The 135,134-nt window shown below is 58.7% G+C and overlaps 7 protein-coding genes across 7 annotated transcripts; 4 read left to right on the forward strand and 3 right to left on the reverse strand.

The window, feature by feature from the left end:
• The first annotated feature begins 11,882 nt into the window (after positions 1-11,882).
• LOC132567817 (protein-glutamine gamma-glutamyltransferase 5-like) lies at positions 11,883-18,957 on the forward strand. Its single transcript, XM_060233500.1, has 12 exons — positions 11,883-12,162; positions 12,837-13,091; positions 13,489-13,607; positions 14,534-14,662; positions 14,965-15,142; positions 15,240-15,378; positions 15,961-16,064; positions 16,159-16,398; positions 16,748-17,065; positions 17,164-17,324; positions 18,100-18,233; positions 18,783-18,957. Exons 1-12 carry the CDS (start codon positions 11,883-11,885, stop codon positions 18,943-18,945), a joined length of 2,220 nt encoding a protein of 739 aa, XP_060089483.1. The 3' UTR covers positions 18,946-18,957.
• A 14,314-nt stretch (positions 18,958-33,271) lies between these two features.
• CCNDBP1 (cyclin D1 binding protein 1) lies at positions 33,272-39,999 on the reverse strand. The gene is made up of 10 exons (XM_060233501.1): positions 39,942-39,999; positions 39,745-39,831; positions 39,429-39,653; positions 39,244-39,337; positions 39,063-39,142; positions 38,892-38,968; positions 38,069-38,334; positions 37,724-37,784; positions 36,214-36,260; positions 33,272-33,538 (listed from the first exon to the last, which is right to left on the reverse strand). The coding sequence occupies exons 1-10, from the start codon at positions 39,997-39,999 to the stop codon at positions 33,430-33,432; spliced, it is 1,104 nt and encodes a 367-aa protein (XP_060089484.1). The 3' UTR covers positions 33,272-33,429.
• Positions 40,000-43,973: 3,974 nt separating this feature from the next.
• ZNFX1 (zinc finger NFX1-type containing 1) lies at positions 43,974-61,461 on the reverse strand. The gene is made up of 13 exons (XM_060233502.1): positions 61,428-61,461; positions 53,517-55,298; positions 53,157-53,276; positions 52,830-52,972; positions 51,381-51,524; positions 50,906-51,020; positions 50,399-50,643; positions 50,146-50,285; positions 48,750-48,904; positions 48,503-48,648; positions 47,403-47,513; positions 46,915-47,010; positions 43,974-46,744 (listed from the first exon to the last, which is right to left on the reverse strand). The coding sequence occupies exons 1-13, from the start codon at positions 61,459-61,461 to the stop codon at positions 44,297-44,299; spliced, it is 5,679 nt and encodes a 1,892-aa protein (XP_060089485.1). The 3' UTR covers positions 43,974-44,296.
• Positions 53,090-101,216, forward strand: ELMO2 (engulfment and cell motility 2). The gene is made up of 10 exons (XM_060263762.1): positions 53,090-53,096; positions 97,799-97,903; positions 97,992-98,100; positions 98,502-98,638; positions 98,729-98,892; positions 98,968-99,080; positions 99,163-99,273; positions 99,390-99,472; positions 99,603-99,680; positions 101,012-101,216. Exons 2-10 carry the CDS (start codon positions 97,826-97,828, stop codon positions 101,210-101,212), a joined length of 1,074 nt encoding a protein of 357 aa, XP_060119745.1. The 5' UTR covers positions 53,090-53,096; positions 97,799-97,825; the 3' UTR covers positions 101,213-101,216.
• Positions 61,712-76,462, forward strand: DDX27 (DEAD-box helicase 27). The gene is made up of 21 exons (XM_060233503.1): positions 61,712-61,806; positions 61,896-62,033; positions 62,131-62,202; positions 65,127-65,280; positions 70,378-70,427; positions 70,518-70,622; positions 71,932-72,037; positions 72,126-72,299; positions 72,380-72,530; positions 72,619-72,718; positions 73,180-73,321; positions 73,885-74,038; positions 74,122-74,203; positions 74,294-74,471; positions 74,734-74,840; positions 75,082-75,187; positions 75,279-75,373; positions 75,470-75,599; positions 75,741-75,828; positions 76,072-76,146; positions 76,240-76,462. Exons 1-21 carry the CDS (start codon positions 61,720-61,722, stop codon positions 76,253-76,255), a joined length of 2,310 nt encoding a protein of 769 aa, XP_060089486.1. The 5' UTR covers positions 61,712-61,719; the 3' UTR covers positions 76,256-76,462.
• On the reverse strand, positions 80,118-86,694 carry LOC132590816 (small nuclear ribonucleoprotein-associated protein B'). Its single transcript, XM_060263751.1, has 6 exons — positions 86,526-86,694; positions 82,499-82,610; positions 81,195-81,347; positions 80,888-81,026; positions 80,575-80,700; positions 80,118-80,296 (listed from the first exon to the last, which is right to left on the reverse strand). Exons 1-6 carry the CDS (start codon positions 86,654-86,656, stop codon positions 80,259-80,261), a joined length of 699 nt encoding a protein of 232 aa, XP_060119734.1. The 5' UTR covers positions 86,657-86,694; the 3' UTR covers positions 80,118-80,258.
• A 4,860-nt stretch (positions 101,217-106,076) lies between the features above and the next one.
• SLC35C2 (solute carrier family 35 member C2) lies at positions 106,077-119,115 on the forward strand. Its single transcript, XM_060233504.1, has 9 exons — positions 106,077-106,190; positions 106,275-106,422; positions 114,876-114,939; positions 115,169-115,241; positions 115,362-115,530; positions 115,632-115,715; positions 116,972-117,147; positions 117,669-117,801; positions 117,892-119,115. Exons 1-9 carry the CDS (start codon positions 106,077-106,079, stop codon positions 117,999-118,001), a joined length of 1,071 nt encoding a protein of 356 aa, XP_060089487.1. The 3' UTR covers positions 118,002-119,115.
• Positions 119,116-135,134: the final 16,019 nt, after the last annotated feature.

The following is a 135,134-nucleotide window of genomic DNA, read 5'->3' on the forward strand; positions in this document are numbered from 1 at the left end:
TAATGGGAAATAAACAGTTCGTGGACTATGCTGAGCGAGAAATGAAATGGTTTTTTGAAACTGTCAAAATGGTATGTCCCCAAAAATAGTTTGGGAAGCGAGCAAAGCTTTTTATAGGGGCTTGGTTATAAAACATAATGCCATCCAAAATAGGGAAAAAAGCAAAAGGGTGAAAGAATTGACAAGCATGTTGAATCATAGAGAAAAACAATTAAAGGAGAAGCCTAACATGAAAGAGATCAAAAATGAAATAAGAATGTTACAACACAAAATACATGTGATATATTTGGATGAAATGGAAAAGAAAATGAGGTTTGCAAGGCAACATTTTTTTGAAAATGCAAATAAACCGGGAAGGTGGCTAGCGTACAAAATTCGAAAAGAGCAGGAAAAAAGATTAATAAATGTTCTGAAAGACAAGGAAGGGAAGCAGAAATATCTTTCAAAAGACATTAAGCAGATTGTAAAGGACTATTACACACACTTATACAGTAGAACTGAAATTGATGAGTCTAAACAAAAAGAATATCTACTATCTAGAGGTCTGCCAACTTTAAAAGAAGAACAGAAAAAAGTGTTAAATAATCCAATAACGATGCAAGAAATTGAGGAAGCATGGAATAAACAAAAAAAGAAAAAAGCGGCAGGCCCAGATGGCCTATCGGCTGAATATTATATTACTTTTAAAGCATGTCTATCACTTCCATTTAAACATCTGATGGAATATATTTGGGCAAAAGCGGACTTACCAGAGACATGGCAACATGCAAGTATAGTTCTTATACCTAAAGAGAACACTGACTTGGAAGAAGTAAAGAATTACAGGCCTATATCACTCCTCAATGTAGATTATAAAATTTACGCAACCATCCTGGCTACTAGATTTAAAAAGATTCTGATAGATGTATTATGCCAAGACCAATCGGAATTTCTCCCTAAAAGGCAAATGAGGAACAATATGAGAATCATTTTAAATGCCTTAGAATATTATGAGACCAATCTGGATAAGCAGATGGCGCTGGTTTTACTTGATGCAGAAAACGCTTTCGATAATCTAAATTGGAATTTTATGATAGAACAACTAAAAATAATGGGCTGTGGAGATGAGTTTATAAGAATGGTACAGACCATTTATAGTAAACAAAAAGCTGAATTATGCTGAATGGTGAGCACACAGAGGAGATAAACCTACTAAAAGGTACAAGAAAAGCATGCCCTTTGTCCCCTCTGTTATTTACAGTATTTTGTCGTTAGAGGCCCTTAATATAACGATTAGGAAGAACAAGGATATTAAAGGTCTTAGAGTCAGAGGGGAGGAGTATAAAATACAAGGATATGCAGATGATGTAATATTGATTTTACAAAACCCACTGGAATATATCGATAAGGTTTTAATAGATTTAAAAGAGTTTGGTCAAGTGGCAGGTCTGAAAATAAACAAACAAAAATCTAAAATGTTAACCAAAATATGACCAACTCAATGACAAAACAATTAACAGAAAAGGTTGGTTTTCAATGTGAAAAGGTTAAGTATTTGGGAATATACTTAACCAATAAATGTAATACTATTTATGAAAATAATTATTTGAGGTTGTTGAAAGAGATAGAAATAATGTTTAAAAAATGGGGAAATCTACAGTTGTCTTTTATGGGTCGGATTGCAGTAGTAAAAATGGTTATTCTTCCAAAAATTATGTTTTTGTTTCAAACAATAAATATAACATTAAGGAAAGACTTTTTTTGCAAGACAAAACAAAACAATTTTGTACTTTATATGGCAGGCAGGAAACCTAGGATAAAACGTAAAATCTTGTGGGACAAAAAGGAAAACGGCGGACTGGGCTTGCTAGACTGAAAAACATATTATATGGCTAATGCTTTAGTTTGGTTAAGTGATTGGCTAAGATTGGAGAATAAAAGAATCTTAACAATAGAAGGACACGATCTTAAAGTAAGATGGCATGCGAATATGTGGTACGTTAGCAAAAGGCATAAGTATTTTAGTAACCATCTGATACATAATCATTGCTGACCTGTAGGAAAAAGTAAAAAAGAAAATATATACTAAGACTCCAAGATGGCTCTCCCCCAACGAAGCTTCTATACAACCACATTTGTTTACAATGTCAAAGATAGTAAGATATCAAGAGTTACTAACTGAAGGCGATACGTTAAAAACAGTCGAAGAGTTAGAGAAACAAGGTATAAAAATGGATTGGTGGTTAACAATGCAGGTTAAAGCAAAATTTAATAAGGATAAATTAATTGGCTTCAATAAAGAGAATTTTGATTTCGATAAATTGTTGATGAGTAAGGAGGATAAATTAGTAAAAAAAAAATTATAATTATCTTATGCAATTGAAATTGGAAGATGAGATTGTAAAAGAAGCAATGGTAAAATGGTCACAAAACCTGGGGGAAAATATAGACAGAGTAATGGGTGCAGTTATGGCAAACCAACTGTAAGATCACTAAGGCGGTAAATTTTAGATGTTTCACAGGTGGCATATCATGCCAGTCCAGCTAGCTAAGATGTATCCGGGTTTATCGCCAAAATGTTGGAAATGTGGTGAAAAAATTGGCATTTTCTATCATTTATGGTGGACATGCAGAAGAGCAAAAAAATATTGGATAAAAGTTTACAAACTCCTCCAAGGAATGTTGAAAAAGGCAATTCAGTTTAAGCCCGAAATTGTATTGTTAAGTTTGGTTAAGAGAGATGTGGATAAGGAAGACGTACATCTGGTAATACACATTCTCACTGCGGCGAGAATGTTATATGCAAAATATTGGAGACTAGAGAAAACTCCAAATATGGAAGAATTAATAGATAAGGTTTTACAAGCTGCAGAAGCAGATATACTTATGGCAATAGTTTATGGGAAATAAAAAAAACTGGCTAATCAAAGATGGGAGAAATTATATGCATGGATACAAAACAGAATAAAGATGAGAAAAACAAGTAAAGGGTTAAAATTTGTGAGAAATGATTAATAAAGGAGAAACTTATGGAAAAGGAATGATTGGACTGTAAGCATATTAATTATTATACTAAGTTATGAAAGAATCTACCTTCATTCTCTGTTTTAATAGAAGAAGAAGATATTGGATTTATATCCCGCCCTCCACTCCGAAGAGTCTCAGAGAGGCTCACAATCTCCTTTACCTTCCTCCCCCACAACAGACACCCTGTGAGGTGGGTGGGGCTGGAGAGGGCTCTCACAGCAGCTGCCCTTTCAAGGACAACCTCTGCCAGAGCTATGGCTGACCCAAGGCCATGCTAGCAGGTGCAAGTGGAGGAGTGGGGAATCAAACCCGGTTCTCCCAGATAAGAGTCTGCACACTTAACCACTACACCAAATTGGCTCTCACAATAATTTTGTGGTTCTTTGTGTGTAATGTAACTGAAGAATTTATAACTAATAAAATGGCTTTTTTCGGGGGGAAAAAGAAGAGCCCTGCTGGATCAGACCAGGGAGGGTCCCTTTAGTCCAGCCTCCTATCTCACACAGTGGCCAACCAGTTCTTCTGGAGGGCCAACAACAGGGCAGAGAGGTTGAGGCCTTCCCCTGAGAAGAACCACAAAGGAGCCCTGCTGGATTAGACCAGGGAGGGTCCATCTAGTCCAGCCTTCTGTCTCACACAGTGGCCAGCCAGTTCCTCTGGAGGGCCAACAACAGGGCAGAGAGGCCAAGGCCTTTCCCTGAGAACCTCAGAATAGCCCTGCATGATCAGACCAGGGAGGGTCCATCTAATCCAGCCTCCTGTCTCACACAGGGGCCAGCCAGTTCCTCTGCAGGGCCAACAACAGGGCAGAGAGGCTGAGGCCTTCATAAGAACATCAGAAGAGCCCAGCTGGGTCAGACCAGTGAGGGTCCCTCTATTCCAGCCTCCTGTCTCACACAGGGGCCAGCCAGTTCCTGTGGAGGCCAACAACAGGGCAGAGAGGCCAAGGCCTTCATGAGAACATCAGAAGAGCCCTGCTGGATCAGACCAGGGAGGGTCCACCTAGTCCAGCCTCCTGTCTCACACACGGGCCAACCAGTTCCTTTGGAGGGCCAACAGAAGGGCAGAGCAGCTGAGGGCTTCCCCTGAGAAGAACATCAGAAGAGTCCTGCTGGATCAGACCACCGAGGGTCCATCTAGTCCAGCCTCCTGCCTCACACAGTGGCCAGCCAGTTCCTCTGGAGGGCCAACAACAGGGCAGAGAGGCCGAGGCCTTCCCCTGGGAAGAACATCAGAAGAGCCCTGTTGGATCAGACATTGCTGACACACCCAGAGATTCTCAAGATCCTCACAGAGCTGAGGCACTGCTGTTGGCAGAGCAGTGGGATGATGCCCACCCCAGGGTCCAGCTGACCGGTGCTGGGGGGAGGGAGTGGATTTCTCCCACTGCTCATGGCCCCCACTGCCAGCATGACATTAAAAAGGTAAAAGTAGTCCCCTGTGGAAGCACCAGCCATTTCCGACTCTGGGGTGGTGTCGCACCACAACATTTTCACGACTGTGTACTTGTTTTACCAACCTCGGAAGGATGGAAGGCTGAATGAACCCTGAACCAGCTACCTGAACCCAGCTTCTGCCAGGATTGAACTCAGGTCGTGAGCAGAGAGCTGGTGCTGCAATACTGCAGCTTTACCACTCTGCTCCACAGGGCTCCTAGCATGACATTAGGTCAGCTAGATCTCTGATGCTAGCTTTGGCGGTGCGGTGTGGTGCGGGGGGGGGGGGGGGGGTGGGACCGTGGAACACACAGAGAGGGAGAACAAAAGGCCCTCCTTCTCCACCAGCCTCCCCCTCTGGCCTCCTGGAGCCGTCCAGCCAGGCCTGCAGGCAGCAGCCCTCAGCACCACAAGGAGAGAGAGGCAGCGCTCAGGCCCTGGAGGAGGGGGTGCCTCATGGGGCTCCCTTGCTGAGGGCATTCATGGGGGGGGGGGCGGCTCTGGTGAGCGGAACCCCACAGGAAGGGCACTTTGCATAGGAGAGCAACAGTCTCTGTTATGCTTTTCACACCTTCTAACTTTGCTCCTCTTAGAGGTTCTTGTTGGAATACAAGTTATTTACATTCCAGCCATTATAGAGTTAACTGTTTGTTTACCTGAAAGAGGAAATGATGTATTGCAGCTTAAGCTCAATTAGGGACCGAGTCTTCTAACTCAGGAAACATTTAAACATTGCATTGGGCAGACAGCACCTTAGGTGTGAAAAGCTTTGATCTTGTATGCAAGCTGAATGGCTTTTTCCTGTCAAGACTTGCAAATCATAGTCATGTAGAGACCAGACAAATTTAGCCGTGCCAGTAAGAGAAGTTGTATTTCTTTTATCCCAAGTACCGTTTCCTGATGTTTTTCTAGTAAACTTTATTTCCTTTGCTAGGCTTAAGCCTCGACTCCAATTATTGCCGCTCCACACCTCTGAATTTAAACGTATTTCCCAACAGTTCTCCTTGGCAGGACACAGACGAGAAAAGGCACTGAGACCCCGTTATTGATTGATTGATTGATTGACTGATTGATTGATTTCTGGGCTTTCTGTCCCATATGTTGACAGGGGCACTCCAATGTGGAGCACATGGAGAAACTGGCCCCAAACTGGGGCCGCTGAAAGTCTTTCCCCGCATCTCTGCACCCCCCCCCCCCCCCCCGCCCCGTGCATTGCCTCAAACGCCACCTCCAGTGGCTGGAAGGACATTCCAGTGCACCCCCTGGCTTGCAAGTGGGGGCCCAGAGGGCAGTGCCAGCCCCTCCCCTCCAACCTCCGGGGAAGGAAGGAAGGAAGGAAGGAAGGAAGGAAGGAAGGAAGGAAGGAAGGAAGGAAGGAAGGAAGGAAGGAAGGAAGGAAGGAAGGAAGGAAGGAAGGAGCCTCTGCTTGGCCTGCAGAAGGTCCCGGGTTCAGTCCCTGCAGCCTCTCCAGTGGAAAGGGCCAGGCAGGATCGGAGGGGGAAGACTTTTCTCAGACCCTGGAGAGCTTGATGGACCAAAGGGGCTTAATCAGTAGAAGGCAGCTTCGTGCATTGGGGAGGGTTTGTGGCTCAGTGGAAGAGCCTCTGCTTTGCATGCAAAAGGTCCCAGGTTCAATCCCTGGCAGCCTCTCCAGTGGAAAGCGCCAGGCAGGAGGGGATGGGAAGACCTTTCCCCACCTGAGACCCTGGAAAGCAGCTGCCAGTCTGAGCAGGCAAGACCGACCTTGAGGGACTGACTCCATGGAAGGCAGCTGTTCATGGGATCTCTGCTCCTGCCCCCCCCAGCCCCCTGACTGCCTGCCAGGCTCAGAGGCCCCTTCTCTCCCCCCCCCCCGACATCCCCAGCCCCAGGGTGGCCGAGACCCTTCGGAGAGGACAGTGTGGCCACTGGGCGTCCCCAGCATGGTGCTAACAAAGAGGAACCCTCCAGAAACAGGAGACAACTTGGGCAGTCTTAAAGTGCTTCCAGACTCAAACTGTGTTCATCCTGGGGCAGATTTTTGGGAAAAGAAATCCGTGAGGGGTGAAGCAAGAAGAACAAGACAAGACCCGGAAGAGTGCAGAGCTCTACCCCCCCCCCCCCGCACCTTCCGTTGCGGCTGCGGTTTCCTCCACCCGGTGAAAGCGGACAGGCCGGCCACAAACGGCCCAGCAGCAACGGAGTTAGGCAGGAGGAAGGCGACTGGTCAGGAAGGGAACCCCTCGGGCTTTGGTTGAAGAGAAGGATTCAGGAAGAAGGGGGGGGGGCTGCGGACTCCACCACTGTGCGCAGCAGGTGCTCTCTGTTGCTGGATCTGCATTCTCTCTCCGAGGATCCCGTTCTGCATCCAAGTCCTGTGGACTGACTAGTCCCACACTTCGTACTCCTTCAACGTCAGCGGGGAAAGCGGGCTGCAATCGGCAGATGCCAGTCAGAATTGCGGGGCTTGCGTCGCTTGGAGGCTGCGAATAGGCCAGGCGCGCTCGCAGTCGGCCGCTCTTTCGCCACCGGGGGGCGCGCCACCCTTAACAGGGAGTTGACCTTCCGGAATAGGCCAGGAGATGGCAGCAGAGCGGAACCCTCTGAGCCCAAAGCGGAATCCGGGACTGAGAACGGAACGATTTGCCGCTGGGCTCCTTTTCTTCTTCGGATCCGGCGAAACGCCGCAAAGCAGCGGAGCTCAGCAGATCTCTGCTTGGCCCCGATCGACGGGCGTCGGAGAAGGGGGAAGGCAACGCGCTAAAAGCGGAGGCGGGGGGCTGGACTCGCCAGCACTCAAGGGGCGGGGGGGGGGCGTCATCAGCCCTGTTCCCCTGGGGCTTCGGAGGCCCCCTCCTCACGATCCTCAGGTGTGGTGGGAAGAGGGAGCCGGGGGGGCCGGCGGGCGGGCGGGGGTCCTGCGAGGCCGGGCCAGGCCCGGGGGCGGCTGTGCGGGCTCGACGCCTCCTATGCAGGGCAGGTTGGGGGGGGGAGGGGCAGGAAGGAGGAGTGTCCGCCGCCCCCCGCCCCTCCCCCCGACGGACGGAGTCCAGGCCCTGAACCCTCTAGGCAGAAACAACCAAGGCAGGCAAAGGGAGAGCGGAGGGGTTGCCTGTCCGCCTGCCGCTGAAGCACAAAGAAGGCTGCAGATGTATACCCCGCCCTTTCCCCTGAATCAGAGTCCCTGGTTCACATCTCCCATATCTTCTCCCCCCATAACAGACACCCTGTGAGGTAGGAGGGGCTGAGAGGCCTCTCACAGCAGCTGCCCTTTCAAGGACAACTCCTACAAGAGCTACGGCTAACCCAAGGCCATTCCAGCAGGTGCAAGTGTAGGAGGGGGGAATCAAACTCGGTTCCCCCAGATAAGAGAGCTCTGGCTGACCCAAGGCCATTCCAGCAGCTGCAAGTGGAGGAGGGGGGAATCAAACCCGGTTCTCCCAGATAAGAGAGCTCTGGCTGACCCAAGGCCATTCCAGCTGCTGCAGGTGGGGGAGTGGGGAATCAAACCCGGTTCTCCCAGATAAGAGAGCAATGACTGACCCAAGGCCATTCCAGCAGGTGCAAGTGGAGGAGGGGGGAATCAAACCCGGTTCTCCCAGATAAGAGAGCAATGACTGACCCAAGGCCATTCCAGCAGGTGCAAGTGTAGGAGGGGGGAATCAAACTCGGTTCCCCCAGATAAGAGAGCTATGGCTGACCCAAGGCCATTCCAGCTGCTGCAGGTGGAGGAGGGGGGAATCAAACCTGGTTCTCCCAGATGAGAGAGCTCTGGCTGACCCAAGGCCATTCCAGCAGGTGCAAGTGGAGGAGTGGGGAATCAAACCCGGCTCTCCCAGATAAGAGAGCTCTGGCTGACCCAAGGGCATTCCAGCAGGTGCAAGTGGAGGAGTGGGGAATCAAACCCAGTTCTCCCAGATAAGAGAGCTCTGGCTGACCCAAGGGCATTCCAGCAGCCGCAAGTGGAGGAGTGGGGAATCAAACCCGGTTCTCCCAGATAAGAGAGCTATGGCTGACCCAAGGCCATTCCAGCAGGTGCAAGTGGAGGTGTGGGGAATCAAACCTGATTCTCCCAAATAAGAGAGCTATGGTTGACCCAAGGCCATTCCAGCAGGTGCAAGAGGAGGAGTGGGGAATCGAACCCAGTTCTCGCAGATAAGAGAGCTCTGGCTGACCCAAGGCCATTCCAGCAGCTGCAAGTGGAGGAGTGGGGAATCAAACCTGGTTCCCCCAGAGCTATGGCTGACCCAAGGCCATTCCAGCTGCTGCAGGTGGAGGAGTGGGGAATCAAACCCGGTTCTTCCAGATAAGAGAGCTATGACTGACCCAAGGCCATTCCAGCAGGTGAAAGTGGAGGAGGGGGGAATCAAACCCGGTTCTCCCAGATAAGAGAGCTCTGGCTGACCCAAGGCCATTCCAGCAGGTGCAAGTGGAGGAGTGGGGAATCAAACCCGGTTCTCCCAGATAAGAGAGCTCTGGCTGACCCAAGGGCATTCCAGCAGGTGCAAGTGGAGGAGTGGGGAATCAAACCCAGTTCTCCCAGATAAGAGAGCTCTGGCTGACCCAAGGGCATTCCAGCAGCCGCAAGTGGAGGAGTGGGGAATCAAACCCGGTTCTCCCAGATAAGAGAGCTATGGCTGACCCAAGGCCATTCCAGCAGGTGCAAGTGGAGGTGTGGGGAATCAAACCTGATTCTCCCAAATAAGAGAGCTATGGTTGACCCAAGGCCATTCCAGCAGGTGCAAGAGGAGGAGTGGGGAATCGAACCCAGTTCTCGCGGATAAGAGAGCTCTGGCTGACCCAAGGCCATTCCAGCAGCTGCAAGTGGAGGAGTGGGGAATCAAACCTGGTTCCCCCAGAGCTATGGCTGACCCAAGGCCATTCCAGCTGCTGCAGGTGGAGGAGTGGGGAATCAAACCCGGTTCTTCCAGATAAGAGAGCTATGACTGACCCAAGGCCATTCCAGCAGGTGAAAGTGGAGGAGGGGGGAATCAAACCTGGTTCTCCCAGATAAGAGAGCTCTGGCTGACCCAAGGCCATTCCAGCAGGTGCAAGTGGAGGAGGGGGAGGAATCAAACCTGGTTCTCCCATATAAGAGAGCTCTGGCTGACCAAAGGGCATTCCAGCAGGTGCAAATGGAGGAGTGGGGAATCAAACCCAGTTCTCCCAGATAAGAGAGCTCTGGCTGACCCAAGAGCATTCCAGCAGCTGCAAGTGGAAGAGTGGGGAATCAAACCCGGTTCTCCCAGATAAGAGAGCTCTGGCTGACCCAAGGCCATTCCAGCAGCTGCAAGTGGAGGAGTGGGGAATCAAACCCGGTTCTCCCAGATAAGAGAGCTCTGGCTGACCCAAGGCCATTCCAGCAGGTGCAAGTGGAGGAGTGGGGAATCAAACCCTGTTCTCCCAAATAAGAGAGCTCTGGCTGACCCAAGGCCATTCCAGGAGGTGCAAGTGGAGGAGTGGGGAATCAAACCCGGTTCTCCCAGATAAGAGAGCTCTGGCTGACCCAAGGCCATTCCAGCAGCTGCAAGTGGAGGAGTGGGGAATCAAACCCAGTTCTCCCAGATAAGAGAGCTCTGGCTGACCCAAGGCCATTCCAGCAGCTGCAAGTGGAGGAGTGGGGAATCAAACCCGGTTGTCCCAGATAAGAGAGCTCTAGCTGACCCAAGGCCATTCCAGCAGGTGCAAGTGGAGGAGTGGGGAATGAAACCCCGTTCTCCCAGATCAGAGTCTCCGCACTTCATCACTACACCAAATGGGCTCCCCTCTGCCGGGACGTAGCGGGAGGGGAGGGGAGGGGGGGCGTCCCAGCCCTCCGCCCAGGAGCGCGACAGAAGGCGCAGCGGGCGGCTGGCGGGGAGGGGGGGCGGAGGGCCCGCCAAGCGGAGAGTGAAGAGAAGGCGAAGGGGCGAGGGGGAGGCGCAGAGCCGGTGCATTCCGTGCCCTTTCCTGCCTCCAGTGTGGACGGAGACGGGGCCCTCGGAAGGTCTGCCAGGCAGAGGAAGGGGGAAGAGCCCGGCGACCCGCCTCCTCCTCTCCTCTCCAAGGCCGAAGTCCCCCCGGCCAAAGAGCCGCCCCAGGAGACGCCGCGGTTCCGCAGCAGCAGAGCGTGGAGGCAGCTGAGGCGGGCAGCAGCGCTTCAGGGAAGGTCTCTCTCTCCGTCTCCGGACTTCAGGCAGTGAAGCTGCAAGGAGGGGGGGGGGCGGCAGAGGGACACCAAGGGCGGAGGAGGGCGGGGCGGGGGCGGCGCCCTCCAGTCCTGCATCCAGCTGGAATGAAGGACCCTCCAGGGTCATCTAGTCCACCCCCCACAATGCAGGAATTCCCAAATGCCCCCAGGCAGTGACCCCGCCCCCCCCCGCGCTCCAGCCCCAAAGGAAGGGAGGGCCGCTGCGGGGGGGCGGGGAGGGAGGGGTGCAGCAGGAGGAGGACTCGGCAGTCCACGAGGGGGGGGGGGGAGGAGACGCAGACCAGGAGGCAAAGGGGAAGCGGGCAGGAGGGACCCGGAGCAGCCAGGGGACGGGGGGTGGGGGCTGAGACTGTCAGTGGTCCCTCTAGGCTGCGTTAGTGTGAGCTAGCTCACATCCCCCCCGCACCCGCCCCCGAACCTGAGGCTTCACCCTGGGACTAGGCGTTGCGGGGAAAGGAGCAGAAGGAACTGCCCCCCCCCCCTCTGTCTCTGTCTCACACACCCCTCTCTGGGAGGGGAGAGGAGAGGCAGAAACCCAGGGCGGGGCGGGGGGGGCAGCCTTTCTGGGCATGGGAGGCTCCTCCCCCACCCCCGCCGGGCTGGTCCCGACCTGCCTGTGGCAAAGCCCTTCAGCTGCTGCCGCCTCCGCCCCGGGCATGCCACAGAGGCCAAGGAGAGGCCCGGAGGCTGCTGCCCGCCCCCCGCGAAGCCAGCAGGGAGGCCTGGAGAAGGCGCGTCCCCTGAGCAAGCCCAGGAGGGTCTGCGGCGGCTGGAGGGGGGCTCCCTCCCCCCCGCCGCTGCGCTGCCCTGTGGCCCGGTTGGGGGGGAGGTCCGCTGTCCCGGAGGAGGGAGGGTGGGGTGGGGGGCTCTGGAGGGAGGGGGGCCTTCTTCTCTCGCAGGGGGGACCCCACCCACCCCGAGCGCCCCTGTGCTCCCCCTGGCCAGGAAGACGAGGGGGCGGCTGGCTGACCCGCCACCTGCCGCTTGGCCTGCCCCCCCGCTCCCCCGCCCTGCTTGCTCCGCAGCGCCCTCAGGAGAGACCCGCCGCGCACCCCCCCCCCCGCCTGCAGGACAGGCTCCTCCTCCTCCCCGCCCCCCCTCCCGGAGCCTGGAAAGGTGGCCTCGGTCATGCCCCTGAGGCCCCACCCCCCGCCCCCCCGCGCCTCCCTGGCTGAGCCGAGGCAGCCCCGAGGCACTCCCTGGAGGAAGGGAAGCACGGCAGGATCATGGCCCAAGGTCGGTCTCCGGGGGAGGCGGCCGGCTGAGCCCCCATGGCCGGGGCGGGAGGGGGGGAAGGAAGCCGCGGGCAAGGGGAGGGCTGGGGGGGCACCACCAGCAGCAGCCTGCCTTCCTTCCCACCTCCCGCCCCAGGACTGCAGCTGGCCTCGGTGGACTGGCAGAGCCCGCGGAACAACCGGCAGCACCGAACGGCAGAGATCAGCACGCAGCGGCCCATCCTGCGGCGAGGGCAGCCCTTCCACCTGCGCCTCCACTTCGTCAGCCGCGGCTACCAGCCGGGCCTCGACTCCGCTTACCTCATCGCAGAGACTGGTGAGCCGGCCGCGGGGCCACCACCACACAGGCCCTCCGCAGAGACCAGCGCCCCACCTCCAACCCCAACCCCCCAGTTACTCTCCGGCCTCTCAGGGAGGGAGGGGTCGTGGGAGCCCTGGCCGCCTCCCTACCCCCCCCCCCCGCCCCCAGTCTGGTGCAGTGGCGAAGTGTGCGGACTCTTATCTGGGAGAACCGGGTTTGATTCCCCACTCCTCCACTTGCAGCTGCTGGAATGGCCATGGGTCAGCCATAGTTCTCGCAGGAGTTGTCCTTGAAAGGGCAGCTGCTGTGAGAGTTCTCTCAGCCCCACCCACCTCACAGGATGTCTGTTGTGGGGGGAGACGATATAGGAGATTGTGAGCCGCTCTGGGACTCAGAGTGAAGGGCGGGATATGAATCCAATATCTTCTTAGATAGTTTGGTGTAGTGGCTAAGTGTGCAAACTTAGCTAAGTGTGCAGATCTGGGAGAACCGGGTTTGATTCGCCACTCCTCCACTTGCACCTGCTGGAAAGGTCCTGGAAAGTGCAGCTTCTGTCAGAGCTCTCCCAGCCCCACCCGTGTGGGGTGTCTGTTGTGGGGAAGGAAGATAAAGGAGACTGTGAGCCGCTCTGAGATCGTAGTGGAGGGTGGGGTATAAGCCCAACGTCTCCTCCCCCCACCTCTCCGCAGGTCCCCAGCCCCAGCGGCGGTTGGGCACTCGCGCCATCTTCTTGGTGGGGCTGGGGCTGCCCGAGGCGGCCAGAAGCGTGTGGAGCGGCGGCTACCTCTCCAGCGGGCCCCGGTCCACCGAGCTGGCGGTTCTGGCCCCGGCCGCGGCCCCCGTCGGGCGCTACCAGCTCAAGATCCACCTGGAGCCCTCCCAGGGCCCGGCCACCTCCTACCTCCTGGGGGAATTCCTCCTGCTCTTCAACGCCTGGTGCCCAGGTAGGGAGGGGGGCTCTCTGCACCCCCCACCCCCCTGCCTCCAGTGGAGAGCGGCCCTGGGGCCGGGTGCGGCGCTTCTCCGGCTTCCCCGCTGGCTGGAAAAGGGGGGCGGGGGGAGGGCCCGAGGGAGGGGGGCTCTCTGCACCCCCCACCCCCCTGCCTCCAGTGGAGAGCGGCCCTGAGGCCGGGCGCGGCGCTTCTCCGGCTTCCCCGCTGGCTGGGAAAGGGGGGCGGGGGAGGGTCCGGGGGAGGGGCGGCTCTCTGCACCCCCCACCCCCCCTGCCTCCAGTGGAGAGGGGCCCTGAGGCCGGGCGCGGCTTCTCCTGCTTCCCCGCTGGCTGGGAAAGGGGGGGGGGCGGCAGGGCGCCCACTCCTCCCTCCCCCCCCCCCCCCGCAGAGGACGAGGTGTTCCTGGCCAGTGAGGAGGAGCGGCAGGAATACGTCCTGAGCGAAGAGGGCCTCTTCTACCGGGGGAACAAGGACTGGATCCAGCCCTCCCCCTGGCATTACGGGCAGGTAGGCGGCGGCGGCGCCCGCAGGGGGGGGGGGAGAGGGGGGGGGAGAGAGGGAGGGGAGCGGCCTGGGGCTCCGGGATGCCCGGCGGCGGCGACTATCCTGGCAGAAGCCGCGAGGAGGGGGAGGGGGGAGGATTGGCACTCGCGGCGGGGGGGCTATCCCTGCCCTCTGGGAAGGGCGTCGGAGAGGAGCGGCGGATGTATGGGGCGGCCGAGGGGCTGGGGCGGGCAGAGCGAGGGGCGCGGGCTCCCTCCATCTACCGCGGCCCCCACGCAGGCGCCCTTGGCTCAAGGGGGGAGGCATAGCCGCTCGGCGGGGGCCCGTCTAGCTAGCCCGGCAGCGCCCCGTCTCGCCTGGGGGCCCGCCAGCTGCCCCCCCGCCCCAGACAGCCCTTCCTCTCCTCGCTCCTCAACCCGCAGCCCTCCCGCTTCTGAGAAGGGGGCGGGGCTGGGGGGCTAGATATGGGGAGAGGCGCTGCCCTGGGCCGCGATTTGCTCCACCTCCCACCCCCCCACCATGCACAGTTTTAGAAACCTCCCCCCGCCGGCTGTATATCTTTTTATAGCCAACCGCGAAAGCCCCCGCTTCTTCAGCCTCTCATCTCCCCCCCCCCCGCCCCGTTGTTCCGACGTCCTGGGCGCTTTCCTCCCCCCCCCCCCCCCGCCATGCTTCTCCCCACTGGGCTCTCGGAGGGCGCTGCCAGCCCGAACGCTGCTCTCCGTTTCCGAGGTGGAGGCGGCGGTGCTGTAGCCGCAGGGCCCGGACCCAGCATCCCCAGGGCGCGCGCTCTTCCGTCGGAGAGGCCGAGCCAGAGAGACAGGGGGACTGGGCTGCGCAGCTGCCTCCTTCCCTCCCTCCCTCCCTCGGGGCGCTCTCGCTGGGGCAGCCAGTCCCCCGGCAGCCTAATGCCCCCCCCGCCCCCGCAGTTCGAAGAGGACGTGGTGGACATCTGCTTGGAGCTCCTCGACAGGAACTTGAGCTACCGCCGCAACCCGGCCCGGGACTGCGCCCAGCGAGGCAGCGCGCCCTACGTCAGCCGGGTGGTCAGCGCCATGGTGAGGACGAAGAGCCCCCCCACCCCTCCCCCCAGCAAGGAAGGCCTGCGGGCCGCGAAGTCGGGCTGGTGCTGGGGGGGGGGGCGGCAGGACGGGGGGCGGGACCTCCTCGGGAAACAGCAGAATGCCCCCCCCTGTGCCTCTCTCCTTTCCCTCTGGACAGCTCCCCGCGCAGAGGCCCCTGGGATGATAATGGGGGGGCCCCCTCCCTCCCTCCTCCCCCCCTGCCGCAGCCTCCTCCGGCCGGGAGCGGGTGGGCCCTTCTTCCTTCCCGGCCTCTCTGCCACGCCGCCCCCTCGCAGGTGAACAGCAACGACGACGGGGGGCTCCTGCTGGGCAAGTGGAGCGAGGACTACTCCGGGGGGGTCCGCCCCACCGCCTGGAGTGGCAGCTTGCCCATCCTCCGCCAGTGGCACCGGGCCGGCGGCGAGCCCGTCCGATACGGCCAGTGCTGGGTCTTTGCCGCCGTCTTGTGCACAGGTAGGCACCGGGGAGGGGGGGGACCCCCGGGCCAGAAGGAAGCCCCCGAGGGGGGTGGCCTGGCACCTTGCGGTTCACTGCGCTCCCCCCCCCCCAGTGATGCGGTGCCTTGGGATCCCTACTCGCGTGGTGACCAACTTCAACTCCGGCCACGACACCGACGGCAACTTGGTCATCGATGTCTTCTACGACCAGACGGGCCAGCTCCTGCCCGGCCGCAGCAAGGACAGCGTCTGGTGAGGAGAGCCGCCCCCCGCCCCCCCCCGCATCTCCTCAGCCCACTGAAAGCCCCGGGGCCCCCTACGCCCCCTCCCCCACGATGCATTGCTCTGCCTCCGGCTGCCAGTCCCCCGGTGGGGCCTGGAGATCTCCGGGGGTTACAACTGCTCCCCCCCCCCAGGAGCAGCTGCGAGGCCAACCAGACCGGCAGCAGGAGGAGAGGTCCGCTTCCGAGGGTCTCATAGGGCCCCTTCCTCAGTGCACCAAAGAGAGCTGGCTCTCCCTGAAGTTCTCGCAGGACTCGAATCTGGGTCTTCCGCAACTGGCCAAGCCGGCTACCCCCCGTTGGGAGGCTGGACTCCGTCCATGGCTTTCTACTCCTCTCCATTGGAGCCCCTCCCCTTCCAGACCCCCCTTCCCAGACTCTACCCCCCAATCCCCAGAATTTTTCTACCTGGAGTTGGCAACCCCAGTCCCACCTAACCCTCCCCCCCCCGCAATGGCTGAGGCGGAGCGGCTCCCCCCACCCCTCCCGCCACCCCCTCCCAGGACCACTCCCCCCCCCAAGAAACCGTCTCCCGGGGCTCCCTCCCTGGCAGGAACTTCCACGTGTGGGACGAGTGCTGGATGGCGCGCAGAGACCTGCCGGCGGGCTACGGGGGCTGGCAGGTGTTGGACGCCACCCCCCAGGAGCGCAGCAACGGTCAGTGCCCCAGGATCGGGGGGGGGGGCGGGCTGGGAATCCGTGGGCTCGGCTGCTCCGTCCAACCCCTTCTCCCCCCTCCCGGCTCCGGCAGGGCTGTATTGCTGCGGGCCCGCTCCGGTGGCCGCCATCCGCGCAGGCGAAGTGCAGCAGCGCTACGACGCGCCCTTCGTCTTCGCCATGGTGAACGCGGACCGCGTGGCCTGGCTGCTCTCGGGCACCGGCAAGGAGAAGCTCCACTGGGAGGGCGACGCCGTCGGCCTCCACATCAGCACCAAGGCCCTGGGCAGCCCCGAGCGCCACGACATCACCGGCACCTACAAGCCCCCCGAAGGTCTCTCCGGCTGAGCGCGCGGCGCGGCGGGGCGGGGAGGCTGGGAGGGCGCAGCGGCCGGGACCGAGGACCCCTCCTCCCCTCTCCCCCTTGAGGTGGCCCGGATCCCCCGGAAACCTGCCTGCCCAACCCCTTGGGCCGCTTGCCTGGGAAGCTCCGCTGGGCAGCGAGAGGGAGGAAGGAAGGAAGGAAGCGCCCCCCACCCCAGCCAGCCGGCCAGGCAGGGGGCGCGCCCCGGAGGAGGAGGAGGAGGAGGCGCCGGCGGCTCGGCACCTGCTGCCCGCCCCCCCCCCCCAGCCCCGCGCCAGCAGCGGCCCTACTCGCCCTCTCGTCTCTCCCCCGGGTGCAGGCTCTGCGGAGGAGCGCCAGGCGTTCCAGAGGGCTCTGGAAGCCCGGGCCGGAGCAGGGGCAAGGGCGGCGGGATCCGAGGCGAGGCTCGCCGCTGCCGCAGAGGCCGCCAGCCCGGCTCCGCTCTCCCTCCGGCTGGGGCTGCTGGAGAGCGCCGAGATCGGGCAGGACTTGCACCTGGAGCTGGTGGCGCGGAGCCTGGCGGGGGCCCCCCACGAGCTGAAGCTCAGCCTCAGCTGCCAGCCCGTGCTGCACGACGGCACCCCCCGGCCCCCCTTCTGGCAAGACACCCGCTACCTCGCCCTGCGCCCGCACCAAGGTGAGCCGCCCGCCTCCGAGTCAGGGGGACTGGGCTGGGCAGGCCAGCCGGGGCTGCGGTGCTGAGCGCAGCCGGCCTCGCTTTGCCTTGCCTTGCAGAGGAGCGGGTCTCGTGGCGCGTGGCCTACGGGCAGTACGGGCGGCACCTGGGGGAGGACGGGCAGGTGCAAGTCATCGCCATCGCCGAGGAGAACGCCGCCTGGCAGAAGGTGCTGGCCCAGAAGACCGTCACCATGGCCAGCCCCACCCTCACCCTCAGCGTAAGCCAGCCCGCCCCACCAGGGGGGAAGCTTCCTGGCCCAGACAGGCTCCTGCGGCGGCGGCCTCCCCCCCCCCGCTCCGCCCCCCAGCCTGGGGGAGGCGCGGGCTGGTCCTGCCTCGGGACAACCTTGGCCAAGGATCCTGGAGAGGGTGTTTGGGGCGGGGGGGCGGCATTTGTGAAGCTCTTGCGTTGTGCAGGGGGTCGGACTAGGTGACCTATGAAGCTGCCTTGTACTGAATCGGACCCTCCCCCCTGTCGATCTAAGTCAGTCTTGTCTCCTCAGACTGGCAGCGGCTCTCCAGGGTCTCATGCTGAGGTTTTCCACGCCTATTTGCCTGGACCCTTTTTAGTTGGAGATGCTGAGGATTGAACCTGGGACCTTCTGCTTCCCAAGCAGATGCTCTACCACTGAGCCACAGCCCCATTCATGGCTCTCCAGGGACTCAAGCTGAGGTTTTTCACGCCTACTTGCCTGGACCCTTTTTAGTTGGAGATACCTGGGACCTTCTGCTTCCCAAGCAGATGCTCTACCACTGAGCCACAGCCCCATTCATGGCTCTCCAGGGTCTCAAGCTGAGGTTTTTCACGCCTACTTGCCTGGACCCTTTTTAGTTGGAGATGCCGGGGACTGAACCTGGGACTTTCTGCTTCCCAAGCAGATGCTCTACCCCTGAGCCCCCGTCCCCTCCAACTCTACGATTCTAACGCCGCTCCTCCCACTCCCGCTCCCCCTCCCGGAGGGGGCCTGAGCGGCTCCTGGTCCCTTTGTGCAGGTCTTGGCGCCGGTGGTGGTGAGCCAGCCCTTCCCGCTCCACGTGGAGTTCGTCAACCCCCTGCCCCAGCCCGTGGACGGCTGCCTCTTGCTCGCGGAAGGCGGCGGGCTGGTGAGGGGCCAGGCCTCCATCGAGTAAGTAGGGGGCCGGCAGGGGGCGGGGCCTTCTTTCTCGGCAGCCCCCCCCCCCGCACCCTCCTGGCACAGCTGATGGTCCCATTGGGGGGGGGAGGATACCCTAAGGGGGCAGGTGGCATTTCAGAGGGAGGGGGGCATCCAGCCAAGCCTACAGGCCTCTCCTCAAACAGCCTTCAATGATCAAGACACCCCCCTAATTATTGAAGAACCACCGCTGAATCCAAATGACCCCCTTTCTTTAAGAGCCACCGCTGGTGTTTCCGAGTGCAGCGCCTCCTGCAGCCACTCCTCGCCTAGGGGCTCTCCTGGCTTTGAGCCCAGGACCTCCTGCCTGCGGGGGCGGGGGGGGGGAGGACTTCCTAGAGGGATTCTCTGGGTCTGTTCCAGCCTCAGGCTCCAGAGGGGCCTCCCTCCCACCAGCTCATCCGGATGCCCTTTTCACTTGGGCCAAGTGACTGCAGGGCTTCGGGGGGGGGGGGGCTCCTGTCCAGAAGGGCAGAGCTGGAGCCGGCACCTGGCAGTGACTCGCTTGCTTTGGCCCCACAGATTGGGTTCCCTCCAGGCCCAGGAGAAAGGCAGCATCCAGTTCCAGTTGACGCCCTACAAGAATGGGCCCCGGCAGCTCCACGTCACCCTCACAAGCAGTCACTTCCCCCCCATCAAGGGCTGGAAGTGGCTGGAGGTGGCCCCCCACCCAGGGGACAGCTAGAGGATGAAGCCCCCCCCCCATGCACTGGCACTTGGCCTTCCTCTCCTGAATAAACGCTGGCACCTTCACCCAACACTTTGTGGGCTGCCTCTTTCCACAGGTGCCCCCCCCCCCGGCACACTCCCTGCCAAGAGGGGCTCTCCGCACTGTGGCTGAGTCCTGGCCTGCACGTTGTGTGGCTGAGTGTGTGTGGCGGAAGTAGAGGGGCAGTTCTGCACAACACACATGCACATATCCCCCCTTCCTCCTGCTGCTTTGGGCCCTGGGATTCAGGGGTGCTGGGAACCACCCAAACTGCTGCCCTCCATGTAGCTGGGCACCTCCAGGACTGCGGGGCTGGGACAGCTGGGGGGGCACAAACTCTGCCTGGCTCAGGCTCCTCCTCCAAATAGCCTCCCAAACCCCTAAAAGCAGCAAGGCACAGCATGCTTTTTGCACCCCCTGCTCAGCCCACCCCAGTTCAGTCCCCCCCCCTCAACTGTGGTTGGTCACAGGGGGAAGTGAGTGCAGGGCGTGCCTCTGGTCTGGCCCCGCAGGGCTCTTCTGATGTCCTCTATGGCCTGAACTCCTCAGCCCGACATCCTGGCTTCCTACCCGGAAGGCATTGCTCCCACAAAGGTTACCTAAAGGCTCTAGGGGAAGGTGTGCCTGGAGAGGGGGGTGAGCAGGGCTACAATGCTGAGCCTCACAGGCTGAACACAGAGACAGAAACAGGCCTGCTGCCAAAGCCAGATCTGAAGAAGCAGCAGAACCAACTTCCATGCACAATAAGGTGATCCCGATGGAGACTTCCCTGCACGGTGTTTGAGGGGGAAAGTGGCAAAATGGATGTGAAGGTAGAATGCCAGTTTCAGGGGGATGGCCGCCTTGTCCAGGACTGGAGGTGAACAAGTTCTTCTCAGAGTTTTGGGGTCGAGACCAACAAGGCCCTGTCAGAAGGCAGGGGCGCCTGAAGCAGAGATGAGGATGGGCGGGGCCAGCAGTCCTTCTTTACTCATTTCTCCTCAGTGGACCGAAGGTCCCTCTCTTCTCCTCCACTTTATCCTCACAACCCCCCTGTGAGGTGGGTCGGGCTGAGGGGGTGTGGCTGGCCCCAGGTGACCCTGCAAGCTGCCCTGGAGCCCTCCTCTGACTCTACCCAGACACCCTGTTGGTGCAGCAGCGGGTGGGGGGCCTTTCAGGACCATGGGATGTGCCTGGAGACAGGCCGGAGCCCCCAGCCCTGGTGGGCAGAGACCCTCTCTGCTGCTGTGACAAACCGGAGCAGGTCACTCAGGGCAGGGCTGGCCGGAGGGGGCTGCCCTCGCCTCCAGTGGCTGGGGAGAGGCCTATTGGTGGGGAGGGGCACAACTGCCCAGCAAGGACACCCCCCCCTCTCCTGAGGCCAGGCTGCAGTGACATTTCCCCCCTGCCCTTCCTCCCAGGAGCAGCAAAGCCAGGCAAGAGAGGTTCAGAGGGGGGTTGCTATCTGGACTTCCAGGGTGCTCTCCTAGCCAAGCACCAACTGGGGCCCACCCTGCTGAGCTCCTGAGACTGGGCCAGCCAGGGCAGGGAAGCTTCTTCTACAGAAGACACATTTTTGTAGCTGTTGTCTAATTCTGCAGCCTGCCTGGAGGTTCTGTGAGAAAGAGAAGCCAGGGAGAAAGGCATCCAGCCCGCTCAGCACAGCAGCCACCCCCCCCCCCCCGGCTTCCAGCCCCTCGACTGGACTCCTTTAAGCGGTGGAAAACCAGTCCAAGTGAGATTAGTAAAAGGGAACACAGGCTGTGGCAAATCAAATGCAAGACTGTGATCAGGCAGGCAAAAAGGGACTATGAGGAGCATATTGCAAAAAACATAAAGACCAACAATAAAAATTTCTTCAAATATATTAGAAGTAGGAAACCAGCCAGGGAGGCAGTGGGGCCCTTGGATGACCATGGGGTAAAAAGATTACTGAAGGAGGATAGGGAAATGGCTGAGAAGCTAAATGGATTTTTTGCCTCCGTCTTCACTGTGGAAGACGAGAACTTTTTGCCCGCCCCAGAACCACTAATTTTGGAAGGGGTGTTGAAAGACCTGAGTCAGATTGAGGTGACAAAAGAGGAGGTCCTACAACTGATAGACAAATTAAAAACGAATAAGTCACCGGGTCTGGATGGCATACATCCGAGAGTTCTGAAAGAACTCAAAGTTGAACTTGTGGATCTTCTAACAAAAATCTGTAATCTTTCATTGAAATCTGCCTCCGTTCCTGAGGACTGGAAGGTAGCAAATGTCACCCCCATCTTTAAAAAGGGTTCCAGAGGAGACCCGGGAAATTACAGGCCAGTCAGTCTGACTTCAATACCGGGAAAGTTGGTAGAAACCATTATCAAGGACAGAATGAGTAGGCACATTGATGAACACGGGTTATTGAGGAAGACTCAGCATGGGTTCTGCAAGGGAAGATCTTGCCTCACTAACCTGTTACATTTCTTTGAGGGGGTGAACAAACATATGGACAAAGGCGACCCAATAGATGTTGTTTACCTTGACTTCCAGAAAGCTTTTGATAAAGTTCCTCATCAAAGGCTCCTTAGAAAACTTGAGAGTCATGGAGTAAAAGGACAGGTCCTCTTGTGGATCAAAAACTGGCTTAGTAATAGGAAGCAGAGAGTGAGTATAAATGGGCAGTCTTTGCAGTGGAGGACGGTAAGCAGTGGGGTGCCGCAGGGCTCGGTACTGGGTCCCATGCTCTTTAACTTGTTCATTAATGATTTAGAGTTGGGAGTGAGCAGTGAAGTGGCCAAGTTTGCGGATGACACTAAATTGTTCAGGGTGGTGAGAACCAGAGAGGATTGTGAGGAACTCCAAAGGGATCTGTTGAGGCTGGGTGAATGGGTGTCAACGTGGCAGATGCGGTTCAATGTGGCCAAGTGCAAAGTAATGCACATTGGGGCCAAGAATCCCAGCTACAAATACAAGTTGATGGGGTGTGAACTGGCAGAGACTGACCAAGAGAGAGATCTTGGGGTCGTGGTAGATAACTCACTGAAAATGTCAAGACAGTGTGCGTCTGCAATAAAAAAGGCCAACGCCATGCTGGGAATTATTAGGAAGGGAATTGAAAACAAATCAGCCAGTATAGTCCCCTGTATAAATCGATGGTACGGTCTCATTTGGAGTACTGTGTGCAGTTCTGGTCGCCGCACCTCAAAAAGGATATTATAGCATTGGAGAAAGTCCAGAGAAGGGCAACTAGAATGATTAAAGGGCTGGAGCACTTTCCCTATGAAGAAAGGTTGAAACGCTTGGGACTCTTTAGCTTGGAGAAACGTCGACTGCGGGGTGACATGATAGAGGTTTACAAGATAATGCATGGGATGGAGAAAGTAGAGAAAGAAGTACTTTTCTCCCTTTCTCACAATACAAGAACTCGTGGGCATTCGATGAAATTGCTGAGCAGAAAGGTTAAAACGGATAAAAGGAAGTACTTCTTCATCCAAAGGGTGATTAACATGTGGAATTCACTGCCACAGGAGGTGGTGGCGGCCACAAGTATAGCCACCTTCAAGAGGGGTTTAGATAAAAATATGGAGCACAGGTCCATCAGTGGCTATTAGCCACAGTGTATGTGTGTATATAAATTTTTTTGCCCACTGTGTGACACAGAGTGTTGGACTTGATGGGCCGTTGGCCTGATCCAACATGGCTTCTCTTATGTTATGTTCTTATGACTGTTCCCTCAACTCCTGATGGGGCAGAGTGGAAGAACCCACTCACAGTGCCCATGCCAGTCAACACCACCCTCCCCAGACTGGACCGGCTTGTGGCTGGAGGGAGACCAGTTGAAGAGGGCCTTGCCTTCTTGGCGGGCACCTCCTTGCTCTTCTTCAGGCCTTGGCGCAAGGGGGCATCACCAGGCCGAGGTGGGGGGGGGGAGGCATCCCCCAAGTCATCATATCCCAGGAATGCCCCCTCCTGCCTCCACAGGGGAAGGACTGGAGGGGGGGGCAGGGCAGCAGGTCTGTTCAGGGGCAGAAAAGCAGCCACCTGGCCAGCAAGGCCCTGCACCCGGAGGGCATCTCCAGCAGCAACTGTGGGACTCCAGCATTTTTAGGGGGGTGGGGGTAGAATCTGCTCTTGGGGGCTCAAAGGTCGGGCTCAGTTCTGACACCAGCAGGTGGGGGGCCAGGCTTGCAGATTTGGGGGGGGGGACTCCACACAGGACCTCTTCTCCCTTCAGTGTGATAAAACGCAGTCGCTCTCTGGCTGCAGAGACTGGCTTGGAGCCCTGGGGAGGGGCAAGCAGAGGAATGCCCAGTCCCTGCCAGCCACTCCAGAGCCAGAGCTGTTTCTTCCAAGAGTGGCGTTATCCTGATCATGTGACTGGCAAAACACAGAGCACTAAGAACAGCAGGCAGGCAGGCAGGCAGCCCTCCGGTCTGCTCTTCTGAATACACCCCATGTGCTTTGGCCATTAAAGGCATTACATTGCATTCAGTAGACCTGAAGGCCGCCTCCCTCCCGATCGGCTTTAGAAGAACACAGAGTTTAAAAGACATGTTGGTTAAAGCAGATATGCCGGAGAGGTGAGCCGGATTCCAAACCAAGAAGGCACTTCCGTTGTGGAGCTTGCAAAGTGTGCAAATATGCTTTATGCATTTCTGAATATGTTGATGATGCTACTAATGACAAAATCCAACATAAAATGTTCAGGAATTGTGCGACCAGGGGCACGATCTACTGCGTGGTCTGCCTGTGTAGCAAAACGTAGGTAGGCTGCATGTTAAGGCCAGTGAGAACAGGGATCTCTGAACAGGCCTCTCTCTTGTCACGCAGTGCAAGGGCCCCCCCTAGTGGAACACTTTAGAATGGCGGCCACGATCTGGAGCCTCTGAGATGTTTCCTTATTATACAATGGGTTACAAATAGATGAAATAGATCAGAGGGATCTTCAAAACCTTTTGCTATCGAAGGAGGTTTGTGGATCTTTAGGTTGAAATCAACAGAACCCACGGGACTCAATCAAGCCAATGATTTATCAAGTTTTCTGTAATACTGGACACTACGGCTAAGATGAATTCCTGCAGGGTTTCTTTAAATGCTATATATTGGTAACACCTGCGAGTTCCTGTAAGAATGTGTGGCTGCATAAATGAGTTGAGCAGGTGCTGGATAATCATGGAGTGATGGGTGCTTGAGTGTAGTTGGAACACTTTATTCCAGGTATGTTACTTTGCATGCTATGGTAAATATGTAAATATGTATGTAAATATATTTTTGAGATGCAATCATCATCACCCTATACAAGAACAAAGGGGAAAAGTCAGACTGCTCCAACTACCGGGGGATAACCCTGCTCTCCATCGCAGGCAAAATCCTTGCTAGAATACTCCTGAACAGACTGGTGCCCACCATTGCAGAAGAACTCCTCCCAGAGAGCCAGTGCGGCTTCAGAGCTAACAGGAGCACCACCGACATGGTATTTGTTCTCAGGCAGCTCCAAGAGAAATGCAGGGAACAGAACAAGGGTCTATATGTGACTTTTGTCGACCTTACCAAAGCTTTCGATACCGTTAGCAGGAAAGGCCTGTGGCAAATCTTGGAACGTTTAGGATGTCCCCCAAGGTTCCTCAGCATGATCATCCAGCTACACGAAGACCAGCGAGGCCAAGTCAGACACTGTAACGACCTCTCGGAGCCCTTCCCAATAGGCACAGGTGTAAAGCAAGGCTGCGTTCTCGCGCCAACTCTCTTTACGATCTTCTTTAGCATGATGCTTCAAAGAGCCATAGTAGATCTAGATGATGATGATGGTGTCTACATCCGCTATCGCACCGATGGCAGCCTGTTCAACCTGAGGCGACTAAAGGCCCACTCCAAGACAATGGAAAAACTCATCCGAGAGCTACTGTTTGCTGATGATGCTGCACTCGTCTCCCACTCGGTATCAGCTCTGCAGCATATGACGTCCTGCTTTGCAGAGGCTGCCAAGCTATTTGGCCTAGAAGTTAGTCTGAAGAAGACAGAAGTTCTCCACCAGCCTGCACCCCAGGAAGATTATCACCCTCCCTGCATCACTGTTGGTGAATCAGTTCTGAAGACAGTCCAGCAGTTCAGCTACCTGGGGTGCATCATCTCCTCAGATGCCAAGATTGACAAGGAGATTGACAACAGGCTGGCAAAGGCAAACCGTGCATTTGGCCGACTGCACAAAAGAGTGTGGAGCAACAAGCATCTGAAAAAAGGCACAAAGATCAATGTTTACAAAGCGGTTGTGATGACAACCCTCATCTACGGCTCCGTATCGTGGGTTTTATACCGTCATCACCTGCGACTCCTCGAGCGCTTTCATCAGTGCTGCCTTCGCACCATCCTCAACATCCACTGGAGTGACTTTGTGACCAACACTGAAGTCCTCAAGCGGGCGGAGGTTACCAGCATCGAGGCACTGCTGCTGAAGACGCAGCTGCGCTGGGCAGGGCATATTTCTAGGATGGAAAACCACCGCCTTCCCAAGATTGCCCTGTATGGCGAACTCTCCACCAGCCATCGAAATAGAGGGGCACCAAAGAAGAGGTACAAGGACTCTTTGAAGAAATCCCTTGGCACCTGTCACATCAACCATCACCAGTGGTCTGACCTAGCCTCAGATCGCAAAGCATGGAGACACACCATCCACCAGGCTGTCTCTTCCTTTGAGAATGCACGCATAGCTGGTCTTGAGGACAAAAGGAGATTGAGGAAGAATCGCACTGCTACAGCACCAACCCTAAATCAGACTTTTCCCTGCAGCCACTGTGGCCGGACCTGCCTGTCCCGCATCGGTCTTGTCAGCCACCAGCAAGCCTGCAGCAGACGTGGACTATTGCACCCTTCTTAAATCTTCGTTCGCGAAGCCAAGCCGAGAGAGAGAGAGATATTTTTGAGATATTATATAATGGCAGAAAGTGAGTAGGACCTAAAGAACCTCTTGTTGACGGTGAAAGAGGAAAGCACAAAAGTAGGTTTGAAACTCAACATCAAAAAAACTAAGATCATGGCATCCGGCCCCATCACTCCTTGGCAAATAGAAGGGGAAGACACGGAAGTAGTGACAGACTTCACATTTCTGGGGTCCAAGATCACTGCAGATGGCGACTGTAGCCATGAAATTAAAAGACGTTTGCTCCTCGGGAGGACAGCTATGGGGAAACTGGGCAGTAGAATAAAAAGTAGAGACATCACCCTGCCAAGAAAACTTCATATAGTCAAAGCAATGGTATTCCCAGTAGTAATGTATGGCTGTGAGAGCTGGACCATAAGGAAGGCCAAGCGCAGTAGATGCTTTTGAGCTGTGGTGCTGGAGAAGACTCTTGAGAGTCCCTTGGACTGCAAGAAGATCCAATCAGTCAGTCCGAAGGGAGATCAACCCAGACTGTTCCCTGGAAGGTCAGATGCTGAAACTGAAGCTCAAATACTTTGGCCACTCAATGAGAAGGGAGCACTCCCTGGAGAAGAAGACCCTGATGCTGGGAAAGACAGAAGCCAAAAGAAGGGAACGGCAAAAGAGGAGATGGCTGGACAGCATTACTGATGTAACAAACATGAATTTGAGCAGACTTCGGATGGTGGAAGACAGGAGGGCCTGGCGTGACTTTGTCCATGGGGTCACAAAGAGTCAGACTTGACTGTGCGACTGAACAACAAATTATATCCATAGGATCTTGATAAAGTCTTGACTGTACAGCCCTGAAATGTGGGCGTGGTTAGCTGGCAAATATGTTGAGAAGAGCATGAATTTATGATATCATTTGGACCTTACTATCCTCCATGGTCCACTGATTTCCTAAGGACAAGACGATGGAAATCTGAACAACACTCCTATGAGGACTGTCTTTGGAGGACCGTTAAGAACGGGGACTGTGTCTCTTGGAGTGGGTCTTCAAGAGACTTGTGAGTCCTCCGAGGACCATATGCAGCTTTCATACTCTTTGATGTTCACTATATATTTACTTTATTTGAATGTTTGGAGCTGCTGTTTTTTGCAGTTGCTGTTGCTTGTTGGATCTTTACTGCGCATCTCCAATACACAAGCAGAAAAGGGCAACTCAAATGATTAAAGGGTTGGAACACTTTCCCTATGAAGAAATGTTAAAACGCTTGGGGCTCTTCAGCTTGGAGAAATGTCGACTGTGGGTGACATGATAGAGATTGACAAGATTATGCATGGGATAGAGAAGGTGGAGAAAGAAGGACTTTTCTTCCTTTCTCACAATACGAGAACTCCTGGGTACTCAATGAAATTGCTGAGCAGTTGGGTTAGAACGGATGAAAGGAAGTCCTTCTTCACCCAAAGGACGAGTCACACATGGAATTCACTGCCACAGGAGGTGGAGGCGGCTACAAGCATAGACAGCTTCAAGAGGGGATTGGAAAATCATCTGGAGCAGAGCTCCATCAGTGGCTATTAGCCACAGCGTATTGTTGGAACTCTCTGTCTAGAGCTCTGTATTCTTGGTGCTTGGGGGGTAAAAGTGGCCCCACTGGTGGGTCTGATGGCACCTGGGTTTTTTTGGCCCATGTGACACAGAGTGTTGGACTGGGTGGGCCACTGGCCTGATCCAACAGGGCTTCTCTTCTGTTCTTATGTGACAGAGAGTGTTGGACTGGATGGGCCATTGACCTGATCCAACATGGCTTCTCTTCTGTTCTTATGTGACAGAGTGTTGGACTGGGTGGGCCACTGGCCTGATCCAACATGGCTTCTCCTCTGTTCTTATGTGACAGAGAGTGTTGGACTGGATGGGCCATTGGCCTGATCCAACAGGGCTTCTCTTATGTGACACAGAGTGTTGGACTGGGTGGGCCACTGGCCTGATCCAACATGGCTTCTCTTATGTTCTTCTGTGACACAGTGTTGGACTGGAGGGGTCATTGGCCTGATCCAACATGGTTTCTCTTATGTTCTTATGTGACACGGAGTGTTGGACTGGATGGGCCAATGGCCTGATCCAACATGGCTTCTCTTATGTTCTTCTGTGACACAGTGTTGGACTGGAGGGGCCATTGGCCTGATCCAACAGGGCTTCTCTTATGTGACAGAGTGTTGGACTGGGTGGGCCACTGGCCTGATCCAACATGGCTTCTCTTATGTTCTTATGTGACACAGTGTTGGACTGGAAGGCCATTGGCCTGATCCAACATGGTTTCTCTTATGTTCTTATGTGACAGAGAGTGTTGGACTGGATAGGCCATTGGCCTGATCCAACAGGGCTTCTCTTATGTGACACAGAGTGTTGGACTGGGTGGGCCACTGGCCTGATCCAACATGGCTTCTCTTATGTTCTTCTGTGACACAGTGTTGGACTGGAGGGGTCATTGGCCTGATCCAACATGGTTTCTCTTATGTTCTTATGTGACACGGAGTGTTGGACTGGATGGGCCATTGGCCTGATCCAACATGGCTTCTCTTATGTTCTTCTGTGACACAGTGTTGGACTGGATGGGCCATTGGCCTGATCCAACATGGCTTCTCTTATGTTCTTATGTGACACAGTGTTGGACTGGAAGGCCATTGGCCTGATCCAACATGGTTTCTCTTATGTTCTTATGTGTCAGAGAGTGTTGGACTAGATGGGCCATTGGCCTGATCCAACAGGGCTTCTCTTATGTTCTTATGTGACACAGAGTGTTGGACTGGGTGGGCCACTGGCCTGATCCAACATGGCTTCTCTTATGTTCTTATGTGACAGAGAGTGTTGGACTGGATGGGCCATTGGCCTGATCCAACAGGGCTTCTCTTCTGTTCTTATGTGACACAGAGTGCTGGACTGGATGGGCCATTGGCCTGATCCAAAAAGGCTTCTCTTCTGTTCTTATATGACACAGAGTGCTGGACTGGATGGGCCATTGGCCTGATCCAACAGGGCTTCTCTTCTGTTCTTATGTGACACAGAGTGTTGGACTGAATGGGCCATTGGCCTGATCCAACAGGGCTTCTCTTCTGTTCTTATGTGACAGAGAGTGTTGGACTGGATGGGCCATTGACCTGATCCAACATGGCTTCTCTTCTGTTCTTATGTGACACAGAGTGTTGGACTGGAGGGGCCACTGGCCTGATCCAACATGGCTTCTCTTATGTTCTTATGTGACACAGAGTGTTGGACTGGAGGGGCCACTGGCCTGATCCAACATGGCTTCTCTTATGTTCTTATGTGACACAGTGTTGGACTGGAAGGCCATTGGCCTGATCCAACATGGTTTCTCTTATGTTCTTATGTGACAGAGAGTGTTGGACTGGATGGGCCATTGGCCTGATCCAACAGGGCTTCTCTTCTGTTCTTATGTGACACAGAGTGCTGGACTGGATGGGCCATTGGCCTGATCCAAAAAGGCTTCTCTTCTGTTCTTATATGACACAGAGTGCTGGACTGGATGGGCCATTGGCCTGATCCAACAGGGCTTCTCTTCTGTTCTTATGTGACAGAGAGTGTTGGACTGGAGGGGCCACTGGCCTGATCCAACATGGCTTCTCTTATGTTCTTATGTGACACAGAGTGTTGGACTGGAGGGGCCACTGGCCTGATCCAACATGGCTTCTCTTATGTTCTTATGTGACACAGTGTTGGACTGGAAGGCCATTGGCCTGATCCAACATGGTTTCTCTTATGTTCTTATGTGTCAGAGAGTGTTGGACTAGATGGGCCATTGGCCTGATCCAACAGGGCTTCTCTTATGTTCTTATGTGACACAGAGTGTTGGACTGGGTGGGCCACTGGCCTGATCCAACATGGCTTCTCTTATGTTCTTATGTGACAGAGAGTGTTGGACTGGATGGGCCATTGGCCTGATCCAACAGGGCTTCTCTTCTGTTCTTATGTGACACAGAGTGCTGGACTGGATGGGCCATTGGCCTGATCCAAAAAGGCTTCTCTTCTGTTCTTATATGACACAGAGTGCTGGACTGGATGGGCCATTGGCCTGATCCAACAGGGCTTCTCTTCTGTTCTTATGTGACACAGAGTGTTGGACTGAATGGGCCATTGGCCTGATCCAACAGGGCTTCTCTTCTGTTCTTATGTGACAGAGAGTGTTGGACTGGATGGGCCATTGACCTGATCCAACATGGCTTCTCTTCTGTTCTTATGTGACACAGAGTGTTGGACTGGAGGGGCCACTGGCCTGATCCAACATGGCTTCTCTTATGTTCTTATGTGACACAGAGTGTTGGACTGGAGGGGCCACTGGCCTGATCCAACATGGCTTCTCTTATGTTCTTATGTGACACAGTGTTGGACTGGAAGGCCATTGGCCTGATCCAACATGGTTTCTCTTATGTTCTTATGTGACAGAGAGTGTTGGACTGGATGGGCCATTGGCCTGATCCAACAGGGCTTCTCTTCTGTTCTTATGTGACACAGAGTGCTGGACTGGATGGGCCATTGGCCTGATCCAAAAAGGCTTCTCTTCTGTTCTTATATGACACAGAGTGCTGGACTGGATGGGCCATTGGCCTGATCCAACAGGGCTTCTCTTCTGTTCTTATGTGACACAGAGTGTTGGACTGAATGGGCCATTGGCCTGATCCAACAGGGCTTCTCTTCTGTTCTTATGTGACAGAGAGTGTTGGACTGGATGGGCCATTGACCTGATCCAACATGGCTTCTCTTCTGTTCTTATGTGACACAGAGTGTTGGACTGGAGGGGCCACTGGCCTGATCCAACATGGCTTCTCTTATGTTCTTATGTGACACAGAGTGTTGGACTGGAGGGGCCACTGGCCTGATCCAACATGGCTTCTCTTATGTTCTTATGTGACACAGTGTTGGACTGGAAGGCCATTGGCCTGATCCAACATGGTTTCTCTTATGTTCTTATGTGTCAGAGAGTGTTGGACTAGATGGGCCATTGGCCTGATCCAACAGGGCTTCTCTTATGTTCTTATGTGACACAGAGTGTTGGACTGGGTGGGCCACTGGCCTGATCCAACATGGCTTCTCTTATGTTCTTATGTGACAGAGAGTGTTGGACTGGATGGGCCATTGGCCTGATCCAACAGGGCTTCTCTTCTGTTCTTATGTGACACAGAGTGCTGGACTGGATGGGCCATTGGCCTGATCCAAAAAGGCTTCTCTTCTGTTCTTATATGACACAGAGTGCTGGACTGGATGGGCCATTGGCCTGATCCAACAGGGCTTCTCTTCTGTTCTTATGTGACACAGAGTGTTGGACTGGATGGGCCATTGGCCTGATCCAACAGGGCTTCTCTTCTGTTCTTATGTGACAGAGAGTGTTGGACTGGATGGGCCATTGACCTGATCCAACATGGCTTCTCTTCTGTTCTTATGTGACACAGAGTGTTGGACTGGAGGGGCCACTGGCCTGATCCAACATGGCTTCTCTTATGTTCTTACGTGACACAGAGTGTTGGACTGGAGGGGCCACTGGCCTGATCCAACATGGCTTCTCTTATGTTCTTATGTGACACAGAGTGTTGGACTGCAGGGGCCATTAGCCTGATCCAACATGGCTTCTCTTATGTTCTTATTTGACACAGAGTGTTGGACTGCAGGGGCCATTGGCCTGATCCAACAGGGCTTCTCTTATGTTCTTATGTGACACAGTGTTGGACTGGATTGGCCATTGGCCTGATCCAACAGGGCTTCTCTTATGTTCTTATGTGACACAGTGTTGGACTGGATTGGCCATTGCCCTGATCCAACAGGGCTTCTCTTATGTTCTAATGTGACACAGAGCATTGGACTGGATGGGCCACTGGCCTGATCCAACAGGGCTTCTCTTATGTTCTTTTGTGACACAGAGTGTTGGACTGGATGGGCAAATGGCCTGATCCAACATGGCTTCTGTTATGTTCTTATGTGACACAGAATGTTGGACTGGATGGGCAAATGGCCTGATCCAACATGGCTTCTCTTATGTCTGGGGCAAGTGATGCTCTGTATTCTTGGTGCTGTGGGGGGCACAGTGGGAGGACTTCTAGTGTCCTTGTCCCACTGATGAACCTCCTGATGGCACCTGGGGGGTTTTTTTGGCCTGTGTGACACAAAGTTTTGGATGAGCCATTGGCCTGATCCAACAGGGCTTCTCTTATGTTCTTATGGGTGACAGCACCCCCACACTTCCTCTTTCATAGTGGCCCCTGATGGCAAGCCCCCAGAGCTGCACCCCTCCCTGAGGGGCTCCTTTAATGTGTGTGGGGCTGCGGAAGCTTGAGCAACCACTCCCAAGGGAGAGGACACCCTCCCCCACCCCAAAGAATCTGGCTTGCCTCCTTGCCTGACACCGATCAACAGGAGACAAAAGCAGCGGCCCAGGAGGAGGGGGCAGCAGGCTGCCCAGCACCCAGAGGGGAGGCTGACACTTTGATGGGGGCATCGGGGCCACCAGCCAGCAGTGGCGGGGGAGGGGGGAAGGGAGGCAAGAGGAGCTGGCCCAGCCGGGGGGTTCTGGAGCTGAGCTGTGGGAACTTTGCTTTTAACCTCAGCACAAAACAGCAAGTGCAGACAACCTCCCGCCCAAGAAAAAAAGGGGGGCACTGTGGACCCACCCACCCCTCCAGGGGCAGCAGCAGGACTAGCTGGGGCCCCTTCCTGCAGCCCCTCCCTCAACTGTCCAGGCAAAACCCAGTCATAAGAGGGCGGGCATGAAAGCAACCCCTGGGAGAACAAGCCCCCGCCCCAATTCCTTTCTGGCTGAAGATGAAGTGAGTAAGCCCCCGTGCCCTTCAGGGCCACCCCCCAGCAGGGAGATGCAAGGCACCTACTCCAGCCCCCCCCCCCCCGCAGCAGCAGAGCTCTGCCCCCCATTCCGGAGGGGAAGGCCCTAGGAAGGCAGCCTCACCACCCATCTTCCTCCGCAGCAGCAGAGCTCTGCCCCCCATTCTGGAGGGGAAGGCTATAGGAAGGCAGCCTCACCCCTCATCTTCCTCCGCAGCAGCAGAGCTCTGCCCCCCATCCCGGAGAGGAAGGCCCTAGGAAGGCAGCCTCACCCCTCATCTTCCCGCGCAGCAGAAGAGCTCTGCCCTCCATCCCGGAGGAGAAGGCCCTAGGAAGGCAGCCTCACCGCCCATCTTCCCCCGCAGCAGCAGAGCTCTGCCCTCCATCCCGGAGGGGAAGGCCCTAGGAAAGCAGCCTCACCGCCCATCTTCCCCCGCAGCAGCAGAGCTCTGTCCCCCATCCCGGAGGGGAAGGCCCTAGGAAGGCAGCCTCACCGCCCATCTTCAAGGAAGGGGGAGCAGACCGATGCTCATTTCTTCTCCAGCACAGCAGACTCCGTGGCAGCTCAGGGTTCACAGTAGGAAGGGGTGGTTCCTGTGGGGAGGGTCTCTGCTCCAGCCTCACCCCCACAAGACAGCCCCACATGGCTCCAATGGTTCTTTATTGCTCAGGGTTCCTCCAATCACGCCGCAGAACGCCTCCTTCACACCTGACCTCCACCACCGGGAAAGTGTCTCCCTCACCTGCAGCCTCAGAAACTCCTCCTTCCCCTCCCCAGTGGGGCAGAGCCCCACATGCCACATCAAAGTCCCCCTTGAGTCAACTCCTTGATCTTGTCCATGTTGTGATCGACGGCTCCAGAGAGGAACTGCACCCAGCTCTCTTCAGAGGGAACACACACATGGCTGGCCCTGGGGGGGAGGGGAGAGAGGGCATTAGGGACACATGAGAGGGTGTGGGCACATGAAGGACTCAGTCAGAGCCACAAGACGACTCACCCGCACCCCCACGAGCTGTACCTACAGCTCCTGGCTCTATGGTGTCATCCCACTGCACCTCATCTCGTACATCAGAAGGGCTCTGCTGGGTCAGACCAGGAAGGGTCTATCTAGTCCGGCCTCTTGTCTCACATGACCCACCAGTTCCTCTGGAGGGCCAACAACAGGCCAGAGAGGCCGAGGCTTTCATAAGTACCTCAGAAGAGCTCTGCTGGATCAGACTAGTAAAGGTCCATCTAATCCAGCATCCAGTCTCACACAGTGGCCAGACAGTTCCTCTGGAGGGCCAACAACAGGGCAGGGAGGCTGAGGCCTTCCCCTGAGAAGAACATCAGAAGAGCTCTGCTGGATCAGACCAGTGAGGGTCCATCCAGTCCAGCCTCCTGTCTCACACAGTGGCCAGCCAGTTCCTCTGGAGGGCCAACAACAGGGCAGAGAGGCTGAGGCCTTCCCCTGAGAAGAACATCAGAAGAGCCCTGCTGGATCAGACCAGTGAGGGTCCATCTAGTCCAGCCTCCTGTCTCACACAGTGGCCAGCCAGTTCCTCTGGAGGGCCAACAACAGGGCAGAGAGGCTGAGGCCTTCCCCTGAGAAGAACATCAGAAGAGCTCTGCTGGATCAGACCAGTTAGGGTCCGTCTAGTCCAGCATCCTGTCTCACAGAGGCCAACCAGTTCCTCTGGAGGGCCAACAACAGGACAGAGAGGCCAAGGCCTTCTCTTGTGAAGAACATCAGAAGAGCCCTTCTGGATCAGACCAGTGAGGGTCTGTCTAGTCCAGCATCCTGTCTCACACAGGGGCCAGCCAGTTCCTCTGGAGGGCCAACAGCAGGGCAGAGAGGCCAAGGCCTTCCCCTGAGAAGAACATCAGAAGAGCCCTGCTGGGGCAGACCAGTGAGGGTCCATCTAGTCCAGCCTCCTGTCTCAAACGGAAGATGTGCGATTGTAGTCCTTTAATCCCATGAAAACATGTGACAGCAATGTCGACTTTCTCCTCCTATTTCAAAGATTATTTCCTCAAGAATGGGATTATTAAAGCTGTGAGGGCAATATACACAATCACAAGACATATCTACATATCCTAGAAGAATTAGAACAATAGAAACAGAAATATTTGTGAACAGTAGAAACAGAAGCACTTACAAACTTCAAAAGGTCAATAAAGACAAGGACTGAAATCACCCTCCTATTTGAGAGATTGATGGAGGCTGTTTTCAGGCATTGTCTATATTGACCTTTTCAAGTTTGGAAATTAATAACCTGAGAAAACAATCTTTGAAACAGGAGGCGGAAGTTGGCATTCCTGTTGCATGTTTTTATGAGATTAAAGGACGACAATCTCACTTTTTAGAAAACTTAAAATTTGCTAAAATAAATACATACAGGACTTCAATCTCACATCTTCTGTTTGACTTAAACTTTCACACATCGGAGTTTGAAGCTGCCAAGGGAAGCACAGTTTTCAACGGACTTTCCGATTTGTGTAACAGTGTACCTGCTATTGGGAATTTTCTAACAGTGGGGTCTGTAAATTCGGAACTTGTCATACTGCTTGGTGTTACAGACTGCGTTAAGACTGTAGTACATTTGCATGACCGTCTTTATATTTAGCAGTAATTACAGGCACAGAAACTGTTTTGTTGGTATTGACCTTGTGTGACTCCTCACTGGAAAGTAAAGTCGTCTTTAAGCAGCAGCTGGCAAGACTGGTCCAGGATGCTCTAGGCTGACTGAGCAGGGAGTGGGACTAGATGGCCTCTCTGGCCCCTTCCAACTCTATGATTGTTATTCTAATTCCCAAGAGACAGGAGAGGTGTTTCTTGTCCATCTCAACGTTCCTGAGGCAGAGTCGGCGCATGGAAGTAGGCTGGGTAGGTGGTCGCCAAAGGCACCTCCCCTGCTTGGGGCGCCCCCCCATGAGCTGGGCCAGGGCTCGCGTCCCACCCAGGAGGCGATCATCGGCTCCCCCGCCCCCCTGATCAGAAGGGGGCCATGACTTGCGTCCTGAGCAGCTTGCAAGGTGCCCAGGAGGGGATCATCGGCTCCCCCCTCCAATCAGGAAGCCAGAGGGGGGCAGGGGAATACTTGATGACATCACTTTTTGTGATGTCATTGTGCTGCGCGCCTGCATGGTTTCTTTATGGGGGGGGGGGGGCTGAGGTGAAGTCTGCCTTTAGTGGCCCTGCTCTGAGGTCTTGACTTAGGGACTCCATCTTGCCCACATGGCCAAGGACAATGGGGGGAAACCCCACGGCTGATGGATTTCCCAGTTCCGTAATGTCAAGGAATGCAACCCTGTCCAAGTTAAGCCCGGCTCAGGCTACATCCCGAGTGTCGGATGAGAGAGCTGCCTTTTCTGTGTACGCCCGCTCAGCCCGAGAGTGGGCAACAACGTCCCCAGATGAGATTCCAGCGACTCCGACGGGATCCTGGGGTCGTGGCAGAAAACTTGTTGAAAAATGCCCCAGACACCAAGTTAATCCTCTCTGACCCATCACAGCCGGATGCAGGGAGCCCCTCAGCTGCAGGCAAATCTGCCAACACTGCCCCTGTCCAAAGGCGTGGCCCTGAAGGAGCCCTGCAAACTCACCAGGTGACCTCCAGCATCTTCTTTAACACCGCAGCCAGCTTGGCAGCCTGCAGAAAATGGGACCGGTGATGAAAGGGAGGAAAAAAAGTACCAGGAAAAACTTTGTGAACAGTGGAATCAGCTCCCCCCTCCCACTGGCAGCCTTTAAGCAGCAGCTGGACGAACACTTGCTGGGAATGCTCTAAGAACAAGGAACATCAGAGAAGCCATGTTGGACCAGACCAATGGCCCATCCAGTGGCCAAAAAAAATGGGGCGCAATCAGGAGGTCCATCAGTGGAGACAGGACTCCAGAAGCCCTCCCACTGTGCCCCTCCCCAAGCACCAAGAATACAGAGCATCACTGCCCCAGACAGAGAGTTTCAATTATAAGCTGTGGCTAAGAGCCACTGATGGACCTCTGCTCCATATGCTTATCCAATCCCCTCTTGAAGCTGTCTATACTTGCAGCCACCACCACCTCCTGTGGCAGTGAATTTCATGTGTTAATCACCCTTTGGTTGAAGAAGGACTTCCTTTTGTCCGTTCTAACCCGATTGCTCAGCAATTTCATGGAGTGCTCATGAGTTCTTGTATTGTGAGAAAGGGAGAAAAGGACTTCTTCCTCTACCTTCTCTTTCCCAAGCATCATCTTGTAACCCCCTATCATGTCACCCTTTTCTTGCGACTACTGGGGCCTGACCCGTGAGCAGCGAGTCCACCTGAGTACCGACTAGCCAGAGCCTTCCATACCCTGCAGGATGGGGGAGGGGCCCCCCATGTGGTGGTGCCCACTTGGCACTGCGCTCCTGGCACTCCCCATGGCCTTTCAGGAAGCCGGGGGGGGGGGGGAGGGAGGGCAGGGCCAGGTGGGTTTTCGCCCAGTGGGATTTCCAATTGGTCCCGGGAGACCTCAGGGGCTGCGCAGATTTTTAAAAATGTCATTTTGGGAGCAGCTGCCCTAACAGCACCAAGGCCTTCATTGTGGGACCAAAAATAAACTCTGCCCATGGAAACAAAACTAAACAATATGTTCATTTGAAAAGTCTTCTTGTTAAGCACAGTCATTACCAAAAGTTATAAAAAGTTACTACATTCCCTGACATTTTGTGGTTGGCTTCCTTTCCCGCAGCAGGGGTTTCGCCCACCACTCTGTGTGTGCAAAATTTGTGAAGATCCCCTCCCTGACCTTTGATATGATGTGAAAGTGAATAAGGAAAAGACTGACAGCAGTTCAGGGTCCTGGTAAAAGGAAACCAGAACGAGCAGAAATGCTGTTACAAGACCCTGGAAACAGCTCAAAATGGGCTCCCCTTTCTAAGTCCTTACAGGCAGGTGGAGTCTTACATGAAATGCAGGCAGCTCACCCAAAGACTGAAGCACAAATGGAGAAAGGAAGTTTTTCTGGAAATGATTCTCAGGAAGCCCCTCCCACTTTAGAAGAAGGCCCAGGCTGCCCCGTCCCCACGTGAAGAGAGCAGAAGAGGGGAGCCCACCAGCTCCTGCCCTCCCCACGCCCAGCGGCTACTCACGTTCAGCCGGAGAGTCAGCTGATTCACAGGAGGGTATATGCTGAGCACCAACTCATCCACACTACAAAGGAAGAAAGAGAGATCACAGCAGGAAACAACAGGAGTCCTGGAAGAAGTTAATTTGGGGAAGGAAAAACACACCTTCAACCCCTCCCCCCACGCACAAAGACGGGGGGGGGGGAGGTATAAAAAGAGACATCCTCCCCCCCCCCCCGCCGCCAGGAAAGGAGAGGTGCACTGCAACCAACCACACCAAGCACCTGGTACCCCTCCTAGACCGGGGACCTCTGCTCAGGCCCTCTACGTCCAGGTGTCCCTCCTGGCTATTCTGAAGGGCTGCCTCACCTGGGGCTGACATCACCTGCGGCATCTGCGAGGTCATCCAGCTGAGCCACCTGCTCCGCCGTGTCCGCTTTGCCCAAGGCTTTCACGGCCCCCAGTATCTTCTTCAGGCACGCTTTGGCCGCCTTCACTAGCCCCACACAAGGGTCCAGCAGCCGCCGGTCAGCCTCTGACCAGCAGACCTCTCTGTTCCCCCGGGGGGCCACCTCTTCCTCCTCCTCCTCCTCTTCTGGGACATCCTGGTAGGGACCGCCACCTTCCACCAGAGCCTGCAGGGAGGGGGACACACAGAACTCCCACCAACAAACATTCATGTTTGGGCGGGGGGGGGGGTGGGTCTTTAGAGAGAGGGAAGCAGCCTCTGACTCTCTCTTGGGGGGCGAACCTCATGCACCTGCAGGAAAAGGAGCAGCGAGTGCAGGTGGGAGCAGCCCCCACAGGGCAGGCTGGGATGGGGGGGGTGGATCTGCCCTAAGCCCCTCTGCTGCCTAGGTGCCCCCAAAGGAAAGTCCCTTTTACAAGAGCTGCTAACTAGCCCTGGGCAGAGGAGGGAGGAGCCCAGCCGTGGACCAAGAGACTCAGTGGGGCACACAGCCAGCCAGGGGGCGGGGGTTTCTGCTAGGGCCCAGTCAAGGAAAGAGGCTTCTGCTGCTCCCAGAGCCCTGCATCCCCCCCCCACCCCCAATATCCCTGCCACACCCAGGCCCAAACCTTTCCCCTTCAAAACGCCAGCCCAACCCGCTACACAGCGCAGGGCCTTCCCGGCCCTTCCCCAGGCGCTCCTGCCTGCGAGGAAGGCAAGAAAGCGCCAGACTGCCCCCCCTACCTGCTCCATCTCCCGCAGGGCATCTCCCACGACGGCCAGGCAGGAGGCGAGGGCCGAGGCCACGGCCGCCGGCGGGTCTGGGGGGAGAGAGGGAGCCAGTGAGGGGGGGATCCGGGGAGGGGAGGGGAGGGGAGGGCACCCTCCCTCCCTCCCCTCCCCCGGGGGGCTCACCTCGCGGCAGGGCGGCTGCGCGCTCGCAGGCCTCCCACACGCCCCCCGTGGCTACCCGCCGCTGCTGCTCCGCCGACGGGCTGCTGCCGCCGCTGGAAAGGAAGAAGAAGAAGGAGTAGGAGGCGGCTGCCCCCCCCCCCCCCGTGCCCCCGCCGCGGCCAACCCCCCGCCCCCGCCTCACCTGGCCAGGAGCAGGTGGAGGGCGTCGGTCAGGCGCAGCAGCCCCTCGGCCACTTCCCCGACGGCGGCACCCACGGCTCGGCGCAGCGTCCTCCCTAAGGAGGAGAGGGCGGGTGAGGGGTGGGTGGGAGAGGGAAGGGGTGAGGGGCGCCCCCCCAGCCCGACGCGCCCGCCCCCCCTCCTCACCTCGGTCCTCGGGCAGGCCCTGATAGACGGCGGCCGCCGCCAGCACCGCCCTCTCCGCCTCCCCGCTCAGCAGCTCCAGGTCCTGCGAGAAGAAGGGAGAGGAGGGAAGGGGCCGCCCCCGGGAAGCCCCCGCCAGACCCTCCCTGCCTGCCCCCCCGCCCCGACTCACCTGCGGGCCCGAGGCGGCGGCCAGGCTGAGCTGCGTGGCTGCCCGGGAGGCCGCCGCTGGGGGGAGGGAAAGGGCAGCGTCAGAGGGGGGGGAGCAGGGACCCCCAGCCCAGCCCAGCCCGCCCCTCTCCTCGGGCCGCCGACCCACCCAGCGCCTCCGCCCACACGTCCGCCCGCTCCAAGCCGCCCTCGAGGCTCGCCTCTGCCGCCGCCGCCGGGGCCTGTCCGCCGCCGCCTGCAGGGAGGAGAGAGACAGAGAGCCGTGGGGTGGGGGGGGGGGGTCCCTCTCCCGGGCCCAGCGCCGCCCCCTCCCCACCCCACCCCTCCCCTCCCCTCCCCTGCTACCTGGCAGCCCGGCCAGCACCGCCCGCAGCGCCCCCCGCAGCCCCGCCGCCGCCTCCATCGCCCGCCAGCGCCGCCCCGGAGGAGGAGCCCGGGCAGGAAGGCTCGCCGGCTCCGCCTCCGCCTGCAGAAGGGCGGCTCAAAGGAAGAAGGGGGCGTGCCCTTGACTGGCCTCCCGGCCCCCGAGACGGCAGATCCCACTGGAGGCCGGAGAGCGCTGCCCGCCGTCCCAAAGCATAGGGGATTAGCGCCAAATGGGTCGAACGGTTGTGTCCAAAGCGTTTCATGCAACTGCTTTCACTGTTACCCTCTTGCGTTTGTGAGCCGCCCTGAGCTGCTCGGGCGGGGAGGGCGGGATAGAAATCAAATAAACTAAACTTGATGGAATGAATTTCCCATTAAGGCCTCTCGGCCCAGGCAGACTTCCCGGAGGCTTCCGGCCAGAAGACTTCTGCCGCTTCCGTGGGCGGCCATTGCACTCCCAGAACACGCCCCCTAACTGCAGGCCCAGGGGGGCAGGGAGTTGTCTGTCACTCCAGCCCCAGAGTAGTCCTTCGGGGCCTCCAGACTTTAACAGGAAGTCCGCTCTGCATTTTCTTTGGAACTTCTCTCTCCCCCCCACCCCCTTGCAAGTCAGTTGGCATTCCTGACTCCCATTATTTCCAATGAGCCTTCAAGCCTCTCCATTGTTTCCAGTGGGCATTCCTTTTAGTACAGCCCCCTGGCCGGCCCCACGCGGAGCCTGTCTTCTGCACTAGCTGGCCGGGGGGGGGGGCAGCCATATGCTCTGGGGCTCTGAGACTGGGGGGCTGCTGCAGCCTCACCCCACCCCTAATTTCTCTGCCCTGCCCAGGGCAGTTTGAGGCGGGCAGCACTTCAAGGCCGGTGAGGTCTCATCCTGGGTGCCTTGAACAGCTTGCCTTGGCAGGGGTGCCAGCATGAGGGGGGTGCTGCTTCCCTCCCCCCTTGTGGCACAGGAGGCGAGTGGCAGCCGCTCAGCTCTTCTGCCAGGCTTTTAATGCATCCAGCGGGCATCCTTTGAAAGTCATCGCTTTCCCCAGCATTTCACCATTGTGGTGTTCTGCTATGACCACCTATGTCTGTGAGGTTGTTTACTGTGCTGCCCCCATTTTGCAATGCCTGTTTTTATGGTATTGTTTTAACTCTGTTATTTTGTTGTTGTGAGCCATCCTGAGCCCACTAAAGAATTAATTAGATTACATGGAGTGGAGCCCACCCAGAAGTCCCAGGGTCCCTATACAGAGGCAGGCAAGGACAACCTGCCCCCCCCCCCCACATCTCTGACCTTAGGAGCCCCATGAGGAGGACACGCCTCCTCCACCATAAGGAATGCCAACAAATTCACAGCTCCCTGCAACACAACACCCTTCTTCTAAGACTCAACCCTTCTGTGTTGGTCTGTCTGGTGGCTCTTATTCTTCCTGAGGGCCAGTCCTTTCAGAGTTGGTCTGTGAGAGATCTTGACCTTCCTTGCACCACAGGTCCTCCTGTCAGGTCACTCTCGCTGATGCATGGGGCTCTTGTGGGTCTAATTCCCACTGCTGGTCACACCCTATGATGGGATTATCCCCTTCTCTCTAGGACACCATTTCCTGTGTTCTTGCCCCCCCATGGATGTGATCCAGGTGCCTCTTACGTCTATGCCCAGAAGACTGCTCTACCTGAAAGGATACAGGCACCATTTGCTCCCTCACCCTCCCAGGCATCCCAGTCTGTCCCCCCAACTCACCCCCCCCCCAGCGTGGGGTAGTGGGTAGTTAGGTTCTGCCTCCCCCTGGGAGTGACCAATGGGAGCTGATGGAATGCTGAGGAGCTGAAAGCCCAGTGAAGAGTGCAGCTGGGAGTTGAGGGAAAAGAGTAGGTCTCATTGAGTGAAACTGTGGAGAAGAGCTGCTTTGAGGTGACTGAAAAAAGTAACAAAGGATCTCAGTTTCAGGAATAGGATCACAGTTCAAAAGTTCAGTGGAAACAACACTTCCTTACTTTTTTAAGTGTTAGAGATCATAAGTTCTTGCTTGGTTTAACCCTGTGGACTGCGCGTCTTCGGGAAAGAAATACACAACTGAATATCTTGGTCTACGTATGTATTATAGGATATGAATAGCGGCAACATGCCAAGAGAACACTGTCTGAGCCCCCCACTCCAATAGCTCTGTGAGATCAAGGGCCTGCTGTTAAGGGGGCCTGGACCACCCAGGCTGCTGCTGTGCTCTCTCTCTCAGAAAGAGGATCTAAGGAGTGAAATGGACATGGCTGTTTATACATTTTAAAAGAAATGACAAGGAGACAAGCCTAACTCCTGACCTACTTGCAACCCACAACCTAAGAGAGGGGTGTGTGTTTGGGGGGGGGGCATAAAATCATAGACTTGGAAGGGACCTCTAGTCCAACCCCCTGCACAATGCAGGAAACTCACAAACACCTCCCCCTCAATTCACAGGATCTTCATTGCTGTCAGATGGCCATCCAGCCTCTTTGTAAATGTTCCAGGACCGACTGTTTGATGATTTGTTCTAAAACTTTTCCAGGTATAGATGTCAAGCTGACGGGTCGGTAGTTACCCGGATCGTCTTTTTCCCCCTTCTTGAAGATGGGGACAACATTTGCCTGCCTCCAATTCTCCAGCACCTCTCCTGTTCTCCAAGAATTCTCAAAAATAACAGCTGGAGGCTCAGAAATTACATCTGCAAGCTCTTTTAGAACCCTTAGATGCAGTTCCTCTGGCCCTGAGGACTTAGTTTCATCTAAAGAAACTAGGTGTTTATGTACTACCCCTATGCTGATCCTAGGTTGGAATTTCATACCCTCCTTATATGTTCTGTTTTTGCCATGTTGAGCACCGTTTTCCTCACAAGAGAAGACGGAGGAAAAGTAGGAATTGAGCAGTTCTGCCCTCTCTTCATTACCTGTTACAATTTCACTTTCTTGCCCTCTCAATGGGCCTGCCATGTCCTTGCTCTTTTTTGATGTTTTTACCATCTTTGGCCAGCCTAAGCTCATACAGAGCTTTAGCATTCCTAACTTTTTCTCTACAAGCATTAGTGATTTGTTTATATTCATAAATATATTGATATACACAGCAGGCACTCTGAGTCCAAAGGAGGCTCGCACATGGTCTCCTGGTAGGAGGGAACATGATTCTGCTTGGCAGAATTCTCCGTGAAGTGGAACTGCATTGGCCCTGCCCAATGTCTATTGCAGGCAACAAAAAATCCAAGTGCACAAGCAGCAGTGGGCCAAACATGACTTCGGCTGAACTTTCTAGTTGTGGGCATTATCACAAAAGAAATCCAGCTCAAATTAATTTCCCAGGGGGGTGATGAAACCCACTCTGAAGGGCCAAAGGTTAAGCGGTGCGTTCTGAGAAGTACTTCCTGGCTAGCAGAGGTCTAGCTAGACTACCAGGAGGAAGGCCCCCTTCCCATTCCGTGCCTGCCTCCTGCCCGCCCTGAGCCAAGAGGAATGCAATCCCATGACATTCTCCTTTGGTTCCTCCTAGAGATGTAAAATTTCCGGAAATTTTGAAGCTTGGAGAAAACCAGAAATTTTCTGAAAAATTGAAAAAAATTAGCACTTTTTTTTCCAGATTGAAAGTCATTCTGTTACTTTAGGAACATAAAATGTGACTATGGACAATTTTACTTGGCATGAAATTATCTCAACTATCATATTAAAAATATAGTGTATCCAAACAATTATTACAACCAGAATTTACTTTTTAAATAATATTCATTTGTAATTGTAAAAATGGAGCAACTATCTCCTGAATTGTTTCCTAATTTATGTGTAACAGACAAGAAAACCTCCACAAAACAATTTTTAGAAATCCAGAAGTAACAATTATTCATATTTCCTCTTCACAGAATAAAAATTAAAAACTCGTTCTCCTAAAAAGAATTGAAGAGCGGGGAAGTGTATAGAAGGGAGTGTAGGACTAAGTTTCAATGACTGGGCATGGCCTCATCTGATACCAGACATATTTTTTAGAAATGATTTGGAAAATATTTCAACACCTTGTCTTAAAATATTTTATTCATCATGTTAAAAAATGTATTATGGAACATTTCATTTTATTTTATTCCATTTTTCCAATTATTCAGAAAAAAACCAAATAGGCTTCAGGAAAAAAACAACAGAAAGGTTTTTTCCCCAAATTTCCCCATATTTTTCCCCGGCCTTCACATCTCTAGTTCCTCCCCCTTGTTCAGAAAAGACAGTGTGGGGCCAGGCCCACTTCCAGCAGAGGTTCCAGAAGACTTCAGCAGCTGCTGGAGCTTCCAAGCAGGTGAGAAAAGGTGGGTCTGCGGGGATGGGGAGATAACCAAGGCAGGGCCTTCCTAGAGGAACCCGTGCCGCTCGGCCCCACGCAGCAGGAGGTTGGCAGCCTCTGACCAGGCAGCGTGGGTCGCCCCGTCCATCTCGGGGGCCAGCCGGTTACTGGGATCCAACCTGTGGTTAGTCCCTCCAATAACTTCCTGACACTCTGGGCAGCGGCCCTCCTCCATGGCGCCCCCACACTCGGTGATCACGTAAATGTGCCCATTCTGGCACTTGAACCAGTGCCCCTGCCGGTTTGTCATGACGGCAGTGACGATCTGCACCCTCTCTGCCTCGGAGATGCCCAGCCCTGACTTGGGCAGAGCGGCCTTCACCGCCTCCATCTTCTCCTTCACGAACCTCTCGTCTTCTGGGGTGAACCTCCCCGCGGCCTCCAGGACCCGCCTGACTGAGGCGATCAGCTCCGCCGTGGGCTCTTCCAGCGGCTTCCATCTTGCTGCCGCGCTGCAGGCACCCAGGAGGTCCAGGAGGAAGGCCAGCCGCTGCATCTCAGCCTGCAGGTCCAGCAGCTGCTGGGGGGTGAGGGTGAGGTGGGGCCCCTCCAGCCACTGGGCCACTTCCACCAGCCGTCTCCTCACACCTTCCTGCTCCCGGGGGTCCAGCTTGCTCAGGGAGGCATGCAGCTCAGCCAGCCGCAGGAAGAAGCCCACCTGGTTCTCCAGGACCTCCAGCCTTTGGTGGGAGAGAGAGGGCTGCTCCAGCTTCTCCAACAGCTGCTGGTACTGTTGGGGCAGATGCTGCTCCAGAGCCCTGGCACCGGCCTTCAGCTTGACCTCCAGCCGGCGATGAGTGGCAGCCACCTCCCCTGGGGAGCCCCAGATCCGCTCCTTCACACTCTCAACCTCCTGTAGGCTCCTCCTCACCAGCATGCCGTAGCGCAGGTTCTTCCGGATGGGCGTCTGGCAGGTGGGGCACACCTTCAGCCTGATGGCGTCGCCTCCGCCCTCGTCCATGTAGCAGTCCAGGCCCGTGACCTCGAAGACGTGTTTGCAGTCCTCCAGCTGCACAAAGCGAGCCCCGGGCTCATCCTCAAAGCCAAAGAAGATCTGCGTGAGCTCTTCCCGGTCGCACTGCAGGCACTTGGAGGGGCACGGCTCCCCGCACATCCCAGCGCACGTGTGGCCGCACGGCAGCTGCTTCGGACATGGCACATCGCAGCGGGGCCTGTCGCAGGGCTCGGAGCAGAGCTTGGTGCACTGGTAGTGCTGGCAGCGCCACTCGCAGGGCTCGGCACAGGGGGTGCAGGGCTCCCCGCACGTCTTTGGGCAGAGGCTGTGGCCACAGCGGTTCTCGCAGGGCCGCTGGCAGGGGGGGCACTTGCTGGTGCACGGCTGTTTGCACGGGTGAGAACAGATCAAGAGGCGTTTGCAGGGCCTTCTGCATTGCTCGTGAAATCGGCCACTGAAGCAGGAGTGGCACGAGCCCGGGCACGGGTGGCCACATTCCAGCATGCTGAGGCATTTCTCCTGGCACGGCACAGGCTTCCCGCTCTCCATGTCTGCCGCAGTGCAGCACGTCACCTGCTGGCTGTGCCCACACGCCAGGGTGACTGGAACCATTTCCGGACAGCGCCTGGTGCACCCCTGGCCACAGGTCTCCCTGCAGGGGTGCCCACACCGGAGGGTTTTCTCGCAGGGTGCCTGGCAGCAGAACTCCTCTGCGCGGGTTGAGCACGGGACCTGCTGCAGGTGCCCACACTTGGGCAAAACCCGGGGCATCAAAACCAGGCACTTCCCGCACGGCTCAGAGCACAGCTTGGGGCAGCGGTGCCCGTTGGCGCATAGCCTTCTCTGGCAGTCCTTCACGCACTGCACCTCCTTGTGCTGGAGGTCGTAGGGGTGGCAGGCCCGGGGGCAGACGTGGCCGCAGCTCAGCCGGTACTCGCAGGGGAGGCTGCAGCCCCCCTCGGGAGCCTTGCTGAAGTCAGCAGCGCAGGCCACGGCGGTCCTGGTGTCCGGGTGGTTCTGGCAGCAGAGCAGGAGGGAGCGGCCGATGTGGCCCTTCTCCCGCAGCGTGTGCAGGATCTTGCTCCAGAGCGGGACCTGGCTCAGCATGGCCATGTTCCCGATGCAGTAGAGGCCCTTCTTGGCGCGGGAAAGGGCCACGCAGACGCGGTTGGGGATCTGTAGGAAGCCCACCCGCCCTGCCGGGTTGCTGCGCACCAAGGAGAGGAGGACAATGTCGTTCTCCTCCCCCTGGTACTTGTCCACCACGTGCACCTTCACCCCCTGGAAGGCCTTGGCCGGCAGCAGCTTGCGCAGGCAGAAGAGCTGGCCCGTGTAGGTGGTGAGGATGGTGAGCTGGGAGGGGAGGTAACCCTGGCGCAGCAGGTACTGGCACAGCTCCACCACAAAGCGGGCCTCGTGAAGGTTCTGGTGGCTCCGCCCTTCCTGGATCTCCTGCTCGGGGAACTGGTGCTCCACAAAGAAGAGGTTGGAGGAGACGCCCTGCCAAAGAGAAGAGGGTGGGGGTGGGGGGAGGAGAGGCCGTAGGCAGGGCAGCCCTTGCGAAGGCCCACACACGCAGCCCTTCCTTAGAAGGTGCCCCCCCTGTAAAGCCACTCATGGTCCATGGGGAAGGACAGGCGGGCAGAAGAGGGTGTGGGGCAGACACATACCTTGATGTTGTCATACTGGAGCACCGAGGGATGGTTGGCCAGCTCCTGGTAGATGTGCGGGGTGAGGAGATGGGCGATCTCTGGCCGCATGCGGTGCTGGAAAACCAGGCATAGGTCAAAAGGAGCAGGCAAGGCATGAGGGGTTGGGGGGAGGCTGCCGTAGTCCCCGGAAGAAAGACCCTCCCCCCCCCAACTTCACGATGTGGACTTTGAAGAGAACAAGAAGTCTGCCACCCCCCCCCCCCGGGATGGGACACCAGTTGCAGAGGTGAGGGTCAGGTGGGCTGGATCACGGGGCAGTTCTGTACCGCTAAACCCCCCCCCACCCCACTGCTGCAAGGGCCACTGAGGCAGACAATGCAGGCTGCTGCACAGAACAAGCATAGAGGGATGGGGGGGGGGGGCTGAGAGATTGGAAAGAAGAACAGCTGTCCCTGGCACCACGGCTGGGTCTTGGAGAGGCCGAAGTGACCGGCATGGCTCCCCACCTGGAAATCAAGGCGGACAAAGGGCAGGCCGACCTTCACCAGCCGCTCAAAGAGGGACACCTCCAGGTTGAAGTTCTTGGCCAGGTCATAGACGTTGGCGCTCGGGCGCAGCTGCCAAGAGAGACAGAGAGGGGTCTTGGCTCTTCCCCTTCCCACGGCAGCATTGGGCGGCCCCCAAGCCCCCTCCCACCTGCTGATGCTCCCCGAAGAGAATGAGGTGCTGGCAGGTCTTGCTGAGGGAGGGGAGGGTGAGGGTGTGGCATCCCTATTCCCACGGCAGCCTCAGGCGCCCCCTCCCCCCACCTGCTGATGGTTCCAGATGAGGTGGTGGCAGGCCTTGCTGAGGGAGGTGAGGTGCTGGCAGTCCTTGCTGAAGGAAGGTATGGGCCTCCCCATTCCCATGGCAGCCTCAGGCGCCCCCTCCCCCCACCTGCTGATGGTTCCAGATGAGGTGGTGGCAGGCCTTGCTGAGGGAGGTGAGGTGCTGGCAGTCCTTGCTGAAGGAAGGTATGGGCCTCCCCATTCCCATGGCAGCCTCAGGCGCTACCCCCACCTGCTGATGATCCCCAAAGAGGATGAGGTGCTGGAGGCCTTGCTGAGGGAGGGGAGGACGAGGGTGTGGGCTTCCCCATTCCCATGGCAGCCTCAGGCACCCCCGGCCCCTCCTCCCACCTGATGCTCCCCGAAGAGGATGAGGTGCTGGCAGGTCTTGCTGAGGGAGGGGAGGGTGTGGCATCCCTATTCCCACGGCAGCCTCAGGCACCCCCCCGCCCCCACCTGCTGATGGTCCCCGATGAGGTGCTGGAGGCCTTGCTGAGGGAGGGGAGGGTGAGGGCCTCTCCGTTCCCACGGCAGCCTCAGGCGCTCCCCCCGCCCCCACCTGCTGATGGTCCCCGAAGAGGATGAGGTGCTGGCAGGCCTTGCTGAGAGAAATGAGGGTGTGGGCCTCCCCTTTCCCACGGTAGCCTCAGGCGCCCCCTCCCTCCACCTGCTGATGGTCCCCGATGAGGATGAGGTGGTGGCAGGCCTTGCTGAGGGAGGGGAGGGTGTGGGCCTCTCCGTTCCCATGGCAGCCTCAGGCGCTTCCCCCCCGCCCCCACCTGCTGATGGTCCCCGATGAGGATGAGGTGCTGGCAGGCCTTGCTGAGGGTGGTGAGGGTGTGGGCCTCCAGGACTTCCGCTGCCTCCTCCACCACCACCACACAAGGGGCCACCTTCTGCAGCCCTTGGCGGTACCTGGCAGCTCCTGGGGGGGGGTTGGAGAGAGAGAGAGAGAGCACTGTCATGCCACATGCCATTCCGGGGGGGGGGGGGCAAAGCCTTCCTAGACACCTCCATGCCCCTCACCTGTTGTCGTCATCCCAATAATCTGGGCCTCCTCCAGGATGGCCAGGTCCTCGTGGAGCCGCAGCTCTGCCAGCCTCTCTGCAGCCGCCTGGTAGCTCTCCTCGTCCTCCAGAATGCTCCTCCGGATCTCGGCCTGGTACTTCTGCAGCCAGTGTCTGGGGGGGGGGGGAGGACCTTTAAAGTCCTGCGCAGGCTGGAACTGCCCTCTGAGGGACCGCTCCCCCCCCCATATGTGCCCCAAAGGGCTTTGCGCTCAGAAAAGCAACGCTTCTTGATTGTCCCCAGCCCTATGGGGGCCTGCCCAGACTTGACTAGGGCCAGGGATGGTGGACCATGCTCCCATCAGAGGTTAGGGCCCCGTAAGATTTGCTGCCTTTCCGAAGGGCCTGCAAGACGGACCTGTTCCACCAGGCCTTTGGGTAAGGCAGCGGACACCCAAATTAAAGCAATCTGATTTCCTCACTGAAGCGTTTTACCTTCAACAGCCCATCTCAAACATGTACATGTATCAGCCAGTATCATAATGCCCCTGTATAAATTGATGGTGTGGCCTCATTTGTACTGTGTGCAATTCTGGTCACCGCACCTCAAAAACGATATTATAGCATTGGAGAAAGTCCAGAAAAGGGCAACTAGAATGATTAAAGGGCTGGAACACTTTCCCTTTGGAGAAAGGTTAAAACACTTGGTGCTCTTTACCTTGGAAAAACGTCGCCTGAGCGGTGACATGATAGAGGTTTACAAGACTATGTATGGGATAGAAAAGATAAAGGACTTTTCTGTTTCTTACAATATAAGAACTCATGAGCACTCCATGAAATTGCTGAGCAGCTGGGTTAGAATGGATAAAAGGAAGTGTTTTTTTGGCCACTGTGTGACACAGTGTTGGACTGGATGGGCCACTGGCCTGATCCAACATGGCTTCTCTTATGTTCTTATGTGACACAGAGTGTTGGACTAGATGGGCCACTGGCCTGATCCAACAGGGCTTCTCTTATGTTCTTATGTGACACAGAGTGTTGGACTGGATGGGCCACTAGCCTGATCCAACAGGGCTTCTCTTATGTTCTTATGTGACACAGAGTGTTGGACTGGATGGGCCACTGGCCTGATCCAACAGGGCTTCTCTTATGTTATCCAACACGACCACCTTCTGTCATCATTGGTTATTGGCCAGCTGGAAACTGCACTAAAATGATACACCTCTGTCTCCTGCTCTTAACCAGGAGGTTAATTTGTTTTAATATACTGATGTTACTGGCTTTAATGCTTTAAGTGTTTGACTGTGTTGCAATCCGCCCTGAGCCTGTCTGCAGGCTGGGGTGGAAAAAAAAGGCAGGGAGGGAGGAAGCGCTGGCTGAGCTCCTCAACGGCTGACCCCTGTGAAGGCAGCTACCTGTAGAGCTGCCAGCGCGAGCCACGATCCAGCCGCCAGACGTCATGGACAGCCTCTGCCTGGGCCTCCGTCATGGCTTCCTGCTTCCTCAGCTCCCTCTTCACCTTCTCCTTCACCTTCTTCTTCTGCCCTCGTTGTACCTGCAGCAGAAGCCAGAGGGGGGGTGCAGATGAGGCCTCCCCCGTGGCACATCTGCGTTTCTTGTCCTCTCAGCAAGAAAGGGGGGGGGGGACAAGGACAAGCCTCCTCTCACCTCCCAGCCGCCATTTCCCAGCAGCTCTCTGGGGGGCTTCCCCTTTCCTTGTTCCTCCTCCTCCTCCAGCTTCAAGGCCAGGAGCACATCTGCCAGCCCAGCTGTGGCACCTTGGCGGTGGGGGGGCTTCTGCTTCAGAAAGTGGGGGGCAGCGACTTCATCACTGTCCAGCAGGCGCTCATCCTGGATCAGGTCTGCCTCCTCTGCGATGGCCAGCAGGTCCGGCTCCCCCTCCTGCTGAGGCCCTGTGGGATGAGGTCAGGGGCTGAGCCCCCAGGCGGGCCAGATCTGTGTGTGCCACAACCCCCTCCCCTGCCCCCCACAGCCCAGCCGAGCCTGCCGCAAGAAGAAAGAAAGGGGGCGATCAGGCAAGTCATTTCCAGAAAGGGAGGTGATGAGCTCCCCCTCCCCCAGCAGGAGGGACACTGCGGCCCAGGGTGCTCCAGGGGCTGGACTAGATGGCCCCTGCAGGGCCCCTTCCTTCCAGCTCTGGGGGGTTCTAAATACCTGCAGCATCTTCTTCCCCATTCGGCTGCTCCTCGTCGCTGCCGGCAAAAGGGGCGAGGCCGAGGCCCAGCCACTCCACCAGCAGAGAAGTCCCCTCTGGCAGCCAGCCCTCCTCCTGAAGCAAAACAGAGCAGCTCAGCAGGGGTGGGGGGCAGTGCTAGGACCCCCCCTCCTGTTCTTGAGCAGCACTTCAGCATTGGCAGTGCCAGGCTTGCAAAGGCAGTGGGGACAGTTTGCCCCCCCACCTGACTGAGCCCCTCCCAGCCCCAGGCAGGGGGGGTGGCCTTCCCCCTCGGGAAACAGCCAGAAAAGTGAGGGGGTGGAAGTGGGCAGAAGCCCCGCCCCTGCACCCAAGTCAGAGCCAGAAGACCATTCCCTCCACAATGTCCGGGCCCCTCCCTCTTCCTCATTTGCTCCTCAGAAGGGCCAAAGGAAGGCTTCTGCCTCGTGCCTGGGCTGTCCTCTGCTCCCTTACCCAGCCCCGCATGAGGCTCTCCCAGTGGGGCTTTGCCATGTAGCTCCGGAGGTGGCTGTCGTGCAGGATCCCGCACCCGCTGCACTCCAGCGAGGCAGCCGACTCCTGCAGGTCCTCCTGGGAAATCCTCATCTCGATGGAGATCTGCCGGAGAAATCGCCAGCTCAGAGGAGGGTGTTGGGTCCTGCCACTCTATTGCTCCCAAAACTACCCCCCCCCCGCCAGGAGAGAGTCCCTGGAAACAGCTCTTTCCTCTGAAGCAACAGAAGCCTTTTTTCTGGAGGTCTCCGCACAGCTTCCCTTCTCTACAGTCCCAGGGCCCTGGGAGATGCACTCAGCCCAGAGAATCCCCATCAGACAAACTGGCCAGATTTCCCCCATTCTTCTTACATCGGATACCCCCATCCCCTTTTGCAAATCTCAGCAAAGCCTGGGAGGAGACCACAGAACCACAGAGCTGGAAGGGACCTCCTGGGTCATCTAGTCCAAACCCCTGCACTATGCAGGAAATTCACAAGTACCTCTTCCCGCACACACACATGGTGACCCCTGCTCCATGCTCAAAAGATGGCAACCCTCCCCGCCCCAAACAAAAGAACACAACTCCCCAGGATCCCTGGGAAAACTGGCCTGGAGAAAAACAGCTGCCTGATCCCAAAGTGGCCCCCAGCACTTCCTTGGGTGTGGCAGAAGCAACGAGAACGCAGCCCTGAGGAGCCCTCCCTGCCCTCATTCTCGGGATCTGCCTCATTCACAGGATAAAGACAGCACAACCGAAGTTATAGCGCCCAATGGGGACAGAAAGTCTCCCGTAAGATTTCAAAATGGCGCTAAATTCCACGCCTTTTGGAGTTTTGTGCCGTTTTGAAATTTTACTGGGGACTTTCTGTCCCATTTGTCCATTGGGGATTCTATGTGCAGCCTTTGGACGCACGGAAACAGAATCTTGTGGGTTTTGCAGCTTTTTGCACTGATGCATCAGAAACACTTTGATATTTCTTCTGAGTTGACCTCCTGTTCATTGGGACTCCTTTGATGGAACTGTGAAACTTCTGGGGAATTGTTATTGCCATTTAGTCTTCTATTGAATATATTTGTATGATTTTGGTTCAATTCATTCTTATTTATTTGGTCACTATAACTTCGGTTGTGCTGTCATGATCCCACAAGTGACCTCTCTCCCTCCACCAATTCACAGAATCAGCATTGCTGTCTGACCTCTTTCAAAACCTCCAAAGGAACTGCTCTGTCAGGAAGTTTGTTCTAATATTTAGTTGAATGTTCAGACCAGGCATTTGTGTTCTGTGTTTGAAGGCAAATCTGCAACTGGCCTTGGCACCCCCCCCCCAGATGAAAGAAGTCACTGAGGGAAGGAGGGAGGGAGGGGGCATCAATGGGGCTCCTTGAAAAGTGCCAGTGTCTTCCCTTCACCCCACTTCTGCAATGTACCTCGTGATAGGCCTGGCGCAAGCGGAAGGGCAGCTTGTGCCGAAATCTGTTCCGCAGCTCCCGCAAGGTGAACTGCCGCAGGCTCTCACTGCTGCTGCGCCCCCCCACACGCACAATCCCACTTTTCTGGAACGTGTAGATTCCTTCGAAAGAAGCTGCAGGCATTAAGAGCCCCGGAGCGCAGGCTCTGACCCCCCCGCACCCCCACAAGATGGGAGCAGACAGTGCAGCAAGAACAGCAGCTCCACCTAGCGGCTGGGCTTCACCGCCTGCCCCTTGTGGCACTGCGGGTCCCCTGGGGGGAAGGGGGCTCACCCGGGCACTCACCTTCCAGAAACTGGTCCAGGGCGTGGTTGGTGTAGCAGACCACCAGGATGGGAGACTTTCCCCGCTGGGCTTTGTTGCGCAGCAAAGCCCGAACTATCTTCAGACCCACGTAGGTCTTGCCTGGAGGAAGCGGGAAGTCAAGAGTAGCCCCCTCCCCCCAGCTGCCCCCCCCAGAAAGGATGACCTGGGCAGGTGCTTTCCCACCCTGCACTTCCCCACCCCCCTCCCTGCTTAAAACGTGCCCCTTGCTGTTTGCTCTGAGACCTCTCAGTCCTCGGCACAGAAGCCAAGGAGCCCTCTCTGTCTGGCTGGTCCCCAGCTGAGGCCAGCCTTGGGGGGGGGGAGGCCCCCCAGACCCACCTGTCCCAGGAGGTCCCTGGATGATCGCCAGCTCCTTGGTGAGGGCCAGCCGCAGGGCTTCCATCTGGGACGCATCCAGGCCCAAGAGGTCCAGAGCCGGCCACTGGTCAGGGTCCAGAATGTCCACCCTGCTGCCGGCCAGAGCATCCCGGCAGTTGTTCCCCCCGTCAGCGGCTGGAGCTGCTGTCATCAGTGGTCTGAGGTCATACCTGCTCTCCGTCTCCAGGTACGAGGGAGCTCTGACGAGCGGCTCGCATTTCACAATGTAGTCCTGAAAAGGGATCTCCTCCTCTCGCAGCTCCTGCAGCCCTTTGAGCACGTGCCGGTAGGCCTCGAAGTAGGCCGTCGTCTCCACCATGAGGAAGGAGTCGGCAGGGCCGACGTCGGCCAACAGGGCCCTGCTGTGCTTGTTGAAAGAGAGGTGCACAACACCCTTCCGCAGGTCCTGGCTGTCCCGGTGAGACACCGTGGCAAACAGGAAGCTCTCAAAGTGGTCCTTGGAGAGGCAGACCAGGGAGCCGTAGAGCAGCCGCTTGGAGTTCTCCCACCGGACCAGCCTCAGGGACTTGGTGTCAAACTGCACCTTGTGGTCAATCCCAGTGGCCGAGCAGAGAGGGCTGAGGATGCGGACGTCAAAGTACACCCGGATGTCGTCGAACCTCTTTCCCCGGAGCCCCCGGTCCTCAACGCTCTGGAGCAGCTGCAAGATCCCTTCCCGCAGGGGCCGGACGAAGTCCTCCCGCAGCAGCCGGAACTGGGTGTCCAGGTACACGGCCGGGCTCTCGTACTGCTGGGAGATGATGTTGGGGCGCAGGAAGGGCTTTTCGTCCCCGTGAACCTCCTGGTAGGTGGGGTAGATGGACAGGGTGCGGTAGGCGGCCGCCTCCTCGCCGGGAGCCAGGGGATGCACCAGGGTGCAGCTGTCCGCCTTCAGGGTGCCCTCCCGCCTCTTCTCCTGAAGGTGCCCGATGAAGGCCTGCACTTTCTCCAGCCGGCTCTCCGTCTCCGGGGCAAAGTCCACGCCGGAGGCTCTCAGGGCGTTGACGGCTGCCGGCAAAGCAGACATGAGCACGGAGACGTTCTGGATGGAGCTGGCAGGGAACACGCTGGCCATTTCCTGGACCAGCACCACGATGTTGTCGATGTGCTCCGGGTACTGATGCCGCACGGCCGGGGTGGCCTCCGTCAGCATGTTTGCCACGTAGCGCGGCAGGCAGATCTTGAGGAAGTTGGAGTCCTTCACGGCGCCCATCAGCTGCTGGATGCTGCGCCTGTCGATGCGGGAGCTGCAGGCCGTGCGGAGGGCCTGGCAGAGGGCTTGCAGGAAGCAGGGCCTCATCGCAGTCGGAGCAAGGGCCTCCTTCAGGCTGGGGCTGGAGGCCAGGGTGATGGCCACTTCCGAAGGCTCCTTCTGGAGGAGCGACTCCAGGAACTGCAGCCCGATCCTCTGCGCTGGGCGGCCCTCGTGGTGCGGGGAGCCTCTTGGCGCAGGGGGAGCCCCTCTTCGTCCTATTCCTCTACCACCGGGGAGCAGAGCTCGTGCCCGCCAGTCTTCCAGGCCCTGCGCGTTGCGCTGCCTCCTGGGTCCCTCGACAGCCGCTCTGCCCTGGGGCATGACCACTTGCCCCGAACCCAAACGCCTTTCCTCCCTCCTCCCAAGATGGAGATAGCCCCCTGGAGGGGCGGGGCTTCCTCTGCGGCGCCACCCCTCTCCTCCAGGGTGTCCTGGTCCCGCCTGGCCACGATTTGGACCTTCCTGGGGCACATTTGCTCCTCTATGACCTGCAGAAGAAGAAAGAAACTGAAGCTGAGGGCTCTCATGGCCAACTCCTGGGATGGGGGGAGACCAATCCACGCACAGACCCCGAAGACTGGAAGGGAGGTCAGTCCCCAGGCCCTGAAGCCCCCCCCCCCCCGGAACAGGAATGTGACGCTCCCGTTTGAGAGGGCGGGACACCCACAGGCAGGGAACTGCTTCGAGGCCGTCCTTTCTAACACATCCCACAAGGACAGGCATCTTATTTCCCCCTCCCCAGCCACTTCCTTTTTCCCAGAAGCCTCTCCCCCCCCAAGCCTCTCCCCCCTCCGGCTTCCCGCTCTGCTTCTAGGGCGGCCAGCCCAGCCATCTCCCAACTCCAGAGGGCTTGTGGGGGGAGGGGAGGTCTGGGAGGGAAGTGACCCCAGCAGGGTGCTAAGGCCATAGAGTTTGCCCTCCCTCCAGAGGGGAACCCATCCTGCCAAACTGCAGGTGTTCTCCAGCCAGCTGAAGGGAGGGGGCAACGGAGCTCCCCAAGAGGTAAAGGCTGCTGGGGAGGGTGGAGTCTAGGGCACTGTGCCCTTCCGAGAGACCCTGCTTCTCAAGCCCCACCTTCACCAAACTCCACCCCAGCCCCATAGCCAGAAATGGGTTTTTTGGGGGGGAGGGGATAAAATGTTGGGTGGGGGGGGTCTGTGGGGCTTGGCTGCGCCATCGAGCAGCTACCCACCCAGCCCCAGCTTTCTCTCTCACACACACTCTCTGTTGCTCTTTCTCTCTCTCTCTCTCTCGTGCTCTCAGTCACTCTCTCCTCTCACTGCTGCTCTCTCGTGGTCCCCCTCTCTCATTTGTTGTCTCTCTCTCGTGCTCTCAGTCACTCTCTCGTGCTCTCTCTCCTCTCACTGCTGCTCTCTTGCTCCCCCTCTCTCTCCTGCTGTTGCTCTTGCTGCTCTCTTGTGCTCTCTCATAGTCGCTCTCTGCCGCTGTTCTTCCTTGTGCTCTCTCTCTTGCTGTCACTCTCTCCTCTCATGCTTTCTCTCACTGTTGCTCTCTCGCTCTGTCGGTCCTACAGAGGGAAGGGGGGGGGGTTACATACAGCGGCCTGCACGCCCCCCCCCCGGTAGCTATGAAGAAGATATTGGATTTATATCCCGCCCTCCACTCCGAAGAGTCTCAGAGCGGCTCACAATCTCCTTTCCCTTCCTCCCCCACAACAGACACCCTGTGAGGTAGATGAAGATATTGGATTTATATCCTGCCCTCCACTCCGAAGAGTCTCAGAGCGGCTCACAATCTCCTTTCCCTTCCTCCCCCACAACAGACACCCTCTGAGGTAGATGAAGATATTGGATTTATATCCCGCCCTCCACTCCGAAGAGTCTCAGAGCAGCTCACAATCTCCTTTCCCTTCCTCCCCCACAACAGACACCCTGTGAGGTAGATGAAGATATTGGATTTATATCCCGCCCTCCACTCCGAAGAGTATCAGAGCGGCTCACAATCTCCTTTACCTTCCTCCCCCACAACAGACACCCTGTGAGGTAGATGAAGATATTGGATTTATATCCCGCCCTCCACTCTAAAGAGTCTCAGAGCGGCTCACAATCTCCTTTCCCTTCCTCCCCCACAACAGACACCCTGTGAGGTAGATGAAGATATTGGATTTATATCCCGCCCTCCACTCCGAAGAGTCTCAGAGCGGCTCACAATCTCCTTTCCCTTCCTCCCCCACAACAGACACCCTCTGAGGTAGATGAAGATATTGGATTTATATCCCGCCCTCCACTCCGAAGAGTCTCAGAGCGGCTCACAATCTCCTTTCCCTTCCTCCCCCACAACAGACACCCTGTGAGGTAGATGAAGATATTGGATTTATATCCCGCCCTCCACTCCGAAGAGTCTCAGAGCAGCTCACAATCTCCTTTCCCTTCCTCCCCCACAACAGACACCCTGTGAGGTAGATGAAGATATTGGATTTATATCCCGCCCTCCACTCCGAAGAGTATCAGAGCGGCTCACAATCTCCTTTACCTTCCTCCCCCACAACAGACACCCTGTGAGGTAGATGAAGATATTGGATTTATATCCCGCCCTCCACTCTGAAGAGTCTCAGAGCGGCTCACAATCTCCTTTCCCTTCCTCCCCCACAACAGACATCCTGGAAGGTGGGTGGGGCTGGAGAGGGCTCTCACAGCAGCTGCCCTTTCAAGGACAACCTCTGCCAGAGCTATGGCTGACCCAAGGCCATGCTAGCAGGTGCAAGTGGAGGAGTGGGGAATCAAACCCGGTTCTCCCAGATAAGAGTCCGCACACTTCACCACTACACCAAACTGGCTCTCCACTATGGGCCTGCTCCACCCCCAAATAGTTGGGTCTTTCCTAACCTGGAGATGATAATAATAATGATAATAATAATTTAATTTCTATCCCGCCCTCCCCACCTCGGCAGGCTCAGGGCGGCTAACAACATTTTATAAAAACATACAGTGGTTAAAAACCTTTGAATTTAACAATATAAAACAGTAAACATTAACTTAACAACATTAAAAACAATCCAGTAAGTGCAATTATTCAGCGGTATAGATCTTCAAACCGCATTGGCGGATCCTTAATTGCCGATCTTCTTAGCAGTCCAGGTGTGCAAGCTTAAAAAGGGCGTCCTTGCAGGCCCTGTGGAACTGATCAAGGTTCCGCAGGGCCCGCACCTCCTCGGGGAGTCGGTTCCATAGGGTAGGGGCCGCGATTGAGAATGCCCGTACCCTAGTATTCTGATATTTAGTCTCCTTCGGCCCAGGGATGGTCATTAGATTTTTCCCAACTGACCTCAGTGCTCTCTGGGGTTCATACGGGGAACCCTCTCTCTTTCCTACCTTTATCTATCTACCTTAAGCTCCCCCCCCTCCAGCACTGGCAGCCAAGGAAAACTGTGGCCCAGTTTTGTGGTGCCGGCCACTGGGCAAGGCCTACTGGCATGGTAGGGAATCCTCAAGGATTTCAGGGGTTGTGTGCCTCACTTTCCCCTGTATTCCCGTCCCTCAGTTTCCTTCCCCCCCTCCCCCTGGCAACCCCTATATCACGGGGGGCCAAACTTGCTTAATGTAAGAGCCACATAAAATAAACATCAGATGTTTGAGACCTGCAAGACGTGTCAGAGGTTTGAGAGCCACAAGACAAGGAAGGAAGGAAGGCAGGCAAATAGATGGGATGAAGGAGGTGGAAGGAAAGCAACTTTAAAGGCATTCTCTAAGTCGTCACTTGGTTTGGAGAAGCGGTTTAGAGAGACAAATGCCTTCTTCACGCCAGCCAGCAGGACGGCCAGGGCTTCAAGAGCCACACATCATGTGTGAAAGAGCCACGTGTGGCTCCCAAGCCACCATTTGGCCACTCCTGCCCTATGCCCCCCCTCTACCTGCCTCATCCTCACATTCTCAGCCAGTCATCACCCTCTGACTTCCCACCCACCCTCAGTTCCATTTATCTTTGATTTAAGCATTCCCCACAGTGGGGCCCAGAACAGCTCCCCTCCCTTTTATCGGCACAACAGCCCCCTGAGGTGGGCTCGGCTGAGTCTGCAGCTGGTCCAAAATCACTCAAGGAGCATCTGTTGGGGGGGGGGGGAGGGACGGAACCCTGCTCTGAAGCCCTGACCCCTCTCCCACCCTGGTGTCACAAATAGCACATCCGTGTTGGGGCCAGACAAATGCTGTCCTGGGAGTTGCTATGGCATGGAGCTGCTGGGTTTAACCTGCTTGCTGGCTTATCGACAATGTTGCGTCTGCCTCACTGCACTGAAGCTGGGTTCAGGTAGCCGGCTCGAGGTTGACTCAGCCTTCCATCCTTCCAAGGTCTGTAAAATGAGTCCCCAGCTTGCTGGGGGGAAAGCGTAGAGGACTGGGGAAGGCAAGGGCAAACCGCCCCGTAAAAAGTCTGCCGTGAAAACATTGTGAAAGCAATGGCGACCCAGAGTCGGAAATGACTGATACTTGCTTTACTTTTTTCTACTGCTGCACAAGTAACTTTCTCACCCCACGTGTGTGGTATAGCTTTGGACTGAAGTCCAGGAGACTTCTGCTTTTTGAGGCCAATTGCCTGAGTTGATTATGACAGCAAGGGGTGAGGTTGGGGGGGGGGGAGAGAAGGGGAATGCCTCATCGGTAGAGAAAGAGGTGCCTCGTCCTTCACACCTGCAACAGCCCGGAGCAGCCTGGTCTCACCAAGGATCTGGCGTATCTTCCCTTCGTGAATAAACCCACTTTGGGTTCACCACAGAAGAGGCTGGTACACCACCTGGCAGCGGGCTGTCAGAGGGGGGGAGTGGGGGCTGCTGCAGCTGCCAGACCTCCCACCCTCAAGCGATCCCAGGCAGGTGGCTAGGGTTGCCAACCTCCAGCTGGGAGCTGGAGACCCCGCCCAGAATTGCAACTGAACTCCAGATCTGTCCCCCCCCGTCCCCCCCCCCCGAGAAAATGGCTGCCGCATTCTACCCCTCCCTGAATCTTCTCCAAAGCCCCCCATGGGTTTCTTTTGTCTCGAGACCCCGGGTTTTCTGCCACCCGAGGGGGCGGGGGGGGGGAGCTGTGCGTGGCGCAGGCGCCACTCCGGGCAGGGGAGTCCCCCGGGGGTGGAGCTGCTCTGCTCTGCTTCCCTTTCCCTGGCCGGGTGGCTCGCTTTTAGTTTCGCTTCTCCTCTCGCTCCTCCTCCTCCTCCTGCCAGTGGGCGCGGGGACGACGCCGGGAAGCCCGAGGGGGCGGGAGTCCAGCCCCCCCCACCCCCTTCTCCTCCCGGGGCTCGCCTGCTCCGCACCCGATGGGGGGCTTGTTCAGCCGGCGCCCGCCCTCGGGGGGGGGGCAGTCCGGCGGGGCAAGCGAGCAAGGGGCGCCTCTCCCTCCCTCCCACCTGCGGGGGGGGCCTTGTTCAGCCGGCGCCCTCCCTCCTCTCCTCCCGGGGGGGCCAGTCCGGCCAGGCAAGCGAGCAAGGGGGGGCCCGGGGGGGTGGGCTGGGGGGCGCCCCCTCCCTCTCACCTGCGGGGGGGTTCGTTCAGCCGGCGCCCTCCCTCCTCTCCTCCCCTCCCGGAGGGGCCAGTCCGGCCAGGCAAGCGAGCAAGGGGGGGCCCCGGGGGGTGGGCTGGGGGGCGCCCCCTCCCTCTCACCTGCGGGGGGGTTCGTTCAGCCGGCGCCCTCCCTCCCTCCCTCCCGGAGGGGCCAGTCCGGCCAGGCAAGCGAGCAAGGGGCGCCCCGGAGGGGAGGGTGGGGGGCGCCCCCTCTCTTCCTCTCCCTCACCTACGGGGGGGGGGGCTTGTTCAGCCGGCGCCCGCCCTCCCTGTCACCTGCGGGGGGGTGTGGGGCGGGCATCGCCCTGGCATGGCCAGCGGGGGGGGGGGGGGAGCCAAGCCCAGGCGCTGCTCTCTGTCTCTCTCTGCCCCGCGGCGCCACTTTCGCTTTCCACTTCCCCGCCCCCCCCTCCGCCTCCCGGGGCTCGCCTGCTCCGGACCCGACGGGGGGGGCTTGTTCAGCCGGCGCCCTCCCTCCCTCCCGGGAGGGCCAGTCCGGCCGGGCAAGGGAGCAAGGGGGGGCCCCGGGGGGTGGGCTGGGGGGCGCCCCCTCCCTCTCACCTGCGGGGGGGTTCGTTCAGCCGGCGCCCGCCCTCCCTCCCTCCCCTCCCGGCCGGGCAAGCGAGCAAGGGGCGCCCGGGGGGTGGGCTGGGGGGTGCCCCCTTTCTCCCTCTCTCTCACCTGCGGGGGGGCTTCTTCAGCCGGCGCCCGCCCTCCCGGGGGGGCAAGCGAGCAAGGGGGGGCCCCGGGGGGTGGGCTGGGGGGCGCCCCCTCCCTCTCACCTGCGGGGGGGTTCGTTCAGCCGGCGCCCTCCCTCCCTCCCTCCCCTCCCGGGGGGGCAAGCGAGCAAGGGGGGGCCCCGGGGGGTGGGCTGGGGGGCGCCCCCTCCCTCTCACCTGCGGGGGGGTTCGTTCAGCCGGCGCCCTCCCTCCCTCCCTCCCCTCCCGGGGGGGCAAGCGAGCAAGGGGGGGCCCCGGGGGGTGGGCTGGGGGGCGCCCCCTCCCTCTCACCTGCGGGGGGGGCTCGTTCAGTCGGCGCCCTCCCTCCCCTCCCCTCCCGGGGGGGGCAAGCGAGCAAGGGGCGCCCCTCCCTCCTTCCCTCTCACCTGCGGGGGGTGTGGGGGGGGCATCGCCCTGCATGGCCAGCGGGGGGTGGGGGTGGGGGAGCCCAGCCCAGCCCAGGCGCTGCTCTCTGTCTCGGTCTCCGTCTGCCTCCTCGCCCGCCTGCCTCTGCCTCTGCCCCGCGGCGCCACTTTCGCTTTCCACTTCCCCGCCAGCCCCGCCCCCGCCCGCCCCCGGGGCGTGGCTTCCCTCCCTCTCCGCGCGCCTGCGCCGCCCTCGCCCCGCGCTTCCGCCCGCCCTTGGTGACGCAGTTCCGGGTGCCTGGGCGAAGGAGGCATGGCCGCCCTGCAGCTGCTGCCCGTCGGGGCCGGCGGAGACCCCCCGCGGGAGGAGGAGGAGGAGACGGACTCGGAGCAGGAGGAGGTGGGCGGCGGGCGGGACCCCGGGGAGGGCGGGCGGGCAGGGCAGGGGGGCAGCAGCCTCACTCCCTCCCTCTTGTCTCCCTCCCGCAGGAGGAGGCGTCGGCGGGGCCCGGCCGGGGCCGGAGCAGAGCAGGAGACTTCGCGGCGGGGTTCGTGTTCGCCGAGCAGGAGGCCGCCGGGCCGGGCGGAGGGACTTGGGCGGAGGCGCTGGGCCAGCTGCGCAGCCAGGTGGGGCCCCTCCCCCCTCCCTCCCTCCCGTGGGCGGGGCCCCCGTCCTCCCCCCCTGCAGCCACCCCCCTCGGTGTCTCTGCTTCCCCCCCCGTAGAAGAGGAAGGCCGCCTCCGCCACCAGCCTCGACGAGAAGATCGCACGCGTCAGGAGGACGAGGAGGGCGCAGGTGAGAGCTGCTGCTGCTGCTGCTGGGACCACCCTTTGGGGGCCTTTCTAAAGAGAGGCTGCATGGCCCTTGACAGCAACGAAGATCCTGTGAATTTAGGGGGAGGTCTTTGTGAGTTTCCTGCATTGGGCAGGGGGTTGGACTAGATGACTCTGGAGGGTCCCTTCCAACTCTAGGATTCTATGATTCTATACAATTCTATGATTTTACTCTAGAACAGGGGGGGCCAACAGTAGCTCTTCAGAAGTTTTCTTTGCCTACAAGTCCCATCAGCCCCAGCCATCAGCCATGCTGGCTGGGGCTGATGGGAGTTGTAGGCAAAGAAAACTTCTGAAGAGCTACTGTTGGCCACCCGTGGTGTAAAATGTCAGGAATAAAGGTCTACTGTGATGGGATGATCCAATGCAGATATCATGAGGATCCATGAGGATATGTGCTTCAAAGCCATGTTTTCGCTCCATGATGTTGCCACGATGCCAAGCATCCATGATTTCCGGTGTGTAAACGCATGAGGATCCATGGTGCAAAACCAATTTCTTGGTCCATGGTACTGCCATGCGATTTGGTCTGACGCTGGTACGACCCAATATAGAAATCCTGAGGATCTACGCTTCAGAACCATGGGTTGGCGCCATAGTGCTGCCATAAAGCCGTGGATTTCTGGGGTGCAAGCTCAGCCCAAGGACACAAAATGTGATTGGATGGGGATATTGGGGTGCCTCAAAGGAAAAATCATGAGGATCCATGAGAATCCGTGGTACAAATCCAACTTCTTTGGTCCATGGTGCTGCCCCAAAGCTGTGGATCCATGATTTCTGGGGTGCAAACTCTGCCCATGGACACGATATGAAATAGGATGGTGAGCTTGGGGGGATCCAAGGCAAAAATCATGAGGATCCGTGGTTCAAAACCAAGTTGTTGGTCCATGGTGCTGCCACGAAGCCGTGGATCCATGATTTCTGTGGTGCAAGCTCTGCCATGGACATGATTTGTGATTGGATGGTGAGGGTGGGGGGATCCAAAGCAAAAATCATGAGGATCCAAGAGGATCCATGGTTGAATACCAAGTTTTTGGTACATGGTTCTGCCACGAAGTCGTGGATCCATGATTTCTGTATTGCAAGCTCTGCCAAGGAGCATAATATGTGATTGGATGGTTGGCTTGAGGGCAAAAATCACGATCCGTGGTTTGGAACATGTTTTTCCACTGTTGTGGCACCACAGATTCCTGGAGGTATGATTTTTCTGGTGTTACCTATAGTCTAAGACAGGATCCACAGCATGATGGTGGTTTCATTTCATTTCACCATAAAAATCATATGAATTCATTAGGATCTGTGCTTTGGAACCCTGTTTTTGCTCTCATGAGGCGCAACGGATCCATGGAGGCATGATTTTTGTGGTCCTGCCTATAGTCTAAGACAGGATCTACAGAATAATAGTGGTTTGATTTCATTTCAACGTAAAAATCACATGAATTCATGAAGATCCATGTAGATCCGACTTTTACCCAGACCCCTTCTGGGACCACCAGGCCTCCTCCTCTCGCCGGGCTTTAGCCAGGCCCTGCAAATAGGAGCTCTTTGGGGACCTTTCTAAAGAGAGGCTTTTCAACAGAGGCTGGATGGCCACCTGGCAGCAACGAAGATCCTGTGAATTTAGGAGGAGGGGTTTGTGAGTTTCCTGCATTCAGGGCTTTGCCCTCCCACTAGGCAATCTAGGTGGCTGCCTAGGGTGCCGGGAGGGTGGGGTCACAAAATTGGGCTTCCCACCCCCTTCCCAGTGCCCCAGGCAAGCACCTAGTTTGCCTTTCTCCCAGCCCTCACCACACGCCCCTCCCTTCACCTACCCCCTGCGGCTCCCACCTCCCTGGATGGCAGAGGAGGCAGTGGGGGTCGCCCTTTCAGGACACTCTACCTGAGGGAGGGTGAGCACAGCCTGGCCTCGCAACACCATTTTACCCGCAATTTCAGTGTTCGGCCGGGGAGGGGGTGTGCTCTAGAGAGCCGGAACGTGACGCTAGAGCCGGTTCTGGCATTGAAATTGGCACGGGGGGTGGGGGTGGGAAAGGGTCTGGAGGGAGGGGGGAGGGGGGAGCAGGGGGCGCCAGGCAGCGAGTCTGCCTAGGGCGCCATGTGTCTGCATTGTGCAGGGGGTTGCACTGTATGACCCTGGAGGTCCCTTCCAACTCTCCTTTGGGTTCTATCTGTTTCATCTCTCTCTCTCTGCTTTACAGCAGTTTGCAAAAACACCACAAAAAGTTTAGTGAACACCAAAGCAGCTGATTTCCAATTTCTTCCTTTCTGCTTATTGACCTGGCTTATCTGCATCTCTGCTACTTCCCTTGGAGGGAAAGGGGATTACCGGTACATAGTGGATCACAGAGCAGCCAGACTGCACTTAGAGACACTTCTTGATAGATTCGGATGGGTAGCCACGTTGGTCTGAAGCAACGCGACAAAGCTGGAGTCCCCTTGCCCCAACAAAGCTTAACTGTGGGCATAAGCTTTTGGGTGTGTTTGTGTAAAAGCTTCTCCCCAGACTCAAACTGTGTTCAGTTTTATTTCTCCTCTTTCTTTTACTGAGACTCAGTGTTGGTTGTCCAGAATATCAGTTATCCTGGTCTAAAAGGTGGGTCTCCTGATTAGCAACATAATAGGCTTGGCTCAGCTTCGTGCAGCAGCCTGAAGTGATACACAGAATATTAGATCTGGTGCTTTAAGCTGCTACAAAATGACTGCCTCAGGAGGCTGAGCCAGGCTCCCATATCTTCAGGAAAGGAAGGGGGTGGGGGACAGAAAGTGCCTGGGGGAAGATAATGGGAGGGAGGGAGGGAGAAAGTGAGGGTGAAACATGCAGCAAAGAAGGGGATGTTGACCTGCCGCTTCTGAAGTCCATGGTTGAGCTTGTGGTATCTGTCATAGGAGAAGCGGACAAAACAAGAAACAGCAAACGGAGATGCCAAAGAGACTGCGCATGAGGCCGAGGATAAGGCAAGCCTTGAAGACAGCGAGGAGGAGGAGGAGGAGGAGGAAGAAGGCTACTCCTCTGCAGAGGAGGGAATCTTTTCAACAGCAGGTAACTAGGACTAAATACTGCGACCATAGGGAAGCAAAGAGTAAGTGTCAGGGCCGTAGCCAAAATTCTATTTATTTTTTTTTTGGGGGGGGGGGCTTTTTAAAAACTCGGGGCACCTGAATTTTTAAAAAGTGCACTCCACCTAAAAGAAAAAAAATCCCTACTAGCCACTCACCCACCCACCTGACCTTCCTTCCCCCCGTCCCCACCATGGCTTAGAGCTGCCCGGCCTCCCCAGCCATTCAGTTGGCATGGGAGGGGTGGCAGGAGCAGCCTGCACCCTCCAGGTGTGATTTAAAGACCCCACCAAAGTTGGCAGCTGCTTCTGCCCCCCCCTCCTCGCAATTTGAATGGCCAAGGAGCCAGGGTGACCCTCCAGCTGCTGTGGAGGCAGGGAGGGAAGACCTCAGGCTGCCACCTCCCCCCCCACAATCCCCCCCTCCCCCCCTCTCCCTAGGGCTGCTGCTGCTGTAGTCTGGCCACCTCCTCCCTCTCCCACCATTCATATAATGCCAGCGGAGCTGCAGAAACAGCCGCCGATCTCCAGGAGCGATTTAAAGAACCTTGAACTCACACATGGAAGTCGGGGGCATCTCCTGCCGCTTCTCTGGTCAATTCGAATGGCAGGGGAGGGAGGCGGCAGCCCTGAAGGGAAGGCCTTGGCTGCCACCCCCCCCCCCATTCAAATCGCATGAGAGGGGTAGTAGGAATGCTCCCTGAACAGCTGGTTGGCGGGACTTTAAATTGGTCCCGGAGGCCGGCAGCTGCTCCTGCTGATTCGCCAGCACAGTTTGAATTGCAGAGGAAGGAATTGCAGAGGAAGGGCAAGGCCCCTGCAGCCCTTCCACATAGCTGGGCGTGTTGAGTGACTCTGGCCCAGGTGATTTCCGTGCGTTCTCTTTGGGCAGGTATATTCTGATGCAGCCTTCTGCCATGTTATGTGCCAGGCTTCTGTGCTCACCAGTTCTAAAGGAGGAGCAGCGCGTCTTGGTTGTTGCAACAGAAATAGTTTGTTGTTCAGATACACTGATTTTCAGTCTAGAAAGAAACTGAAGCTGTGCTAACCTGGCATAATAAATGAAACGAAAATGTTGGTGTAGATATGGGGCGATCCATAAATTGAAGGAGGAGGCCTCAACAACAAACTCTTCAGGGAAACATTAGCATGAATTATAACACATTTGATACCATGCTTGTGGCTGGCTGCACCCCACTTTCACAGCTGTTCTGCTTTATGATATATTTACGGTCCTGCGTTGTCTCCTGAGTTTGCTTTGCATTTCTGTTGGGTTTATTTTTAATTATGCTTGATCAGCTCTCAGTTCAGTTTTTTTTTTTGCTGTTTCACTGGCTTTTCTAATTGCTGTTTTATCTGCTCCCACTCTGGAGTAATTTGCATGCAGAACCATTCACATGTCCTCCCCCCTGCCCCCTTAGAGGCCACCCCTCCACCCACCCCTTCTACGTTCTCTTGGGGAGTCCTTTATTGTGCTTGCAACTGAAGGGAAAATACTGTGTGAGTGCGACACATGGTTTCAGTGGGGCTTCTTCAAAGACTTTCGTGTTTGCAGGCACCAGGTCCCAACGGATGTAGTTGTAGGGCACAAAGCTGGCAAGGGGACTAAAGCCGAAAGGCTCCCTGCATTCTGGGAAATGGCCCAGGCTCTGAGCTCACCTCTGCCAGTTGCACCCGCTGCAGGGAGGTAATCACAGCTTAAATCTGTCGTTTGTTTGATTCGCTTTTGGGGAAAAGCAGGGGTGGCTTCCGTGGGTGGTGGGCTTTGTGAAGACAGGATCTCCATGCTAGCAATGCTGATTTCCATTTTTGGGAACTTCTGTCTTCCCCCCTTCCCCTTAAAAAGAAGTGTGGTTTAGTACGGAACTAGAGGCAGAAAGAGAGAGGCAGTGTCTTATTTTTGGACTTCTTCCTTCTGTTTGAAAGCGTTTCTTCTTGTAAGATTTCTTTCCAGCTTCTGAGCTCGTGTCCCTCTATAACGTGCTCTTGCCTGGAGCAGACTAGCAGCAACAAGGTGAAGGAGTGAGGAGGCTGTGGGGGTGTGCTGCGTTGCTTGCGTGCCATCTCAGCCAAGTGGGTGGCGACTTCCCTGTGCCAAGTTTCATTCATTTTCTAGCATTTTTGTCCTTTCCAGTGACTCTTGTTTTCTCGTAATGTGATCAAGCCTGATATACTTCATGATGTGTGTTAATCTTTGTGATTCTAAGAGCTCTTTCTGTTTCTGCTTCTCAGCAGAGGTTGGAGCTGCAGCCCGAAAGACTCCTTCCTTGCCTTGGAGGAAGCACGTTCTGAGGAGACGTGATGGGGGTTGCCCTCCAAAGAACTTCTCCTAGAGCCAGAATGTGCACCAGGCTCTTCAGGCTGATCTTGACAGGCTGGGAAGCTGGGTTAAAACAAATAGAATGAATTTTAATGGGGATAAATGTAAAGTTCTGCATTTAGGTAGGAAAAATCCAGTGCACCATTAGAGGATGGGGGAGACTTGTCTTGCAGTAATTTGTGTGAAAAGGATCTAGGTATCATAGTGGACCATACACTGAACATAGCTCAGCTCCGTGATGCTGTAGCTAAAGAGCCAAATGCGATTTTGGCCTGTATCAACAGAAGTACTGTGTCCCTGTCAGGCAAAGTGACGGTATCACTTTACTCTGCTGTGGTTAGATGTCACCTGTGTTTTGTGTTCAGTTTTGGGCACCACAATTTGAAGAAGGCTATAGACAAGCTGGAACAGGTCCAGAGGAGGGCAGATGGTGAGGGGGTCTGGAGACCAAGTTCTACAAGGAAGAACTGAAGGAGCTGGGCATGTTTAGCCTGGAGAGGAGACGACTGAGAGGTGATATGATCATCATCTTCAGGTCCTTGAAAGGCTGTCACATAGAGGATGGTGCAGAGTTGTTTTTTGTTGCCCCAGAAGGGCAGACCAGGACCAGTGGGTTGAAATTAAGAGATTTTGACTCAACGTTAGGAAGAACTTCCTGACTGTCAGAGCAATTCTTCAGTGGAACAGGCTTCCTCCTCGGGAGGTGGTGGGCTCTCCTCCTTTGGAAGTTTTTAAATAGAGGCTGGATGGCCACCTGACAGCAATGAGGATCCTGTGACTTTAGGGGGAGGTGTTTGTGAGTTTCCTGCATTGTGCAGGGGGTTGGATTAGATGACCCTGGAGGTGCCTTCCAACTCCAGGATTCCTGACCATTAGAGCGGTTCATCAGTGGATCAGGCTTCCTCCTCAGGAGGTGGTGGGCTCTCCTTCCTTGGAGGTTTTGAAACAGAGGCTGGATGGCCATCTGACAGCAATGAGGATCCTGTGAATTTAGGGGGAGGGGTTTGTGAGTTCCCTGCATTGTGCAGGGGGTTGGACTAGACGACCCTGGAGGTCCCTTCCAACTCAGGAGGTGGTGGGCTCTCCTCTCCTTCCTTGGAGGTTCTTCAACAGAGGCTAGATGGCCACCTGACAGCAATGAAGGTCCTGTGAATTTAGGGGGAGGTGTTTGTGAGTTTCCTGCCTTGTGCAGGGGGCTGGACTAGACGACCCTGGAGGTCCCTTCCAACTCAGGAGGTGGTGGGCTCTCCTTCCTTGGAGGTTCTTCAACAGAGGCTAGATGGCCACCTGACAGCAATGAAGGTCCTGTGAATTTAGGGGGAGGTGTTTGTGAGTTCCCTGCATTGTGCAGGGGGTTGGACTAGACGACCCTGGAGGTCCCTTCCAACTCAGGAGGTGGTGGGCTCTCCTCTCCTTCCTTGGAGGTTCTTCAACAGAGGCTAGATGGCCACCTGACAGCAATGAAGGTCCTGTGAATTTAGGGGGAGGTGTTTGTGAGTTCCCTGCATTGTGCAGGGGGTTGGACTAGACGACCCTGGAGGTCCCTTCCAACTCAGGAGGTGGTGGGCTTTCCTCTCCTTCCTTGGAGGTTCTTCAACAGAGGCTAGATGGCCATCTGACAGTAACGCTGATTCTGTGAACTTAGGTAGAACATGAGAAGGACAGGGAAGGTCGCACCAGGGCTTCGTTCTTGTGGCCTCTTCTTTACATGCCCAGGGAAATGCTGTTTGACACTTTGGATTCAGGCAGCAGTTTTTCTCCAGGCCGGTTTTGCCAGGATTCCTGGGAGTTTTTTCTGCTGGGAGCAGAGACCACTGGGTGCATGTATGGGGGGTGGGGAGTACTTGTGAATTTCCTGCATTGTGCAGGGAGTTGGACTAGATCAGGGGTTCCCAACCCCCGGGCCGCGGCTTGTTTGTAGCGCCCCCCCCCCTCGTTTTCACCATTTTAAGGCCGGGGAAGGGAAGGAGGCAAGGGCAGCTGGTTCGCCACTGCTGCGGTTTTCCCGCCAATCAGCTGATTGACTGGGGGGGGTCAACCAGGGAGGCGCTTCACGGCCCCTTCCCCGGCCTTAAAATGGTGAAAACGGGGAGGAGGTGGCTGTGGGGGGGTGACAAAGGAGGGAGGAGGAGGCTGTGGGGGGGCAGGGGGGGCTGAATTGGGTGCCCCAACCCTGCCGGCCCTGGGGCCACGGTTGGCGGGCCAGCCCTGGTGCCAAAAAGGTTGGGGACCACTGGACTAGATGTCCCTGGAGGTCCCCACCAACTCTATGATTCTACTTGCTTAGAAGTAGTTCCTGTTAAAATCCGTGGTGTTTATTTCTTTGTAGATGTGCAATGTTAAATTGGTTTTGATTGATTAGATCAGGTGGCAGATTTTTTTAGTGCTTATAAAAACCATGTTGTGAAAGAAGCAGATTCCCCCTTGTGTGGGTGGGGGGAATGTGTCTTCCGAGACAGAACTGGCTCTGAGATATGTGTGTGGCATGAGGAATTGAACAGATCAGGTTTTGTTGCAGCAGGAATTGGGAAATGTGGTCATTATGCAGTGGAGCCGTGAAGGCTGAAAAGTGAGTTTTGGGCAGGCTTCCCAAATCAAAGCCAGTTTGTCACGCCTTCAAAGAGCATTTCCACACACAGTCACTGGAGTTAATCCAGGGACGATCGAGTCCTAAATCACTCCCTGAAGGTGCCCCTGACTGAGCTCTTGAGCCGCATCCGGTGCCCTGAAGATCTGATGTTTGGCTTTTGTTCCTTGGCAGATACGCTCAAGGTGAAGGGGAAGCAGAAGCGGAAAGGAGGGGGAGAAGAGGTGAGTTTGGGAAGCCCAGGGCTGCTGCCAGGAGGGGAAGAGCCCCTCCCGCCAGCACAGCACAGCACAGCCAGCTCTCTCTCTTTCTAGGATCCTGCTTTCCAGGAAGTGGAGCTCGTCTTTGGTGAAGACGCGTCGCAGTACGATGACAGCCTGGGATTCCAAGACATGAACCTCTCGCGCCCCTTGCTGAAGGCGAGTCCTTTCAGTGGAAGCCAAGAACGGGAGGAGTGGGTGTGGGGCGGAGAGCGGAGCTGTCTCCACTGAAGGCCTCTGTGCTCCCCAAAGCCGTGACCCCCCCCCCCCAGGGACTTGTCTGGGTTTTCTGGAGTTCAGAGACCTCTTCTGTGAAGTTGCCTGCTTGTTTGACTTCACGGTTATTGACTAGATAGAAACATGGAAGCCACGTGGGGGCTGCTCAAGGCATTTCCTCCAAGATCCAGGCTGGAACTTCCTGGGTTTTTGAGCATGTGAAAATGTAGTCTTCTGACAACTGGGCCGGGTCCCACAGAGGACTCCGGCAGGTGGAATGGGGCGGGGGAGGATTGTCACTTCCCCTCATGCTGCTCCCGCGTCTTCCATGAACAGCAGTAGGAAGGAGAAGCCCCTTTGGCGTGTGGGAATGGCTAGCGGGTCTGGGGGAGGTGCTGCGACAGGAGGAAGGAAGAGACACGGCCAAACACTTGCGGCTGCATCCGGCCCAGGTGGCCTGCCAAGGCCCTTTTCTCTCCTGTGGCCTCACTCTCTGGAGTCTTTGCCTCCTCCCCCCCTCTCCCTCCCTGGGTTGATCTGCCTCCCTGTCCCTTCTGGTGGCAGCAGCCCTGGGAGGACTTGAGCCTGCTTTTGCACACAGGCACTGCTTGGCGGTGGTCTGCTCACCCTTGCGGGGGGGGGGGGCAGCTGCCATCTGCCAGGTGGTTTCCTGAGTCTTGGAAGGTCTGGCGGGTTGGTTGGTTTGAGGCAGGAAGGGGACGCGGCTCACCCTGGCTGCCTCCCCGCTTGAGAGCCGGCCGTGCCACAGTGCTGCGAGTGTCCGTCAGGGAGGCTTGCTGGCCACGCCCTCTTTCTCAGGAAGGAGGGTGGTTGGGAGGCCAGAGGGGCGCTGCAGGAGAGCAGTGGTTCAGTGGGGGACGGCACCTGCTTTGCTCACGGAAGGGCCCCAGTTCAAAGGGGCAGGCGGAGGGTGCCGTGAAGGCCCTCCCTCTTCTGCCTGGGAGCAGCGGCCGGTCAGAGGAGGCCAGGCTGACCTGGGGAGGGGGTGGCTTGGTGTGCTGGAAGAAGGCAGCAGCAGTGCACAGCCACGGGCAGGAGAGGAGGGGCAAAGCGAGGCGAGGCCTTTCTGCAGAGCATTGGGAGGGCTGCATGGGGCGCCTCTGGGGACGCAGCTGCTTGTGCCCTGCTGAGGTGGGCCTAGTGGGGGCAAGAGGGGAGGGCCACTCTAGAGCTGGGCAGGCCAGGGCCCTGGTGCATCCCCCTCGGATAAGGCAGCCTCTTCTCCTTGCAGGCAATCACCGCCCTTGGCTTCAAGCAGCCCACGCCCATCCAGAAGGCCTGCATCCCCGTGGGGCTGCTGGGGAAGGACATTTGTGCTTGTGCTGCTACCGGGACAGGTGAGCGCCAGGCCCAAGTGGAAGCGGGGTCCCCCCCCCGGCTGCCTAGGGCTTGGGGTTCAGCTGCTCCTCGGCCTGTCTCTTCCAGGGAAGACGGCAGCCTTCGTCCTGCCTGTCCTGGAACGCCTGATCTACAAGCCCCGGCAGGCCCCCGTGACGCGCGTGCTGGTCCTCGTGCCTACCCGAGAGCTGGGCATCCAAGTGCACTCTGTCACCAGGCAGCTGGCGCAGTTCAGCAGCATCACCACCTGCTTGGCAGTGGGTGAGTGAAGGGGGCTGGTGGGGGGGCGGGGCTGGGCTGGGCTGCTCGGCCTTCCGGCCTCTTGACGGGTCTCGTTGCAGGCGGGCTGGACCTCAAGAGCCAGGAGGCAGCCCTGCGAGCAGGCCCCGACATCCTCGTCGCCACTCCCGGACGGCTGATCGACCACCTGCACAACTGCCCCTCCTTCCACCTCAGCAGCATCGAGGTCCTCATCCTGGACGAGGCTGACCGGTGAGGAAGGAGGGGCTGCTCTTCCTGGGCCTCAGTGGGGGGGCTCCTGCCCCCCCCCCCCCCCGCTCAACCCTCTCCCCTCCCCCAGGATGCTGGACGAATACTTTGAGGAGCAGATGAAAGAGATCATTCGGCTGTGTGCGCGGCATCGCCAGACCATGCTCTTCTCTGCCACCATGACGGAGGAGGTACGGAGGGAGGGAGGGAGGCTGGCTGGCTTCTCGGGGCGGGGGGGGGGGGGGCTGAGAGGGCAGGTGGAACCAGGAGGGGGGCGCTCTCTCCCTCTCCCTTTGGCATCTTTCTGTGGGAAGGAAGGGGTGTCCTGCTGTCTCACAGGGACCGGCGGGCAGACCTGACGCACTTTCCCTCTTGGGAGAGCCAGTTTGGTGTAGTGGTGAAGTGTGCAGACTCTTATCTGGGAGAACCGGGTTTGATTGCCCACTCGCAGCTGCTGGAATGGCCTTCTTGGGTCAGCCATAGCTCTGGCAGAGGTTGTCCTTGAAAGGGCATCTGCTGTGAGAGTTCTCTCAGCCCCACACACTCACGGGGTGTCTGTTGTGGGGGAGGAAGGGAAAGGAGATTGTGAGCCGCTCTGAGACTCTTCGGAGTTAGGGCGGGATATAAATCCAATATCTTCTTCTTCGGGCAGGTGAAGGACCTGGCGTCTGTCTCCCTGAAGAACCCAGTCCGGATCTTTGTGAACAGCAACACGGACGTCGCCCCGTTTCTGCGCCAGGAGTTTGTCCGCATCCGTCCCAATCGTGAGGGGGACCGGGAGGCCATCGTAGCCGGTGGGAGCTTGGGAGAGGAGAGTGGGAGGGCTCTGGGAGGCTGGGGGCGAGGTTGCCAATCCCCAGGCAGGGCAGGGGATCCCCTGGTTTGGAGGCCCTTCCCCCGCTTTAGGCTCACCAGAAAGTGGGAGAGGGGGGAGGGAAATGTCTGCTGGGCATTCCATTATTCCCTATGGAGACCAATTCCCATAGGGTATAATGGAGAATTGACCCACGGGTATCTGGTGCTTGTGTGTGGGGGGTGTTTTTTGAGGTAGAGGCACCAAATTTGCAGCATAGCATCCGATGCTTCTCCTGAAAAGACCCTCCAAGTTTCAGAAGGATTGGACCAGGGGGTCCAATTCTGTGAGCCCCCAAAGAAGCTGCCCCTAGCCTTCATTATTTCCAGTGGAGGGAAGGCATTTCAGAGGTGTGCAGAGGTCCCTGTAAATGCGATGGCCGGAACGCCCTCTGGAGTTCAGTCATGCTTGGCACAGCCTCCCCCAAAGTCCCCAGATACATCTTGGCAACGCTGGCTGGGGGTGCGGCTTCCCTCTTGACGGGGCCCCTCCTCTCGTCTCCAGCGCTGCTGATGCGGACGTTCCCGGACCACGTGATGCTCTTCACGCAGACCAAGAAGCAGGCCCACCGCCTGCACATCCTCCTGGGGCTGCTGGGCTTGCGGGTCGGGGAGCTGCACGGGAACCTCTCCCAGGCCCAGCGGCTGGAGGCTCTCCGGTAGGTGGGAGGGGCGGGGCGAGGGAGGGAGGGCGGGAGGGAGGGCTGCCTCCCTCCCCACTGATGGCCTCTTTCCCCTGCAGCCGCTTCAAGGATGAGCAGATTGATGTGCTGGTGGCCACGGACGTTGCTGCGCGGGGCCTCGACATCGAAGGCGTCAAAACGGTCAGGAGCCACCGGCCTCCCCTCCCTCTCTGTGGCAGCGGCTTGCTTTCTCCCCCCTCTCATCCCTTCCCCTCCTCTCTGTCATCTCAGGTGATCAATTTCACAATGCCGAACACCACCAAACATTACGTGCACCGTGTGGGGCGTACCGCACGGGCCGGGCGCGCAGGCCGCTCTGTGTCTCTGGTGGGGGAAGAAGAGCGCAAGATGCTGAAGGAGATCGTCAAGGCCGCCAGAGCGCCCGTCAAGGCCCGGCTGCTCCCCCAGGGTGTGTGTGATTGTGGGCTACCCTCTGCTCGCAGGTCCCATAGGAATCGGGGGGGGGGGGGTCAGTCATGCCACATCCTCCTGGGCAACCAGCAGGCACCTTAACGTTTGTTGCCAGCCAGGGAGGCCTTGAGGGCACAGTCCACGTGCCCATAAGCACTGTCAGCGCCTTGCCTGGGGCGCTGTGTGTGGTGTTGGCGGGGAAGTGGGCTTTGGCAAGCCTGGTGACGTCGGCTGTGCTCCTCCCTCCCTCCCCCCCCCAGATGTGATCTTGCGGTTCCGGGAGAAGATAGAGAAGCTGGAGGTAGACATCTATGCGGTCCTGCGCCTGGAGCGGGAGGAGCGGGAGCTGCAGCACTCGGAGGCGCAGGTGAGGGGAGGGATGCGGGGGAGGGGGGGCGGTCTGTCTGCAGGGAGCTTCACAAGAGCTGCTCTCTCAGGCCCAGGGCCGAGGGAAGTTCTGCTGGCCACTTCGAAGGGGGTTGCTGCTCTGTTCACCCCTCCCTGCGGCCTGCACCCGGACTCGCACTTGTGGCCCACGTTGTTTTCCTCCTCTGCCTGAGGGCTTCACTTAGAGGCTGCTTTCCCCTTCCTCCCTCCCTCCCTCCCAGCTCAATACTGCCAAGCGGAAACTGGAGACTGGCAGGCAGGAGGCAACAGAGGGGGCCATCAGCCGCAGCTGGTTTCAGACCAAGGAAGAGAGGAAGAAGGAGAAGCGTAAGATCCCTTCTGGGGCGTGGTGGCAGGCAGTGGCCGTCCCCCAGGCTTCCCCCTCCCACCCTCTGCTCTCCTTGCCTCTTCCCCCCAGTTTCCAAGGCCCTGGAGGAGTTTGACCTGGCTTTGCGGGGCAAGCGGAAGAGAGAGAAGTTCATGAAGGAGAGGCACAAGAAGGCCCAGATGACGGTGAGGGGAGGGCAGCAGGCCAAATGCTGCCATGGGGGGCAGGCCTCCTTCGCTTGGCAGAGCAGAGGTGGTAGCCTGGTGGTGTTTCCTTGGCAGCCCGAGGAGCGGTCCCAGTTTGAGATCTTGAAGGCCCAGATGTATGCCGAACGGCTGGCAAAGAGGAGCCGCCGCCCCACCCGGGCCAGGGCCGTGCCCGAAGATGCTCCACCAGCTACAGCGGCTGCAGGTGGGGGGGTTTTGTTTTAAGGGGGGTGGGTGCAGCAACACGAAGCCCATGGGGAGGGGGGGCTTTAGGGGAAGGTCCTGTTGCTTGCTGGGAGTGCAGAGACTCCATCCAGCCCCTGCCTGACTTCTCTCTTCCCCAAAGGTCCAAAAAAGCCAAAGAAGAAAGCATCTGTGTTTGATGAGGAGCTCACCAACACCAGCAAAAAGGCCCTGAAGCAATATCGGGCTGGGTGAATAGACTGAGGGGCTGCGGGCGGGGGGGGGGGGGTTGCGTCCTGGTGAGCTGCTCCATGAGCCCAGGATGCTGTCGAGAGGGAGTGGGGTGCCCGATGTGCCCTGCTTTGCCTTCTTCCAGGGGGCTTCCTGTGTGTGTCTGATTCCCCCCTCCCTCCTCTGCCTGTGGGATGCAGCAGAGCTGCAGGAAGGACCCTCTTCCGTGGGGCCGTGGAGACATTGACCTCTGCTTTTTCCAGGCCCTCCTTTGGAGACCGCAAGCGCCTGGGCCTCGCCACAAGGAGAAAAGGGGGCAACTTCAAATCCAAGGCCAGGTGAGGAGGCGCTTGCTTTCCACTGCCCCCCTCCCTCCTGCCTCCCCCCCCCCGCCCCCTGATCATACTCTGCTGTCTTGTGTTCTTTCGCAGGTACAGGAGGAAGTGAGAAGAGGACCTCCCGCCTCGCCTGTGCTGCTGTCTGCAAGGAAGGGGGAGGGGCTGTCAATCATCCCTCCTCGGTGGCAGCAGCCTCAGCCCCGGTGGAAGAACCGCCTTCCCTCTCTGGGCCCTGCGCAGCCGGGCTGTGTCTGCACTCTGCCCTGTGGGTGGAGCTTCAAGAGCATCTTTGGAGTAAACACTTTTTCTAATGCTGCCTCAGACATGATGTGTTGAGCACGTGTGCTGGGAACGGGGGGGAGGGGGGCGGGGGGGGCGCGCAGAGGAAGAACTGAGAGCCTTGCCAGGATCAGACTGATCTCTCCCCACAGGAAATAGGGTTCCTCTTCCCCAAGGAAGCAGCTGATTGGTCACTCAGCCCTACAAGGGGGTGGGATTAAGATACAACCCTGTGAGGAGAATTTCCCAGGTTGGAGCAAGCGAGTGGGGTGGAACCTCAGGCCACGCTGACAGCCTCCTGCAAGGAACTGCACTGTCTCCCCTTCTTATTCCACCCCCCTGAAAGTAGAACTGTATATGGAACTTGACATTAAATTCAGCCACAGAAGATTGGAATAGCGAATGTTGGTTTTTAAGAGGGTACAGAGAGGACACAGGAAATAAGAGGCCCGTTAGCCTAACATCTGTCCCAGGCAAATTAATAGAAACTGATCAAAGACAGAATTGTTAGGGGGGGCATAGAGGGACAAAGCCTGCTGAGGGGAAATGAGCACAGCTTCTGCAAAGGGAAGTCCCGCCTCACCAGCCTTTGGGAGTTCTTGGAGAAAGTGAACAAACATGATGATACTGCATTTATATCCCGCCCTCCACTCCGAATCTCAGAGCAGCTCACAATCTCCTTTACCTTCCTCCCACACAACAGACACCCTGTGAGGTAGATGAAGATATTGGATTTATATCCCACCCTCCACTCCGGAGAGTCTCAGAGCGGCTCACAATCTCCTTTCCCTTCCCCGCCCCCCAGACACTCCGTGAGGTAGGTGGTGCTGAGAGGGCTCTGACAGCAGCTGCCCTTTCAAGGACAACTACGAGAGCTCTGGCTGACCCAAGGCCATTCCAGCAGCCACAGGTGGAGGAGTGGGGAATCAAACCCGGTTCTCCAAGATGAGTCCGTGCACTGAACCACTACACCAAACTGGTTCTTAACAAAAACATGTCGGGAACAGTGGCTCAAGAGACATGGACTTCCCAAAGGTTTGAAAGACCAAAGACTTCTGAGTAAGCTCAGCTGTCATGGGATGAGATGGCAGATGGTCTTTAGATTAAAGGCTGGTTAAACAGCAGAAGAAATGGGCAGCTTCTGTAATGGAGGGAAGTGAGCAGTGGGGTCCTACAAGGCTTGGGTTTTAGACCACTATTTCATTTGTTCATAAATGACCTGGAAGGGGAGGTGAGCGGGGTGGTGGCCATGGTTGCAGGTGACACACAATTATTCAGGATGGTGAGAACCAAGGTGGAGCTGAAGATCTCTTGGGGGAAGAGTGGGTGAAGGGGCAACAAATGTGACCAACAGAAGTTAATGTTGGTAAGTGTGAGGCACACATTGTTAGCAAAAATTCCACCTTCAGTTGTATGCTAATATGCACTGAGCTGGCTGAGATGAAGGGAGACCATGGGACAGCCTCCTGTGTGCCACAATAGTGAAAGAGGCTGACTGTGCTGGAGGTTTTAGAGAAAGGTATTGAAAATAAAACTCAATATTCTGATGCTCCTGTGTTAGGGATGGCCACAAACTGGGAAAATGGTGGTTCATTTGCCCCCCTGAAGCAGTGGCTCATGGATTGTTTGATTTTGCAAACTGGTTCATGAGGTGTTAGAATAGCCGCTTCATGAGTCAGAACCCAAACGCACAGGGAGTCTTCAGCAGGCTCTCCTCCAACAGCCTGCCAAGATTGGATTTGAGGTTTCTGAGTTCTAGCTCTAGCTCCCAAAGTTCTAGCTCCCCAAAGCAGGTGTCCCCAGGAAAGCTCAGCTCTAGGTTCAGTCCCTGAGGCCCAGCAAGGGCACTTGTGTTTAAAAGATTGCCCCACTGTGTGTGTGTGGGGGGGAGTCCCTCAGAGCCTCCCCTAAATCAGCCATGCAGCAATTGAAGTAACTTCTCTCTCTGCGGTGCAGGATGAAAGCAGCTAAGTTGGGGTGGTATTCTACTGGTATATAATCTGCTCCCGTAGAGCAGACTGGGCCTTGTGCAGGCGGAACACCCACTTCTTGGCTTTTGGACCTTTCACCTTCAGTGGAACCAAGCAACATCTGGGCCAGAGGACTACAGCCTGAATGATTTTGAATTATTCGTTTTATTATTTTCTCCCCCGCTTTGCAGCATATGCTCGTGCACGTTTCTATTAAACCTTATTATGCCTGTGACGTTACTTAGGTTTGGTGGCTTCATCCCAAACTTTGGCCTCTTTTGGCTACAGCTGCCAAGAAAGTTTGTGGAACTCTGCTTGTCTGTGTCCTCCCTTGCTGGCCCCTGGGCAGTGAGGATTCCCTGGTGTGCGTTGCTCCAAGCCGCCTTGTGTGAGAAAAGGAGCTTGGACAGGCACCCAGGAGCTCTGGGCAGACGAGTCTGTCAATAAATCAGTGGAGACCAGAGTAGCTGTTTCTCCATTGCCCCTTACAGCAGGGGGAGATCTAGAAGACAAGAACACTCCCCTTGCCACCTCTGGGGTAATTACATTAGTCCCTCAAGCCAAACAGGAATTACAGGCTACCATGAGGAGTGACCAAAGAAAATCCACATTCCTATCAGCTCAGGTTGTGGGGAAATGAGGGCCTGGCTAGAACAGGACTGGATCCACTGGGCGAATGGGAAAGGGCAGACTAGCGATCAGATTCTTCTACCCCCACCCCAGCGAGGAGAACTGAAGTTGCAGTTGCTGCTACATGCAGCCTTTGCTTCTGGGAGAGCAGCACTTCACAAAGGATGTGCCCGTTGCTGCTGTTGCTGGTTTAGAAGTGGGACCCTCAATGCCGGAAGGAGCCCAGTGAAGCACCGGGGTGTCAGACGTTGTAACTTACCTCTTTAATATGCCTTAAACTGTTCATGTCCCCTTGCCCTAACTAACTCCATTTTGAATGATTCTGCTAACCCTGTGAATAAAAGTTTGCATTTCAAACACTTTTGCAACAGTTACTAGCTCCCATGGGAATTCCTAGCATAGCACTAACAAATGTAACAGGGCTTTGAAGATAGTGAGCCTCAAGGTAACCAGCAGGGTTCCTTCCTGGAGAAAGAGATAAGGAGGCCTGGAACCGGCTATTGCCTCCCGAAAGTGTGAGAATGGTTTTATTGTTTAGCTTCTGATGTTAGAGGTTAAAATGGCATGTTCTGCTTTGAATTGTATCAATCTCAACTCATCCCTGTCCTAGACAACTAGTTCTCAAATAAGTGGATTAAGCTACTACAAACTATGGTCCGTTTTACTCTGAAGTTCCAAGTCTGACCGGGGGGGGGGGCGCTGCTCTTCCACAAACACAACGGATTCTCTTGCCAAGCGGTGACCGGGGGTGACCAAGAGTCACTACAGAGACTGCTCCACCCTGCCTGAAGCTGGATCCTCCAAACTGAACCTCTAAGTCCAAAGCAGGTAACCTGCTCCAGTTCCACACTGCCACTCACCATGGTTGCAGGCTTTTTGATGCTGAAAGCTGCACCTCACTGCAGCCTTCAAGGCAGGCAGGAGAACAGCAGTTAACCCTGAGGCAGGTCCCTCCCCTGAAGTGCCCCCCCAGGACTGCACAACCAGACAAAGGGTGTTTTGTGGCTGGCCCCAAGAGTCGAGCCGTCCTCCACAGCTACTGGAAAGCAATTTCCTCGCAGACCCACCCCACCAAGAGAATGGCTGCCCGACTAAAGGAAAACTTCCTAACTTTTATTAAAAAGGTCATAACAGTCAACTGAAATTGTGTACACAGACAACCCTCCCTCCCCACACCCCCTCTCCCCCCCCCAACTCCAGCTGGTGCAGATTCCACTCCTGTTGCAGTTGGCCTCAGGGCCTGGGGGGGCGCATGCCGGGCGGAGGGGGGCCTGGAGAGGACAAAGAGAAAAGACAGTCGTCAGGACAACCAGGAGGCTCAGCCAGAGCTAGGAGCAGGGCCTTGCTTCCACCTGCTCTCCCTCTCCAAAACATGTCTGTGGTGCAGCATGCAGTTTTCTGCCCACAGCTGGATCAGGCTGAGTGAGAACAACCAGTTCAGGACAGGAAGACACGTGAGCCTGAGTCTTCCCAGCATCCCTTGATGCCCACCTTTCCCCAGGAAACCAACCTCATCATCGACAAAAGCTCTCTGGAGAGAGAGACTCACCTCTCATGCCAGGGGGAGGCGGTCTCATGCCAGGGGGAGGCATGCCCATTGGTGAGCCTCGGCCAGGTGGCATGCCCATTGGTGGGCCCATGGGAGGTCTCATGCCGGGCGGGGGTCCCATCATTCCTGCACAAAAGAGGCAGAAGCTGCAAGGCTCCAAGGAAGGAATCACCCTGCAGCCCCCACGCTGCCCCGGAAGGGACCTCAGCGTAATCCTGCTTTGCACCACTTCTTCATCACAGTTTTCAGACGCTGCCATTTCATCATCAGTCCCACCGGCCCTAGGGAGGGGGAGAGCTCTCTTGCCACTTACCAGGAGGAGGGGTCCCCCTGCCCATGGGAGGGGGCGGGCCTCCACGGCCGGGTGCATACTGCGTAGGGGCTCCTGCAATGCTGGCAGTGGCAGCGGCTGCCGCTGCTGCAACCGTCCCTCGACTCTGAGGGGTCATCACCTGCAAAAGGAAAAGCAGCCAATAAGACCCCATCTGAGCCTGTGGCTCCTCCCCCTAGTGGCTAGGGAGCAGGTTGCCTCACGCTAGCTCAGGGGCCTCGACAACTGCTGGGCCTGGAAGCTCCCCCACCAACAAGACGTCTCTCCAGAGGCTGCCACAGCTATTTACCTGTTGGGATGGTCCCCCGACTCCACGGACAGGGCCGGCCAAACCAGCTGGTGCCTGAGGCATGGGGGCCCCAGCTGGCACTCCTCTCCCAGCCGCTCTGCCGACACCAGGTCCCCCTGCTGCACCTGCTAGTGGCACACGGGCAATGCCAGTCTGAAAAAAAAAACACAGAGCCCCCGAATAAGTCGAGCATCCTGGGAGTCTTTCAGCAAAGGCCTCACATTCTCTGCAACAAATTATGAGGCATCTGCTTCACTCACACACCCTGGGAGACCATGCCACCAACCCCACCCCTCACTAACTGGCTCGGACCTTCAGCAAAACAGCTTCCTTCCTTGCCAAACAAAAAAGCCTCGTCTCCCACAGGCGATCCCCATCTCCTGCTCTGAATACTTATTAATGTTCTCAGCAGCATATTTGCCTCCGTTTTTCAAGGGGAACCTCCTCCTCTTTTCCTGTGCTGGCTGCGATTCCCTACCCCGCCACCCGTAAAAAGCTCTTGCTATGCTGTGGCGACATCCCGTGCCACTCACTCACGTTTGCTCAATTTGTTTTCATTGTTCAGATCTTACTGGTTGTGAGCCGCCCTGAGCCTGCTTCGGCAGGGAGGGCGGGATATAAATCCAATAAACCTAAACTCTCCACTTTATTCCAGCCTCGTGTTTCTATGCAATTAAAAGCTGTAAAAAAATACGCGCAGGACAAAGCAACAATGTTTTAAAAATCACAATGTGTTTCTAATAAGTCACACTGCAAAATGGCAGGCTGACTGACCAAAGTAATTTATGGGAATTTTTAATATAGAAATCTCAATAATGCCTTTGCAAACTTTTTTTTTAAATGGTGAGAGGAGTAATAGGTGAAATGAAGAAAGCCTTGACACAAGAAAGAGCCATTCTGTTTTGCTTTACAAGGATTTCAAGACTTGAAACTAAATTCTGGAAATGGAAAGAACTGAGCAGCCTTCAATGAAATTGGGAAGCATCGACATTCCTCCTGTCAAAGAACACTCAACTGATGCTTTAGCACGGGGGAAGCCACACGTGGCTCTCAAAGCCCCCACCACTCCATTGGCTGGCAGCTTGGAGAATACATTCAAAGTTGCTTTCTTTCTACCACTCCCTCCCCCCAATCTTTTTTCCCTTCCTTCTTTGAAACATCTGATGTTCGTTCATGTCTTGCAGCTCTCAAACATCTGACTTTATTCTCTGTGGCTCTCCAGTTTGGCGACCCCTGCTTTAGCATATGAAGGTTTGTTAGCAATGCCCCAGGCTGCCCCTCCTCCCTGAGCCCCCTCTCCATACATCTTTAGGGGGTGGCCCTTCCACAGTCATGGACACCAGGTTCTCTCCTCGCAATAACACCAGGCCCAGGACACGCTTCTCCTCTCGTTCGGGCTGCTTGGAGTTCTTTGGCCTGGGAGAAAAGAGTGCCCCTCGGTCAGTGGGGTGGGGGTGGGGGGGTGGGAGAGGGGTGGGGGCGGGGTGGTCCTCCCCCCTCCCTCCCCCCCCGCTCACTTGATCTTGCGGAACTCGTCGCAGTCGCAGAGGATGAGGTTCATGTGCTTGTCGAAGGCCTTGAAGGGGGGTGGGGGCGGGGCGTGTGGTGGTGGGCGGGGCGTGGGGGTGAGTGGGAGGGGTAGGGGGCGGGGCGTGGGGTGAGTGGGAGGGGTAGGGGGCGGGGCGTGGGGTGGGGGGTAGGGGGCAGGGCGTGGGGCTAGGGGGCGGGGCGTGGGGGTCCCCCCTCCCTCCCCCCCCGCTCACTTGATCTTGCGGAACTCGTCGCAGAGGATGAGGTTCATGTGCTTGTCGAAGGCCTTGAAGGGGCGTGGGGGTGAGTGGGAGGGGGTAGGGGGCGGGGCGTGGGGTAGGGGGTGGGTGTGGGCGGGGCGTGGGGTGAGTGGGAGGGGGTAGGGGTGGGGCGTGGGGGTAGGGGGTGGGGCGTGGGGTGAGTGGGAGGGGGTAGGGGGCGGGGCGTGTGGTGGTGGGCGGGGCGTGGGGGTGAGTGGGAGGGGGTAGGGGCGGGGCGTGGGGTCCCCCCTCCCCCCCCCGCTCACTTGATCTTGCGGAACTCGTCGCAGTCGCAGAGGATGAGGTTCATGTGCTTGTCAAAGGCCTTGAAGGGGCGTGGGGGTGAGTGGGAGGGGGTAGGGGGCGGGGCGTGGGGTAGGGGGTGGGCGGGGCGTGGGGTGAGTGGGAGGGGGTAGGGGCGGGGCGTGGGGGTAGGGGTGAGTGGGAGGGGGTAGGGGGCGGGGCGTGTGGCGGTGGGCGGGGCGTGGGGGTGAGTGGGAGGGGGTGGGGGTGGGGCGTGGGGTCCCCCCTGCCTCCCCCCCCCCCGCTCACTTGATCTTGCGGAACTCGTCGCAGTCGCAGAGGATGAGGTTCATGTGCTTGTCGAAGGCCTTGAAGGGGGGTGGGGGCGGGGCGTGTGGTGGTGGGCGGGGCGTGGGGGTGAGTGGGAGGGGTAGGGGGCGGGGCGTGGGGTGGGGGGTAGGGGGCAGGGCGTGGGGCTAGGGGGCGGGGCGTGGGGGTCCCCCCTCCCTCCCCCCCCGCTCACTTGATCTTGCGGAACTCGTCGCAGTCGCAGAGGATGAGGTTCATGTGCTTGTCGAAGGCCTTGAAGGGGCGTGGGGGTGAGTGGGAGGGGGTAGGGGGCGGGGCGTGGGGTAGGGGGTGGGGTGGGCGGGGCGTGGGGTGAGTGGGAGGGGGTAGGGGTGGGGCGTGGGGGTAGGGGGTGGGGCGTGGGGTGAGTGGGAGGGGGTAGGGGGCGGGGCGTGTGGTGGTGGGCGGGGCGTGGGGGTGAGTGGGAGGGGGTAGGGGGTGGGGCGTGGGGGGCGGGGCGTGGGGTCCCCCCTCCCTCCCCCCCCCGCTCACTTGATCTTGCGGAACTTGTCGCAGTCGCAGAGGATGAGGTTCATGTGCTTGTTGAAGGCCTTGAAGGGGGTGGGGGCGGGGCGTGGGGGTGGTGGGCGGGGCGTGGGGGTGAGTGGGAGTAGGGGGCGGGGCGTGGGGGGCGTGTGGTGGTGGGCGGGGCGTGGGGCTAGGGGGCGGGGCGTGGGGTCCCCCCTCCCCCCCCCGCTCACTTGATCTTGCGGAACTCGTCGCAGTCGCAGAGGATGAGGTTCATGTGCTTGTCGAAGGCCTTGAAGGGGGGTGGGGGCGGGGCGTGGGGGGCGGGGCGTGTGGTGGTGGGCGGGGCGTGGGGGTGAGTGGGAGGGGGGTAGGGGCGGGGCGTGGGGTCCCCCCTCCCCCCCCCGCTCACTTGATCTTGCGGAACTCGTCGCAGTCGCAGAGGATGAGGTTCATGTGCTTGTCGAAGGCCTTGAAGGGGGGTGGGGGCGGGGCGTGGGGGGCGGGGCGTGTGGTGGTGGGCGGGGCGTGGGGGTGAGTGGGAGGGGGTAGGGGCGGGGCGTGGGGTCCCCCCTCCCCCCCCCCGCTCACTTGATCTTGCGGAACTCGTCGCAGTCGCAGAGGATGAGGTTCATGTGCTTGTCGAAGGCCTTGAAGGGGGGTGGGGGCGGGGCGTGGGGGGCGGGGCGTGTGGTGGTGGGCGGGGCGTGGGGGTGAGTGGGAGGGGGTAGGGGCGGGCGTGGGGTCCCCCCTCCCCCCCCCCGCTCACTTGATCTTGCGGAACTCGTCGCAGTCGCAGAGGATGAGGTTCATGTGCTTGTCGAAGGCCTTGAAGGGGGGTGGGGGCGGGGCGTGGGGGGCGGGGCGTGTGGTGGTGGGCGGGGCGTGGGGGTGAGTGGGAGGGGGTAGGGGCGGGGCGTGGGGTCCCCCCTCCCCCCCCCGCTCACTTGATCTTGCGGAACTCGTCGCAGTCGCAGAGGATGAGGTTCATGTGCTTGTCGAAGGCCTTGAAGGGGGGTGGGGGCGGGGCGTGGGGGGCGGGGCGTGTGGTGGTGGGCGGGGCGTGGGGGTGAGTGGGAGGGGGTAGGGGCGGGGCGTGGGGTCCCCCCTCCCTCCCCCCCCCGCTCACTTGATCTTGCGGAACTCGTCGCAGTCGCAGAGGATGAGGTTCATGTGCTTGTCGAAGGCCTTGAAGGGGCGTGGGGGTGAGTGGGAGGGGGTAGGGGGCGGGGCGTGGGGTAGGGGGTGGGGTGGGCGGGGCGTGGGGTGAGTGGGAGGGGGTAGGGGGTGGGGGTAGGGGGTGGGGCGTGGGGGTGAGTGGGAGGGGGTAGGGGGTAGGGGGCGGGGCGTGTGGTGGTGGGCGGGGCGTGGGGGTGAGTGGGAGGGGGTAGGGGTGGGGCGTGGGGGGCGGGGCGTGGGGTCCCCCCCTCCCTCCCCCCCCCCGCTCACTTGATCTTGCGGAACTCGTCGCAGTCGCAGAGGATGAGGTTCATGTGCTTGTCGAAGGCCTTGAAGGGGCGTGGGGGTGAGTGGGAGGGGGTAGGGGGCGGGGCGTGGGGTAGGGGGTGGGGTGGGCGGGGCGTGGGGTGAGTGGGAGGGGGTAGGGGTGGGGCGTGGGGGTAGGGGGTGGGGCGTGGGGTGAGTGGGAGGGGGTAGGGGGCGGGGCGTGTGGCGGTGGGCGGGGCGTGGGGGTGAGTGGGAGGGGGTAGGGGTGGGGCGTGGGGGGCGGGGCGTGGGGGTCCCCCCTCCCCTCCCCCCCCCCGCTCACTTGATCTTGCGGAACTCGTCGCAGTCGCAGAGGATGAGGTTCATGTGCTTGTCGAAGGCCTTGAAGGGGCGTGGGGGTGAGTGGGAGGGGGTAGGGGGCGGGGCGTGGGGTAGGGGGGTGGGGTGGGCGGGGCGTGGGGTGAGTGGGAGGGGGTAGGGGGCGGGCCGTGGGGGTAGGGGGTGGGGTGAGTGGGAGGGGGTAGGGGGCGGGGCGTGTGGTGGTGGGCGGGGCGTGGGGGTGAGTGGGAGGGGGTAGGGGGCGGGGCGTGGGGTAGGGGGTGGGGTGGGCGGGGCGTGGGGTGAGTGGGAGGGGGTAGGGGGCGGGGCGTGGGGGTAGGGGGCGGGGCGTGGGGGTGAGTGGGAGGGGGTAGGGGTGGGGCGTGGGGGTAGGGGGTGGGGCGTGGGGTGAGTGGGAGGGGGTAGGGGGCGGGGCGTGTGGTGGTGGGCGGGGCGTGGGGGTGAGTGGGAGGGGGTAGGGGGTGGGGCGTGGGGGGCGGGGCGTGGGGTCCCCCCTCCCTCCCCCCCCCGCTCACTTGATCTTGCGGAACTCGTCGCAGTCGCAGAGGATGAGGTTCATGTGCTTGTCGAAGGCCTTGAAGGGGGGTGGGGGCGGGGCGTGGGGGGCGGGGCGTGTGGTGGTGGGCGGGGCGTGGGGGTGAGTGGGAGGGGGTAGGGGCGGGGCGTGGGGTCCCCCCTCCCTCCCCCCCCCGCTCACTTGATCTTGCGGAACTCGTCGCAGTCGCAGAGGATGAGGTTCATGTGCTTGTCGAAGGCCTTGAAGGTGCCGATGAAGACGCGCCCGTCCTGCAGGATGCACCGCATGCGGTAGTCGATGTGCTGCAGCATCTTGCTGCTCTTGCCCACCGTCTGCCGGGCAGAGAGAGAGAGAGAGAGACAGGCCGCGTCAGGCAGGGAGGGGAGAAGGCCGCCCACCCCACCCCCCTGCCAGCCCTCCCTTCCCTTCCTCACCATGGTGGCGGCTTGGCGTGGCCTGGCCTGGGGCTTGGGGCTCGGGGCTGGGCCTTCCTTCCTTCCTTCCCTTCCCGCCTCGCCGCCGGGCCGAAGACGCGGTGTGGGACTGCGGCCGGAAGCGGAAGCTCCCGAGCAAGCTCTTCCGGGGGCGGCGGGGCGGAAGTGGTGCCAGCGGGAGGGCGGGGCTGGTTGCCCGGACGACTCGGTGAGCGGCGGCGGGTGAGCGAGTGGGCGGGTGGGGCGGTCTCCAGGGCAGCCGCTGCCCGGCGACGAAGGCGGGCCAATGGGAGCGGGGCAGCGCCTGAGCCTTTTCCTCCTCCTCCTCCCCCTCGGGGCCGAGCCCTTCCTTCCTCCCTTCCTTCGCCGCCCCGCTGCAGAGGACCCGCGGGGAGGGTGAGCGGGGGGGGTAGGGGAGGAGAGAGGGGGCAGCTGGGGGGAGGGGAGGGGTGGTGCCCCCACCTGCCGGGGGGGGGAGGCGTTTGGGGCCCCTCCGCCTGGGCCCGACTGCGCGGTGACATGACAGAGGTTTGCAAGACAATGCATGGGATGGAGAAGCTGGAGAAAGAGGTACTTTTCTCCCTTTCTCACAATACAAGAACTCGTGGGCATTCGATGAAATTGGTGAGCAATCGGGTTAAAACGGATAAAAGGAAGTACTTCTTCACCCAAGGGGTGATTAACACGTGGAATTCACTGCCACAGGAGGTGGTGGCGGCTACAAGCATAGTCAGCTTCTAGAGGGGATTGGATAAAAATATCCATCAGTGGCTATTAGCTGCAGCTTATCATTGGAACTCTCTGTCTGGGGCAGCGATGCTCTGTATTCTTGGTGCTTGGGAGGGGGGCACAGTGGCAGGGCTTCTAGCGTTCTGGCCCCACTGATGGACCTCCTGATGGCACTTGGGTTTTTTGCCCCCTGTGTGACACAGAGTGTTGGATGAGCCATTGGCCTGATCCATCAGGGCTTCTCTTATGTTCTTATGGGGGGACTGGCTGGCCCCATGTGAGAAGGGAGAAGACTGCACTGCATGCACACACACACCCATCTGACCCAGCAGGGCTGTTCTGATGTTCTTCTCAGGGGAAGGCCTCGGCCTCTCTGCCCAGATGTTGGCCCCCCAGAGGAACTGGTTAGCCACTTTGTGAGGCAGGAGGCTGGACTAGATGGACCCTCACTGGTCAGATCCAGCAGGGCTCTTTTGATGTTCTTCTCAGGGGAAGGCTTCAGCCTGTCCTATTTTTTGCCCTCCAGAGGAACTGGTTGGCCACTGTGTGAGACTGGATGCTGGACTAGATGGCCCTCACTGGTCTGACCCAGCAGGGCTCTTCTGATGCTCTTCTCAGGGGAAGGCTTTGGCCTCTGTGTCCTGTTGCTGGCCCTCCAGAGGAACTGGCTGGCCTTGTGTGAGACAGGATGCTGGACTAAGTGGACCTCTTACTTTGTTTTGTTACAACTGAGCTTTTGCTGGTTACTTCCATAACCATGGTTAATATCCTTCTTTTGCTGTTGACTTGGGTTGGATTTGCTATTAGTATGGTGTGCATTGCTTTGAACTTTCTGAATTTGGGGGAAAGGCAAGGGCTGTGTGTGTTTGTGTGAGGAGGGATGGTAGCTCAGTGGTAGAGCATCTTTTTGGTAAGCAGAAAATCCCAGGTTTCATCCCCAGCATCTCCAGCTAAAAAGGGTCCAGGCAAATAGGTGTGAAAAACCTCAGCTGGAGACCCTGGAGAGCCGCTGCCAGTCTGAGTAGACAGTATTGACTTTGATGGACCCAGGGGGGTCTGATTCAGTAGAAGGCAGCTTCACATGTCCATATCTTCATATGTATGACGCGTTGTCATGTCATTTCTATCTTACTGAGAATTCAATATTTTGTAGCATGATTGTCTTTTCCAGTGACTCTTGTGTTCTCACAGTGGGACCAAAGTACAAAGCCTCAGTTTACTCATCTTTGCTCCCTAGGGAGAATTGAAGTTTGGTCTGTTCTAGGACCCACTTATTTGTCTTTATGGCAGTTCATGGTATTCATAAAACTCTTATCCAACAACACTTTCAAGGGAATCCATTTCTTCCTGTGAACTTTCTTCATTGTCCAACTTTCACACCCTTTAATAATAACGGGGAATACCAAAGCGTGAAATAACTTGATCTTGGTTGCCAGTTACATCTCCTTGCACTTAGAATCTTTTCTCGCTCCTTCACAGCTCCCCTCCCCAGTCAATGTTCCCTCTAAGCTGCAGAGTCTGGTGAGCAAAAATTCTACTTTGTGAGCTACCGGCATTAAAGTTGGGAGCTGCTGCATAAATTAGTGGGTTCTGGGCTCATCCTTCCTGAGTTAAGACAAAAATGTGTGATCTGGAGGTTAAAAATCTGTGAGCTAGCTCACACGAACTCAGCTTAGAGGAGACATTGCTCCAGTCTGAGTTTCCATGGTTTCTTAGCTGCCCTTTCCCTTTTGGTTGATGATGGAGCCAAGGAACAGAAGATCCTGACCGTTCCAGTCTCTTCACTGCCAGCCGGAAAGTCTTGCAACCCCCCAGTAGCCACTACTCTTTGTCTGCTTGGCGTTCAGAGTGTCCCCCTGCTTGTGGCCCCAGATTTCTGCCTCCACCTTCACCAGGAGTTCGCTTCAGGTCTTCGCTGTCTTCTGGCAGGAATGTGGAGTCAGCTGCATATCTCATATGAACATATGAAGCTGCCTTATACTGAATCAGACCCTCGGTCCATCAAAGTCAGTATTGTCTTCTCAGACTGGCAGCGGCTCTCCAGGGTCTCAAGCTGAGGTTTTTCACACCTACTTGCCTGGACCTTTTTTGGAGATGCCGGGGATTGAACCTGGGACCATCCTGCTTCCCAAGCAGATGCTCTACCACTGAGCCACGTACTCCCCTATCGCAAATTGTTCCTATACTCCCACCAGTTTTCACTCCACCTTCTTCTGTATTTAATCCAGGTTTCTTTATCGTATATATATATAAATACGGAGCAGAGGTCCATCAGTGGCTATTAGCCACAGTGTGTGTATGTGTGTGTGTGGTATATAAAAATTTTTTGCCACTGTGTGACACAGAGTGTTGGACTGGATGGGCCATTGGCCTTATCCAACAGGGCTTCTCTTATGTTCTTATGTGACACAGAGTGTTGGACTGGAGGGGCCACTGGCCTGATCCAACCGGGCTTCTCTTATGTTCTTATGTGACACAGGGTGTTGGAACGGAGGGGCCATTGGCCTGATCCAACCGGGGCTTCTCTTATGTTCTTATGTGACACAGGGTGTTGTACTGGAGGGGCCACTGGCCTGATCCAACAGGGGCTTCTCTTATGTTCTAATGTGACACAGAGTGTTGGACTGAGGGGCCACTGGCCTGATCCAACAGGGCTTCTCTTATGTTCTAATGTGACACAGAGTGTTGGACTGGAGGGGCCACTGGCCTGATCCAACATGGCTTCTCTTATGTTCTTATGTGACCCAGAGTGTTGGAACGGAGGGGCCACTGGCCTGATCCAACAGGGCTTCTCTATGTTCTTATGTGACACAGAGTGTTGGACTGGATGGGCCACTGGCCTGATCCAACAGGGCTTCTCTTATGTTCTCATGTGACACAGAGTGTTGGACTGGAGGGGCCACTGGCCTGATCCAACATGGCTTCTCTTATGTTCTTATGTGACCCAGAGTGTTGACTGGAGGGGCCACGTGGCCTGATCCAACCGGGTTTCTCTTATGTTCTTATGTGACACAGAGTGTTGGAACGGAGGGGCCACTGGCCTGATCCAACCGGGCTTCTCTTATGTTCTTATGTGACACAGAGTGTTGGACTGGAGGGGCCACTGGCCTGATCCAACAGGGCTTCTCTTATGTTCTAATGTGACACAGAGTGTTGGACTGGAGGGGCACTGGCCTGATCCAACATGGCTTCTCTTATGTTCTTATGTGACCCAGAGTGTTGGAACGGAGGGGCCACTGGCCTGATCCAACATGGCTTCTCTTATGTTCTTATGAGACACAGAGTGTTGCTACTGAGGGGGCCATTGGCCTGATCCAACAGGGCTTCTCTTATGTTCTAATGTGACACAGAGTGTTGGACTGGAGGGGCCACTGGCCTGATCCAACATGGCTTCTCTTATGTTCTTATGTGACCCAGAGTGTTGGAACGGAGGGGCCACTGGCCTGATCCAACATGGCTTCTCTTATGTTCTTATGTGACACAGAGTGTTGGACTGGAGGGGCCACTGGCCTGATCCAATGGCCCCTCCAGCTCAACACTCTGTGTCACACAGTGGCCAAAAAACCCAAGTGTCATCAGGAGGTCCCCAGTGGGACTAGAAGCCCTTCCACTGTGCCCCCACCCCCAGCACAAGAATACAGAGCATCACTGCCCCAGACATAAGAACATAAGAGAAGCCCTGTTGGATCAGGCCAATGGCCCATCCAGTCCAACACTTTGTGTCACAGAAGAACATAAGAGAAGCCATGTTGAATCAGGCCAGTGGCCCCTCCAGTCCAACACTCTGTGTCACAGAAGAACATAAGAGAAGCCATGTTGAATCAGGCCAATGGCCCATCCAGTCCAACACTCTGTGTCACATAAGAACATAAGAGAAGCCCTGCTGGATCAGGCCAATGGCCCCTCCAGTGCAACACTCTGTGTCTCATAAGAACATAAGAGAAGCCATGTTGGATCAGACCAATGGCCCCTCCAGTCCAACACTCTGTGTCACAGAAGAACATAAAAGAAAGCCATGTATGGATCAGGCCAATGGCCCCTCCAGCTCAACACTCTGTGTCACACAGTGGCCAAAAAACCCAAGTGTCATCAGGAGGTCCCCAGTGGGAACTAGAAGCCCTTCCACTGTGCCCCCACCCCCAGCACAAGAATACAGAGCATCACTGCCCCAGACATAAGAACATAAGAGAAGCCCTGTTGGATCAGGCCAATGGCCCATCCAGTCCAACACTTTTGTGTCACAGAAGAACATAAGAGAAGCCATGTTGAATCAGGCCAGTGGCCCCTCCAGTCCAACACTCTGTGTCACAGAAGAACATAAGAGAAGCCATGTTGAATCAGGCCAATGGCCCATCCAGTCCAACACTCTGTGTCACATAAGAACATAAGAGAAGCCCTGCTGGATCAGGCCAATGGCCCCTCCAGTGCAACACTCTGTGTCTCATAAGAACATAAGAGAAGCCATGTTGGATCAGACCAATGGCCCCTCCAGTCCAACACTCTGTGTCACAGAAGAACATAAAAGAAGCCATGTTGGATCAGGCCAGTGGCCCCTCCAGTCCAACACTCTGTGTCACATAAGAACATAAGAGAAGCCGTGTTGGATCAGGCCAATGGCCCCTCCAGTGCAACACTCTGTGTCTCATAAGAACATAAGAGAAGCCATGTTGGATCAGGCCAATGGCCCCTCCAGTCCAACACTCTGTGTCACAGAAGAACATAAGAGAAGCCATGTTGGATCAGGCCAGTGGCCCCTCCAGCTCAACACTCTGTGTCACAGTGGCCACAAAATCCAGGCACCATCAGGAGGTCCACCAGTGGGGCCAGGACTCAAGGAGGGACTTGGGGGAGTTGGAACGTCAGTTAGCTCGGGCTGTTCTCTGGTGGTACCTGCAGCTCTCAGCCTCTTGCCAGACTGGACCAGCACCAGCACAAGTCCTTATGGGCCTGGGTTCTTCTGTGCCTGCTCAGCAGTGCCCTGCTTCAGGCTGCCCGGCTGGACTGGCCTTTCTCTCTTGCTAGGTGTGGGAGGCTGCTGCCTGTCTCCCTCCCCTCTCGGAGGAGCTGAAGCTCTGGAGAGATGCGCCCCCTCGGACATCGTGAAGGTGGCTGTGAGTGGCCAGGAGCCAACGCCCAGTTACTGGAGATGGACCAGGTGGGGGCCGGGTTTGGAGGAGGAGCAGCGGGGCCAGGTGGTGCCAGGCTGGGCCTTTGGGGGGGGGACTCTGGGGCTGGCCGGGCAGGGGCCAGATCTACGTGTTTTTGAGGGGGTGCAAAATTAAAAAATGACACCCCTTTTGGGCCATTCTGTCTTACGGTCCCATAGAATACAACGGACTCCATGTCCAATTTGGCGCCCCCTCTGCCCCCCTAGATCCGGCCCTGGTGGGGGGGCTCTCCTCTCAGGTGCTCTCTCTCCCCCCCCTCAGAAGCGGCCCCTGGCGTCCATCATCAAAGAAGTGTGTGACGGGTGAGTCGGGGGGGGGGGGAGGCAGCACAGCCTGTTGGGAGGGGGCTTCGTTGGGGCACAGCTTGGCCTCCTGCTGATGGTCTCCTCTGCTCTTCCCCCTTCAGCTGGTCGCTGCCCAACCCTGAGTTCTACAACACTGCGCTACGCTGATGGGCCCCAGCTGTACATAACGGAGCAGGTGAGGGGGCAGCGAGGAGTCCTGGGGCCGGGGCCAGCCCCTCTCTCCAGCTGCAGCTGTATCTCCCTCCCCCCTGGGCCTGGCCGTGCTGAAGAGCACCCAGCCTTGCCTGCCCCGTAGGTGCCTCCTGCTTTCTGCCTGAGAAGGGCCACCACCAAGGCGGCAGCAGTTTCGAGTGCCTCTTGTGTCTCTCCCCTTCCAGACTCGTGGTGACCTTAAGAGCGGAGGACCATCCTGCAGCTGGCCGTTTCCCCGGTATGGCTGGGCTGGGTGGGTTGGCCGGGTCTTCCTGCCCCCCGGGCCCTACTGGCTGGGTGGGGTGGGAGGCGAGGTGTCGCAAAGTGACTGGCCATGTGTGTCCCTGCTTCTTCCCAGTCTCCCAGTCTCAGGCTTCCCGCTCTGGCTCCTGGGCTGGGCTGGCCAGGGCTTCCTGCCCCCGGGCCCTGCTGGCTGGGTGGGGAGGGGAGGGGCCGCAAGTGACTGGCCGTGTGTGTCCCTGCTTCTTCCCAGTCTCGAGCTGCCGCCAGCTGGTGGATCGGATCCAGTCGCACAGCATGGAGGCTCGGCTGGAGGCCATGAAGGAGCTGGCCAAGCTCTCTGCAGACGTCACCTTTGCCACCGAGTTCATCAACATGGACGGCATTGTGGTGCTGACCCACCTGGTGGAGAGCGGCACCAAGCTCCTGTCCCAGTAAGTGCCTGCCTGCGGGGAGAGGGGGCCTTTCTCCACCCTTGGGGGCTCCTCGGCCTTCTCTTCAGTGGGGCTTCTAGAAGCTGGGCTTGAGGGGGACACATGCTGGATTTGGTCCAGACAGCCTGGGCATGAAGATGATTAGGAAGGCAGAGAGACTTCGGGGAGGGGGGGGGTCCTATACCAGTGCTCCCTCTAAGCTGTGGAGTCTTGTGAACAAACGTTCTGCTCTGTGAGCTGCTGGCATTACGTTTGTGAGCTCCTGCATAGATTAGTTTGCTCTGGGGCCATTTTTCTTGAGCTAAGACAAAAATGTGTGAGCTGGAGGCTAAAAAAACGGTGCGCTAGCTCGCACTAACTCAGCTTAAAGGGAACACTGGTCTAGACCCACCATTATGAGGTTTACATGTACCTTAGGGATGACTGTTAGACCATTCAAGCGTTAGGTGCCACAAGGCATCCCCTCCCCTCAGTGCTCAGTCACAGCAGCCCCTTCAAACAGCGGCAAGCAGTTCTCCGCAGGTGAAGCAGACTCCTCGCCCTTGAAGCGTCTGGCACAGGGTGGTCATGGATACGTGATGGTTGCAGTACGGAATGCCAAAGGGAGTGTGCGTGCAGAAGCTGGGAGGTTACTACTGGGCAAGGCGGAGGTTCAAAGCGAAAAGGTTACAACATGCAGCATAGCAAGAACCCGTCTGGACAGCCAGCATCTCTCCCAGCCTTTGGTGAGCTCCATGTCCGCCCACCTCTTCCTCCAGGCACCTCTGGAGGGGGTTGGACGAGATGACCCTAGAGGTCCTTTCCAGCTCTAGGATTCTACAACAGGGTTAGACGAAGGGAAGGCTCAGCATCAGCAAGCAGGTCTCCTGACGCCTCAGTCGTGCTTCTATCCATGTTGAGGAGGTTCAATAAATGTGCCGTTTCCTGGCCAGGAAGTCACTTGGGGGTGTGTGGCGAGGATGGGGACTGGATGAGAGAACGACCAGAGGGGAGTCACCGGGAAGGGGGGAGACCCATCTGTCACTTCACCCTGCCAGTCTCTGCCTCCACCTTTCCCAAAGGCTGACTCGGATGGGCAGGGCGCTGCATGCCGCACCATGTGCTGAGGGGGGGGGGGAGCGGAGCCCCTGAGCAGCCCCCTCCCTCCCATCTCAGGCCTTGCCTGGCTCAGAAATGGACCCTCCAAGCAGGGGAGGGAGCCCCGCCCTGTGCTCTCCCCCTGCCGGGCCGCCTGGCAAGAGGTGGTTTGGCTCCTGCGTTTCCCTGCAGCTACAGCGAGATGCTGGCGTTCACCCTGACTGCCTTCCTGGCGCTCATGGATCACGGCATTGTGTCCTGGGACATGGTCTCCATCACCTTCATCAAGCAGGTAGGGTCCGCGCAGACAAGGGGATCCGCTCCTTCCTTCCCCCCGTGGAGGCAGCAGGCCTCGCTCTGGCTGGAGGCGGGACAGGGGGCTCCGCCTCTGAGCGGCTGCCATGAGTAGGGGGGTCGGATGGGGACAGGCCGGGGACGAGGGTCCGACTGTGCTTCAGGCTGCCCTCAAGCAGCCGTTTCCTTCCCTCCGGAAGATCGCTGGGTATGTGAGCCAGCCCACGGTGGACGTCTCCATCCTGCAGCGCTCCTTGGCCATCCTGGAGAGCATGGTGCTGAACAGCCACAGCCTGTACCAGAAGGTGGCCGAAGAGACCACGGTGGGGCAGCTCCTCTCTCACTTGCAGGTGTGAGTGTCCTGGGCCGCAGGGCAGGGCTCCTCGCCATCATCCCAGCACACGTGAGGAGAGAGGGGGGGCTGCCCCCCCAGGCCCACAGACGCCTGCACAGCTCCTCCTCCTGCTGAGCAGACGGACTCCTCGGGAGTGTCCCCTTGCTGGGGGCACATGGGGCAGGCGTTCTGCCGCTGAGCCATGGGCCCTCCTTGCAGGGCAGCGTGGGCACAGAAGAAGGGCCGAGAGATCCCTGTGCCCCCACGCTTCCAGAAGCAGAGAAGGGAGCCATTCTGGAGGCTGGGAGGAGGCAGCTTCTCACCCCCCGCCCTGCCATTTCTCACCCCAACAGCTCAAACCAGGAGATCCAGACCTATGCCATCGCCTTGATCAACGCCCTCTTCCTGAAGGCGCCGGAGGACAAGAGGCAGGTTGGTGCCCCCAGCAGGCGGCCTGGCTGGGACGGGAGGTGGGGGGTGGCGCCTGTGCGGCTGGCGTGGCTTCTGAACCCCCCCCCCCAGTCCTCTTGGGCCCCTTGAGAGCACCCTGCCTGCCCTGCCCTGGTCTTGGAGGGGCCGTGTGTTAATTCCACCCGCTTCTCTTTGTGCCTCTCTGCTTCCGGTCAGCAGGACCCGCTTCTTAACCCACTAGACCTGCCCTGCACTGTAAGTAATGCCTGTCCTGGGGGAGGGAGGCTCCTCCCCTCTTGCCACACTTTCCTTGTGAGGCTCGGTTGGCAGTTCTGCTCCCCACGAGCGCTTGAGGGACGCAAGGCTTCCTTCCTCTGCTCTCGGCCTCTGCCTCCTCTCAGGGCCCACTTTCCCCCCAGGCAGCATCTGGGGGCAGGAAAAAGAGGGGCTGGGGGTCATTACCGGCTGGGGCGATCAATGGGGGGGTGGGATTTGCAGAACTGCCTGGCTGGGGAGGGGGGAGCTTTGGTGCTAAAGATGGGGCCCCGCCCACTGGCGAGCACGCTGCTGCCCTCCCTGCTGCTGCCGCTGCTCCTCCTGCAGGTGCAGAATCCGCCTGGCCTGGCTTGCCTGCTCCTGAGCAGTGGGTGGGCCTCTCCTGCCTCTCCTCTCGCACCCAGGGAGCCCCCCCCTCCCAGGCCAGGCTGTCAGCCCCGGAGAGAAGGCGCAAAGGCGCCAGTTATGTCGCCTCCTCTGGCCGGGGCTGGAACCGTGGCCCAAAAGAGGAAGGTGTCCGGATGAAGCCTGGAGCCCCCCGCCTCTGAGGCTGTGGCTCTTCTCCCTTCCCCTGAGGGCTCTTCTCCCTTCCCCTGAGGGCTCTTCCCCCTTCCCCCGAGGGCTCTTTCAGGGGGTGTTAGAGGCGAGGAATTTGTATTTCCCTTGCCTGTTTTGGCCAAGGTGGGCCAAGATTGGATCTCTCTCCCTCTCTCTTCCCCCCCCCTTTTCCCTGCCCTCCTCTCCTCCGTTTCCCAACTTGCTCCCGGCAGGAGATGGCCAACGCCTCTGCCCAGAAGCACCTGCGCTCCATCATCTTGACCGTAAGTCCCAGCTTGTCAGTTGCATTTCCCACGGAGAGCAAGTTCAGTGGGCCTTGCTTCCACCACCTCGGGGATCCTCAGCCCAGCCCTGTGCATTGCTCAGCCTGACTCTTCCCCAGGCTGCTGCCCTCCACGTGTGAGGTGGGGGCCCTGAGGGAGGGGTTTCTGGTCCTCCCAAGAGCTCTTGCCCTAGCAGGCCTGCTCCCCGTGCTCCCGTCCTCCTGCTTCCTCATTTCCCCTTCCTTAAACACGCAGCACATCATCCGAGGAAACCGCCCAATCAAAACGGAGATGGCGCATCAGCTGTATGTGCTTCAAGTCCTGACCTTTAACCTCCTGGAAGAGCGCATGATGACCAAGATGGACCCCAACGATCAGGTGACTGCCGATGCGGGGGGGGGAGGGGCTGGGCTCCGCTTGCCCCCTCCCCCGTCCTCCTGCTGCCCTCTCACTGCCCCTCCCTGCCAGGCCCAAAGGGACATCATCTTTGAGCTGCGGAGGATCGCCTTCGATGCGGAGGCCGAGAGCAGCAGCCTCTCCGGGGGCGGGGCGGAGAAGCGCAGAGCCATGTACACCAAGGACTACAAGATGCTGGGCTTCACGGTAGGCCCCCCCCCCCCCCGTGACTCAGCCGGCCGGGAGGCCTCTTGGGCGCCTGCGTTGCTGCCTGGGGGCATGAGGCACCCAACCTGAGGGCTCCTCGGCTGTTGTGATCCGCGTGCCTTTTCTCGTGCACAGAACCACATCAACCCTGCGTTGGACTTCATGCAGACTCCACCGGGGATGCTGGCCTTGGACAACATGCTGTATCTGGCCAAGCACCACCAGGACACCTACGTCCGGGTAAGGAGGGCGGGAGGAGGGGCTCCAGGCAGGGACCTCCCCGGGGCTTCTGCGCCAGCCGCCCCTTCCCTTCTCCTCTGCCTGGCAGATCGTCCTCGAGAACAGCAGCCGGGAAGACAAGCACGAGTGTCCCTTCGGGCGCAGCGCCATCGAGCTCACCCAGATGCTGTGTGAGATCCTGCAGGTCGGAGAACTCCGTGAGTCACGGGGACGCGTGGGGAGATTGTGCCCCATGTGGAAACCCCGAGCAGCCAAGTCAGGCTGTGGCTCCCTGTGGCTGGCGGGGATCTTCTGAGAGATGGGCTTCCCTTAGGAGGACAGCTTGGACTGCCAGCTCCATTCCTTTGTCTTGCAAGCATGTGCTTCGTGACCCTTTGCCGTTTGGGCAAGACCTCCTGGGCGTTGACTCAGAGCCACACTGGCATCGCTCCGGATTGTGGCCCATGCTTTATGGGAGGGAGACTGGCCCTCCTGACCATCCTCTTGGGGTCATGGGAGCCGCCTGGAGTACTAGACAGACACATGGGGTGGGGGCCCCCTTTCCCCATCCTCCCTGCAGCCCACCAGATCCAACTCGGCCGCTTCCTCTCTCCCCAAGCCAACGAGGGCCGGAACGACTTCCACCCCATGTTCTTCACTCACGACCGCGCCTTTGAGGAGCTCTTTGCCATCTGCATCCAGCTGCTGAACAAGACCTGGAAGGAGATGAGGGCCACGGCCGAGGACTTCAATAAGGTGGGGCCCCTCCCTCCTTCCCGGCTTTGGAGGCGGTGGGTCCCTGCCCTCCCCCCGGCCAGTGACTCTCCCCCCTCGCTGGCCCCCCAGGTGCTGCAGGTGGTGCGGGAGCAGATCACGCGGGCGCTGCCCTCCAAGCCCAGCTCCCTGGACCAGCTCAAGAGCAAACTGCGCAGCCTCAGCTACTCGGAGATCCTGCGCCTGCGCCAGTCGGAGCGGATGAGCCAGGACGACTTCCAGGCCCCGCCCATCCTGTGAGTGAGTGTGCCCCCCTCCCCCCTCGCTCCCCACCCCCGCAGCCCTCTCACCCCAGTGCCTCCCCCGCCCAGGGAGCTGCGGGAGAAGATCCAGCCCGAGATCCTGGAGCTCATTCGGCAGCAGCGCCTCAACCGCCTCTGCGAAGGGAGCAGCTTCCGCAAGGTCGGCAATCGGAGGAGGCCAGGTGAGCGGAGGGCGGATGGGGGGGGCAGCAGGGGCCCCAGCTGGGGAAGTGAGCCCGTCACCACGTGCGGCGTGTCTTGCAGAGCGCTTCTGGTACTGCCGTCTGGCCCTCAACCACAAGATGCTGCACTACGGAGACCTGGAGGACAACAACGCCCAGGGAGAAGTGACCTTGGAGTCCCTGCAGGAGAAGAGTAGGTGTCAGGGGTGGGGGGGGGGGGCTGTGGCTGCCCATCTCAGGTGCCCTTGTGAAGGCTGCTTCCCTTGGCCTGCCCAGCCCAGGGTGCATCTCTTCTCCCTTCCTTCCTAGTCCCTGTGGCAGACATCAAGGCCGTTGTCACCGGGAAGGACTGTCCTCACATGAAAGAGAAGGGAGCCCTGAAGCAGAACAAGGTACCTGCCGAGAACTACCCGGCCCCTGGCTGGGGCTGCCCTCTGGGCTCCCTTCCTCCTGCTGGGGCCCGGCTAGACACTGCCTCCTCCTGGCTTGGCTTGACCCGGACCCTTCTTCTCCTCCCCCCAGGAGGCCCTGGAGCTGGCCTTCTCCATCCTCTACGACCCTGACGAGACCCTCAACTTCATTGCGCCCAACAAATATGAGGTGAAAGAGGAAGGAGGGAGGGGAGGGGGCCTCTTCTCCTTGCCTGCACTTCCCTCCCCCTCGGGCCGCTGGAGCTCTCTCTCGGCTCATGCTGCCTCCCCGGCTGAGGCTGAGCTCTTCAGAGTGGAACCAGAATGCTGCTGCTGCTGCTGCTAGACCTGGGACTGGGCCAGAGACAAGCAGCTGACCGGGGCATCGCCGCCTGGAGTTTCCTTTCTGAGTCTCTGTGCCTGGCCTGGCGGGAAATGTGCTGTCCAGTCCCAGCCGACTTACAGCAATCCCTCCTCCCGCCCCCCTTCGGCAGCTGCCCTGTGTGGGTTCCGAGATTGGGCAAGATCAGGCTCCCCCCCCCCCACACCTTCTCTCCAGCCCCTCAGGAACCAGGTGACCAATCAGGAGCAGCAAAGAACCGGCCTGGGGGCCTCCAGCCAAAAAGGAGAGATGACAACACAAATTCCTCAGGGCTGGTTGTCCTGCCCACTCTCGCAAGGAGATTTATTTCTTATTTTATTTGTTTGCAGAATGTAGGCGCTGCCCTTCTGCCCCCAAGGCAGCAAGTAGATGAAAACCACACATCATAAAAAACATAAAAATCATTTAAACCAAACAGAAACGTCTCATTAAAACATTTACAAGCAAACTAAAACACACATCTAGTAACCCCTCTCCAAGCCGTGGAGTCTTTAAGCAAAAGTTTGAGTGGCGTTCAAGTTCTGAGCTAGTGCATCAGTTACTTTGCTTTGGGGCCATATTTTCCTGAGCTAAGGCAAAAATGTGTGAGCCAGAGGCCAAAACACTGAGGTAGCTCACCCTAACTCAGCTTAGAGGGAGCATTGCTAGTAACAGAAGCCCAACAGTGGAAATCCTGAGCGGGAAAGAGGGTTGAGGGGGAGAGCAGCAGCTGAAACGAAGGCATTTCCATCTGTTGGCAGAAGGGGGCAGCAGGCACAACTTCCTGGGTGACGCCATGACCCTCTCCCAGGTTGCCATGCCCCTAGTCTCAGAAGGGTAGGGCAAGCTGTGCCTGGAAGGAGGAGAAAGGCCCATGCCGCCACCCGCTCGCTCCCTCCCTCCCGGCTGCAGCCGCAGCCCCTTGTGGAGGGCAGTTCCCCCTCCACTGACCCCCGTGACAGCAGCTGAGGGAGGCAGACCACTGAGGGACGAGCTCACCCCAACCCCAGGGCAGGAGAGAGTCTTGAAGCCAGCCTGTGCCCTCTGGCATGCCTGTCCTTGCCCTTGGCGGTGTGGCCAGGGGGGAGGGCGAGTGGCCGGCATCCTTCCCCGCTGGGGTGCCCCAAGACCTCACCTGCCCTTCCTCCCCTCCCCCCCAGTACTGCATCTGGATGGATGGGCTGAACGCCCTGCTGGGGAAGGACATGGCCAGTGAGCTGACCAAGAGCGACTTGGACACCTTGCTGAGCATGGAGATGAAGCTGCGCCTGCTGGACCTGGAGAACATCCACATCCCCGAGGTGCCTCCCCCCGTCCCCAAGGAGCCCAGCAGCTACGACTTTGTCTACCACTACGGCTGAGGCCTCCCTCGGCCACCCCGGCACGCATGCGCTGGCTGCCTCCTCCGCCTCTGGGCCCCTCCACGGTGGGCGGGAGGGAGGGAGGGGGGGCCCTTGTGCTTCAGCAGCCTCTGGCCCCCAGCGGAAGGACAAGAGAGGGCGGCTTGGCTTCCGCCTTGGCTTGAGCCTCTGCAGCTTCTTGGGGTGGCACTGGCTGGAGCAGGGTGCTGCAGGCCGGACCTGGCACCTTCTCCCCCGCCAATGTGCACATTAAAGGCTCTTTCCTTTCCAGTGGTTCTGCCTCTTCTTGTTCTGAAGCGGGCTTCCTGGAGGCTCCACCCACCTCACTGCAGTGGGCGGGGCTTGTTCCTGCTGCGGAGGGCCTGGCGGGACACTTGAGTGATGCTGCTGCCCCCAGAGAGCGGCTGTGTGAGGCTGCAGGAACAGCGCAGAGCAGGAAGGAGGGGGCAGCGGCCTCGCTCTGTGTGTGTGTGTGTGTGTGCGCGTGTGTGTGTGCGTGTGTGTGCGCTCTCCCTTCCTCGGGGGCTTGTGAAATGAGTGCCTTAACAGGAGCTTTTGTAACAGGAATCCCAGGGATGGGAAGGGGGGGAGCCATGTTCCCTCTAAGCCGTGGAGTCTTGTGAGCAAAGATTCTACTTGGTGAGCCCCTGCCTTTCGAGTGGGGAGCTCTTGCATCAATTAGTTTGCTCTGGAACTGTTTTTCTTGAGCCAAGACAAAAAATGTGTGAGCCGGAGGCCAAAAATCTGTGAGCTAGCTCCCACTAACTCAGCTTAGAGGGAACACTGGGTAGGAGTTGCGGCAATAAGAGAGACCTGTTGGGAATCCGTTAGGCAAAGCACACCAAAAGCAGGGAGCATGGTCTGTACAGCACAAAGCCAGCAGAGAAACAGACTGTGACAAAAATAAGTTTTCTTAAAGCAGTACAGTGTTCTTAAAATAAAACAGACGTTAACGCATTATGTATTCTCATAAGATTAATACAGAATACAGCAGCACTTCACCATCCCACTGGTTAAAGAGAAACAATCTCCAAGAGCAAGGCCCAAGCACTCCAGACTAATATTGCAGTCCAGTGTCTGCTTCAGGTGCTTGCGGACTTCTCTCGACCTGCAGACTCTTCTCCCAAACTTGGGGTGCAGGAACTGGGGGACTTGTTTTTTGAGACTGTTTCTCTTAACTGTTAGATCTGAAGTGTCGCTGTATTTTGTACTAATGTGTTAACATCAGTTCTACTTTATATATGTTGTATTGCTTTGAAGAGGATTGTTATTTTTGTCACAGTCAATCAGTCAGGTGCAGGACTAGAAGCAGTGTGGCGGCTGCCCTTAAGGACTGAGGAAGGAGGTTTCCTTCCAGAATGGAATTCTGCTCTTGGAATGGTGAGATGCGAGTCCAGCAGCCCCTGAAGAGCCCTTGCAGGGCTAGGGATGCGCTGCAGGAAGCACGGAGAAGGGCTGCTCTTCGATCCGGCAGAGTAGGAACATAGTAAGAGGCTTTAGGGTTTGTAGAATCGTTCAGGCTCAAGTGCCGTGTTCTACTGGAGAAAGTTTTCCTTCCAGTAGAACACGGCACTTGAGCCCGAAAGATTCTACAAACCCTAATGATGTTACCAGCCGTGAAAACCTGAAATCTTTTATAGTAAGAGGCTCCTTTTCAGTGGTCTGCTTCTGCTGTGGGTTGGGGAACCTAGCTTTCTATTTTAACCAGAGATTAAATGACTAAATTCCAGTGGCCAATTTGGGCCAATGCAGGGCCACGTTGGGATTTGAATGCGCACGTTCAAATACACACATCTGCGTCCTGCCTAACTCTTGCCCTTACCTCAAACCACCAGAGAGTAAGTGGTAGCAAGTTGCTGAAGTGCTTCTGGGGCACCTTTCCTGGAGAGCCCGTTGGTGTAGTGGTTAAGTGTGCGGACTCTTATCTGGGAGAACCGGGTTTGATTCCCCACTCCTCCACTTGCACCTGCTAGCATGGCCTTGGGTCAGCCATAGCTCTGGCAGAGGTTGTCCTTGAAAGGGCAGCTGCTGTGAGAGCCCTCTCAGCCCCACCCACCTCACAGGGTGTCTGTTGTGGGGGAGGAAGGTAAAGGAGATTGTGAGCCGCTCTGAGACTCTTCGGAGTGGAGGGCGGGATATAAATCCAATATCTTCTCCCTCACAGGGTGTCTGTTGGGGAGGAAGGTAAAGGAGATTGTAGGCCGCTCTGAGACTCTGTCCTTGAAAGGGCAGCTGCTGTGAGAGCCCTCTCAGCCCCACCCACCTCACAGGGTGTCTGTTGTGGGGGAGGAAGGGAAAGGAGATTGTGAGCCGCTCTGAGACTCTTCGGAGTGGAGGGTGGGGTATAAATCCAATATCTTCATCTACCTCACAGGGTGTCTGTTGTGGGGGAGGAAGTAAATTGAGATTGTGAGCTGCTCTGAGACTCTTTGGAGTGGACGTCGGGATATAAATCCAATATCTTCATCTACCTCACAGGGTGGCTTTTGTGGGAGAGGAAGGGAAAGGAGATTGTGAGCTGCTCTGAGACTCTTTGGAATGGAGGGCGGGATATAAATCCAATATCTTCATCTACCTCACAGGGTGTCTGTTGTGGGGGAGGAAGGGAAAGGAGCTTGTGAGCCGCTCTGAGACTCTTCGGAGTGGAGGGCGGGATATAAATCCAATATCTTCATCTACCTCACAGGGTGGCTTTTGTGGGAGAGGAAGGGAAAGATTGTGAGCTGCTCTGAGACTCTTTGGAATGGAGGGCGGGATATAAATCCAATATCTTCATCTACCTCACAGGGTGTCTGTTGTGGGGGAGGAAGGGAAAGGAGCTTGTGAGCCGCTCTGAGACTCTTCGGAGTGGAGGGCGGGATATAAATCCAATATCTTCATCTACCTCACAGGGTGTCTGTTGTGGGGGAGGAAGGGAAAGGAGATTGTGAGCCGCTCTGAGACTCTTCAGAGTGGAGGGTGGGATATAAATCCAGTATCATCTTAATCTTCTTTCCGAGCCGCCTGAATGTATGAGGGGTGCCAGGGCAGCGTTGCTCATGCGCTTGAGTGGTGTCTGTCCACTCCTCTGGAGTGTGTGCAGCCTATCCCTGTTCTAGCAGTGGGTTGTGCCCTGTCTGACTGCCCCTAGGGCACTTTCCACAAAACCAGCTTTCCTCTGAGACGGGAGGCTGCCGCCCCGAACTGCCCAGCTGTACCCAGCCATGGTTTTTTTAATCTTGAGATGAGGCCTAAATGTTTCCCATTGCCCTTGAGGCTGGAGGAGGAGTAGAGACTGAAGAACGGCAGCTTCATGTCCAGGAAGACTAAAATGTTCACCCCCGGCCACCAGAGGGATCAGAGCAGATGTGAATGCAACGCTGGGCCAGGCTGTAGACTGGAGCCTGTGGGAGCCCTGGGTGGGGGTCGCTGGCGGTGGCACTCGTGTGCACTTCTTCACGGATCTAAGAGGCCCCCTGAAGGCTCAGGCCATGGTCCATCTAGTCCAGCATCCTTAAAACACGGGCATCAGCCAGTTGCCTGGAAGGGTCAAGGCCTCCCCCTCATGCCTTCTGGCTCCTCTTGAGGGCTCTCAGAAAGCAGGGCGGGGGGGGGGGGAGTTAGAATGTCTGCTGGGCGGTCCATCCTGCCCCACAGAGACTGGTCCCCATAAGGTGGGATTGGTCTGTGGGTATCTGGGGCTCAGGTGTGCATTCCTGTGTGTTGTTTTTTTGAGGCAGAAGCCTCAAATTTCCAGCAGAGGCTCTGGTGCCTTGTTATATCTCTTAAACAAAGCCTCCATGTCAGACTTTAAGTTCCTTTTATTAGATCTCCAAGTCAGTCTTATTGTACTCAACTCACACAACATACATCACACAAGGCTCACCCCCGACTTCCTCTCTTTAACTTGTCTAAAAGGTAATGGTAGTCCCCTGTGCAAACAGCAGTCGTTTCCCACTTTGGGGTGATGTTGCTTTCACGTTTTCATGGCAGATTTTTTAATGGGGTGGTTTGCCATTGCTTTTCCCAGTCTTTTAAACTTTCCCCCCAGCAAGCTGGGTACTCATTTTACCGACCTCGGAAGGAGGGAAGGCTGAGTCAACCTGGAGTCGGCTACCTGAACCAGCTTCCGCTGGGATCGAACTCAGGTCGTGAGCAGAGGGCTCCGACTGTAGTACTGCAGCTTTACCACTCTGCGCCACGGGGCTCTTTATGATAAGTTGCAACTCCAATCATATACATCTTATATAAAAAGTAAAGGTACTCCCCTGTGCAAGCACTGCTCATTTTGGACTCTGGAGTGATGTTGCTTTCACAATGTTTCCACGGCAGACTTTTTATGGGGTGTTTTGCCCTTGCCTTCCCCAGTCCTCTACACTTTCCCCCCAGCAAGCTGGGGACTCCTTTGACTGGCCTCGGAAGGATGGAAGGCTGAGTCAACCTTGGGCCGGCTACCTGAACCAGCTTCCGCCGGGATCGAACTCAAGTCCTGAGCAGAGGGCTCCCACTGCAGTGCTGCAGCTTTACCACTCTGTGGCACGGGGCTCTTTTTTAACTAGTCCCCACCCGCCTTAAAGGAGCAGACCGCAGCTGCCTCTCTCCAACCCCGCCCCCTTGCAGAAAGGCTTGCCCCAGAAGGGAAGGGAAGGGAAGGCGCCCCCGGCGGGCATCCTGCGTGCGCAGCGCTCCTCTTGCCCTCCCGGCCACGCCCACTCTTGGGGAGGGCGGGAGAAGCCACGTGTCCCGGGCGGCTTCCGCGGCGCCTGCGCGGCTGGAACTCTAACGTCACGGACCGGGAGCCAATGAGCGGCGCGGGGCCGGGGACCCGGAAGCGGCGGCATGGCAACGGCGGCCCGGGCCCCTTAGGGCGGGCGGGCGGGCGGGCATGGGGGCGCAGGGCTGGCGGGGGGGGCGGCGGGCGGCGGCGACGGCGGGGCTGGTGCTGCTCTACTACGCCTTCTCCATCGGCATCACCTTCTACAACAAGTGGATCATGAAGGTGGGGGGCAGAGGGGCGGGGCGAGGGGAGGGGGAGGCGCCCCCCCACGGCGCCCCCTGACCCCCCCCCTCCCTCCCCCCGCAGAGCTTCGGCTTCCCGCTCTTCATGACGCTGCTGCACCTGCTCGTCATCTTCGCCCTCAGCGGCGCCGCCAGAGCCCTCCGCGCCCCCCCCGCCCCCCGGGCGCCCCTCCTGCCCTGGCCCGGCTACCTCCGCAGGGTGGCCCCCGCAGGTGCGAGGGGAAGGGGGAGGGAGGGAGGGGAGGGTGGAAGACCCCAGCCCCGCCTGGAGATTGGCAACACCCCCAGCCCCGCCTGGAGGGTGGCAAGACCCCCAGCCCCCGCCTGGAGGGTGGCAAGACCCCCAGCCCCGCCTGGAGATTGGCAAGACCCCCAGCCCCGCCTGGAGGGTGGCAAGACCCCCAGCCCCCGCCTGGAGGGTGGCAAGACCCCCAGCCCCGCCTGGAGATTGGCAAGACCCCCAGCCCCGCCTGGAGATTGGCAACACCCCCACCCACCCCCCTCCCTCCACGCCCCGCCCCCCGGGCGCCCCTCCTGCCCTGGCCCGGATACCTCCGCAGGGTGGCCCCCGCAGGTGCGAGGGGAAGGGGGAGGGAGGGAGGGGAGGGTGGAAGACCCCCAGCCCCGCCTGGAGATTGGCAACACCCCCACCCACCCCCCTCCCTCCCTCCGCGCCCCCCCGCCCCCCGGGCGCCCCTCCTGCCCTGGCCCGGATACCTCCGCAGGGTGGCCCCCGCAGGTGCGAGGGGAAGGGGGAGGGAGGGGAGGGTGGCAAGACCCCCAGCCCCGCCTGGAGATTGGCAACACCCCCAGCCCCGCCTGGAGGGTGGCAAGACCCCCAGCCCCCGCCTGGAGGGTGGCAAGACCCCCAGCCCCGCCTGGAGATTGGCAAGACCCCCAGCCCCGCCTGGAGATTGGCAAGACCCCCAGCCCCGCCTGGAGATTGGCAACACCCCCACCCACCCCCCTCCCTCCGCGCCCCGCCCCCCGGGCGCCCCTCCTGCCCTGGCCCGGCTACCTCCGCAGGGTGGCCCCCGCAGGTGCGAGGGGAAGGGGGAGTGAGGGAGGGGAGGGTGGAAGACCCCAGCCCCGCCTGGAGATTGGCAACACCCCCAGCCCCGCCTGGAGGGTGGCAAGACCCCCAGCCCCCGCCTGGAGGGTGGCAAGACCCCCAGCCCCGCCTGGAGATTGGCAAGACCCCCAGCCCCGCCTGGAGATTGGCAAGACCCCCAGCCCCGCCTGGAGATTGGCAACACCCCCACCCACCCCCCTCCCTCCCTCCGCGCCCCCCCCGCCCCCCGGGCGCCCCTCCTGCCCTGGCCCGGCTACCTCCGCAGGGTGGCCCCCGCAGGTGCGAGGGGAAGGGGGAGGGAGGGAGGGGAGGGTGGAAGACCCCCAGCCCCCGCCTGGAGATTGGCAACACCCCCAGCCCCGCCTGGAGGGTGGCAAGACCCCCAGCCCCCGCCTGGAGGGTGGCAAGACCCCCAGCCCCGCCTGGAGATTGGCAAGACCCCCAGCCCCGCCTGGAGATTGGCAAGACCCCCAGCCCCGCCTGGAGATTGGCAACACCCCCACCCACCCCCCTCCCTCCCTCCGCGCCCCCCCGCCCCCCGGGCGCCCCTCCTGCCCTGGCCCGGCTACCTCCGCAGGGTGGCCCCCGCAGGTGCGAGGGGAAGGGGGAGGGAGGGGAGGGTGGCAAGACCCCCAGCCCCGCCTGGAGATTGGCAACACCCCCAGCCCCGCCTGGAGGGTGGCAAGACCCCCAGCCCCCGCCTGGAGGGTGGCAAGACCCCCAGCCCCGCCTGGAGATTGGCAACACCCCCACCCACCCCCCTCCCTCCCTCCGCGCCCCCCCGCCCCCCGGGCGCCCCTCCTGCCCTGGCCCGGCTACCTCCGCAGGGTGGCCCCCGCAGGTGCGAGGGGAAGGGGGAGTGAGGGAGGGGAGGGTGGAAGACCCCAGCCCCGCCTGGAGATTGGCAACACCCCCAGCCCCGCCTGGAGGGTGGCAAGACCCCCAGCCCCCGCCTGGAGGGTGGCAAGACCCCCAGCCCCGCCTGGAGATTGGCAACACCCCCACCCACCCCCCCTCCCTCCCTCCGCGCCCCCCCCGCCCCCAGGGCGCCCCTCCTGCCCTGGCCCGGATACCTCCGCAGGGTGGCCCCCGCAGGTGCGAGGGGAAGGGGGAGGGAGGGAGGGGAGGGTGGAAGACCCCCAGCCCCGCCTGGAGATTGGCAACACCCCCAGCCCCGCCTGGAGGGTGGCAAGACCCCCAGCCCCCGCCTGGAGGGTGGCAAGACCCCCAGCCCCGCCTGGAGATTGGCAAGACCCCCACCCACCCCCCTCCCTCCCTCCGCGCCCCCCCCCGCCCCCAGGGCGCCCCTCCTGCCCTGGCCCGGATACCTCCGCAGGGTGGCCCCCGCAGGTGCGAGGGGAAGGGGGAGGGAGGGAGGGGAGACCCCAGCCCCGCCTGGAGATTGGCAACACCCCCAGCCCCGCCTGGAGGGTGGCAAGACCCCCAGCCCCGCCTGGAGATTGGCAACACCCCCACCCACCCCCCTCCCTCCCTCCGCGCCCCCCCCGCCCCCAGGGCGCCCCTCCTGCCCTGGCCCGGATACCTCCGCAGGGTGGCCCCCGCAGGTGCGAGGGGAAGGGGGAGGGAGGGAGGGGAGGGTGGAAGACCCCCAGCCCCGCCTGGAGATTGGCAACACCCCCAGCCCCGCCTGGAGGGTGGCAAGACCCCCAGCCCCCGCCTGGAGGGTGGCAAGACCCCCAGCCCCGCCTGGAGATTGGCAAGACCCCCACCCACCCCCCTCCCTCCCTCCGCGCCCCCCCCGCCCCCAGGGCGCCCCTCCTGCCCTGGCCCGGATACCTCCGCAGGGTGGCCCCCGCAGGTGCGAGGGGAAGGGGGAGGGAGGGAGGGGAGACCCCAGCCCCGCCTGGAGATTGGCAAGACCCCCACCCACCCCCCTCCCTCCCTCCACACCCCCCCCGCCCCCAGGGCGCCCCTCCTGCCCTGGCCCGGATACCTCCGCAGGGTGGCCCCCGCAGGTGCGAGGGGAAGGGGGAGTGAGGGAGGGGAGGGTGGAAGACCCCAGCCCCGCCTGGAGATTGGCAAGACCCCCACCCACCCCCCTCCCTCCCTCCACGCCCCCCCCGCCCCCAGGGCGCCCCTCCTGCCCTGGCCCGGCTACCTCCGCAGGGTGGCCCCCGCAGGTGCGAGGGGAAGGGGGAGGGAGGGAGGGGAGGGTGGAAGACCCCCAGCCCCGCCTGGAGATTGGCAACACCCCCAGCCCCGCCTGGAGGGTGGCAAGACCCCCAGCCCCCGCCTGGAGGGTGGCAAGACCCCCAGCCCCGCCTGGAGATTGGCAAGACCCCCACCCACCCCCCTCCCTCCCTCCGCGCCCCCCCCGCCCCCAGGGCGCCCCTCCTGCCCTGGCCCGGATACCTCCGCAGGGTGGCCCCCGCAGGTGCGAGGGGAAGGGGGAGGGAGGGAGGGGAGACCCCAGCCCCGCCTGGAGATTGGCAAGACCCCCACCCACCCCCCTCCCTCCCTCCACGCCCCCCCCCGCCCCCAGGGCGCCCCTCCTGCCCTGGCCCGGATACCTCCGCAGGGTGGCCCCCGCAGGTGCGAGGGGAAGGGGGAGTGAGGGAGGGGAGGGTGGAAGACCCCAGCCCCGCCTGGAGATTGGCAAGACCCCCACCCACCCCCCTCCCTCCCTCCACGCCCCCCCCGCCCCCAGGGCGCCCCTCCTGCCCTGGCCCGGCTACCTCCGCAGGGTGGCCCCCGCAGGTGCGAGGGGAAGGGGGAGGGAGGGAGGGGAGGGTGGAAGACCCCCAGCCCCGCCTGGAGATTGGCAACACCCCCAGCCCCGCCTGGAGGGTGGCAAGACCCCCAGCCCCGCCTGGAGATTGGCAAGACCCCCAGCCCCGCCTGGAGATTGGCAAGACCCCCACCCACCCCCCTCCCTCCCTCCACGCCCCCCCCCGCCCCCAGGGCGCCCCTCCTGCCCTGGCCCGGCTACCTCCGCAGGGTGGCCCCCGCAGGTGCGAGGGGAAGGGGGGGGAGGGAGGGTGGAAGACCCCAGCCCCGCCTGGAGGGTGGCAAGACCCCCACCCACCCCCCTCCCTCCCTCCACGCCCCCCCCCCCGCCCCCAGGGCGCCCCTCCTGCCCTGGCCCGGCTACCTCCGCAGGGTGGCCCCCGCAGGTGCGAGGGGAAGGGGGAGTGAGGGAGGGGAGGGTGGAAGACCCCAGCCCCGCCTGGAGATTGGCAAGACCCCCACCCACCCCCCTCCCTCCCTCCACGCCCCCCCTGCCCCCAGGGCGCCCCTCCTGCCCTGGCCCGGCTACCTCCGCAGGGTGGCCCCCGCAGGTGCGAGGGGAAGGGGGAGGGAGGGAGGGGAGGGTGGAAGACCCCCAGCCCCGCCTGGAGATTGGCAACACCCCCAGCCCCGCCTGGAGGGTGGCAAGACCCCCAGCCCCGCCTGGAGATTGGCAAGACCCCCAGCCCCGCCTGGAGATTGGCAAGACCCCCACCCACCCCCCTCCCTCCCTCCACGCCCCCCCCCGCCCCCAGGGCGCCCCTCCTGCCCTGGCCCGGCTACCTCCGCAGGGTGGCCCCCGCAGGTGCGAGGGGAAGGGGGGGGGAGGGGAGGGTGGAAGACCCCAGCCCCGCCTGGAGGGTGGCAAGACCCCCACCCACCCCCCTCCCTCCCTCCACGCCCCCCCCCCGCCCCCAGGGCGCCCCTCCTGCCCTGGCCCGGCTACCTCCGCAGGGTGGCCCCCGCAGGTGCGAGGGGAAGGGGGGGGGAGGGGAGGGTGGAAGACCCCAGCCCCGCCTGGAGATTGGCAAGACCCCCACCCACCCCCCTCCCTCCCTCCACGCCCCCCCCCCCGCCCCCAGGGCGCCCCTCCTGCCCTGGCCCGGATACCTCCGCAGGGTGGCCCCCGCAGGTGCGAGGGGAAGGGGGAGGGAGGGAGGGGAGGGTGGAAGACCCCAGCCCCGCCTGGAGGGTGGCAAGACCCCCAGCCCCGCCTGGAGATTGGCAACACCCCCACCCCCCTCCCTCCCTCCACGCCCCCCCGCCCCCCGGGCGCTCCTCCTGCCCTGGCCCGGATACCTCCGCAGGGTGGCCCCCGCAGGTGCGAGGGGGGGGGAGGGGAGGGTGGAAGACCCCAGCCCCGCCTGGAGATTGGCAAGACCCCCACCCACCCCCCTCCCTCCCTCCACGCCCCCCCCCCCGCCCCCAGGGCGCCCCTCCTGCCCTGGCCCGGCTACCTCCGCAGGGTGGCCCCCGCAGGTGCGAGGGGAAGGGGGAGGGAGGGAGGGGAGGGTGGAAGACCCCAGCCCCGCCTGGAGATTGGCAACACCCCCACCCACCCCCCTCCCTCCCTCCACGCCCCCCCGCCCCCCGGGCGCTCCTCCTGCCCTGGCCCGGATACCTCCGCAGGGTGGCCCCCGCAGGTGCGAGGGGGGGGGAGGGGAGGGTGGAAGACCCCAGCCCCGCCTGGAGATTGGCAAGACCCCCACCCACCCCCCTCCCTCCCTCCACGCCCCCCCCCCCGCCCCCAGGGCGCCCCTCCTGCCCTGGCCCGGCTACCTCCGCAGGGTGGCCCCCGCAGGTGCGAGGGGAAGGGGGAGGGAGGGAGGGGAGGGTGGAAGACCCCAGCCCCGCCTGGAGATTGGCAACACCCCCACCCACCCCCCTCCCTCCCTCCACGCCCCCCCGCCCCCCGGGCGCTCCTCCTGCCCTGGCCCGGATACCTCCGCAGGGTGGCCCCCGCAGGTGCGAGGGGGGGGGAGGGGAGGGTGGAAGACCCCAGCCCCGCCTGGAGATTGGCCAGACCCCCACCCACCCCCCTCCCTCCCTCCACGCCCCCCCCCCGCCCCCAGGGCGCCCCTCCTGCCCTGGCCCGGCTACCTCCGCAGGGTGGCCCCCGCAGGTGCGAGGGGAAGGGGGAGGGAGGGAGGGGAGGGTGGAAGACCCCAGCCCCGCCTGGAGATTGGCAACACCCCCACCCACCCCCCTCCCTCCCTCCACGCCCCCCCGCCCCCCGGGCGCTCCTCCTGCCCTGGCCCGGATACCTCCGCAGGGTGGCCCCCGCAGGTGCGAGGGGGGGGGAGGGGAGGGTGGAAGACCCCAGCCCCGCCTGGAGATTGGCAAGACCCCCACCCACCCCCCTCCCTCCCTCCACGCCCCCCCCCCGCCCCCAGGGCGCCCCTCCTGCCCTGGCCCGGCTACCTCCGCAGGGTGGCCCCCGCAGGTGCGAGGGGAAGGGGGAGGGAGGGAGGGGAGGGTGGAAGACCCCAGCCCCGCCTGGAGATTGGCAAGACCCCCACCCACCCCCCTCCCTCCCTCCACGCCCCCCCGCCCCCCGGGCGCCCCTCCTGCCCTGGCCCGGCTACCTCCGCAGGGTGGCCCCCGCAGGTGCGAGGGGAAGGGGGAGGGAGGGGAGGGTGGAAGACCCCAGCCCCGCCTGGAGATTGGCAACACCCCCACCCACCCCCCTCCCTCCCTCCACGCCCCCCCCGCCCCCCGGGCGCTCCTCCTGCCCAGGCCCGGATACCTCCGCAGGGTGGCCCCCGCAGGTGCGAGGGGGGGGGAGGGGAGGGTGGAAGACCCCAGCCCCGCCTGGAGATTGGCAAGACCCCCACCCACCCCCCTCCCTCCCTCCACGCCCCCCCCCCCGCCCCCAGGGCGCCCCTCCTGCCCTGGCCCGGCTACCTCCGCAGGGTGGCCCCCGCAGGTGCGAGGGGAAGGGGGAGGGAGGGAGGGGTGGGTGGAAGACCCCAGCCCCGCCTGGAGATTGGCAAGACCCCCACCCACCCCCCTCCCTCCCTCCACGCCCCCCCGCCCCCCGGGCGCCCCTCCTGCCCTGGCCCGGCTACCTCCGCAGGGTGGCCCCCGCAGGTGCGAGGGGGGGGGGAGGGGAGGGTGGAAGACCCCAGCCCCGCCTGGAGGGTGGCAAGACCCCCAGCCCCGCCTGGAGATTGGCAACACCCCCACCCACCCCCCTCCCTCCCTCCACGCCCCCCCCGCCCCCCGGGCGCTCCTCCTGCCCTGGCCCGGATACCTCCGCAGGGTGGCCCCCGCAGGTGCGAGGGGGGGAGGGAGGGAGGGGAGGGTGGAAGACCCCCAGCCCCGCCTGGAGGGTGGCAAGACCCCCACCCACCCCCCTCCCTCCCTCCACGCCCCCCCGCCCCCCGGGCGCCCCTCCTGCCCTGGCCCGGCTACCTCCGCAGGGTGGCCCCCGCAGGTGCGAGGGGGGGGGAGGGGAGGGTGGAAGACCCCAGCCCCGCCTGGAGATTGGCAACACCCCCACCCACCCCCCTCCCTCCCTCCACGCCCCCCCCCGCCCCCAGGGCGCCCCTCCTGCCCTGGCCCGGCTACCTCCGCAGGGTGGCCCCCGCAGGTGCGAGGGGGGGGGAGGGGAGGGTGGAAGACCCCAGCCCCGCCTGGAGATTGGCAAGACCCCCACCCACCCCCCTCCCTCCCTCCACGCCCCCCCCGCCCCCAGGGCGCCCCTCCTGCCCTGGCCCGGCTACCTCCGCAGGGTGGCCCCCGCAGGTGCGAGGGGGGGGGAGGGGAGGGTGGAAGACCCCAGCCCCGCCTGGAGGGTGGCAAGACCCCCAGCCCCGCCTGGAGATTGGCAACACCCCCACCCACCCCCCTCCCTCCCTCCACGCCCCCCCGCCCCCCGGGCGCTCCTCCTGCCCTGGCCCGGATACCTCCGCAGGGTGGCCCCCGCAGGTGCGAGGGGGGGAGGGAGGGAGGGGAGGGTGGAAGACCCCCAGCCCCGCCTGGAGGGTGGCAAGACCCCCACCCACCCCCCTCCCTCCCTCCACGCCCCCCCCCGCCCCCCGGGCGCCCCTCCTGCCCTGGCCCGGCTACCTCCGCAGGGTGGCCCCCGCAGGTGCGAGGGGGGGGGGAGGGGAGGGTGGAAGACCCCAGCCCCGCCTGGAGATTGGCAAGACCCCCACCCACCCCCCTCCCTCCCTCCACGCCCCCCCCCGCCCCCAGGGCGCCCCTCCTGCCCTGGCCCGGCTACCTCCGCAGGGTGGCCCCCGCAGGTGCGAGGGGGGGGGAGGGGAGGGTGGAAGACCCCAGCCCCGCCTGGAGATTGGCAAGACCCCCACCCACCCCCCTCCCTCCCTCCACGCCCCCCCCCGCCCCCAGGGCGCCCCTCCTGCCCTGGCCCGGCTACCTCCGCAGGGTGGCCCCCGCAGGTGCGAGGGGGGGAGGGAGGGAGGGGAGGGTGGAAGACCCCCAGCCCCCGCCTGGAGATTGGCAACACCCCCAGCCCCGCCTGGAGGGTGGCAAGACCCCCAGCCCCCGCTTGGAGGGTGGCAAGACCCCCAGCCCCGCCTGGAGATTGGCAAGACCCCCACCCACCCCCCTCCCTCCCTCCACGCCCCCCCCGCCCCCCGGGCGCCCCTCCTGCCCTGGCCCGGCTACCTCCGCAGGGTGGCCCCCGCAGGTGCGAGGGGGGGAGGGAGGGGAGGGTGGAAGACCCCCAGCCCCCGCCTGGAGGGTGGCAAGACCCCCAGCCCCGCCTGGAGGGTGGCAAGACCCCCAGCCCCCGCCTGGAGATTGGCAAGACCCCCAGCCCCGCCTGGAGATTGGCAAGACCCCCACCCACCCCCCTCTCTCTCTCTCTCTCTGCAGCCCTCTCCACAGCCCTGGACGTGGGCCTCAGCAACTGGAGCTTCCTCTACATCACCGTCTCCCTGTGAGTAACACCCCCCCCCCCGCCTGCCCCATTGCAAGCCCCTCTTGGACTCCAAGGGGAGGGCAGGCCATAAGCCCCTCCTCCTCCTCCAGCTGCAGCCAGCCCCGCCTGCCCCACACACAGCCCCATTGCAAGCCCCTCTTGGACTCCAAGGGGAGGGCGGGCCATAAGCCCCTCCTCCTCTGCCTCTCCTCCTTGCTGACCTCCGGTTGGTCTCCCTTCCCCGCAGCTACACCATGACCAAGTCCTCAGCTGTTCTCTTCATCTTGTTCTTTTCGCTGGTCTTCAAGCTGGAGGAGCCAGTAAGCGGCAGGGTGGGGTGGGGTGGGGGGTGGAGGCAGGGGAGCAGGAGGGGGGGAGGCCTGTCTAGCAACTCCCCTCACCCCCCACCTCACGTCTCTTTCTCCCTTCCCTCCTGGCAGAGGGCAGCGCTGGTGCTGGTGGTGCTGCTGGTGGCTGGGGGGCTCTTCCTCTTCACCTACCGGGCAACGCAGTTCGAGGCAGAGGGCTTCCTGCTGGTGCTGGGCGCCTCCTTCCTGGGCGGCATCCGCTGGACCCTCACCCAGATGCTCCTGCAGAAGGACGAGTTGGGTGCGTGGCCAGGCAGGGTGGGAGGGCCCATTCCTCCTTCAGGTGCCCCCCCCCGCCTCTCCTACCCCCCACCTCCTCCTCTTTCCCTTCTTTCTCCCCAGGGCTCCAGAATCCCATAGACACCATGTTCCACCTCCAGCCTCTCATGTTCCTCGGCCTCTTCCCGCTCTTTGCTGCCTTTGAAGGTAGGAGCCTGTGTGTGGGGGGAGGGGCTGGGGGCTGGAAACCTCTCCCCAGCAGGGGAAGGGGCGGGAGATCTGCTGCCAGGGGAGAGAGGGGCATCACGGCCCGCTCTCCGTTCTCTCCTGCTGCCTGGAATGCTGGTGGGAAGCCTTGGTTCCTAGAAGCAGCTCTGGGTGAGTGGGCTGGAGTGAAATCGAGAGATGTCGCCCTGCAGTTGGATCAGCCAGGGGTGGCTCTGCCTGGATCTTCTTCTCCTGGCCAGAAGCAAGAGAAGCACCACTAGTTGCCAGATTCTTTGTGCTCCTGTTAGTTCTGTTGGCTTGCAAGGAGCCACACTGCAGACTGGCAGCCTTCCCATGAGGGGGGATCAGCATTTAGAAACCATCTGTAGACTTCAGCACTCTAAAGCAGCCGCAGAACACAAGCAGTCGTTTTCCTTGAGAGCTGTGCCGTGAACTTTCCTTATAAAACAGTAAAACTTAGAATCACAGACTTTATTGAGAGTTGCAGAAGGAAATAGTTTTGGGTGATTCTCCCCATCCCCTTGGATTAGTTGACAGAAGGGAGAGTATTTCCCTGCTTATAGGGAGGGGTCTCCTAGCGGTTCCCCCCCACACTGGCTCCTTTGAGCAGGAAGTCCTGTGGAGTTTTCAGCAACAGCCAAGCATCAGCCGGCATCCTTGTGTTGCATCCGTTTTCTCTAGCAGATGCTTGCCGCTAGATGTCATCTCTAGCCCCTGCCCACCCAGAATGCTCTCAGAGATGCTGGACGGTCTGCTTCCCTTAAATGCATCTTTATATCCTGATTGCTGTGCAAGTGACAGGCCTCCTAGCTGGTGAGCCGTGGCTTGCCTTGCAGTTGTGTCCATGCCCTGTTTTCCTTTTAGCCAGATCCCAAGGAGGCCCTGTCCTCAGACCTGGTATCCGGGGCTAGGAAGGGGAGTGCAGAGAGATTTTCATAATGATTAGAGTTCCGGGTCACAGGCTAGGCTGACCTTTCCTTCCTGAGTAGTGGAAGCCCCCCATGGACCCGGCAACAGAGCCCCTCGTGCCCTTTGCCCTCTGCTCTGTGGTCCCAGGGTGCCTTTGTGTCCGCATCTTGCTGAGACCTTGAGCACAGGTGGAAGGGAAAGGCGGCGTTTGCCTGGTGGGGAGCGGGACTGTAGTGGCGGCAAGCCTTGCGTTTCTTCCTGGGGAAGTGAGGCTGGTGTCTGGGGGTGAGCACAAGCAGACGTCTTGCCCCACTGCCTTTCTGCAGGCCTGCCCTTGTCCTCGTCAGAGAAGCTGTTCCGTTTCCATGAGGTGGGGGTGCTCCTGGGCCTCCTAGCGAAGCTGGCCCTGGGGGGCGTCCTGGCCTTTGGGCTGGGCTTCTCAGAGTTTCTCTTGGTGTCAAGAACGTCCAGCCTCGCCCTGTCCATCTCTGGGATTTTCAAGGTATGTGGCCAGGCTTTCTCCCTCGCTGGGGGAACGGAGGAAGCGGGATCGGGCTGTGAGAGGGAGGCGGTTTGGGGCGGGGCTTCTTTGTCGCCAGGCAGGATAGAGCTTCCTGGGCCTCTCTGAGAAGTTCCCTTTCTGTTTCGTGTGATGAAATGGTTCCTTGCCAGGGAGTAGATGCTGGTCTGCCTGAGGGACCGGGGACTGCTGTGCTGTAGATTCAGAGCAGCCCCCAGGAGGGTCTCCAGAGACAACTGCTTCTCTCCTGAGCAGGACGTGGGGGGGGGGGGCTGGGGCTCAGAGGGAGGGTGCCTGCTTGACCTACCCCCCCCCCGCCCCCATTCAGCCCCTGGCAGCATCTCCCACTGAAGGTAGTGGGGGCTGGGGAGGATGGAGGTCCTAGAGGAGGAGCTGCGATGCCAAGCTAGGTGGGTGGGTGGTCTGGCTTGGGATGCTGGTGGGGAAGAGGGGTGCTCCTCCTCCTCCGTCTGATGGGGTTTCCCCTGCCCCCTTGTCTCCAGGAAGTCTGTACTCTGCTGCTGGCCACTCAGCTCCTGGGGGACCGCTTGAGCCTCTTGAACTGGTTTGGCTTTGTGGTCTGCCTGCTGGGGATCTCCCTCCACGTGGCCCTGAAGGCCCTGTGGGGGGGCAGAGGTAAGGCAGGAGGGGGCAGGGTGGGGGCGCCGGAGCCCTTGGCCCAGCCACAGGGGATGCAGCCGCTGACACCTCTTCTCTGCCTAGGAGGACCCAGAGGGACGAAGCCACACAAGGAGCCTGGCTCCGGATCCGACCTGGAGCTGCTCCTGCTGCCCCCCCAGGAGGAGAGGGAGGCGGAGAGGCCCCCCCAGCGCTGAACTGCTGTGGAGTCCTGGCAGCACCAGGGTGGGGGAGCCTGGGGCAGGCGGCTTCTCTTCCAGGCCGCTGGGCCCAGGGGTCTCGCTGTGTGCTGGGGGCTCTTGGGGGAGGAGGGCTGTGCAATGGCCAGGCCAGCGGTGGGGCGGGCTGAACGGGCTGCTGTGGTAGGGTGCAGTCATGTCAGACTGGCAGTGGGCTACAGCAGACGTGGAGGATGCCAGGGTCTGCCAGTCTGCGTTGTGTTTGTGTGAGGGGCTCGTGCTGTGGTGCTCCTTGAAGGGCCAGCGCCTTGGGAGCTAGCAGCCTTCCGGAGAAGGTGGAGGGGCAGGCCCCCCAGACGAGCTACGCGTGGCAGAGTGGAGGCCGCTTCCGAGGGGCAGGGCTGGGTCTCTGGGGCGCAGGCCTCGGTGCTGGGCCGCATCACGTCTGCTCCCCCCGGGGAAGAGGGATCTCGCTGGTGACCTCATGCAGTGGACTCTCAGGGATCCATCCCTGGGATCAGTGAAGCACCAGAGTCCCGCGAAACAGAGCGGTGCTGCGATTATGACGATGGCGGTTAGGATGATGAATGGGAAGGGTGAATCATGCGCTGTGTGAAGAAAGTATTTTGTAAGTTGTCTCTTCCTCATCTCCCCCCCCCCTTGGGGGACGGACTGGCCTCTCAAATGGGCCGGGCCCAAATGTCCCACTTGTGTTGTGTTTTCCACTGTCCCTGTCACGGGGCATGTTTCAGCACACGGGTCAGGCCCTTCCAGAGGGAGTTTCGCTTTGGCCTGCGTCTCCTGCTGCTGAAAGATCTCCTGAAAGCTCTGCCCCCCTGCTGGCTGTGTCGAGGGGGCTGCTGTCTGTTGCGCTCCCCGCCTCCCTCGCCCCACCTCACAGCTGGGCCCTCTGGCTCTTGCTTCTCTGCGTTACACCTACTTTGTCCCCCTCCTGTCTTGTAGATATGAAACCCAGTCCGAGGCGTTCTTTTCCTGCGTTAGGCCTGCTTCCATTCCCTACGTTATACCTCTTCCAATCATGTTTTAGATTGTAAGCTTCTTGGGGCAGGGGATCGCCTACTCTCTGAAGCTTCCTTCCCAGAGAAAGCACAAAATAAATCATGCAAATGAACAGCAGCGGCTTCATTGCACATCTGGGGGATGAGAGGGGGAGAAAAGAGGGTAGGCAGAATTCAAAAGGCACAGGAGGGCTGCTGCTCTCCCCTCCATCATCTTCAGCCTCTGTGGTGGCCAGGCTCTTGTGCTAGAGGGACCAACACGAGGGAGGCCCTGTGGCCAGCAGGCGCCGGTGTGCTGCAGGCAGCTGCCAGTCGCCCTCGGTCCAAACTCCTGGACTGCTGGAACCTGCTCCGCTTTGTGGGCCAGCAGTGGGTCTGAGAGGCCTCCGGGGGTTCTGCTTTTGGAGGAGGTCATGCAGTGGAGGCCTAGAGGGTGGAGAGGGAAGGAGCCTGTGTGTATGGGGGGTGATGGGAAGTCTAGGGCTGGGCACAGTGCCTTCTTGAGGGACTGGCGTTGGGCAAGGAAGGCATCCAGTCTGAAGGGTTTTGTTTCTTGGACTGCCCACCGCTGAGAGGAGGGGGCGCTGCTGCACTGAGTTCCCCCTTCCCTGCAAGGCAGCCTTTCCCCCCTGCATTGGGGGGGGGGGGAGAGGAGAGGGGGGAGCTCTGGCATCAAAGCCTCCGCGGGGCACTTAGGCGCTCCAGCCACCAGACGCAGCTTCACAGAAGCGCTCTTATCGGGCCATAAAGCAAGGGCGGGGGAGGGGGGGGCTGTTAGTCTATTGTACAAAGCAAAAGAGCCGTCTGGGACCGAGAGCTGCTTCCAGGAGCCTTTTGCACCTGGAAGGCTGTTTCCCCTTCCCTCCTTTCTTCTGTGCAGGTTTCCTCCTCCCCAGCCTGAGCTTTCTTGTCTGCTGGACGCTGAGGGACTCCCGAAACTTTGCTCTCCCTTTGCCATAACGAGGGGGGAACACTCCCCCCCTCCTTCCCAAGTGCAGCTGCCGGCCCCTCTCTCCCGCTGGGCAAGCGGAGAAGGTGGACTGTCGGCAAGGATCAGAGTTGGGAGGGGCCTCCAGGGTCATCCAGTCCAACCCCCTGCACAAGGCAGGAAACTCACAAAGACCTCCCTCCTCCTCACACACACATCCCCAGTGGCCCCTGCCAGAGGTGGCCAAAACACTCGGATCCGTGGCCTGCAGAAGAATTGCTGCCTAACCCCACAGTGGCGACCAGCATTTCCCTGGGGGTGTCAGGAGGCCCTCATGCAGCCCTTCCTGCCCTCCTTCACATGATCAGCTGAAGTTCACGGAATTAGGAATCCTGCTTTAGTTTCCTGAATGCTTGTTTTATGCTCTGGCTGTGTACTTGAAGGTTTGTTAATTTTAATGACTGTTCCTAGGCCACGTATCCCTGGTTGGATTGTCCTTTTCTGTGGGAGCCGCTTCCAGCTGCTCTGTGCAGAGGGCGGAGATGCACTTCGCACAACCCAAAGGAGAGAACCCAGCCTCGGCTTCAGCAGCAGGCCCTCCTGCCTGGGGGGTGGGGGTGGGCAAGGCAGCAGCTGGCGCCTAACGTGCAGGGTGGTTCCCCCCCACCCAGGTGGTATCAGAGTGTGAGTGGGCGTTGATCTGGCCCATCCTCCCCCCTTGGCTGCTGCCCAAAGAGGACGAGGGTGGGGCATAGAATCCTAGAGTTGGAAGGGACCTCCAGGGTCATCTAGTCCAACCCCTGCACAATGCTGGAAACTCACACCTCCCCCTAAATTCACAGGATCTTCATTGCTGTCAGGTGGCCACCTAGCCTCTGTTTAGAAACCTCCAAGGAAGGAGAGCCCACCACTTCCCGAGGAAGCTTGTTCCACTGAGGAATCGCTCTAACGGTCAGGAATGTTGAGCTGGAAACTCTTTTGATTTAATTTCAACCCGTTGGTTCTGGTCCTACCTTCCGGGACCACAGAAAACAATTCCACACCATCCTCTTTAAGACAACCCTTCAAGTACTTGAAGATGGTAATCCTATCACCTCTCAGCCGCCTCCTCTCCAGGCTAAGCATCCCCAGGCTCCTTCAACCTTTCCTCATAGGACTTGGTCTCCAGACCCCTCACCATCTTCGTTGCCCTCCTCTGGACCTGTTCCAGCTTGTCTAGATCCTTCTTAAAATGTGGTGCCCAAAACTGAACGCAATACTCCAGGTGAGGTCTTACCAGAGCAGAGTAAAGCTCTCCTTCCTTGGAGGTTTACAAGCTAATGCATGGGATGGAGAAAGTAGAGAAAGAAATACTTTTCTCCCTTTCTCACAATACAAGAACTCGTGGGGCATTCCATGAAATTGCTGAGCAGAAAGGTTAAAGCGGATAAAAGGAAGTACTTCTTCACCCAAAGGGTGATTAACATGTGGAATTCACTGCCACAGGAGGTGGTGGCGGCCACAAGCATAGCCACCTTCAAGAGGAGGTTAGATAAAAATATGGAGCAGAGGTCCGTGTGACACAGAGTGTTGGACTGGATGGGCCATTGGCCTGATCTAACATGGCTTCTCTTATGTTCTTATGTACCATCACATCACGTGATTTGTACACTACTTCTGATACAGCCCAAAATTTCATTTGCCTTTTCAGCCACTGCATCACACTGTTGGCTCATGTTCAGCGTATGATCCACTAAGACCCCTAGATCCTTTTCACACATACTACTGCTGAGACAAGTCTCCCCCATCCTATAACCGTGCATTGAATTTTTCCTGCCTAAGTGCAGAACTTTGCATTTATCCCTGTTAAAATTCATTTTATTGATTTTAGCCCAGTTTCCCAGCCTGTCAAGGTCAACCTGTATCGTTTCTGTCTTCTACTGTGTTTGCACCCCCTCCTAATTTAGTATCATCTGCAAATTTAATAAGCATTCCCTCTATTCCTTCATCCAAATCATTGATAAAGATGTTGAACAAAACAGGTCCCAGGACAGATCCTTGAGGCACTCCACTTGTCCCTCCAAGAGGATGAGGAACCATTTACAAGCACTCTTTGGGTGTGATTTATCAACCAGTTACAGATCCACCTAACCTTCGGGCGACGGGGAGCGGGGCGGTTCCCTTCCCAGGGCTGGTGGCTGCAGGAGGCATCGTGGGGAAGCAGCAGCGAGCGGCCGGCCCTTAGGAAGAGCTTTTCTACCGGAAGAGTAATCCAGCAGAGGGATAAACCCTGGCCAGGGAGCAGGGGTGGGACTAGGTGGCCTCTCGGTGACCCTTCCAACTTTGGGGGGTTCTGTCCTATGCCCCTCCCAGGGAACAGGCGCCCCCCAGAATGTGTCCGTGGGTGTGGGGCTGCTTATGGGAACCTCGGGAACTGCCCCGGCGGGGGAGGAAGAGAAGGGCAGACTTTGCTCCGGCTGGGGCGCCTTCGGTCTTGAGGGTGAGCGGCCAAGGTCACCCAGTTATTGCGGGGGGAGCCCAGAGAGAGCTCTGCTCCGTCCTGCCCTTCCCGTGAAGGGAGCGCCTGTCCCTGGGCCAGCTCCCCCCACCCCTCGAAATACTTGCAGGAATGGCTAATTCCTCCCGGGGCTGTGCTGTGCTTTTGCTGGGGAAATGAGGCTCCCTCCCTCCCTGTGATCCTGCGCCCCGGGGAGCTGGTGCTGGTGCCGCCTTGGGTTCCCCGCCGCCAGCGGTGGCATTTCAGGAGTGCCAAATGGCCGCCAGGAGTGGGCAAGGGGGCACACCTTTGGGCGCCGGGGGAGTCTGCGCGCCCTCCACGCTTCAGGGCGCGCTGCCCTCTCTCCCACCTGGCCCGGCGGCTCCGTGGCCTGCCTTCCGCGGGGCTTTGGAAAAGGCCCAAATCGGCGTGCTCTTTACCGGCAGAGGCGCATAAATCAGCGCGCGAAGCACCTGCGCTGCATGCCCAAGGAAGGGCCCCGCCGGCTCAGTCTCTCGGAGGGCTCTGCGGCTGGAGGGCGGGGCCTTGTGGGGCTCTCGCAGCAGCCGGCACAGCCCGTGCTGCACAAGTGAGGCTCCCCATCGCAGCGCCGCACCTCCCCTCGCTCCAGGAAGGGGCGGCAGACTTGGGGGTGCCCCAGGTGGGCTTGCAAAGCAGGCAGGAGCAAGGCTGCAACAGAAAGTCGGTGTCAGCCAATGGGAGCTGGAAACGGGGTTGGGGTGGAAGAACCAAACAGCCACACTCCCTGCTGGAAGAAGGTGACCTGCTCTGCCTGACTCATCCAGGCGACTAGCCACTGCACTGCACACCTTGCCGGATTTGTGCTGCTCTGGCGGTGACCACCAGCTGGCTGGCCAAGATCCACCCCCCGCGCCCCATGTGACCCCAGCGGGGTCTTCCTCACAGCCCCGCCTTCTGCCTCCTCGTGTCACTCCCCCGAGAGGCTGGGCGGGAGCCACCCAGGCCACCCCCACCAATCGGGATGACCCCAACTGGCCTTCCTCTGCCAATCAGACCGCCAGCACAGGAAGGGCTTTCGGGTACAGCCCAAAGCCCCGGCGACAGTCTTCCCCGGGCAGATGCAGCCGCAGAATTCCCGCCCTGTGGCCAACCCCCGCCCCCCCCCCCCTCCAGCCCCATATGTGCCCCAAGTTGTGATCCCTGCGCCAAAAGACGCTGGGCTGTCTCCCACCAGACCTGGAGCTTTTTCGGGAGCAGCCCTCACCTTGTGCAGTGCCCTGACTGAAAACATCAGGCCCACACTTCTGCAGGGCCTGGAAGACTGAACTGGTTCAACTGGCTTTTAACGTCTAAGGGGAGACGACTGTTGAGCAGTTCCTCAGTGGAACAGGCTTCCTCCTCGAGAGGTGGTGGGCTCTCCTTCCTTGGAGGTGTTTCAGCAGAGGCTGGATGGCCATCTGACAGCAATGAAGATCCTGTGGATTTAGGAGGAAGTCTTTGTGAGTTTCCTGCATGGTGCAAGGGGTTGGACTAGATGACCCTGGAGGTACCTTCCAATTCTTCTATGATTCTAAAAGGCTTTCTCCTCGGGAGGTGGTGGGCTCTCCTTCCTCGGAGGTTTTTCAACAGAGGCTAGATGGCCATCTGACAGCAATAAAGATCCTGTGAATTTAGGGGGAGGGGTTTGTGAGTTTCCTGCATTGTGCAGGGGGTTGGACTAGATGACCCTGGAGATCCCTTTCAACTCTTCTATGAATCTAACAGGCTTCCTCCGTGGGAGGTGGTGGGCTCTCCTTCCTTGGAGGTTCTTAAACAGAGGCTGGATGGCCCTCTGACAGCAATGAAGATCCTGTGAATTTAGGGAGAGGTGTTTGTGAGTTTCCTGCCTTGTGCAGGGGGTTGGACTAGATGACCCCGGAGGTCCTTTCCAACTCGATGATCTTGTGACTCATATGGTCACACCCCTGGTGCTTGTAGGGGAGGACGGCCACCTCTGCTGGGTGGCACTGGACTGGATGGGCATCCGGATGTGGGTAGGAGCAGGAGGGCATTGGGAGTCTTGGGGTGTTGACACCCCCCCCAACAAAGCAGCTCCCTCAGATTTCCCAAAGAGCAGTCCCCCATCTTCATGCAACCAAAAGTGGGGGGAGGGAGAGGTGAAATGAAATGAAAAGGGAAGGGGGACCACCAAGGAAGCAGACAGCAGGGAAATCTGCTGCCTGGAAGAGGAATTCAAGCCAACCCCCCCCCCCCCCCCCACAGCTGTGGCCCCACCACCTCCCCTGGCTTGTCAGGAGGGTCCCCTCCTCGAGGCACAGAGAGGCTTTTTGTCTGCTCTCAGAGCGGCCCACCACCACAACCACCTGGCCAGAATGGCCCACTGGGAGGGCCAGGGCTCCCCGCTTCCCTTCCAAGTTCTGAGGCCCGTCCTCTGGCCGTCCTTCTCCCAGGGCCTGATCACCACAGGGACAGTTTACTGCCTTGGGCACCCCTGGAGGAACAGCCACTGGCCAAGAGACTGCTTCCCCCCTTGGTGCTCCTTTCAAAACAGTGTGTCCAAGAAGGAGGAGGTCTGTGTGGTTCCCAGCACCAAAAGTTATGAGGTATTAACAAGAAAATGTTTACAAGCGTACTTTTAGCACCACACCAAACTGAGCAAGGGGGACCAGAAGAAATGGGGGAAATGCAAGTCCTCTGTCGCCTTCTCTATACAAGCCCTATCAGATGTTAAAAGAAGACAGGAAGGCCTTTAACTTACATAGCTGCACCACCTTCCCCTGAGAGCCCGTGACGGCAGCACACAAGTCTTCTGAACCACAGGCAGAGAGAGGCTTCGGAATTCATGTCTCTGGTGTCTGTGAAAGAAGAGATGGCTGTGCTTGAGTGTTCTTAGTGTGCAATGGAGAAAGTGTGGGGGGGGGGGCAAAGTCAGAGTTAATTTGCTTGGCCTGTGCCCAGCATTTGCTGCCCTGCCAGCCGCGCTGCTTGGCGCCAACCACCTCTGCAAACAAGCGTTGCAAATTTCAGGCCTTGTGTCCTATTGTTCCTGTCCCTGGTTCCATGCTGCCTGCTCCCCCGTGCACTCCGCTCTTTTCGAGAATGGTGGGTGGTGGTTTTGTGGCGTCAGAGAAAGCTGGAAATAGAAGTGCTTCAGATCACTCAACTCCTCAGAGCCAGGCGGCTCCTGTTAAATGTTCCTGGACTGACTGTCTGGCAGTAAGTAGACTTTTTAAAAAAGCATAGTAATTTTGTTTCATGTTAATGTCACTGAAAGCATGAAAAGCGCAACTGCACAAAATGGTTTCACCTGATGCTTGTTGAATTTTGTATTTTTAAAATAACAAGTTAAATACTTATGCAGTAGATGATTATGTATGCAGATCTCATGACTAGAATAAATGCGGTGCTACTCTTCTCGTTGCTTCTTGCCTATGTTTTTACCCCCCCCCCCTTTTTACCAGAAGAGCTGCACCTATGAAGGTCAAGGGGGCACCAATTCCGATCCACACAATTTGCTCATTCCACCTCCAACGGGGTATCTTGTCTTTTGGTCCCAGCCTGAAGGCTTGTCCTGCCAGTGCGGGGGTGGGGTGGGGGTTTAGCTGGAGATCTCTCTCTCACAACCCCACCCCCTGTCTCTTCCGGGCAGCTCCATCCCCAGATCCCGCTCATCCTTCTTCTCTCCAGAAAGTCTAACCTGTAGGATGCTGTAAGAGCTTCTTGAGTCCTGATTTGCTGGCTTTGACATAGAGCAGTTATTCCTCCAAGACACAATTGGCTGGTGGTCAACCCACCATTTATACGCAGGGACAACGGCATCATACTCCCCTTCCTTGTCCCCCACTGGGTTCCTGTCCTGGCCTCCATAGCGATGTTCCTTGGCCAGCAGCCCCACCCTCTGTGGGCGAGAGGCACTCAGTCCTCTCCAAGGGCCCCTCCTCTTCCCTTCGACCACTGCTGCTTCTTGCCCTGTTGCTAGCCCTAAAGGTGACCTGAAGCTGGGGAGAAGACTTGTCACCCCCGCTCCCCAAACCTGGAAAGCAGGTGAAGCCAAAGGCCGAGATGCAAAAAGAGAGGTGGACACAAATTAAAGCAATTCTTCGTTGCATATATTAAGTCGATATATCACAGCTAACCAAAGTATTCATCAGAATATATGCTCTCTCATACATTTATCTAGATTTTTAGAGCACCCTTCCCCCCTCTATAAACTACGATTATTCAACAATATTATTTCTTCTAATTCACAATATTATTTCTTCTCATTCTCTTGAAGAGTTCATTGGCCTTAATATTAAGATCTGTCTCCCAAGTGGTGTGTTTCTGTGCATGACGAATAGCCATATGACTGCTAAGGATGCCAGCCTCCAGGTGGGGCCTGGAGATCTCCCGCTTTTACAAAACTGACCTCCAGCTGGCAGAGATCAGCTCCCCTGGAGAAAATGGGTGCTTGGAAGGGTGGGACTCTATGGCCTTGCACCATGCTGAGGCCCCTCCCCTCCACAAACCCCACCCTCTCCTGACTCCACCCCCAAAGTTTCCAGGGGTTTCCCAACCCAGATGTGGCCACCCTAACTGAGCCTGGCTTGCCACATGCCTGATGGCAGAAGACAGGAGAATGATCTTTGAAAGAGGGGTGGGGGTGTAACGTACTGAGACAGGAGACGTTGGTAGGGCAACATGCTTTAATGGAGGCACGTTACAAGAGAGAGAACACGCGGGCCGGGCCCCGCTTATATACAATCCCCGGAACAACCTCCCTGGCTGGCCAGCCCAATCCTGGCCAGTTAAACTTCCCGCCACAGCCTGTGATGGGCGGGGTGTTTTGCGCCCTGTGCGGAGTCGCCTGGGGGCAGCCCAGTCGCCTCTGCACATGGCCGCATTTTCTTGGTCTATCGTCCTTGCGTTATATCGTAATGGCATCCTAGCGATACACTACACCCCTCCCCCCCCTAGTCTTTGTACATAGTCCCTTAGGTAGGCGGGCGGCCGGCGCTCCCGGGTTGATCGTCTGGGGGCGGCTTGTGGTGTAGGCGCTGTTTCGGCGGCGGGAGCCTCCTCGGGGAGCGATGCTGCTGCGGGCCGTAGGTCGACCTCTGGGGGTTGCTCGGGCTCCGCCGGTCCTGAGTGTTCTTGAGTGAGCGGGGTCGGTGCCAGCGCGATGGTCTCCGGCCGACCCATCGCGGGCTCTCCTCCGGGGGATGCCTCCTCCACGTCGGTTTGCACTTCCGGTAAGGTGCGGCGACGCAGTTGATCGATGTGCCGCCGAAGGGTCTGGCCCCCCTCTGTGGCTACCTCGTAATGGTGGGTACCAATTACCTGCCGCACCCGACCCGCCACCCACATGGCTCCCTGGGCGTAGTTTTGTGCGAACACGGGCTCCCCCGCGAAGAACCCACGGGCTGCCTCCCGGATCTCCGGGGACCTTCGGATGTCTGAGGCTCGGTCAGGGTGCAGCCTGTCGAGCCTCGTGATAAGTTTGCGCCCCATGAGGAGCTCTGCCGGGCTTTCCCCCGTGACCGGGTTGGGGGTTACCCTGTTGTCAAACAGGAAGGCGGCTAGTCTGTGGTCCCAGTCGCCCTGCACAATCCGGCCCAGGGCTTCCTTGGTTGTTCGGACCATTCGCTCTGCCTGTCTGTTGGTGGCTGGGTGGAACGGGGCCGACCTTATGTGCCTGATCAGGTACCTCTGCAGGAATGCCTGAAATTCCCCCGAGGTGAAGGCCGCCCCGTTGTCAGTGACTATAGTGTCCGGAATGCTGTGGGTGCTAAGGGCCCGCCGCAGTGCCCGTATTGCGGCGGCTGATGAAGTGGACGCTACTGGAATGACCTCCAGCCATTTGGTGTAGGCGTCCACCATGATCAGAAAGATCTGTCCCTGGAAGGGCCCCGCGAAGTCTAGGTGTAGCCTGGACCAAGGTTTCCGGGTGGTTTCCCACCGTGTGACCGGGGCGCTTGGTGGCTCGGGGCGTGACTCTTGACATATGCTGCACCTCCGCACCCAGTTCTCGATCTCCTCGTCCATCCCCGGCCACCAGACGTAGCTCCTGGCTAGAGCCTTCATCCTGACTATACCGGGGTGGGTCTCGTGGAGTGACTCTAGGACTCGCTTTTGCAGCGGGGGGGGGGGGACCACCACCCTGCTTCCCCATAGGATGCACCCTTTGTGTGCTGCTAGCTCCTCTCTTCTCATTTTGTAGGGCTTAAATTCTTCCCCCATGTTCCCATCTGGCCACCCCCTCACCACCCAGTCGAGAACCCTTGCTAGTGTTTTGTTCTTCCCTGTAGCCCTGGCGACCTCCGCGGCGTGGAGGGGTTGCTCCGGGAGGGATTCGACCAACATGACCAGGTGTGTGGGGGCTGGGTCAGGTTCGGTGACTGGGAGAGGCAATCGGCTGAGCTCGTCCGCATGGCCCATGGCTTTGCCGGCTCAGTGGACCAGTGTGTACGTGTATGAGTTGAGGAATTGGTTCCACCTCAACACGCACTGTGAAAGTATTTGGGGGGTTTGTCGGTCCGGGGCCAGCAAACCTAAGAGCGGCTTGTGGTCCGTGGCTATAGTGAACCTCCACTCGTACAGATAATCGTGGAACTTCCAGACCCCCGCCACAATCGCCAGAGCCTCCTTATCTATCTGCGCGTAATTGCGCTCGGCTGGTGTCAGTGTGCGGGAGTAGTATGCAACCGGTACCTCCCTCCCGTCCAGGAGTTGGTGCCCCAGGACTGCCCCCACCCCATAAGGCGACGCATCGCAAGCCAGGATGATGGGGAGGCCCTCGTCAAAATGGTGGAGCACCGCGTTGGACACCAGGACGTCCTTGACCGCCTGAAACGCGGTGGCTTGTTGTTTGCCCCAAACCCAAGGAGTTTTTTTGTCCAGCAGCAGGTGTAGGGGTTCTGCTAGGGCTGCCTTGTGGGGTAGGAACGAGTGGTAAAAATTAAGCACCCCCAAGAAGCTTTGTAGCTCCACTTTGCAGGTGGGGGCCGGGGCTTGCACGATGGCTCGGGTCTTTTCTTCTGTTGGGTGGATGCCGGCTGCGTCTACGGCGAAACCCAGGAATTCCACCCGTGGGACCCCCAGCAAGCATTTTTCCCTTTTGACTTTGAGCCCCGCTGCCTGGAATCGGCGGAGCACCTCTCTCAGGCGGTTGGCGAATTCTTCGGGGTCCGGGGCGGCGATTAAAACGTCGTCGAAGAACGGCTGGACTCTGGGGATCCCTTTAAGGAGAGCGTCCATTATGCTTTGGAAAATCCCCGGAGCCACGCTAACCCCAAACTGTAGTCTCCGCACTCTGAAGGCCCCCCTGTGGGTTACAATGGTTTGGGCCTCCGCCATTTTAGTGTCTACCGGGAGCTGTTGGTAGGCCTGTGCCAGATCCAGCTTCCCGAATATCTTAGACCCCGCTAGGGCAGCCAGGACGTGGCTCACCACCGGCACTGGGTAGGGGTTGTCCTGCAGTGCCTTATTTCTTGTGCACTTGTAGTCGGCACAGATCCGCACCTCCCCGTTTGGTTTGAGTGGAGTGACTATGGGAGTCTCCCAGGTGGCGTAGTCCACCGGTTCCAGGACCCCTTGGGCAGTGAGGCGGTCTAGTTCGGCCTCTATTTTAGGTTTCAAGGCGAACGGGACCCGCCTCGCCTTGAGCCTGATCGGCCTGACCGTCGGGTCAAGTGGTAGGGAGATGGCTGGCGCCTTGTAGCTGCCCAGGGAGCCGTCAAATACGTCGGGGAACTCTTGGCAAATCTCCCCGAACCCCCTGGGTGTTAGGGTTTGTCCCACCCCCTCCAAGCGGATCCCCAGGGGCTTGAACCATGCCAGTCCTAGCAGGGTGGTAAGCTGGCGCTTTGCCACCAGGATGTCCAGCGGGCCGTAGAAGGACCCCCGCTCGACTTGCACCCGGGCCCACCCCACAATTTGCACCGGGTTCTTCTGGATGTCCCGGAGTATGAAGTCCGCCAGCCTTAATTGAAGCTGCTGGTGGGGGCACAGTTTCCTCAGGGTCTCCTCTGCTGAGGAAAGTTGCAGTTCCCTGCGATCCTGCGTAGGGCCGCCAAGTAGTCGGCAGCCGATTCCCCTGCAGCCTGGTCCCTTCTGTGGAAAAGGAACCGGCGGTGAGGAGGCGGGTGATGTCCACGTAGGACTTCTCCGTGAGGCGGGCAGGGGGCCGAGAGACCCTTGGTGATCTCGAATGTGGCCGCCCCGCAGACGCTCAGGAGAACGTCCCTCTTCATGCTGTCCTCGGTGACCTTGTTGGCCCTCAGGTAGCATTCCACCCGCTCGGAGTAGGACTCCCAGGCCTCGGGATTCGCGGGGTTGAATGGCTCGATGTGACCGGTGGTTCCGCTCTGTTGAGCCATGCTGATGGCGGCGGCAGTCGCGGCCTGTGGGTTGCCCTGTCTCCGCTGTAGCCGACGTGGCTAGAATCCCACCTTCGTCGCCACTGTAACGTACTGAGACAGGAGACGTTGGTAGGGCAACATGCTTTAATGGAGGCACGTTACAAGAGAGAGAACACGCGGGCCGGGCCCCGCTTATATACAATCCCCGGAACAACCTCCCTGGCTGGCCAGCCCAATCCTGGCCAGTTAAACTTCCCGCCACAGCCTGTGATGGGCGGGGTGTTTTGCGCCCTGTGCGGAGTCGCCTGGGGGCAGCCCAGTCGCCTCTGCACATGGCCGCGTTTGCTTGGTCTATCGTCCTTGCGTTATATCGTAATGGCATCCTAGCGATACACTACAGGGGGGTGGGGCTGGAAAGGGCTGTACAGTCACAGCTGACTTGCAGTGAGCAGGGGGGGGCGGAGTTCCAAGGCAAGAGAGGAGTAGAGGGAGTCTGCCATTGGCTGCCTCTGCATAGCAGCCCTGGACTTCCTTGTGGGGGGGTCTCTCACCCAAGGACGAAATGGGGCTGCTTCTGTTCTGAGATCTTGCAAGATGGGTCAGCCTGGGCAGGTGTAGGAACTCCTGCTGGAACAAGAGGGGCACAAGCAAGACAGAGTCACGGTATAAAGTTACAAACAGAAGCAAAAAGCCCTGAATGTAAGTAACTAATGCAATATAATCAGAATATAGATTTGAAAAATTATCATCACACAGGTTCACCATATTCTTAATCACCGGCGCAGATAAAGATATCTTTAGCTCATGTTATCCAGAAGTCCACAAAGTGCAATAATATCTCAGTCTTTATAAAGGAATCCAGTTTTCAGGCCCTCCAATGAGTGGGAATAAAAGTGCTGCTGATCAACAAAGTGCTTCAAAAGTGCATATTGTCTCTGCTTCCAGTCTGGGAGCCCTCCCCACCCCCCCATGCTTCCGTCCCATTTCACACCAGCTGCCGGGGCTGTGACTTTCCCCGCCTTCCCCCCCCACCCCGGAGAGCCAGTCTGGTGTAGTGGTTAAGTGAGCGGACTCCTTTCTGGGAGAACCGGGTTTGATTCCCCACTCCTCCACTTGCACTTGCTAGCATGGCCTTGGGTCCGCCATAGCTCTCTTATCTGGGAGAACCGGGTTGGATTCCCCACTCCTCCACTTGCAGCTGCTGGAATGGCCTTGGGTCAGCCAGAGCTCTCTTATCTGGGAAAACCGGGTTTGATTCCCCACTCCTCCACTTGCAGCTGCTGGAATGGCCTTGGGTCAGCCAGAGCTCTCTTATCTGGGAAAACCGGGTTGGATTCCCCACTCCTCCACTTGCAGCTGCTGGAATGGCCTTGGGTCAGCCAGAGCTCTCTATCTGGAAGAACCGGGTTTGATTCCCCACTCCTCCAATTGCAGCTGCTGGAATGGCCTTGGGTCAGCCAGAGCTCTCTTATCTGGGAGAACCGGGTTTGATTCCCCACTCCTCCACTTGCAGCTGCTGGAATGGCCTGGGGTCAGCCAGAGCTCTCTTATCTGGGAGAACCGGGTTTGATTCCCCCACTCCTCCACTTGCACGTGCTGGAATGGTCTTGGATCAGCCATTGCTCTCTTATCTGGGAGAACCGGGTTTGATTCCCCCCTCCTCCACTTGCACCTGCTGGAATGGCCTTGGGTCAGCCAGAGCTCTCTTATCTGGGAGAACCGGGTTTGATTCCCCCCTCCTCCACTTGCACCTGCTGGAATGGCCTTGGGTCAGCCAGAGCTCTCTTATCTGGGAGAACCAGGTTTGATTCCCCCCTCCTCCACTTGCAGGTGCTGGAATGGCCTTGGGTCAGCCAGAGCTCTCTTATCTGGGAGAACCGGGTTTGATTCCCCACTCCTCCACTTGCACCTGCTGGAATGGCCTTGGGTCAGCCAGAGCTCTGGCAGAGCTGTGCCTGAAAGGGCAGCTTCTGTCAGAGCTCTTTCTCCCCCACCCACCTCAAAGGGTGTCTGTTGTGGGAGAGGAAGGAAAAGGAGATTGTAGGTCACTCTGAGACTCTGTCCTTGACAGGGCAGCTGCTGTGAGAGCTCTTTCAGCTCCACCCACATCCCAGGGTGTCTGTTGTGGGGGAGGAAGGGAAAGGAGACTGAGGCCACTCTGAGACTCTGTCCTTGACAGGGCAGCTGCTGTGAGAGCACTCAGCCCCACCCAGCTCACAGGGTGTCTGTTGTGGGGGAGGAAGGGAAAGGAGATTGTGAGCCGCTCTGAGACTCTACGGAGTGGAGGGTGGGATATAAATCCAATATCATCATCTTCTTCTTCTTCTTCTTCTTCTTCTTCTTCTTCTTCTTCTTCTTCTTCTTCTTCTTCTTCTTCTTCTTCTTCTTCTTCTTCTTCTTCTTCTTCTTCTTTCCTGCAGCAAGCAGAAACCAGTTTCCAGAGGATCTTGCTTGCTCCAGGAACGAGGCGAGGGAAGTCACAGCAGTTTATTTTATTTTATTTATTCATTGTATCATATTTGTATCCTGCCCTCCCCCAACGGGCTCAGGGTGTCTTACAACAGTTAAAAACCACATTGAATATTAAAAACAATATACAATAAAATCAATCCACGCATTTTAACCATAACATCCAAGATGCACGTCAATGCTTGTGTGAAATCGGACAGAAGTGCTTGGAGGGGGGGAGGTCCAGAACAATCCCTAGTGAGAACTCGCTCTGTATGTTATTCTTGCAGCCTTTCAAATGATGGTTTACGTCTTCCACTTCATCTTAAGGGTAGACTAATACAAGATGAAGAGAACCCTTGGAAACCCTTTTATGAATGGCTGAAGCCACAGATTTGACTCTTATATGACACATACTTGTAATTCCTCAATTTGGAGTGCAATCTGGGGGGGGGGGGCAGAAAGTCTTTTGGGAGCAGACGAGGTGGAAGGTGCAGGAAGGGTTTGCACCGATATACAACCGGCGCCGCCAGAGCGGAGGGGAGGGACATGGGCGGGGGGCCGCCCAAAGGCAGTGGCGCCTGAGGGCTGTGCCCGAGCATGGACGGAAGTGAGGCGGAGTGTGGCGTTCAGGCAGAGGAGGGGGTGGAGTTGGGGGCGTAGCCAGGCTTAGGTGGCTTCCTGAGCAGTTTGGCCCATGACACCCCCCCCCCCGAGAGGCATAAATTTACGACTGCAAAAATGGCGGCCTGCCCTATAGGCACTCGTTGAAACCAAAAACAAAGGTTGCGACCGCCGCTGCAGAAGCTCGCAAACCCCTTAGGGAGCTGCGTGATTGCCTCACCAATCCCCTTGCGCCTTGGCCTGGCGAGCCGCCTCCCCAGCACCCAATTATGGTCTCCTACCTCCTAGAAATACTTCCGCTCTGCCTCACACAACTCAATTGTTAGGAAGAGGAGCACGTGAGGGGAAGTTCTGCCGGCGAGCTCCCAGCCATACAGACTTAGAGTGAGGGACAGGCAGGCATGTTGGTGACGGGTTTTGCTCCTTGCAGTTGCTTTGACAGTATCTTTGACTTGCAAGGGGGAGACCGAGCTCTCCCCTGGGGTTAACTGCTGTCGTTTCCAGGTCTCCACAGGTTCCTATCTCCCGGAGGCTCTGCATGCGAGGACTTTCGCCCATGGCTGTGTAAGTTCCACTCTTCCCACCCACCCCCAGCTTCCCCCTACCGCTCAGTGTCAAGTGTCTCTGGCACTTGAACCAGGCAGTGGGCTCTTGCAGGGCTCCAGCAGGGGCATTTGCTGACCCCCGCTCCCCTGTGCTGCCGCCTGCTCCCTTCCATTGGTCTGCCCTATGCTGCATTCTCAACCCCTGGCAAGGCACGGGGCGTATGTGTGTGGCAACTGCCCTGTTGGGGGATGTGGATCAGAGACTGTCTCTTTAAGAGAGTGCCTGGCTGAAACGCAGCCCACTCTTCCAGCCGCCGCCCCTGCAGGTGTTGTTGATCTTTGTCTCCGTTTTGCAGGTGGGACTCCAACACAGAGGCTTCCTTATGTGCCACTCCACTGCCCCCCCACTCCCTCAGCTGCTTCTGCCCACCACTCGGAATGGAGCTCCACTCATGGTGAGACTGCCCAGCCTGTGCCAGGGAGACTGTTGCACACTGTTCCGGAAAAATAAAGTCTGAGCTGTGCCCTCTGTTGTCTCTCCTGCTTGGCATCTGCTGCACGTTCCCGGGGCAATCCACCCCCCGTCATTGGGCTTTCTGAGGGAATGCCTGGGAGGGTGGGCAGACTTGGTTTTCTTGGGGGGGGATGGGCTATGAGCCACCACGCTGTGCCCCACATGGCTGGACAGGGGAGGGGGGTTGCCGCCCCTCAGCCTGCCTGGGCTGACAGCCTACCCGATCACACAGGGCTGTTGTGCGCAGGGCACTAAGGGGGGGCTGCTAAAGTGGAT

This window comes from Heteronotia binoei, chromosome 2 (assembly GCF_032191835.1).
Source record: "Heteronotia binoei isolate CCM8104 ecotype False Entrance Well chromosome 2, APGP_CSIRO_Hbin_v1, whole genome shotgun sequence".
NCBI lineage: Eukaryota > Metazoa > Chordata > Lepidosauria > Squamata > Gekkonidae > Heteronotia > Heteronotia binoei.

What these genes read in the sequence shown, in the direction of transcription:
- CCNDBP1 (XM_060233501.1), bottom strand. Translation starts at nt 39,999, where the DNA reads ATGGAGGCGGCGGCGGGGCTGCGGGGGGCGCTGCGGGCGGTGCTGGCC. An exon ending in CTCCACCTGCTCCTGGCCAG is followed by an intron (nt 39,143 to 39,243) that starts GTGAGGCGGGGG and finishes CGGCGGCAGCAG; the next exon opens with CCCGTCGGCGGAGCAGCAGC. An exon ending in AGCTGACTCTCCGGCTGAAC is followed by an intron (nt 36,261 to 37,723) that starts GTGAGTAGCCGC and finishes CATTTTCTGCAG; the next exon opens with GCTGCCAAGCTGGCTGCGGT.
- SLC35C2 (XM_060233504.1), top strand. Translation starts at nt 106,077, where the DNA reads ATGGGGGCGCAGGGCTGGCGGGGGGGGCGGCGGGCGGCGGCGACGGCG. An exon ending in TCTTCAAGCTGGAGGAGCCA is followed by an intron (nt 115,242 to 115,361) that starts GTAAGCGGCAGG and finishes CCCTCCTGGCAG; the next exon opens with AGGGCAGCGCTGGTGCTGGT. An exon ending in GCTCTTTGCTGCCTTTGAAG is followed by an intron (nt 115,716 to 116,971) that starts GTAGGAGCCTGT and finishes GCCTTTCTGCAG; the next exon opens with GCCTGCCCTTGTCCTCGTCA.
- ELMO2 (XM_060263762.1), top strand. Translation starts at nt 97,826, where the DNA reads ATGCAGACTCCACCGGGGATGCTGGCCTTGGACAACATGCTGTATCTG. An exon ending in CCTGCAGGTCGGAGAACTCC is followed by an intron (nt 98,101 to 98,501) that starts GTGAGTCACGGG and finishes TCTCTCCCCAAG; the next exon opens with CCAACGAGGGCCGGAACGAC. An exon ending in GGAGTCCCTGCAGGAGAAGA is followed by an intron (nt 99,274 to 99,389) that starts GTAGGTGTCAGG and finishes CTTCCTTCCTAG; the next exon opens with TCCCTGTGGCAGACATCAAG.
- LOC132590816 (XM_060263751.1), bottom strand. Translation starts at nt 86,656, where the DNA reads ATGCTGCAGCACATCGACTACCGCATGCGGTGCATCCTGCAGGACGGG. An exon ending in AAGGGCCACCCCCTAAAGAT is followed by an intron (nt 81,348 to 82,498) that starts GTATGGAGAGGG and finishes TTTTTTTTTCAG; the next exon opens with ACTGGCATTGCCCGTGTGCC. An exon ending in GCCTCCCCCTGGCATGAGAG is followed by an intron (nt 80,297 to 80,574) that starts GTGAGTCTCTCT and finishes TGTCCTCTCCAG; the next exon opens with GCCCCCCTCCGCCCGGCATG.
- DDX27 (XM_060233503.1), top strand. Translation starts at nt 61,720, where the DNA reads ATGGCCGCCCTGCAGCTGCTGCCCGTCGGGGCCGGCGGAGACCCCCCG. An exon ending in GGGAATCTTTTCAACAGCAG is followed by an intron (nt 65,281 to 70,377) that starts GTAACTAGGACT and finishes GTTCCTTGGCAG; the next exon opens with ATACGCTCAAGGTGAAGGGG. An exon ending in CACCACCTGCTTGGCAGTGG is followed by an intron (nt 72,300 to 72,379) that starts GTGAGTGAAGGG and finishes GTCTCGTTGCAG; the next exon opens with GCGGGCTGGACCTCAAGAGC.
- ZNFX1 (XM_060233502.1), bottom strand. Translation starts at nt 61,461, where the DNA reads ATGCAGGGCGATGCCCCCCCCACACCCCCCGCAG. An exon ending in CCAGGGACCTCCTGGGACAG is followed by an intron (nt 53,277 to 53,516) that starts GTGGGTCTGGGG and finishes CGCTTCCTCCAG; the next exon opens with GCAAGACCTACGTGGGTCTG. An exon ending in TCATCGGGGACCATCAGCAG is followed by an intron (nt 47,514 to 48,502) that starts GTGGGGGCGGGG and finishes CTCTCTTGGCAG; the next exon opens with CTGCGCCCGAGCGCCAACGT.
- LOC132567817 (XM_060233500.1), top strand. Translation starts at nt 11,883, where the DNA reads ATGGCCGGGGCGGGAGGGGGGGAAGGAAGCCGCGGGCAAGGGGAGGGC. An exon ending in TTACCTCATCGCAGAGACTG is followed by an intron (nt 12,163 to 12,836) that starts GTGAGCCGGCCG and finishes ACCTCTCCGCAG; the next exon opens with GTCCCCAGCCCCAGCGGCGG. An exon ending in CCCCCTGGCATTACGGGCAG is followed by an intron (nt 13,608 to 14,533) that starts GTAGGCGGCGGC and finishes CCGCCCCCGCAG; the next exon opens with TTCGAAGAGGACGTGGTGGA.